At 46.2% G+C, this 122,753-nt stretch overlaps 1 protein-coding gene across 1 annotated transcript; it reads left to right on the plus strand.

The window, feature by feature from the left end:
- The first annotated feature begins 45,485 nt into the window (after positions 1-45,485).
- On the plus strand, positions 45,486-105,531 carry KSR1 (kinase suppressor of ras 1). The gene is made up of 19 exons (XM_065418299.1): positions 45,486-45,616; positions 67,100-67,247; positions 71,050-71,521; positions 73,644-73,648; positions 77,361-77,421; positions 78,776-78,859; positions 79,437-79,498; positions 79,604-79,710; positions 81,707-81,875; positions 84,360-84,401; positions 86,269-86,323; positions 89,389-89,437; positions 90,776-91,155; positions 92,051-92,147; positions 95,048-95,181; positions 95,847-95,978; positions 96,568-96,703; positions 97,972-98,105; positions 104,941-105,531. Exons 2-19 carry the CDS (start codon positions 67,139-67,141, stop codon positions 105,017-105,019), a joined length of 2,307 nt encoding a protein of 768 aa, XP_065274371.1. The 5' UTR covers positions 45,486-45,616; positions 67,100-67,138; the 3' UTR covers positions 105,020-105,531.
- Positions 105,532-122,753: the final 17,222 nt, after the last annotated feature.

The raw sequence follows: 122,753 nt of genomic DNA on the forward strand, positions 1-122,753 counted from the left end.
TGAAATAGGGTGGTGACAATCCAAGAGGGCATGGGGACAAATAGAGTTGTCATAACACTGGTATAAATCCAGAGTAATTCCAGTGAAGATTACTCTGGTATGAATGAGATAACTGAATTACGATGGGCCAGCTTCATACCTACAAATATTCCTTAAATAACTTTCTTCTAGTTGTCAACTGAGTTCTAGCTTAATGCTCTTGACTTCCCTATGGTAGCACAGGTGTAATTGAGGGCAGAATTGGACCCAGTGTTTTTTATACTGTTGGTCTTAGCTTTTTTTTTTTTTTTTTTAATTGGAAAGCCAAATTTAAGAGGACCATATTTTCCCTTGACTTAGGAATCCTATTAAGTGAAAACAAGGTGATGATAAAATCTCAGGGCCTGATTCAGTTACCCCATCCCTGTGCTTGGGGCAGGATGTGGCCTGAGGTGGTTTTAAGCCATCTGTATGCTTCTTGGGCTGTTCAGGGTCTTGCCTCTAAGTTAGAGCAGCGTCAGGGCTGCTTTAATTTGCGCTCAGTTTCCTATCGTCCCTGGAGAACAAAGACTCATCCTAATACAGTACTGCACCCCATTCCCAAACTTGCTCCCTCCCTGCCCCCAACATGCCTGCTACACTGGGGCCTGGGAGCAGGGCTAGGGTTGCCAGGTGTCCGGTTTTTGACCAGAATTCCCAGTCAAAAAGGGACCCTGGTGGCTTCAGTCAGCACTGCTCACTGGGCTATTAAAAGTCTGGTCAGCAGGGCTAAGGCAGGCTCCCTGCCTGCCCTGGCTCCGTGCAGCTCCCAGAAGCGGCCGGCATGTCCCTGCACCCCCAGGCGGAGGTGCGTTCCATTGGCCAGGAACTACAGCCAATGGGAGCTGCAGGGGTGGTGCCCGTGGCCAGGGGGCAATGCGCAGAGCTGCCTGGCCGCACCTCTGCTTAGGGGCTGCAGGGACATGCTGGCTGTTTCTGGGAGCCACCTGAGGTAAGCACTGCTGGAGTTTGCACCTCAACTCTTCCATGTGCCCCCAGCCCAGAGCCCCTTCCTGCTCCCCCAAACTCCTCATCCTCTGGCCCCTGCCCACCAGAGCCCTCACCCCCTCCCGTGCCCAGAGAACCTCCCACACTCTAAACCCCTTGGCCCCAGCCCAGGGCCCCCTTCTGTACCCCAGAGCCCACACCCCCAGCCAGAGCCCTCACCTGCTCCCCCAGCTGGGTGAAAATGAGTGTGAGTGGGAGACAGCAAGGGATGGAGTGAGCTGGGAGGCAGGGCCTTGGAGAAGGGGTGGGGCAGGGTAAGGGTGTTCGGTTTTTTGCAATCAAAAAGTTGGCAACCCTAAGCAGGGCCAGCATAGATCCCTTACACCAGCTCTGAGCAGTGTAGGAATGGGTCCTCTCATGCTGCCAGAGAGCATGAAGAGACCTTGGGCCCTGTCTGTACTGAGGCTATTTATACTGGTGTAGCACACCACTGCGAACCTCCAGTGTAGATGCAGCACATTGGTGTATTGCAGAGCTTGCATCAGTGTAGCTGAATTGGTAGAAAAACCCCACGTAGAGGTAGAGTATCTTAGTCCTCATCTAATCCTAAAATCTAGCTGTGAAAAACTTTGTGCCCTGTGCTCCATAGTTAGGTTGACCTATTCCCTGGTGCAGAAGTGGTGAGGTTGATGGAAAAATTCTTCTGTTCATCTAGCTACTGCCTCTCCTGTGCATTGTCCTTTACTCCGTGCTGTACGTGAGAGCTTTCGCTCAGTGGTTCTCAAGCTTTTTCAGATGACTGGACCCCTTTCAGGAGTCTGATTTGTCTTGCAAACCCCCAGATTTTACCTCACTTAAACTACTTGTTTACAAAATCAGACATAAAAGTGCCTGAGCACACTATTACTGAAAGGCCGACTTTCTCATTTTTACCTTATAATATAAAATATATCAATTGGAATATAAATATTGTACTTACATTTCAGTGTATAGTATATAGAGTTGTATGAAATTTTAGTTTATACTGACTTTGCTAGTGCTTTTTATATGTAGCCTGTTGCAAAACTAGGCAAATATCTAGATGAGTTGATGTACCCCCTGGAAGTTCTCTGCATACCCCCAGGGGTACTTGTACCTTGGGTTGAGAACCACTGCCTTAGCCAATGTCCTGAAGCTATTGCAATTCAGGAACAAATAAGGGAGGGGACTGGCTTAGATATGGAGGGTCCGAGTAAACTGGGCGTGAACAGACCAGCACCAAAAGAGCAAGGGTAAGGGGCTGTCTCACAAATCTGTGTGCTATAAATAGAGGCACTTTATTTTTTTTTTTTTCACACTGATCTCATTATCTGATTCAAAGGAGGGAGGAGGTTGATGTATCAAAAGAACTTTCACTTCTGTTTGAAGCAACCTTAATTTAGAAAGGAAGTTTTTTTTTTTTTATGCTTCTCCTTGCTGTTGTGCGTGGGCTTTTATTGAAGTCTGCAGGCTCCAGTGTGCAGGTTTATTTATTTATTTTTAAAGCTATTAATGATGCTGAATGCATTAGAAAAGAAGAACCTGACATATTAACACTTCTATATTTTTAAACAGCTCAATGGCTTTTGGTGGTTGCTTTAGATTGACCTTTTCAAAGCAGCTTAGACGCATCTATCGTGACAATTAATGGAAGATATGTATCGACAGCCCTTAAGGCAGGCTGTGATTGAGGTTTTCCAAGCAGGAGATTTTTTTTTTAAAGCATGGGAAACATTAATGGAAAATTCTCTTTATTTCAGGGCATGTCTTTTCTTGTGTCTATGGAACATTGAGAACCAGATCCTCAGCTGGGGCAAATCACACACTTCCACTGACCTTCACAGGAGAAGTGGCTTTTAATTTTTTCCTGCATAAAACTCCAACAAAAACAAAAATCAGTTGTTTTTTTGTCTAAATTTTCTATGAAAAAATTTAGTGTCCCCCCCCCCCCTCCTCCCCCAAAGAAATTCAAGAGCTGAAAAACATCAGCCGCAAACTAAAATATCCTGGGTTTTTTTTTTTTTTTTGGGGCATGTGGCTTTTTTGATTTTGGGGGGGGGAATAAAAAAATTTCCACAGAAAGCAGACGGTACTTGTACAAAATTTCACTTAGTTGAAACTTTAATTTTCTATGGAAAAATAGTTTCGAGGGAAAACTTTGGACCAGCCCTTGTTGACAGCACTGGGTTGATTCACACTAGCTGAAGATAGGGCCCTGAGTTCTTTCCGTGTTTCTAGTTGTCACTGTCTACACAATGGAGACTATATTGACGTAGCTACGCTGATGTAGCCATACCTGTCAACCTTGTAGTGTAGACACATCCTATGCTGACCGAAGGGGTTTTGTGTGTGTGTGTGTTTGTGTGTGTGCGCTGCCTCCCCAAGCAACAGTAGGTACATTGACAGAAGTAGTCTTTCATTGATGTAGCTGCATCTACACTGGAATTTTTTCTTAGCCTAGCATGTTGATCAGGGGAGTGTTGGGGTTTTTTTTTTTTCCCCCAACCCCTGACCAACATAGCTATGTCAAAACCAGGCCTTAACAATTCCACTTTCAGGGCTTCCTACGTGTGCTCAAAAAGGGAAAAGCCCCTTTAAATGATAACAGTTAAATAAAGTGGGTATTTCTTCTAATCCTTACTGTGTGACTGATAAAACTCTGAGGAGCCCTATATGTGCTTTCAACTTTCTCCTGGAAAGGGAAGTGTTAGTTTAGTTTCACCAATGTTTTTAGCCTTTGCTTCCAAGCTCACCTAATCACAGTATTGTAGCAAGGCAAAGGACCATTCTACTACAAAATATAGCAAGCCAAGATAGTGTGGAATAATAACCCAACTTGATCTAGACAGTGTGGGTGAGAGCCATACAGCAAGTAGGTAAAAACTGGGACAATAGCATATTCTGCTAGTGGGGATGCATAGGTAAAAAAGACACGTGTGTACAACAAATACAGAGATGTGATACAACAGTTTTATTGGCATGAATGTTGGATGGCTGCATTAGCCCAAGTGAGTTATGTAGGTGACCTCAGCCCAGTGCCAATAAAACTCAATACCAGCATTACAGGAACAACTATTACTGAAGTGGTTTGTTGTTTCCCTAGAGAGTTAACTTCTTTTTTTCTTTTAGGACTAGTTTTATATACCTTCACCTGTAAAAGTAGATGGCTCAGTTGCTACCAGCCTGACTATACATGGTGCATAGGGAGCCATTTAAAACAAAACACAAAAAGCCTGCACCTTAAAGTCAGGAACTTAACAGACCCGAAATAGCTGGACCTTATCTTGGGCACTTGCATGACTTGAAGAGAAGGCCTGACCTTTTTGAGAAGCTGGGACTCTTCCTTTCTAAGCACCCATTTCTAGCCCTGCAGGGGCCTGAGATGGATTTCCGAATCCTGACACTTCTGTGGCTAGAAAAGCTGTTGTTGGCTCAAGACTGAATGATGCCCAAGATTGGGATGGGAAAGAAATCTTGTGTATGGGGAGTGGAGGGGGGGGGTAAATTCTGTATCCGAGGTGGGGAGGGCATGGTTTTAAAGAAGCAGTGATGGTTTGAAGGGTGTGGAATCATAGAATATCAGGGTTGGAAGGGACCTCAGGAGGTCATCTAGTCCAACCCCCTGCTCAAAGCAGGGCCAATCCCCAGACAGATTTTTGCCCCAGATTACTAAATGGTCCCCTCAAGGATTGAACTCACAACCCTGGGTTTAGCAGGCCAATGCTCAAACCACTGAGCTATCCCTTTGTAAAAGTAAGTCCTAGCGAGGTGGATGGGAATTTTTCAGTTGACTTCAGTGGGCATTGGCTCGGGGCCCTTAGTGAGGAGAGGGGGTCCAACATGTGAATAGTGTCCCCTTGACACTAGCTCCATGGACATAGTGTGCATGTGTGCTTTTAGAGCAGTGCACATGGCATTTTATTTTTAAATAGCACCTTTCATTTTCCCAGTGCTCCCCAAATTAATCCTCAGTAGCTGGGAGAACTGCATGAGTGCAGCTAACCCCATTTCTCACACCTTGAATCTGAGGCCTCAAAATGATTTGCCTGGAAGCCTGAGCATGGAGTAGACCTTGGAATATCTCCGCTTCCAGTCCTGTTCCACAATCACAATCCTCTCCTGTTTGAATCCGTATCCCGGCCTGCAAAAAGGGCTGAGGTCTGCAGTCCTGAAGACAAGACACTGAGTGACTCTGCTTATGAGAAACTTGTTTGTTTAAACCCAGACATTGTGACCATGTGAGTTTGTGTTGAGGGCCTGTTCATTATAAAAGAAAACAAATGTCTGCTGCTTCTTAGCAACATTTTTGTCTGTTTGTAAATGGTGCTAAATGTCTGGAAATGTTTCTGCATTGTTAACCTACTTTGTTTGCTTGTAGCTTAAAAAACCCAAACTAGTTCATCTGCAGTAATCTGCTGCTAATATGTAATGAGAGCCATAACAAATGTGTGAAACTATCATTATTTCTCTGATTCCCCTGGATCTTAAATATACAACAACATCCAGCTACCAGGATGTGCTCCAGCTCTACTGATCTGTGTTCTGCCCTTCGTAATGTATTTCCACTAGGCTGAAATTCAAACTGCTTCGGCATTATTGCTTCAGATCTTCCAAAAGAAACACCAGTTTTTGGCACGAGGCCTAGGGCCCTGAAATAAATAAATAAGATTCTATGTGGTGTAAGAGACTTCTCTGGGTGAGTAAGGGGGCAGAACTTGGCAACTGACACTTGCATTAAAAAAATAAAATAAGAGATGGATTCCTTGGCACTCAGCAGCACAGTGATTTATTTATTTTTTAGCAGTTCTCCCTAGAACAGGGAGATCAACACAGCTCTTCGCAAACGTGTTACAGAATGTTCCTTACAACTTCCTTTCTGTCCCTTGAGTCAAACTACCGTTGCCATATTTCCTCACTTGGGGCCAATTCTGTCCTCCCTACTCTATTAATGAATCCTCACAACATCCCCTGTGCAGTAAGTTCTGGCCCCCAGGGGGAAGTTCCACTACTGAGAAGTGGGTGCCCTGCTTAAGCCGGAAAGCAGATCTGCCGCAGTGCTGGAAATGGAATCCAGAACATGTGACTCCCAGACCTGTAGTTTTCACCACCAGGAGTACACTCCCTTTTAAGAGCAGTGTGCAGGATTTTCTCTGGCCGTCACTGCATTTCACCACAGTCAGCTCTGTGGTGAAATGTAACAACACTCCACAGCAGTTTAGAGCAGGAAGTGAAAAATAGAGGTAGAATACCATCAGTGTTAAGGGTTCTCTACTCTTGGACTACACACCTCTGTAGGAAGAAGCGGGCAGCAAGGACCCCTCTATATACATCCACGCACACACGCATCCCACCTTCAGTTGCCTGGCCCTTGGGATTTCAATGGGACTGTTTGGGAGTAAGGTGCTGCTTGATGTGAATAAGAGTGGCAGAAATCAGGCCATCTGAATGGGAGCTGTGTTTTGCTTAAGGTATTGGGCATGGTTTGCACTAGCTGAAGATCAGCCCCCAAATTTCAGTGTTTATGTGCCAAATCAGCATTGCTTCATTAGGTTTCAGGCGAGTATCAGGTGTAAACCAGCTGATAATTTGGGACTGCTGTGTGTCCTTTTGCGGAGGCAAACTCTCTCCAGATAGCAGCAGGCAGCAACATGTTCCATGTCTCGGCTGCAACAAAGCTTCTGGTCATTGTGAATGCCGGGTGTGTTTTGTCAGTCGGTGTCAGTCATGCTGCTCTGGGTCAGGGGAGTTCTGGGTGTGGCTTTGGAGAACAGCGGCAGGCTTTGCCCCTCTTTGACGGCAGAAATCCTGATGTTCTGGATCCTTCTCTGGTCAGGCTCCATTGTTCATCTTTAGCCTAGCAAATTTGGGCAGTTTCTCCTTTTCTTCCATTGTGCCATTTGATTGCAGAGCCTTCCCATCTGCTTGTGGCCTTCTCCCTCATTAAAGAGCTGGCCTTCGGCTCAAGCAATACAAACCACTACAGGGCTTCCCTGACTCAGCCATTTACTGTTTTGCTTTGTCTGCCCTCTGGCAGTAAAATGAGGCGGAAATACATGGCCAGATAAACAAGCGCTCCCCCCTCTCCCCCCAGTAGCTTAGGAGCCTGTGTCTCAAAAGGCTGACTCAGCTCTTCTGTCTGTCTGTATCCCTAATAAGGGCATCTCTAAACCCAATCTATTGTATTGTAGTCAGGGAAGTCTGGACATTCCCGTTGGAGCTCAGATGCTCCCTGCATCCACATGGGTAGTGAGTACAGCGGTGATGCTGACAAAGCGGCAGGGGGGTGGGAACCCTGTCAACAAGGATAGCAGCTCTCCATGCAGCTAGAATGGCCTCCAGGTGGGGTAAGTCAGTGCAGCGGTAGCTTACACCGAGCTGAGATCTGGCCCTGAAACTCTTTAAGGGGGAGGGAGGTGGGTTGGGGGACAACACCCAGGAACCAACCTGAATTAAATAAGGGGAAGGGTTTTTTTTTTTTTTTTTTTTTTTAAAGCTGCCAGTGGGAAGTGAATGCCTAATTCCTGTTAGACTCAGGCAACTTGGACCGTTCCACCCTAAATACCACTGTGGTTGGTTCAGCAGACCCCATCTCCCAGCGTGTGCACGTTAGAACTCTAATAGCATTCAAAGAGACTGCAGTAAAGGCTACCAGTGTAGTTTCATTCCTTCCTTCAGCCTGTGTATCAGCCCTGTGTTGACCTAACATGCTTGAAATGCCTGCGTGTTTTTTGTTAAATGGTATTGTGAGGCTACAATTGTGCAAGGAATCTGGTAATAGTGGAAAATTCCATTTCAGTGAAGGCTACTTGCCAGTCATTCTGCATGGAAGTAGGCACAAAGGGTCTGGGTTTTACACTAACCCCTTTTAAGGGCGTGGTTGTTAAACACTTAGTTTTTAAAAACTGAGATTAAAGTTTCTCCTCCTTATCACCTACTTGAATCCACATGAACATGGGCGCTGTATAAGGGGTCAGTGTGGATAATGAAGCAAAAATCATACTACATGTTCTTCTGTTGCGTGATTGCATCAAAACGTGAGGCAGAATCATGCTTAACTGTCTCCAAATATGGTGTTAGGTAGCACATTTTCTCACTCCTATCCATGTAGATAGGTTCTGTGTGTTGAATCTGAGCTCCCTTCCCATTGGGAAAACTAGACTCTTGTTTGGTGCTGCAGTGAAGTGATGTATGGATGACTTTAAAGATCATAGTTGTGGAAACACAACACTGAACCTCAGTTTATCAAGCATGCTGCTTCAATGTAATTTTAAGGCACTTACCGAAAGTGCTGGCAGGGGCGGCTCCAGGCACCAGCGCAGCAAGCGTGTCCCTCGGGCAGCAAGCTGCAGGGGGCGGTGTGCCAGTCGCCGTGAGGGTGGCAGTCAGGCTGCCTTCGGCGGCATGCCTGCGGGAGGTCTGCCGGTCCTACGGCTTCGGTGGCAATTTGGTGGCGGGTATGCCGAAAGCGCAGGACTGGCAGATCACCCGCAGAAACGCCGCCGAATCTGCATGACTGCCGTGCTTGGGGCAGCAAAAAACATAGAGCCCCCAACCGGAGTGCTGGGAAAGAAAGGAGGGTTAGGATGTTGGCTTGGCACTTGGGAGAGCCAGGTTCAGTTCCCTGCCCCGCTACAGTCTTCCTGTGTGACCTTGGACACCTCACTTAACTTCTCTATGACTCAATTCCCTATCTGTGCAATGGGGAAAATAACATTGTTCTACTTCATAGGAGGGGTTGTCACAATAGAGCCATTAAAGATTGACATATAGACCTATTACCATCATATCTGGTCTAAGTACCTTAGGTAGGAAATGGGCATGAAACTTTCACTCTAGGGGGTGGAAAATACTCTACATTTTTTTACAAGAAGGGCCATATCCTCCCCTGCTATACATGGGTGTAACTCTACTGAAGTCAGTGGCTCTGAGCTAAGCTAAGGATCTGGCCCACAGTGTAAAGTGCTTGTGTTTAATTTTTAATACGTTTTTTGGTCCCCTATGATCTGGGGATCTCCTGCAGGTTCACTGCCAGTACACATGCAGTCTCTTAAATCTCAAACTGAACAGCTTTAAAAACCTTTCTCTTTCAACGCCTGCAGCCCACTTAGAAAGCTGACTGTCTGCCAAATCCATCTGGGGTTGGAGGCTGGCCAAACTTCATTGTAATGTCTCCTTTCCATTTTTGCTTTGTTTATGGCTTGGCTGCAGTGGACACCTAGAAGGTTGTGTTGGGACTTTATATATAAAAACTGTCTTCAGGTGATCATCGGCTTGGCTGTAAAGCTTCATCACTCAGGAAAGAATGATTTTATTTTACCAAATTAAATGGTGGTGTGGCTTTTGTGTCTTCCAGTGTATGTTAATATAGGAAAAAGTGCTCTGCCTCTTACTACTTGCATTGCTCCATATAATCAATATACTATAATATAATCCATAGCAAGTGCGTTATACCTTGTGGGCCAGATCTCTTCTCGCACCTCCACTCCTTCCCCCCCCCCCCCTTACTTGGTAGGGCAGCTTTGCACTGCTTCACTGATCAAAGCTTCTGTAATGCCTACTTCACCACCCATCAGAGGAACTCTCCAGTGGGGTAGGATCCTCAGGGGTTGTACCTGGGGCAAAGGGTGTGGCTGGGAAGAAGGGGCCCATTCCCCACAGATGTCTGGGTGCATTAAAAGAATGGTGGTGGTTGGCATAAACAAAAGCACCCTTCAGGCTGGGGGAGTGGTCCCAGGATGTAAGTTTATTCAATTTTAGCATAGGGTAGCTCACTACACGGTTACTTTGCTGACCTTAGTAGAGGGGCATCTGCCGTTGGGGAGTGCGGCATGCACACCTTGTGCTGTAAATAAGATGCAGTGATGCTTGTCAGTGCACTACAGCATGTGCTCAAAGGTTAGAGGCCTGGATCGAGCCCTACAGAATTTTATCTACCTTAATGACCGATGCTTCTGGGTGAATGGGAGATACCGAAGTCACTCTTCTGGTTCTTTCAAACACTGCAGTATGCACAGGGGATGAGGATGGAAGGCCCAGTCCTGCTCTCGTGGAAGTCCATGCAGGATCAGGCTCCTAGCTATTTCCTTTGCATTAGAGCCAAACTTATATATACATTTTTTTGTGTGTGAAATTTTTATTTTAAGGTTCTGTTGCTAGAGAGACCATGTAAAGTTTCATGCCATTCCACAGCATAAACTCAGTAAAATGAAAGTGACTCTTGCTGAGATGGTAGCAATACAAACAATTGCTTCACTAGGTCTTTGCCATTGGAAAGCAGTGTTAGAAGCCAATGATCTGGATCTGAGGATTGATACCAGTTACACCAGAAGAAATGTGATGTAGCCCCAGTGAAGTCCATGGTGTTACATCCTTTGTAAAACTAGCAGAAGTGAGATGAGAATCAGGGGGATGTTGGGTTTTAAAGACTGAAATGAACAGAGAATTCCTGGTGAGAGTTGCATTCCTCTCCAGGCGTGTCAACATGTTTGCTCAGTAAATCTCTTCCTTCTGCTTTGCTTAATCCATGGAGCAGCTTCTTTCATGCTAAAGCAAAGAGCATTTAAAAAAAAAAAAGTCTTTGATTTTGTAGGACCCCAACGCTCTGTACTTTGACCAAACTCATCTGCTGCTCCATTACACGTGTACCTGAATACCTGTTTGTTTAACCTGTATGTCCAGTGGGCTGTTTGACTACTGTTCTCCTACAGCTATTCACTTCTAACCGTTTTGGACAATGGTGTGAGTTTTGGTGTCGCGCCCCCCCCAACCCCCCCTCACCCAGCTGAGGTATGGGTATGGAGAGGATGTTGGGGTGGGGGAGGGTGGTCCCTTCACTCAGCTTTGACAGGTCTCTCTTATACCAATGTTTGAGAATTCACACAATGATGGTTTCTCTGAGGCAGGGAAATTGCCCTGCCTACCCTTCAAACTGGGGATTGAACTTAAACAAGGGGCTCCTGAGAGACCCCTCCAGCACGTAACGCTCCCACTGAATTCAGTAAGGCAGCTGCCATTAACTTCAAGGAGCGCAGAATACAACCTCAAGTCCACACTCTGCATCTGTCCTAACCCCCCTGCCAATGCAAAATTGTTCCCTGTAGCCTGTTCTTCCAAGTGGCAAAGCGCTAATTTAACAAAGGTCCTGTGTCTCCCTCATACCAGTGAGCTTTGTGAATCCTTTCAGTGCTTTAATGTCTATTTCTTGCTTTAAACTCTTCTCCGATTTTCTTTAAAAAATACCTTCCCTACTAGAATCCTAGAAATAAAGCTGTCTGGAGTGTACATAATGGACTAGATTGTTTGGTTGGGCAGAGCTGAGTGGTGCAGTAACTGCTGACTGCCTGTTGCTAGCGGCCTGAGTTAATAGGGGGATCTGTATAATTATCTCATCTCAAAGTCTTACTTACACAAGAGTGCAAGTCTTGTCCTGGATTTATGTGCCAGGAGGGTGTCCCAAAGCTGTGATACAGGCTGCAGGCTCAGCTAGTGAGTAGCTAGTTTGGAGAAGAAACAACTGGCTGTAAAATCAGCCGGACATGGGATTTTATCTGGTGGTATCTTTCTAACCATGCCACGCATTTCTTCAACAGAGAGCAGTTTGTCCTCTTGAGTCTCCCCAGGGGAAACAGGAGGAGGAGCTGAGGTTCAGTCGGGTAGTCTGCTTTTCTTGAGGCTGTCTTGACCTTGTACAAGCATCTGTATTGTTCTCCGAAGGGATGCTAGGGCTGTTTGCTTTGTGTGTGTCATCCTATTTCAGGGGTTGAGTGCACATGCCTTTCAGGGCCCATGTGGAAGGGTGTGAACTACAGGAGAGATACTATTAGCTCACTAGTGAAGCCTGGAGGAAGTTGCTACCTTCCTGATGATGCTTAAGGTTTTTGATGGTTAGGGATGTGGTGCCCTACAAAAAGACTAGGTCAGAGATGATTGCGGGCAGGATTTATGCTCCGTTGGGGGTAAAGAAGATGCCTACACTTGCTAGATCAATCCCTTTTAGGGTGACGAGACAGCAAGTGTGAAAAATCAGGATGGGGGTGAGGGGTAATAGGAGCCCATATTTTTTTTTTTTTTTTAAAAAGAGCCCCAAATATCAGGACAGTCCCTAAAAAAAAATTGGGACATTTGGTCACCCTAATCCCATTGTAGCTTCTTTATCCTACATGGAAGGTAAAACATTTTCTTCTCGCCATGTAGTGGCTGCAGATTGGCCCTACTGGACCCTGGGATATTGTAGCTTTCCATGGCATCATCCACTTAGATACCTGTGGGACTTTCTTTGCAGAAGTTAATACTGATCCAGTCAGTATAACGTACTTAATTTCTCCTTATGCCTTGAACCCAACCTCTCCTCTCCCCTACACACATTATGGAACAACCAGTGGCATGGGCTGGGGGTAGGGTGGAAGCACTGGGACTCGACACAGTTTTTTGTCCTTGCCTTCCGCTGGTGTTTGAAGATCCATGGGGAAACTCCACTCACGTGCAGGTTTGTCGGGTTGTGCCCATGTGTTAGCATTGTTTTTGTAGCCCTCATTAGAGGAAGAGGCTGTCAGTCCTAGTGCGGTCATACAATTCCTTTCAACTCAATCTGGTATTGGGTGCATGTTAGAAGCTGCAACAAGCCAATACTTTCAAAGTCAGGTACCTGAAGTTAGATATACCTCTACCCCAATATAACGCTGTCCTCGGGAGCCAAAAAATCTTACTGCGTTCTGAGTGAAGCTGCATTATATCGAACTTGCTTTGATCCGCCGGAGTGCGCAGCCCTGTGCCCCCGCGCCGCCCCCCCCCCCCCCCCCGGAGCACTGCTTTACCGTGTTATATCCAAATTTGTGTTATATCTGGTCACGTTCTATCGGGGTAGAGGTGTACTTAAATTCACATTAACTTCTGCAGGTGCCTGAATATGGGTTTAGGTGCCTAACTTCATGCACCCGAGTTTGGGTGAGTGGACTTCTTCAAGCCTTGATTCAAACCAACAAAACAAGATACCATTTAAAAAAAAAAAAAATTACTTTTTTGGTTCTGTGCCTTCATGTCTTGCTAAGTTCCTGCTTGCCATCTGCCTTGTATGCATTTGTCATATCATTATACTGGTCTTTTCAAAGACTAATTTAATTAGTTCTTCTTTCAGTAGGTTTTAATCAAGCATTATGTGGTTGCTGGTAAATTATTTACAACCATGTCTCCTGATGGAACACTTGGCCCCATAGAGAGTGCTCACAATGAACTAAATGGTAAATATTTTTTGTACATAGCTGTTTAACCCCAACAACTAATAAAACTGAGTTCCAGTCTGGGCTTGTATAAATCTGTGTTGCTTGATTAACGTTAATGGAGGCGCATCAATTTATACTAGCTGAGATTATGGCCCAGAGACTCTGATAATCTTTGGACCTGAGTCTACTGTCATTCACACCAGTGTAAATCAGCAGTAACTACTCTGATGTCAGTGGAGTGATATGATCATATAAAATTAGGGTAAAGGATCTCGGGCTTTTTGGGCCGGATTTCCCCACTGCCTTCCAATTTGTGTAGCCACGTAGGGCCTGAGTCGGAGGTGCTGAGCACCCACAGATGTCATTGAAGTCAGCTGGCCGGATCCCCTGCTACTGTAAATCATCATAGCTTGTTAACTTCAGTGGAGGTCTGTCACTTACACCACCTGGGGATCTGGCCTGACAAAAGTTGTAGCCGCTCAACACCTCTGAAAATTGGGCCCTTACTGCGCAGGAGAGGTGGGAGGAAGAATCCTTGACAGTGCTAGATACAAGAGGTAGAGTTCAGATTTTCTTTTCATGTCTGACAGCGATGGATCCTTAAAGTTTAGGACTAAAAGCCAATCTGTCCTTTTGGAGATATTTCTGAATCCAATCCTGGTGTAATGTAGTGTGGTTGGGAAGGGGCTCTATAAACAAACCATTGTCTGCTCAGTCATGTGGATTTACTAATGCAGAATAGGCAGAGACCAAAACTGGCCGTTCCTCTTTACCAGCAGTGCGAGGAGTCCTAGCATGTGCGGCTCGGTGTACCTGGCTCACAGCCTGTCAAGTGTCTTCGTTTATTTTGAATGATCTCTGGATAGCCCAGAACATAAGCAGCCTGACTGTACTAGCTTGAGCCTGTTGGAGCTTGGACACAAGCTCCAACTTCTAACGTGCAATTTCACTTTTTCTGCTCTAGTGATCCAAGAGCCTGCTCCAAAGCCAAATTGAAGTGAAAGGAAAGACTCCCTTTGACTTCTATGGCCTTCGGATCAGGTCCCAATTGAGTAGGTGCATACTAATAAAAATTCCAAACCCTATAATTATGCATAGGACATACAATGTATATTAACCATTTCCTCCCCCCCCGACCCCTTGAAGTGAAATAACTACTTTTGTGCTTTCCATTGTAGCTAAAAATGATTTCATTTGCCAAGAAAACACACAAGTTTCTAATATGGAAATTAGCCTTATATCCCTCAGTTGGAAGAAGAGAGTTCCTACCTTGTGGCTTTCATATAAAGGTGAATTTTGTTTTGTTTTTTGTCGAGAGGTTTTCCTTCTGACTGTAGGCTTGATTCTGGGCAGGCAGAATGACTGGTTCAATTGACTGCAACTGATGTTTGGCTGTTCGTGTCACTTGAATGCAGCAGGAGTTTTTTGGGTGTGCGAAGGATAGTGTCTTTGGGCTATTTTTATTTATTTATTTATTTTAAACCAGCATCCCACACCCCGCAACCTGCATCACAACGTTAGAAAGCAGTGAATCTCAGGTCTCTGTAATGCGTTTGTTTAGGCTCCGACAGATGCTTTCAGCATTCTGCGGCTTTGATGTGTTTAGGCCCGCCTGTTGCCAGGAGAATCCATGTGTTTGTTGCAGTGAGTTGAAAACCAGAATGTTTATCTGCCCAATAGTAGCTTCCCAGCCTGAATGTTTTTCATTTTATTTATTGAAAGAAATTTTGTCACTGAGTGACACATGCCTGCAAACCAACATCTGAGGGCATTGGACAGTCACACGCCTCATTTAGCCAACTATTTCTGCATTCAAGATATGTTTGTTTGTGGATTGTCTTTTTAAGTCATTGGCATGTAGCAGAATCTTCCTTTTTATTTCACAAAAAGTTTTCTTAGTGCAGTTCAGACGGTTAGATTCCTGCCCCTGCCCTGGATGTTGTGTGAATCAAAATCCAGGCTCAATGTGCTAGGCTCTGTACATCCGTTTAGTTAGACTGTAAGCCCTTTAGGGTAAGGGCTCTTATTTCCCCCCCCCCCCATACATAAGCACCTAGCACAGTGGGGCCCTGTCTTCACTGAGGCCTCTAGATGTTACCACAGTAATAGTGTTAGTGACAATCCCTTGCCCTGGAGAATTTACAATCCAAATAGACAAGACAGAGGCGGTTATAATAGACAAGCAGAAATTTGGGAAACTGAGTCAATATGTCTACACAGTTCACTAAGCCCAGGATCTGACTCTGGTTTGAGCCCAAGCCCCACTTCCCTCCACACACACGTCAATCTGACTCGGGTTGGCAAGCCCTCAGGATCCCGGTCCTAGACCCCTGCTGGGGGGCGTGTGTGTGTGTGTGTGTGTGGGCTGATCCCAAGTCCTGCTGTTACTTGGGTCCATTTTGCAGTGTATATGCAGCTCAAGCCAAGTCAGAAGGTCTGTGTAGCACAGTATGAACACAGTTACCACAACTGTGACATCTGGGTCCAGCCGTTGTAAACTTGGGTTTATGACGCAGTGTGGATGTCCAAGCATAGGCTTGGGAACACCAAGTCCACAAGCCCAGGTTTCAGAGACCCAGGTTTACAATGCAGAGAGAGAGCTCTGTGGGGAAGGCCTTGCCAGGGGCCTGCGGGTTTCAGACCTGGCCCCACAGGTTCCTAGGCAGCCTTCACACTCTGGCCACAACTGGGCAACTGACCCAGAACTACTGGAAGTGAGGGGCTAACAGAACTCTGACCCTCCCAGAGGCATGACTCCTGAGGATCCTGGATGGGGACGATGACCAGCCCCACCAACTTGGCCTGACGGTTCCATTGAAGCGAGAAGGAGGCACAACGGCAGGAAGTCCTCTGAGCAACTGACTGTTGCTTCATCCCTGGTTTCTCCGACTGTGACCCCTGGCTTGGTTCCTGATTTTTGGCTCTGACCACTAGGTCTGATCACCCCTGCTCCAACCACTAGGTCAGGTTGGTCACATCCCTGCCCTGATGCGGAGTCACACTGCAGTCACACTGGGAACTGAGCTCCATCTCTTGTCGCCACCTTGTTAGCCACAAGGCCATATTTCCTCAACAACCCCCCCCCCCCCCCCAAAAAAAAAAAAGCTTGCTCACAGTAAGGGGCCATATCTTGCAATCCTCACTCAGAGGCTCCAAGCTTGTTGACAATCAAACTAATGGGCGTTTGCCCAGTCTCATAAGCGAGAGCAGGATCAGACCCAGACACCAAAAGCTTACGTTTGCGAGGTGCTGAGCCTCTGCCAAGAAGCTGCAGCTTCCTCTCTCTTCCATGGGAGTGTTCGGCACCTATCAGGATGCGGCTGGATGGGGAATTTTACCTGAAACGGGTGCAGCAGGAGGAGGAAGCTTGGTTTTTGTCTTTGAATGCAGTTTCATGCTTCATAGGGTTTGCTTTCTGTCAGGAAAGCAGCCCTGCCAATCGACTGGGTGTCATTCAGTCGCTGTCTTATCAGCGCTTGAACCTGCTGGTAACTAATAGTAGTATGATCATTAATTCTACTTCCTGATAATACAATAGAGCTGTTTCACCACTCAGTTGCTCTGGGAAGCTATAGTCTAGCAAATTGGGCTGCTAAGGTTTCCATTGAGGACAACAGAGTTGCACCCAACTTGGGGCCAAACCTGGGCCTTGGGTAAGTGTTCAGTTCTTTGTGTTGTCACATGGCTGGGTGAGGCTGAATGGGGAAGCGGGCTGGCAGTCTAGACACTGCAATGCTGAAAGCCCTAGCAGATGCGGAAGCGAGTAATCTATTGGCTGCTTGTGTTTGTCAGTAGGAGGCTATTGCTCAGTTAACGAAATGCAGCGTGGGGAGACAGGGAGATGGTGTGGCTGGTGAAAACTGAGAGGAAAGCATGTCTTGGCATTCACTGCCACAGTGGGGATTAGCAGCAGATCTTATAATAGCACCTTGAGATCGCATAGGATCTCAGTGGTTTTATAAACGCTAATTACATTAGCCACCATGCAGCAGTCCCTTGATGTGGTGAAGTCTCATTATTCCCATCTTCCAGCAGAGGCCCCGCAGTTAGGTGAGTTAACCAAGGTCACGCAGGAAGTCAGCGGTAGAGGAATAAGACCCCACACAGGGGTGTTCTACCAGTATAAGTATTTGTTTAAATTTATGCTTTAGCTTTTACCAGTACGTTTCCAATATGGACAAGCCCGTCATTCCTCAGCTGGTGTAAAGCAATGTTCCAGGGGAGTTATGCCAATTTACACCAGATGAGGTTGGGGGTATGGGAGGGGAGGGGATTTGGTTTGCTCAGCCTAATCATCCAGGTCCCAAGATCCTTACAAATCAATATAGCAAATTGCTTGTAGTTATGGGCATCTTGGGAGGACTGGGGGAGGGGGAAGGTCTTTTGAAATCTTGTGGGTGTGGGTGTGTGTTTGTGTTTTGTTTTTTAAATTCCCTGGGTGGTTTAACCTAGCGGTACAACACAAGTTACATGTATTCTAGTCTTTTAGGGCACAACCTTCCTTAATTCCCATGGGTGACTCTCCTCTAAGCCCACAATGTATAAACATGGAGGGTGACTTTTTCTCACAGAAGTGCACAATTGAGTGATCTCCTAAAATGGGCAAATCAAATGCCCCAAGCAATAGCTTAAATATTATCTGACACTGAATGAAAATGCCACAGCCCTGGTTGATGCATCCTCTGACAGAGAATGCTGTTTGATACAAGCTGCTCTGCTAAAATAACTGTTCTGAACACCCACCCTCCCCCTGTGATTGCTGTATTTCAACTAAGTGACTTGGTGCATTAACTAGGTAGAATGTGACTGCTATGGAGACAGACGGGTGGGTTTTCTTTTTCTGGTGCTGGACAAACTTGCAGGATGTGGAACTTCGAACTGTATCCATTTATTGCTGTTCCAGTTATATTACTGGAAAGTGACTAAGTACTCTTGAAGATGGATTTGGCTTTCCTGCTTCCGTCACATTCCTTTTGCAGCAGAGGAATTACAGGAATGGCTCTGTAGATTGTTTTGTGGTGCCTTGCTTTAATAATGGATGTTTAGTGCTGAGGTGGAGGGCATGCAGCTGAGTTTATCTTGGATTGAATCCCAAAGTGGTTAGAATAGGGACTTTCCTTCAGCAGCCTGAAGAGTGAAGAAGCTCAATTGTAGGTTTTGTGAGGGTGGAAATTTTTTTTTTTTTGGTGATGTGCAACGGAAGGTCACTTCTCTGACGTCAGGCCAGTATTTTACTAAGAAATCACTTCCCCTAAAACCAAGTTAGAGGAATGTATCTAATGTCGGTTTACACCCTGTGCACTTGCTGTGTGAAAGCTCAGGCAGAACTTGGTCTAGACTCTAGAAGTTGCACAATTAAATGTATATTATCTTAAAATTATTTATATTGCACCCAAAGTTATGTGCAACAAACAAATGCAAAACAACTCTTCTCTCCCCCCCAAAAAACCCCATAGTGGACTGTTATTAATAAAATCAATATTTTTCCTCTTAAGTACTGCATGTTTGATCTACAGATATTCTTCCTCTGCAGAATCTGATCTCTGTTGATCTCTAAGTCTTTCTGTACTTAGATGGGATAAGCTTCCCCCACCCCCTTCACTAATAGCACTGCTTTTCACCCATTAATCTCTGTGCTTTTTATGCAGGCGGGTCAGTATTATTATTCCCATTTTATAGATAGGCAGGGTGGAGGGGCCTGGAGACACAGGGAGGGAAAGTTTCACAGTGATGGAACTAGGAACAGAGCCCCCATCTCCCTGACACTTTCAAGGGCTTTGAGTTTCCCTTTCCAGTAGGGCACATCAGTGGCCAACTTCATCCTAGACTGGTGTAATGCCTTGATTACAGTGTAGTTGCATCAGAGATTAATTTCTTCCCTGACCTCCAAAAGCCTAATTGCCTTGGCTCTTGGCCTGCTCTATTACTTCCTTGTTTGTTCCTCTCTTTGTGTGTCTCTGCTTTTCTACGCTAGGCATTCAGCCCTGCTGTAAGCTTGGGAGCTTTTGACTCTTCCTGGTTTTTCTTTTTAGAGGTCACCTGTTTAGGTGGCAAGAGATTCCTTACCTGATGCTGTCACCTGTGCTGCTGGAATGCTTAAATATTGCAGTTAATGATTTGAAAATTGCATTCACTATGCTGCTGAATAAATGTTTAAGGCCTTGTTCTTTTCACTCAAACTTTTTTAAAAATTTAAAAATGTTGCGACTGAAACTTTTTTGACTGTCAAATTGTTTTCAGTAGAGTTTCTTTAAAACTTGCTACAGAAAATACTAGACTGATATTCATGACTGCTGAAATGTATCCTTCCATTTTTTTATATTAACTGGGTGTCAGTGTACAGGGTGTGTTTTTTTTTATTTTTTTTTTTTTAAGTCACTTGTGTTAGCAACAGACTGGAACATTTGCAAGCCCATATGTTCTATGTAAAATTGTCTCTTGGCATTTTCTTTTTTTCTATTATGTTAGTGAACATTAGGCGAGAACTGGATGTTTAGGAGGTTGGTAGTTGGTTCCTTTCCTATCCTTCATCACAGGCGAGTCATTTAATGTGTGGAAGGTATATGTGACGAATTTGGAGATGCTCTGTAATAATAATAATACCTAGTTCTTGCATAGTATCTTAGATCTACTGATGAAACAGTGCATTATATCCATTTTATAGAGGGGGAAACTGAGGCAGAGGGAGGTAAAGTCACTTGCCTAGGGTCACCCAGCAGGTCAGTGGCAGAGCTGGGAATAAAATCCAGGTCTCCTGAGTCCCAGTCCAGTGCCATACTGCTTCCCATGACTGTTTTCCTGGTTATTGTAGGTGTTTACTGTATGACAGTTCTGGTGGTCCCTTCTGGCCTTTAACTCTGACTATATTGGTTTGTTTTATTAAGGGGCTATCTAGAAAAACAAGCATGAAAGGAAAGAATAACTCAAGCTAAGCCATTTCTCAGCAAGCACCTGAGTGCTGCTAAGAGACAATGTGTTTTTAGAATCCTTCTCTCAATGCTTTGGGGTAAAGCACAGTGGTTACACAGGGTGGTGTAGCCCAGGGCCTGCTGTAAGAGGAGGAGAACCATGTGATTCCACCCCAGGAGGGCTCAAGGCACAAGGCCTGACACTCGGAGACAAGACAGGGCACAGGTGCAGCAGGCCCATAACCATGTCAGTGTGAGTGCCTCATAGCTGTTAAGTGACCTCTCAGGAAATTAGGCTGGCTTCAGTCTCAAGCCACCACTCTAGTTGGTGCTATTTAACCACCTTGTTGGTAGCCTTAGAAAAGGGGCCAAGGATTAAGGGCTTGATCCCAAGCCTATTGAAAGACTCCCAGGTCTACAAAATCATGACTGTGGATAAAGTAAATGAGGAAGTATTATTTACTCCTTCTCATAACAAGAACTAGGGGCCACCAAATGAAATTAATAGGCAGAAGGCTTAAAATAAACAAAAGGAAGTATTTTCCCCCCCACATGACGCACAATCAACATGTGAAACTCCTTGTCAGAGGATGTTGTGAAGGCCAAGACTATAACAGGGTTCAAAAAAGAACTAGGTAAGTTCATGGAGGATAGGTCCATCAATGGCTATTAGCCAGGACGGGCAGGGATGGTGTCCCTAACCTCTATTTGCCAGAAGCTGGGAATGGGCAACCAGGGGATGGATCACTTGATGATTACCTGTTCTGTTCATTCCCTCTGGGGCACCTGGCATTGGCCACTGTCAGAAAACCAGATACTGGGCTAGATGGACCTTTGGTCTGACCCAGTATGGCCGCTCTTACGTTCTAGTGCCTGGTCCAAAGCCCACTGAGGTAACTACATAAGAAGCGCCATGGAGATGGATTCTCACCTTGTAGGTCAAGGCTGGGCAGCGTACAGGCATGTTGCACTGCAGCTGACTATGCTCTACCAGTTCTGTGGCTAGATGTAGCACTTTGGTTTCCAGGGCTGTAGAAAGCTAGCTAGACTTTAATGGGGAGTGGGAGAACCTCCCAGAAGATGAATGCAAAACCTCAGAGAAGGTCATTAAATCCCCATGAGAGATGGCTGCATTTATCATGCCCCTGCTGTAAAGGAAGGGTTAACTTTTTATATATAATATAAAAACACCTTACTGTGTGCACATGCTTGGCAGCGTCAGCATGTTTTGAGAGTGACCTAACGCTGAATAATCAAGGGTGAAGCATTGTATAGTCTCAGCTGCAGGTGGGTGGGTGGGGGGATGGAGAACCACCTTCATTGGTCCAATGCCCCCTCCACCGTGTGCCACTCAGGAAGGGCTGTGGTAGGCCAGGGGTAGTGATCTCAGTAAGTGTGCTGCAGGTTAAGGCAGTTAATGGATTAACTGCAGCCTTTCCCGTGCTTAGAAGGCACGGTGAGTAGAGAGCTGAGAGTTCCGAATTCTAGGTTAATAGCCGGGACTGTGGTTTGTTACCGTTCCCTTTAGAGGAGAGGGTTCCTGCCACCAGCCAGGTGGATGTCTGTCTGTGTGTCTAATGGAGACTTAAGGTGCTTCTGGGGCAGATTAGAATTGAAACAGATTTTAGGGCAATTATTACAAGGCTTGATATGAACCTTTTTTGGAGGCAGGGGACAGAAGGTGGAAGTTGGGATGCAGTATGGAGGCGTAGGGCCAAGTCATATGAAGGATTTCCTTTGTGGCATGTACGTATACTCTCCTCACCACTTGTGGTGGCTGTTCTGGCAGATTGGGGGGAGACACGATGACGGGACGGACACCTATGCCAGTAAAAAGACGGTCTCTAACGCAATGAAATGACAGCAGTGTGTAACGGGAAAAAGCTACTGGGTTTTGATCAGTCAGATGTCTGGCTTGCAGAGCAAATGCTTGGTCATTAAATAACCACCAATAGTTTCCAACTTGCAGAAAGAGTGGTCATAGATCTTAAGGTCAGAAGGGACCATCACGATCATCTAGTAGTCTGACCTCCTGTCTTCTTGCAGGCCACAGAACCTCACCCACCCACTCCTGTAAAAGACCCCTAAGCTCTGGCTGAGTTACTGAAGTCCTCAAATCATGATTTAAGGACTTCAAGTTACCATACATTCAATGCACTAGCTCAATTCCATACAGAAGATTGCCACTCATAGCCTGATCCTGGCTCTTGGAGATGAGGTGTGTGTGTGTGTGTGTGTGTGTGTGTGTGTGTGAGACATTCTCACCCCATAACTGAAGGGAAGGCTGAGGCCCCTCTTGTGTAATCTTCCCCAGGGAAGGCCCTTCCCCTGAAGGTGTTAATGTCCTTCTCTCCCCCCTGTACTTACAAGCTTGCTGCTGTCACTGCCTCTGAACTTGTTTTTGCTCCAGCTGGAAGCATCTTAGCTGGAAGGGCAGGTGAGCGGAGTCCAATATTGTTCCATGGGTCACTCACTGGGGAGTGCTGGCTGCAATGTGATTAATTCACCTCTTCCCTGCCCAGAGACTTGGCTGCATCCTTTATGCAGCCCACTGTAACCCACAGTGGCTTGGAGCCAATGGCCCAGAGTTCATTTCCAGATGTGATTGCAGGGCAGTGTCAGGGAGGTTAAAGCTACCCATTTCCAGCGTAGAGCATACTGCATTTGAAGGCATAATTAAAATGGATTCTAAGTTTTTTGTTTACATGAGAAAGTGTTCCCTACTGTAGACTGGGAAAGTAATCTAAATTTGATCCACTGCATGGGCCTGAATCAATGCTCACCTTTTTCTGTTGACTTACATAGGAATGACTCTGTTTACTGCTGCAAGTGAGACGTCTCTCAAAGTCTGTATTCTTTTTATGGGTGTGCAGAATCTAGCCCTTCCCCCCCCCCCCCCTATTCTTCAAACACACAGCAAGTGGCAATGAGGTAGCTGCTCAGCGCGGTGCATAAACTACCTCCTCTGGCTGAAGTTTCTCACCCTGATTTCAGCAAGGTACTTGTGCTCAGAGTTAGGCATTATGCCCATGATTCAGTGAGACTACTCACCTGCTCAGAGTTAGGCATGTTCTTAAGTATCTTGCTGAATTGGGGTCACAAATGCCAGCATCTCTTAGGTCTGGCTATTCTCTGGTTTTTAATAGCCCTGAGCACCTCACGTCTGCTGCTGTGCACAAGCCAGCTATTTTTCTGATTGGGGTACATAATATGCGAAGGAATGCTATAAAGAAGTCAGATTCTGCTGGCATAAATGAGTGTAGGTCAGTTGAGGTCCGTGTAACCAGCTGGTATAAACCAGAATAAAGATCTGGATGCAGGTGTTTGTTTTTTATTATTGGTTTGATCACGGTACAAGGGGGAAACATCTTTTTAATAGCAAAGATCAAGTCAGATGTAGAATTTTTAAGAAAGTCAAGTGATAGGTCCCTAGAAGAACAGTTGGATATTGGAATTTTCAAAAGGAGGCTGGATGGTTTAGACACAACAAATCCTGCATTTTGGCAGGGGGGTAGACTAGAGGACCCTGGTGGTCCCCAGTTTGAGAACTGCTGTAATAGGGGTTTCCAGATGCCACCGTGAGGAGCACCTTGTGATTCAATACTGATTGTAATAGCACCCCCTGTGTTTGAATCCGTGGCCATGTTTCTGGTTGTGCGTGGGGGTGTGCTGCTGCCGCAGTTTCTCTAGTGGGTTTTGAGGTGCTGCGCGCACGTTGTGCACCGTTCTGATTGTGCCATTCAGTGCTGCCTGGAGATGCCCTGACCTTTTTCCATTGCCTCGTTCAGGATGGTACCTGCCTGTGGCTCTGGAAAATAAAGGCTCAGGAGCCCGTGTGGAAATCGGTGTCTTACGAGGCTGTTGAATGCAAAGGTAAAGTTCATTGAGGCAATGTGGCACATGATCAAAGAGTATAATGAGGAAGGGCTGCCTTGCAGCTGGACAAACAGGTCACTGGAGTTTCCAAGCTCATCATCCAATGCAAATAGAGGCTATTAATGACCCGGTTAGGGTTGGGTCTTGCAAGGGATAAGTGCTTCCCGTATGTGATGAGCAACAACTCTGACCCCAACGTAGAAGTCAGTGGGAGTTGCAGGGTTTGGGCCCTTTTTGTTAAGGGGAGATGACTGGAAAGAGGATATTCCCTTTAAATCAGCAAGGCCACTTGTGTGGTAGGGCAGTACTCCCTAGTCTGAGGCCTGGTCTACACTGGGGGGAAGAGGGGGAATCGACCTAAGATACGCAACTTCAGCTACGAGAATAGCGTAGGTGAAGTCGATGTATCTTAGTTCGATTTTTACCTCGCGTCCTCACGGCGCGGGATCGATGGCCACGGCTCCCCTGTCGACTTTGCTTCCGCCTCTTGACTAGCTGGAGTTCAGCAGTCGATGGGAGAGCGATCGGGGATCGATTTATCGCGTCTACACTACACATTGTAGCCATACCCTGAGACAAAAGGGTGTTGGAATCGGGCTGTTGTGGAACAGTGAAGAAGTGCCATGGTGAACGACAGCCCACAGATGTAGTAAGTGTTACTTGGGCTCTAGTCCTGCACCAAGAGCTATTTGGCAGAGCTGTGTACCCGTGCAGAGCCCCGCTGACTTCACTTGGCCCATATGGTTCCCCATGCGGGATTAGGGGCCTTAGATTGCAAACTCTGTGTGGTAGGGGCCTGTCCTTTGCTCTGTGGCTGTACGGCCCCTGGCACAAAGGAGCTCCCTGAGCCAGGACTGGGCCTCCTAGGAGCAGAAATATGGTTTTATTATTTATTTCTTTATTTATTTCTTGTGACTTCTGCACTAATAAAGCAGGGAGCAGAATCCCTATGTCCTACCCCTCCTGCTCCATAGCACGGGGGAGTAGGAGGAGCCATCCAGAGCGCTTGGCACTCCGGATGCAAATTTCAAAACACAAAATGTAATCCAGCTTCAACCCCATCAGCTGACAGGCAGTGGAACGTGCAGCTCCTCCCTCATGCAGCTGTAACCCACTCTCCGCAGCAGCCCGCACAAACAGGTCGGGATTACTTTGGAGTTACAGAAGGGGAGCTGTTCCCGAGCTGAGGACCCTTTCTGGAGCATAGTCTATTGCCACCCCCTTGACTGTCCAATCCAGGGGGATCCAACCTGAGCGCCTCTGCTGAACGCAGCACGGCATAAAGCAGATGAGCTGTGACACTCTGCTCGCCGAAATACCACCCCCCCCCCACCTCTTCACTAACACATGTGGGGTTTGTGATCCAGAGTTTTGGTCGAAGGCCCGTTTCTAGGCATGGTGGTCTTGATGCCTGTCTCCGCCTTGGGCTGTGTTTGTAGGTCTGCTACGCTTCCCAGCAGCTTCGCTGCTGCTGGATGGTTGGTGGTAGTTTTGAAGTAGGGTAGGAAAAATGAACTTGAGTGGGGCACAGAAGCTGGAGGGGAAAGGCCAATGGATGTCCAATCTGGGTTTGGTTTTCCTGGGAAGGAAGGCAGCTGGGATGAGAAGGAAGCATAATATTATTCTCATTTGTAAACCAATTTATTACCAGGATCCTATTGGAAGGGAGAATAAGATTTAATGATCCCTGGAGTTCATCTTACTGTACATTCTGCTAATTATTTTGGAAGTGTCCTTCTCTGCAAAAGCTCCGCTGGCCACCACCTCTTTAAGTAGCAGTCACATCTCTCCTGTGCTGCCTTGGCTTCACTTCAGTACGTTGTACAGAGAAGGAGCTCAGGAAACTTACTCTAAAGCCAACTAGCTGGCTCCAAGTCTCCTATCCTTGCACCCTGGTATGGCACTTAATGTGTTTTGGGGTTTTGTTGTTTTTTATATAATCAAAATGAAGCGATTGCAATGTAGCTCGAAAGCATTTTGTAGAGCAGTTTTTTAATTTGTTTTTGTTTTTTTCCCCCAACAGAATCCCAAACTGCAGTTACAAACTAACTTTTTATAAAACAAGGCTGTTCTGCTCTCTGAGGAGATGCTTGTGAGAATGTGGCAGGTTGCCACATTTTGGTTGAGCAATTTCCTCTGGTGGACAGTATTTTTAAAAACCATGCTTCCCTCAGCCATCTCCCTCCCCCTTCACCATTACAGTAAACCCCAGCCCCCCCAGCTCTTAGCCCAGAATATTTCTTCTTTTAGGATGACTGTTTGATTATTTTTTTTTTTTTTTGGAAAACACTGAAGGCCAGATCCTCCAGCGGGTGTCAATCTGCACTGCTCCATTGAAGTTTTAACCTTTCTTGATGGGAGTGGAGGAAGGTGCCGTTTTCAGTCATGAACACGATTGAAAAGCCCTCTGAACGCTCATTTAGGTCTGGAGTAAAATGGTCAGAAATATCTAAGGCCTGCTGTAGTGAGAACCAGCCCAGAACACTGTTCCCTAGCCCACAGCAGAGGGTGTCCTATAGACCACTCTGCAGCCTTTCTGCAACACTGTCTCTCCCTGTGCAGTCTCTCCACACCGCTTTAGTTGCTTTGAGCCTTCTATGCCTGTGTGAAGGGGATAGGGGAGAGAGAGACTGGGGCAAAGGATTTGCCCTTGTTATCGTGGGACGGCTGCCTTCCTGGCCAGTGCGTTGGGTCCACCTGAGGTTGAAGGCTGAGCTGTTACAGCTTGCACTAGAGCTCTGTAGCTGGTCATTGTAACCGTTTCTATCCTCAGTGGATTGGCACAGAGAGGGACTTGCAACATGCTCGCCAGTGGGTTATATGAGCAACATGGGTCTAAGTGATCCATAAGACGTTCTTGGCAAAAACCCAATGACCTCTTTCTGCCCCAAATGGCATTGCTCATCTTTATGTCTTTTAGAGATCAAAAAGACCGAAGTTGGACTTTTCCAATGAACCTAGGGAGTTGGGCACGCATGATGACTTTCAATGGGATGTTGGTGCCTACCTGCCTCGGGCTCATTTTGAAAAATCAAGCCTAAATATTTTAAACAGATGAATCCCCAAAACAAGGAACTGCCCAGTAAATGTGGAATGGTGATTGGCTAGGGATAAAATCTGAAAGCTTAGGAAATGAATTTATTCCAGACATTCAGAACCATCAGCACACAAGCAGAGAAACACAAGATAGAAGCCCTTTGTCTTTTTTTTGTTTTGTTTCTTTGTCTGTACTGCCATATCCATTACAAAATGACATGTACAGTGGTTACAATGGCCCTTTTATTCTCTTTCCCCCCCCCCCCCCAAGTTTTTTGTTTTGTTTGTTTTTGGTAGCTGTGGCTCAGCGGCACACTAGTTCTGAGGCAGTCATCGGAGAAAGCGCTGCTGCAGAAACCCTGAACCCTGGGGACTGCGGAATTGATTCTCCCATTGATAATCATAGGGGTTATTTTTAGCGGAAAGTGATAATTAGCCGTATGTGTTGCAGAAGAGGGGACAAAGGAGATGAGATGGATGCTGGGAAGGATGTTTCCAAAGGAGAGCGTGGGGTGTCTGGAGTGAAAGACACAAGATCTTTGAAAGCTTTTAACAGAAAACACTGAGGGCTTGATTCTCATTAACACCAAGGCACCTTTGCACCCACTTTAAGGCCTTTTAAACAATGCTCTGACAGCATAAAGGGGCCATAAAGACTGGCTTTCTCAGTCTAACTACTGGTGTGAACTAGAAGGTTTTATACCAGTATCATTATGTTGGTTAGGGGTCTGATGGTTGTGTTTTTTTTTGTTTTGTTTACTGCTATAGCTTATTTTTGCTTCCTGAACTGGAATAAGGATATCTGGATTAGCGCTTTTGTACCACTATAAATGATCTAGCGCTAGGACTAGCCAGAAATCAAGAATTGCATTTTCCACATAGGAATGAAAACTGGACCTTTTGGGGGAATTTTTTTTTTCTTTTTCTTGACCATCTCACCCTAGAATAGCCAGTCCCCCAGTGGTAAGGGGACTCGGATGGGAGACCTGAGTTTGAGTTCCTGTCAGGAGCAGCAGAAGTGCCCTGAAAGTGGTGGTGGTGGTAGGGCTACAGGCGCCTGAACCATGGCCCCGCCCTTGCACCGCCTCTTCCCCTGAAAACCCCATCCCCATTCACTCCTCTCTGCCCCTCCCTCTGTTGTTCACCTTTATGGCCGGTAAAAAGTGGGAGGGCCGCGCCCCTGTTCTCCCTGATTTGAAGCAGGGACTCCAACCTGCATCTTTCATATTCTAGCCAAGTTTCCTACCCACCAGGCTACTGGCCAGTGCGGAATGGTTTTCTCTGGTTTGGATGAAAATTCCATCCTGGACTTGAAGCCTTTTCAACCAATAGTCTAGTTGCTGCTGTAGCTAAAGCAGCAAACATTTCTTATGTAGCCAGGGCCTAACTCTGCTCCCACTTACACCAGGAAAAAACCATGAACAACTCCACTGAATTCAGGGTTGTGTGAGGGCTGTTCTTCACACGGCTTTGGTAATGATTGAACTCCATTTGTGGAAATAGGTTACACCACTATACGCACCTTTATACTGGTATAACTGCATCCACGCTGGGAGGGGGCAGGTTGAGAGAGGGGGTGTTGAACTGATTGAACTATACAGTTAAATCAGTTCAAGTGATACAAAAAACTGTGTAGACAAGCCCTGAGTGAGAGCAGAATGAGCTCCCTAATGAACAAGTATTTCCCGGCTGAGTGTTTGTGTGCAGAAACAAAGCTGCTTAGAATGGGCCCTGAAAGCAAGAGGCAGAAGCAGGCCGCGTGACAGCGCAACTATCATTCCATGCTTCCCCAGCCCTAAACTTGGATGCAAAGTGACTAGGAATGTGCTTGGTGGAGTGTAACTCCCAAGATGCCTGGCTGAGCCGTGCGGATTACTGGGGCAAGATGACTGCAGGCAGTGTTCAAGGCACACTCTGCAGAAGAATAACTCGAGTGCAGTAAGCGGAGCTGGAGAAATATTACAACCAGGTAACTGGAGTGGGCAGGATTTGCCAAAGCCTCTTGGTGGGGCACAAAGACCGCCCAATTCAGAGGGCCAGACTCCGATTTTGATTACGCTGGGTTTATACCACTGTAATCTCACTGGTTGCAGCGGAGTTGCTGTGGAATTTCACTGGGCTAACTGATATCGGGTCTGGTAAGTCTAAAATTTTGAAATCCCAGAGCTTGGTTTTTTTGGATGTGATACATACAGACACATTGCGTGTTGCTCAAACCCTTGCGGCGTCAAAGAGCTCAGGGCTGAGCCCGGATATGTGCAGTGATTTTTATAGCCCCGTGAGCTCGGGTCACCTGACACAGGCCAGCCACGTGTGTTTTATTGCAGTATAAATATACCCTATGTTACAACAGGTGGACAAAACGCACACCGAGGGAGGCAGAAGAGGCGCGCTAGGTGGTTTAGAGACGTTTGGCCATGAACCTACCTGCTTATGATCTCTAGGTGAAAGTGTTGCCTGTATTGCTAAATGGTCTCTTGGGCGGTGGGAGGGAACAGGCAGTGACAGCAGCTTTTTCCTGTAGTGTCTGTTGGTGGAGAAATGTGACCCTACTGGCTTGCCAAAACCGCTCCATTCTTTGTAGAGAGCAGAGTAATTTGGAGAGTATTTTATGGACTGAGGTTTCGCTGCAAAGATTTCCCGTGACAGGAGGGGGTGCATGTCTGGATGTTTCTTTTGAGTGTGGGATCTGGAATCCGCCTGTGTGTGGAGGAAATAGGGTGACCAGACAGCAAGTGTGAAAAATCGGGACGGGGGTGGGGGGAATAGGAGCCTATATAAGAAAAAGACCCCAAAATCAGGACTGTCCCTATAAAATCGGGACATCTGGACACCCTAGGAAGAAACCTTAAGTTTACATGGAAAAAAGTTTCTTTTCTTGAAGCCTGCTCCAGTAGTAGCTGGGGGGCGGAGACATTCTTCAGATGCCCCAGGCATTGAGTCAACTGAGCACAGATTTTTGTTTCCTTCTGTTGGAAGCTCTGGCAGTAAGGCCCAGCGCTTTGGAGAACTGGCTGTTAATCAGCCTCATTCCACAGCCAGGGCCTGGTGGAAGGGACCTCAAATCCCACTAAAGACTGGGGCCCAGATCCTCCAAGGTATTTAAGCACCTAACTCACAGGTGAGGTGCTTAAATACCTGGGAAGATCTGGGCTCAGCACCTTTCAGGATCAGTCCCATAGGGCCTGCATTTTCACAGGTGCTGAGTCCCTGCAGCTTCCATGTACTTTGATCAGAGCTCAGCACCTGGCAGGATGAGGTTTGAACTAGGGAGGAGCAAGAAGGTGGTGAGAGCCTAGAATTATTCATTCCCTTCTGACCTTGCTGGAGGAAATGTCAAGCTTTATATTAGCCGTAAATTCCGGTCCTTTATTTGCACTGGAAGTTGAAGCTTGCATAGAATTTTTTTTCTTCTTCTTCTTTGCACAGTGGGGGAGATTAATCAAATCCACCTGAGTTATTTAATGTGTGTGAGCCACCATAGACATGATAAAGTGTCTTTGAAGAGAACCCTCCCAAGGTCTGGAATTTAAAAAGGGAGGCTGGGAGAGAGATTGCTGCTCACTAGGTTATGGTTTTTTTTTTTTTTTTTTTTTTTCTCGGGCGTTTCTTCTTCAAATTATGAACTGTTTATGATCCTTGTCCCCGTTGCTCCACTGCTTTCTGGTTGTAGTGATTGTAACGCTGGGTTTTTTTGTTTTCTTTCTGGGAGGAGAGAGGCAATTGAATAGCAAAGGGAATGAAAATTACAGTCCTACAGAGGCGTGCGATTAGCATGATCTCCGGCCACATTCACCCCCCGGTGTGACTCCATGGGCTTGTGCCAACGAGTTACTCTGATGATTATCTATTTTAAATTGCTCTAGCATCTGAGTACCTCACAGTCTTAGGTTTGTCTGCACAAACAGTTCATGGTAAGCTGGGGTATAAATCTGTCCCACGCTAACATGCTGCACGCTAATGGCCTGCGCGGCAGCAGGGTCTGCACACTGAAAGCTCCCTAGCGCACATTGACCGACTCCCATTTCAAAACGGGGTAGATGAGAGCGCACTGTGGAACTTGCAGTGCGCAGCGGCAGGGTTCACACGGACAGTTAGAGCGTGGTGGGCTGAGGCAAGGTAGACTTACACCCCAGCTTACCGCGATCAGTGTTTGGCTAGACAAGCCCATTTGACAGATGGGGAACTAAGGCAGAGAGGGTATGTCTATACTCAAGTTCCCTCTAAGCTGCATGGCGGGGAGAGGCAACTCTCTCTCTCTCTCTCTTCCACCCCCCCCCCCCAGAGTGCAGAGGACTAGGGGGGAGGTTTTTTCCCCCTCCTTCCCCCCTGCACCCCAAACCCTTCACCCCCTCACACCCCAACCCTCTGCCCTAGCCCTGAGCCCCCCGCACCCCAAACTCCTCATCCCTGGCCCCACCCCAGAGCCTGCAACCCAAGCCCTGAGCCCCCTCCTGCGCCCCAGGGAGAAGCCTTTGATATTTAAGGCGAGGACACAGCCTGCTGCTGGGAACATAGACGCCTGTGTTTCCATATGTTGAGAGACGGGTGAAGAGCATCGTGTTCTCCATTCGAGAAAGCGACTTGATTTTTTTCCCCCCCTCCCCTTCCCCCTTGCCAAGCTGGGTAGAGATCTGTGTAGCAATTGCAGTTCTCAGAGTCTCAGACGCTGGGAGCTTGAAATGGGTAGGGAGGAACAGCACATGGCCTCCAAGTGACCCAGAAATGATGCTCTACGAATCATGTGACAGGGCAGAAATAACTGGCCACAGGAAGGCTTGGGTGACGGTTATTGTTTGGGTGTCAGCTAGCGGCACGACTGAAGTTTCAAAGGACAACCCAACTGTCTGCCCCTCTTCTTGTAACTAGCTGCAGTTAGGGTGACCAGATGTCCCGATTTTTATAGGGGCAGTCCTGATTTTTGGGTCTTTTTCTTATATAGGCTCCTATTACCCCACCCCCGTCCCGATTTTTCACATTTACTGTCTGGTCACCCTAGCTGCAGTGTATTACCTAAAGCAGCTCTGTGTGAAATTTTTTTGTTTTCCAGAGCTCCCAGTTGTCCCCCCTTCACCCCTCCCCATGTGCATGCACTACTGGGCACTTACACTAGTGTGTTCTCACAATTCTCTTAGCAACGCATTGAGAAACTGTTTCCTTTTTCATGAGCAAAACTGAAAGTCCCTCAGGAGCCTGTTGGATTTCTTTGTGCTGCTGCGTATAAGGTTGGGATTAAAAGACCCCCTGGGCCAGATTCTCAGGTGGTGTAAATTGATTTAGTTCGGTGGGGCTAATGCCAGTTCATACCAGCTGAGAATCCAGCCTTGCCTCTGGTCCACAATATCGGTGGAGATGGGCCCCATGAAAGAAACATAAGTAATTTGGAGGAGCTGGACTTGGAGCTGAGCACCAACATGAGATCCTGGCCCTACTGATATTAATGGGAGCTTTTTCCATTGACTTCAGTGGAGCCCGGATTTCGTACCACCAGCAGCGACAAGACCTCTAACCAAACCTGACATGCCTGCTGTTAGCAACTGGCATTAGAGCCGCAGACCCAAAATGCTGCTTTCAGTTCAGCTTTTCAGTCAGGTCTCTCATTCCCAGATCAGTGATGCAGTAGATGCCCGAGTTCCTTGGCTTTTTCGGGTTTGTCTACACTGCCGTCCCAGGGTGCGATTGCAGCTTGTGTAGACATACCCAAGCTAGTTTGTGTACCGGAGCAGTGAAGCCAGGCAACGTACGCTTCCGTGTGTACATGCCCACCTGGAACCCTGGGTAATTACTCATGTTGCTAGCCCGTACTGCTGTGGCATCACTGCATCGGTACTAAAACTAGCTAGGGTATGTCTATACAGCCTTCAGTCATGCCCCATGATTGCAGTGTAGACGTACCCTTAGAAGCGTTGTAGCGTAGTTGTTGATAGCAGCGACTTCTATCTAGTGATTAGAGTCGGGGACTGGAAGTCAGGACTCGCCTGCCCTGTTTCTAGTATTACTACTGGACTATGCAATCTTTGGCAAGTCACTTAACCTCTCTTCATTCCATTATCCTCTGTAGAAGAAGTGCAATAATCCCTGCCCCACAGGGACCTTATGGGGTTTATTACTTAGTCTATAAGATGCTTTGCAGTTCTCCAATGCAAGATCCATGTTATAGTGGCAAGATTCTCCAGGCCAAGCACTTTCCAGGGGGTTATGGCTGGGGTCTTGCATAGTTTGAAGTAACTTGGTCTTCATCCTGGTGCCCTTGACCGCACTTGAGAAAAGCACAGACACGTTTTTTTCCTATTGCTTACACAGCTGTGTGGCACGGGCCTGATTCTGAGATGCACTGAGCACTTACAACCGCAGCTGAAGCCGATGGGAGAGGCAGGTGCTCAGAACCAGCCTCGTGCCCAGATGATTGAGACTCATTCCAAGGAATAAACCGGTCAGGAATGAATGGGAGCCACTGTAGCCTTGTCATTCTTACAGGGGCTTGTGTATGGATTCTTTTTTTTTTTTTGTATTGCAGTTGCACCATAGGTCCCAAGATCAGGGCCCACCTGGCTTCACTGAGTGTCCTCCGGAGCAGCCCATCCTTGGTCCCTAGTAACTTGTGTTCTGATTACAGGGGGAAATTGTATAGGCAACTGGAATCTTGAAAAAGTAAATGGTGGCACTTCTCCCTCTTCCCCGCCCTTGTGGTAGCTTGACTCTAAAGATGCAGACGGAGATTGGCAGCAGCTATGCAAAGGAGTCCGCCTGAATGAGTCCGTCTACGGATTCTCAAACTTCATTGCATCATGACCCTCTTCTGACAACAAAAGTTACTACACGGACCGAAGCCCGAGCCCTGTGTGTGTGGGGCAAAGCCCAAGCCCCACTGCCCCAGGTCCAAAGCCGAAGTCCAAGGGCTTCAGCCCCAGCAGGGGGCCTGTAACCTGAGCCCTGAAGCCCTCTGGCTTTGGCCCCGGGTAGTGGGGCTCAGGCTTCGGCACTGGCCCTGGGCCCCAGCAAGTGTAAGCCAGCCCCGGTGACCTCATTAAAATGGGGTTGTGACTCACTTTGGGTTCCCAACCCACAGTCTGAGAACTGCTGAGTCAGTCACTTCGAGTAAGCAGCCCTGAAGGAGCTGCTGAAAGCTGGGGAGAACAGAGTTCAAAAGCTGCAAGAGCTGCTGATCTGTGGGTGAGGGTGTGGAAGGTGCTACAAAGCTGAGACACACATTTAGCTACCCTGACAAACAAGGGGAGGGCTCAGGATTATTCATGGGCTGTTGGTTTGATAAGATAAATTGACTCGCCCAGCGTCTCCCAGCAGGTCATTGACGTGGGTTTGATTCTTAGCTTTGCCTTTTGACTCCTGGCCCCTTGGCTCCAACCTCTAGACACACAATCTCCAGGATAGGCTAGATGGACCATTGGGATTCAGATTGTTCCTAGAAACACGGCCTGCCTATTGGACGTCTTGACAGTGCTCCTCATTCTGAACGCTGCCTCCATCCAGGCCTTTTGCGGGCTGCTTCTTTACTCTTTTTTGTGTGTGAATGGTATTGAAACCCAACAGCACACTGACTGTAAAGGGATCCTGGCCTTCTTAATTGTGGCATTGGCTGGAAGACTTTGAGGAACCCCTGAGGTGTGTATTTCATTCCCACCCCACAAGCATCTCTTTCTATGGAATTTCCATGTCCTCCAGTACTGTCTTTAATAGATTTATTCTTTCTACACCACTGTGAGGTAGGGAAGTGCTGCTATTCCATTTCAGAACAAGGAATTGAACCTGTGTCTCCAAGTGCCAGGCTAACCAAGACCATCCTCCCTCTGTCAGTCATTGCCATGCTGTTATCTCTGGTTTATAAATGTCATCAATTTTGCATTTTAAAAAGTGTCTGTGGCATTGACTGGAGTTTCCCCACAGATCTGTCGACCCTCTCAGCGTTTTGGAGTGAAATAGGCCACTGCCTGTTCAGTATTCACCCTAAAGCAGAGGGCCAGCACATGGCACCACTTATGCCTTTAAGGCATAGTTCTTGCACTGATCGTCTGCACAGGGCTGAATGTCTCCCTTTGTGCGTTCCCAGGTCTCTGCCTTCACAGTTCAGGGGCAAGTGGTTCCTGCATGTATTCTAACTTCCTTTATACCTGGTGTAACCTCAGTCTCACAAATGACCAATTATACAAACTATTTCTCCTGATTGCAGGGGGAGAGTCACACTGTGAAAGTGATGGTGATGAAGCACGTGTCGCCCTCCTCTTCAGGTTCCAATGCCTTCAGTGCACTGGAAATAACTTTGCAGTAGTTCGAAGGAGAAGAAGAAAATGATGCAGTGCAATATACTGCAACTTAGTCACCATACCTGCTGTCACTTCAAGAAGCTCAGTTTTATGAACTTTTTGATTCCACCCCCCCACCCTCCCCCAAACGCCTCAATTCCCAGTTAGTTTGTAACCTAGGGATTTGACTGGAAATGAAATACTGGTTCTCCCCTTCACGCAAAACTGGGTCCATCACAACTTTCCCCTTTTTAAACCCTTGATTGAGATCCCCGGATGACTTTGAAATAAGTGTCCTGTGTTCCTGTTTGTAGATTCTCTGGGTGGCTGTCAAGAGAAACCTACGCAACACTTCCAAAAGACAAGCCTGGGAGCTTAAATTCATAACTTGCTAGATACTAAAAGTCATGGTCCTAATAAAGACATTGGATTTATGGCAACAATCTGTAACCCACTGGGGGGGGGGGGTGAAGAGGGGTGTTAACAGGTACTTCACCTTGAATGGTCCCTTTGAATATGTGCGAACTACTGATAGATCTTGTATTTACCTGTGACATCTGAGGAAGTGGGTATGCCCAAATAAATCTGTTAGTCTTTAAGGTGCCACCAGACTCTCTTGTTGGTTTTTGTGGATACAGACTAACACGGCTACCCCCTGATACTGGGACACTGAGTATCTTTGCCAGACCTGAAGAAGAGCTCTGTATCTTGAAAGCTTGTCTGTCTGTCTCCAACAAAAGTGGTCTAATAAAAGATATTACCTCGCCATCTCTGTAAGATCCATATCAGTTTCTCACACATTCTTAGTTTTTTGCAGTGTTTGTTGTAGCCATGTTTGTCCCAGGATATGAGAGAGACAAAGTAGGTGAGGTAATATATTTTATTGGACCAACTTCCGGTGGTGGAAGGTACACACTTTTTTGTGCTACACAGAACTCTTCAGGTCTAGGGGAGGAGGCAGAGTGTCTGCACTAAATAGAAGTTGGGGCAGATTTTAAAGCAGAAGGGGTAACACATGTTGGAGGTGGTCACTTGAAATGAAGTGGGCCATTGCGTGTTAGATTAATGTGTAAAGGGGCCGCCTAAAGTTGGCGCAATGTGACATTACCTCACCTGCCTTGTCTCTGTCATGCTTTCTTAGTGTGACTTGAGGGAGTATTTTAAACTCTCCAGGCCAGGTTCTGACCTCTGACAGTAGTGTAAATCTAGAGTAATTTAGTGCGATCTGGCAGAATCACTCTGAATATTCATTGCTGTAATCGGAGGCAAGGTTCTCCTCTCAGGTTTAGAAGGTAGGAATGTAGAACTTGCTATACGGGCTCATACCATTGGTTCAGCAAGTCTTGTATCCTGCTTCCAAGAGTGCCTATTATCTCTTGCTCCAGAAGACTCAACCTTCACGAGTTCTCTACCTTGCCTTTTGTGCTCTGTACCTAGCGGGAGGTGCATCATGGAATTTCTTCCCGGTCAGCTTCTGCCTGAAGCAAGCTATGTGACTGCCCTTATCTAAGCCATGCATAACTGCGAATATATATGCATCCGACGAAGTGGGCATTCACCCACAAAAGCTTATGCAATACATCTGTTAGTCTTAAAGGTGCCACAGGACTCTCTGTTGCTTTCTGCAAATATGTTGGGTCATAAAATAATCCAGCCCTTTAAAACCTCTAGCTACAATACTTGACTTGATGACTGGCTGGCTCATTGAATTGCACTGACAGGCAAAGACTGCAGGCTGCGTGAAGAAATATTTGCACATGCCCATATTTATTTTTATCCCAAGTGAAGTCTTACGGAATTTAACAGCATCTTCTAGGGAAGGGGAACTTTGTTTTAAGCGTTTGTTTGACTACTTGGCTGAGTGAAGCGAGGCCCTCCACTGAACTTGATGGCATTTCTCTGACTGGCTTTGAATGCCACATCAGTCCATTCCAAAATTTCAGGGAATGTTCTAGGCATCAATAGTCGTCCCCCCCCCCCCCCCCCCAAAATGACTTTGGCGAAAACCAGGAGGAGGAAAAGGGGTGGGGCAAACTGATCAGCTTGAACCAGGTCTGTAATTATCTATAGATCAAAGAACTGTCTGACTTCAGGCATTGGTGCAACAGCACCTGTGCAAACCGCTAGCATAGAGAGGGTTAACTTTTATAAGCCATGACTTTCCCCTGCTTGAAACCAGGATAAAGCCACTGGTGCAAAGAGGGGTTTACTCATGTTGGTATCTGGGATTTCAACCCATGCAGTAATCAAGAGAGGCCCAGACCCATACCGAAAGCTCAATGGGAGAGAGTGTGGCCTAGTAAATAGGGCACTGGACTGGGACCCAGGAGAGCAGGAGTCTATTCCCAGCTCTGCCACAGACATGCTCGGTGATCTTGCAGGTCATTGGCTTCTGGTTTTCCCCATCTGTAAATTGGTGGTAATGATACGTCTCCTCTTAGCAGGGCACTTTGAGATATATGGAGGAAAAGCACTATATGAGAGAAAGCTAGAGCTAGGTAACGGTGTGCATTGATTGCACTCAATTTGGGTTGGTATTAATAGAATGGTGAAGGCTCAACTTGCAAGAGTTGGAGACTGACTTAATATGTTTTTTGTCTTCAAAGACTTTTGGAATAAGATGTCATGATCCTAATATGAATAAAGCATATTTGAGTCAAATTCTGTGGAAGAGACACTTGGTCTCATATGTCTGAGAGTCTTTGGTTAGAGGCCATAACGCTGTGGTTCTTTTGTTACATTCTATTTTAATTTCTCAGAGAATGAAACTTCTGATCAGTCACAGCCCCATGGTTTGAAGAATTCAGTGCCACAATTTGAAGACTGAATTCTTCCAAGCAGTATTTGCAAGCTCCAGGTTCGAAAGGCTCTTTTGAATATTGCATTGTGGGTGTCGGTAAATTAATTTCACAGATGCGGTCTCTGTGAGAGTCCGACGAGAGTTCTTGTATGTTCTTGGTTTGGTTTGTGTGTGTGTTGAAGCTCCCAACTGTTAGTTTTGATGTCCTTGTTAGAGGCAAGCTTGTGTCTCTAGAGGTTGAACTAGTTTTGTGTATATATAAATTCAAGTCTGGCAATTTTCCCCTAAACATACCGGGCCCAATTTTCCTTTATGCTAAGCCCTCTTTAAAACTCCTTTTGTATTGTAAAGTGGATGTCCGTTATATTTGCACGTGCTTTAAGGTCCCTGTATACTGCCAGAGTAGTACAAAACAGTGCCTTTTATTTTCCTTCTAAATGAGAATCTGGCACAACGGGCATCGGGTAAACTGAATGGAGGAAGAGAGATGGCATCTAAGTGGAGCAGTCATTCTATGCTGCAGATTATTCTCACCCCTTTCCCCCGTTTTTGTTTCTTTCCCACCCCCGTTTGGTTGTTGCAGTCTGCATATGTTACCACTTAGTAGGTTTTGCTGTTATGCTGTAAAGGATTAATTTGTTGGCACACAGGCAGTGAAAAGGTTACTACTTGTTTTATCTCTAATTTTGTGGTTGGAGGCGTGCACTGTATTTGTGGATTTTTATTTGCGTCACTGAACCCAAAAGTTTTTATTTGTATTCTCAGAAATTGATCTTGTAACTGCTCAGCCATGAGAGCCAAACCATGCAGTTTAGTGAGAACTCTGAGTGGGGAAATAACAAAATGTGAGGTGAAAAAATGCAAATTTAATATTTATGGGAGGGGGAAACCATCTCAGAGCTGAATAATCCATGCAAAGGAGATGTTCCAGGCAAACCAGGCTCAGTGATCGATCGAAGGCCCCCATCCCTGTAATGTTGGAGTGCTTCTCAATCTGTAATGTAATTCTTCTCACAATACCATGGTGAGGCTGGTGATTTTGCTCGTAGCTTGCCCTAACCGTCTCATTGCACATTCCTGCAGTGAAATGCACTAGTACCAGGTGGGACCCTGTGCTGTGGGAACTAGTATGCTTTGGGATCAAGATGCAAGCCCTATTGGGTTAGGCACTGTACAGGTGCAGTCAGAGACTAAAGGGACAAGCCAGAAAAAGGGTAGGGAAACAGATGATGTAACTTGCCCAGAGTAGAATCCAGGTCTCTTGACTCCCAGTCCAGTACCCTATCTCCGACCTAGACCATGCTGTGCTCACAAAAGGTACCCCAGTTACACTGATATTGAAGAGGAGGGTTTTTAAAATGTACAGCCTGACTTTCGGAGTGGCTGAGTCCCATTGACTTCAGTAGGAATTGTAAGTGCCCTAAAACCCAATGCTGTGCTCCCATTGATGTCTATGGGAGTTCTTTCGTACACTTTGATAGGAGCAGGCTTGGACCCTAAGCTTGTATGGATGGGCTTTCATAAAAGGATGGATGAAATGTGCCCAGAGCAGAATGAATGCGACGGCCCAAGATCACCTGATAAAATCTACATGCTAGCAAGAATAAGAACAAGGCTACATATTTTTCACTATTAGGGGGAAATACATCAGGCGTGCTTAATTAGTTATCTGGCACGTGTCCTGCAGTCTGTCTGAGGAGCTGGACTGTTGATTCTGCGCTCAGGTCTCAGGTCAGTTTCGAACCTACTGTGCAAACAGAATTTCTTCCCTCTGCAGGTGCTTTGCTACCTGGTGGTATGCCAAAGAATGGGGAAGAGATGAGCTGACCTGGGGGAAAGGACAAGATGAACCACACCCTGGTGCTGACTTGCTGTGAATTTACCCTGCAGCGCTTTTCAGAAATGCAGTTGTCTGGCCTTGGATGATACTAGTTGGTGAAACCTGTATATCCACAGCAAGCCCCTACAGCCAGTGTTTGTTAATTAGGAGTGGCCCATGTGGAAATATGGCTTGTATTATTCTAGCTGTTTTCCTGTGCCGTCTGAGATGCATCTTACAATAAGGCCATTTCCTTGAATCTGACTGGACTGTTGTGTTATCTAGTAGTAGAAATGGGAGCTGTATTGTGGGTTCTGCCTCAGCCAGAGACCTATCCTATGTGACGTTTAAAAATAAAAAAATAAAAAAAAAATTTTAAGGGGTGAAACTCCACTTGGGAGTGGAAACTCAACTGCAATCTAAATTCTGGAGGGATTGCTTTCAGTCCAGAATATGATATCCCCGGCTACTCCATGTACAGTAATAACATACAAAAATGTGAGGCTCGGGTCTGGTCTCTCTGTGTGTGTGTGTGTGTGTGTGTGTGTGTGTGTGTGTGCTTTTATAAATCTTCAAAAGTACCTTTGAAGATTTATAAAGCAGAACAAATACAATCCAGTGAAGAGACAGTCAGACAAACTGCAGCATATCATGACGGCACAGGGAAAAAATATTCCAACGAGTAACCAATTAAAAATTGAAACTGAGACACTAGTGCGCAAATATTTGTAAAATTGAGTGTTTTGACAGCTCATTTCTGACTTCTCTGACTGTGACTCAGGGATAAATAGGACAGCTCCCTTTATAAAGGCTCTCTTGGTCCGAGGGGTGCGTGGGAGAGTGCATACAGTCATCCCTTAAGTTAATCAGCCTACTGCACTCGGCCACCGCTTCATGACTGTCTCTTTTCTGCATTGAGCCAAGGCTGAAGTCAGGAACAGAGCTGTGTGCATGAGTGACCTGGAGAACTTTCTGTTTAGCGCTGTATGTGGTGGCTGACTTGGCTGATTTTCCCTTGACTCAGCTTGGCCATTCTTTGGCATTAATTTTCTAATTTCTAACTTCTAATTTTCTAAGTCTTTGGACTTCAGAAGTCTCCTGTGGCTTGACAAACTGCGGGCTCTCTCTGACTGCTGCATGTGGGCAGCTTGTGGCTGGAAGACTGACTGGTAAGGCACGGCTTTCTCTGTCCAGTGGAACAGCATTCATGAATCCTGTATTGCTTTGGTGTATTGCAGTTCCAGGGATTGCTTTGTGACAGTCACTTTAAAACAGAATGATCTGGCTTTCGGGGAGGGGGGGGGGCATTTGAGGGGCAAGGAATAAGAGGGAGAAATGCCCAATGCTGAAGAAGGGTCCAAACCACAGGGGCTGCAACAGACTTCCTCTGCTGTCACCATGCTGGCCTATGGGCTGGTTGCTTCTGTGCACACCTGAATAGGGAACTGGCATCAGTGGATTTATGCAGTCATGGATCCTGTAACTTCCTCTTTCACGCTGTGTGCTGTCCTAGCTCACCTTAGCTCAGACGCCCTCTGCAAAGCACTCTGGATACAGAGGTGTCGTGTCCGTCCCCCCCGTCGTCCCCCCCCCGTAAGGCCAGTCTACCAGTGGCACTGCTGTAAATGGTGCAGAGGACAGGCTGTTGTAGGAAGGGAATGCACCAATGTGCTGCCCACCCACCCAAAGCAGAGGTTTGTTGGCCTGACTATTGGAACGTTACACTGGACATTTGAAGTGTTCAGATGTTCCTAGAAAATGTAATACCATTAAAAAAAAAAAAACCAACACCTTTTTTAGCTGAGTCCTGTTTATCTGTTTCAGTCCAAAGCAGTGAAAGCCCACCATGCCTGAGCTAAACAGAATTCATCTCCCTTTTAAAAACCACGGGGCAGGGGAATTCTGGTCCTACTTAAGTCAATGGTAAAACTCTCATTGACTTCAGTACGGCCAGGGTTTCGTCCCATAATGGGATCAGTTGATGTCTGGCTTGCGCTTCTTGCCAGGAGCATGCCCATTTAAACATTTGCCGGTGTTTTCCTGCTGAGTAGTGGGTGTCTGTCCCAGAAATACATAACTGTTGGGTCATTTGTATCAGGACCATTGTTGTTTAGATGTTAGGGTAGAGAGTACAACTGAGAGGGGGGCTCCATTGTGCAGCCACTGTACAAACGCACAGGCCTTTGCCAACCAGAAGCTTACAATCAAATGACCTGATCCTGGGAAGAGACCTACACAAGCAGACCCCTGTGTCCACATGGCACCCCACTGACTTACACACAGCACCATGTGTACACGGGGTCCACTCCATGTTGTTCATTTTTGCAGGATCAGGGCAAGACAAAGGGTGGGAGAAAGGCATTATCATCCCTGTCTTACAGAATGGGGCTTGAGGCAGAGAGCAGGGTTTCAAAAGCCATTTTCAGTGGGTCTAGCACTCCAAAGTCACGTTCAGCGGTCATGACCTTCCTTGCAAAGGTTCCGAGTGCTCCGTTAGCTCCAGTTGGAGTTCTGGGTGCTTGTCGGCTCTTCTGAAAATCAGGCCCCATGTGCCTGATGTCATCTTGCAAAATTGTGGTGGTTTGGTTTTTTTTTATTTTTTAGGATACTGCAGCTCCCATTTGCACAACATGCTATCCGGGGAGTAGCATATCTGACACTGCTATCTCTGGGGTCACCGCATGCCAGCGTCTGGATCTCTCACTCTCAGTTGCATCAAACTGCAACCAGAAATTTAAAAAAACAAACCAAAAAAAAACCTTGAAAATTTCACAGGGCTGCTACTTTCTGACCTGAGAAGTAAGTGTGTGTGTGTGTGTGTGTGTGTGTGTGTGTGTGTGTGGCAGTGAAACCCCGCATTTACACCAGATAGCTGTGCATAGTCAGATTACTGGTAAAATAAACCAGCAGCTAGTTTACAGGAAAGCATAATCCAGGAATGCAGGTCTGCTGTGCGTTGCCAATGGCTGCTTACTATTTTAATACAGCTTTATTCTTTAGATGGCTCTGTTGCTAGAATGCTGCCAGCTTAGATGAAATCTTTCATGTATTGTTTCAGATGATCCTTGTGCTAGGAGCCGTACACATACAATTAAAGTCCTTGTCCTAAAGAGTTTATAGTCTAAATAGATGAGACAAGCCCAAAGTGGGGAATGGGCGCAAAGCAACTTGCATAAAGTCGCTCAGAAGCTGACCTGGGATTAGAACCCACCTCTTCTCCATTTTAGCGCAGCATTCTAGCCACTGGACTGTGCGATCACTGTCTAATCTAATGATTGCAGCCCAAGTTATTGTTCTGCCTGCTAATGATTCTCCCATCTCCTGATACTTGTCTTGAGTGCGCCCACCTTCTAGTGACCCACTCCCCGGTTATTCGCTAGTATGACGAACGGTTCAGTTTGGAAGCTACAGCTGTGCAGGTCCAGATAAAGATCCCAGTATTGAGTGACTGCCACCTTTGCTTTGCCATTGCGACTATTGCTGAAATATCAAGCTGAGTTTTTTATGGCCAGGGATCGCAGCCCCATCCCGAGTATGACTTACCGGGCTCTTCCTAGCCCAGTGTTGCATGCTTTGGCCACGTACATATGCAAAAATCCACAGTTGTTGTCTTTCAGAGAACTGTTCCCAAAACACAGGCTTTCTAGCCACCTACCGAAGGGGCAGTAATGGGCAATATAATAAGTGCAGTACAGCAAGTCGCATTCCAGTAGTGAGAGGCTTTCTAGTGTGCTGCCACCCAGTGTGTGCACAATAACTGCACATTGTGCGTTCTACTAAACTAATCCAGGGCTTTGAGCCCAGAGGCCTTGTGGATGGAGCCCCCTCTACTTTATCACCTGTTGATGTTCCACTTCACCCATTCCTCTGAGAGGCAGTGTTGCCTAGTGGATAGCGCACTGGACAGGGAGTCTGGAGACCTGGGTTCTATTCCTAGCTCTGCCACTGGCCTGTTGCATGACATGGGGATAAGTCACTGCCTCAGTTTCCCCATCTGGAAAATGGGGATAATGATACTGAGCTCCTTTGTAAACCGCTTTGAGTTTGGTTGATGGAAAGTGTTCTATAAGAGCTAGGTATTACTGCTTACCTGCCTGTTTTTAGATCATGAGCGCCTCAGACTTCTTGAATGTGTGGAAAGTTCCTCATGCATAACAGGCGCTACTGTAAATACTGGTAACTCAGTCACCTGTGTCACCAAAGAGACCCCAAAGTAGCATTAGGATATCCATGCCTTCTTCAGGACAGTCAATGGGAGGCAATATCATTCTAAACCAGTGGACAGGTCAGAGGTATACACCAGCCTTTCAGCGAAGATGACGCATAGTGTTGGTTTGCCCTTAACTGTTTGATACACCCTCTCTTTGGGGATGGATTAGATCAGTGGTTTTCAATCTTTTTTCATTTGCGGACCCCTAAAAAAACTTCAAATGGAAGGGCGGACCCCTTTGGAAATCTTAGACGTAGGCCACCTGGGGGGTCTGTGGGACCACAGGTTGAAAACCACTGGATTAGATGATCTAATAAATCTTTTCTCCTCTGTAGCTATGATTTTTATGCATGCATTACATCATGCAGACATGTAGTCAGAAAATATTTCCTGTGGAAACTTGAGAAGAGACATTAAAGAGGACAAGAAATGCATGTTTGTTTTTCCTTTTAATTATAAATCTGATCTTCCCTCAAATGCTAAAATTCTTGTGCTTTACTGTAGACCTGTTTTGGTTAATAAAATTCAGATAGACTAAATTGCTTTGAGGTGTTTGTTTTTGTTTAGAAGTCTTTGAAGCTTATGTCTGCCCTCTAGGTATGTGTGACATAGAAACAATGACAAATTTCTTTTGAGTTTTGTTTTATGTTCGGAAAAACATAAGGCACAAATAATAATATTCCTTTTGTGTGTTCTCAACTCTTGTAGCAAAATTGAGATTGTCAGGCACTGGAAGCATTGGTGTTTTGAGTCCAACTTAATTTTTATTCTTTAAATAATTATTTACCTTGAAGTAGAGGCCAGAGATCCCAACCAGAGCATGTCCCTGTTATTCTGGGTGCTGTACAGAGTTCTAGGAAGACACTTCCTGCCCTGAAGAGCTCAGTCTAAATGTGGACCAGATGCTGTAAGTGGGTGTAACCACCACACAGAAGGAATGGATGAGGGTAACCACAACAGGAACACGCAGTCCTTGGGAAGTGTAGACCAGCTGTGTGCACAGTTTTCAGACAGAAGGCAATGGATCACTCCCTATTATGTATGTGGTATATTTTGGGTGAAGTTAAGCACTATAGGCAACTGTCTTTTCGTGATGGTTTAAAGAAGGTTTGTACAGGAATGGAAACCTCCTGCCACCCTCCTGTCTAGTGAAACCACAGGAGGAACCAAGTTGTTGCTGTGCTGTTTAGTGTAAGGGACTAGCACTGTTGGCTCGCAGAAGTGCCTGGTTAGTTGTTAGTGGTGGCTTATTTATTTGCAATCCAGTAGCGCCTACAAGCCCCTGTCAGACCGGGACCTATTGCACTAGAACAAAAAAGTCAGAGCTTTCAACTGTAACCATTCGCTTTCTGGATCCCAACAGGTGAAATTGGTCCGGTACATCAACAGACAGCGGCAGTGTAAGCTGAGCGTGCCCTTGAATGACCGGACAGTGGAGCTCAACAGCTACCCAAGATTCAATGACTGGTTAGACCTCGTCAATGTAAAGAAAGAAGTTGTACAGGTAAGGGACAAATCTGTCGGTACAGAGCATGCCTACCTCTTCAGTACTGGATTTCCTGACTGCCTGCTGGTGTAATTCAGACTCCTGAAGTTATTTAAAGCAAGGGGTTTTTTGCAAATGATTTGCGTGCACCTTTATATAATTATTTGGCTCCGACAACAATACTACTTTGTCTGGGTTGGAGCTGCAGAACTCCGCTTTGAAGTGTGCTTGATCTGAAAATATAAATATATACCAGTCCAGATAATAACTGTCTCTTTAAGAAGCACCGGAACGTCTGTATCACATGTTGGCAAGTGTACCCGGTCTCTTCCTGGTTCAGATCTGAATGAGAGGAGATCAAACAGGTTTTGCAACATGTTGTTTCCAGCTCCCTGGGCGACAGCAGCGGCAGCTCCGGTAAAAGGCCCGGTGGGTCTGCGCTTCTCAAGTCCCTTCTCCCTCAACTGCTGATAAGAAGATTCTTCTCTCCTGCCTGAAGTCCCTCTTTCCCCATCATCCCTATCCAGAGGAGCGGGGAAAATTCACCCCCCAGCTACAAAATGGAGGTAGAGCTCCAGTTGATTTGCTTACTATGGATCGGGTACCTTAATATCTTGCTACGTTTATGGACCAGACTCACCCTTCTCCCACCTACTCCTCTGCTGGACCAGGGACTGCCCGTAACCTATTCACCTGGTATAGTTCAGAAACACCAGCCTCCAAACAAGCCAGATGTCCACCTGCACCTCACACTGCTGGCTGCAGTGGGCTGGAGACCCCTCTGTACCTGATACAGGCTGGGAAGGTGACTTCAGGTTATAATCTTGTATACTGAAAGATCGTCATGTTGCAATTAAAATACCTGCCAGGGCAGACTCGAGCTTGTGGGGATCTCCCCTGTAAATGCAGAGAAGAACGGGATTCAAGGGTGGAGTTAAGTTGGCAGTTGGATCCTAGAACTTCCTCACTCTTGTCTGGTTGATATTTAACTGGGATATTTCCCCTCGTTTATGTACAGATTCTGCTCTCAGCATGAGCTCTGTAAATTGGCAGCTGCTTTACTGAGCTCCGTGGGTCCAATACTCTGGTGTAAATTTGCCTGCCTTTGGAGTTGTGCCATGGGGCTACGCCAATTTATACCAGCAGAGAATTTGGCCCAGTGGATCTAGATTTCCACTGAGGTAAGAGAGAGCAGAGACTCCCATTAATCTAGCCTTGATTGTGGCACACCCGAAGGATTCCTGCCTTAGTGGGTTCAGTGAGTAAAGTCTCTGGGTCAAACTGAAATTGAGAGGCATTGCACCTGCATGGCAGAGGAGAGCCAGACTCCCTGGGTCGGACTTCTCAGAGGTGCTGAGCACCCACAGCTGTAGTTGAAGTCAGTAGGCGCTATAGGTGCTCAGCACCTGAAAACCAGGCCTGAGGGGTGTGACCCCAGAAGAGTGTGGACCTTTTCTAATGTAATTCTCTCTCTCTCTCTCTCTCTGCTTGAGAAACCCATGACAGCCTGGCAGCCCCCCGAAGTGGGCAGCGAGCCAGTTATGACTGTGAGCCTCCCATCCTAGCGCTGGCTCTGTCTGTTAATGGCAAGAGCGTACATGCTTATTCGTATCCACTGGAGTATGGGGAGATTTGACTGCAGGAAACTGACAAGTTCGTCACTTGGGGCTGGGCTCTGCTGATCTCTCACCGGTCAATGAGCACTTGCTCAGACAGGGTCCGTTCCTGGGAGCGTTCAGCAACGTACACGCCGCCCAGCACCAAGTGAACAGCTTGATGTCTATTCCCAATGATTGCAAATCTGATAATCCAATGAATATGGATAAGCAGTGAATGCTCTTCCTGGTTTTGGCAGCTCCGGGCAAATCCCGAGGTCCTAGTTCAGCTTTCACATAATCCTTTCTCCAGCAAAAGATTTCCTTGACTCCAATGGGAATAAAGAGAGTGAAAACGGGGGGGGGGGGGTGTTTGTTTGTGGAGTTACTCCAGATTCACATTGCTATTAAAAGGGCAGAATCTGGCCCAGTGGTTTGACTTCAGGATTGGGCCTTGCTGTTTTATGTAGAACGTAGGTGGTTTATCAATAGTTCATCGATTTGGGCATTACTGCCCTAGATGCAGCAGCTGCACCGGTGAAGTCTGTTCCTGGGACGGAGCTGCCAGGTTGGTTGGTTGTTGGTTTCTGTGGTAACTGGAACTTGCACAGAAATTCTTTTTGTCTAAGGAACTCATTGAAAACCCCTTTTACAGTGTCTGCAGAAGGGAGGGGGAAGTACCTTCCACACCCCATCCTGGGCATTTCAAGGCCTCTGCATGGTTGCTAAGATGGTGAGCAAATATGTGTCTGCTCCACGCCCAGAAGAGCAAACTTTCTCACTGCTTAACGCTGTTCTTCACAGCCCCTTTGCTGTCTCCAATCGTCTTGGAAAGAGACAAGCCAGGTTCTTCTTGCTCCCACCGTCAGAAATACCAGTGTGGTGCGCAGCGTTTATTTAAATTGCTTTTTGATCCCAATTCTCCTTTTTCCTTGGTTCTGATCCCGTTTCATTGCCAAGGGTTATTTGTTTCCTCATGCTGCGGCAGTTGGTTTGGGTAGCATTGAGATGAGCGGTGCAGGAAATGCACAGCGGAGTCTATCCAGTTTGACTTTTGCGTGGGCTTGTGGGAATGAATTGGGAGCTGCAGGTTGGGGGGGGGGGGGGGGGGGAGGAAGGAAAGACCTGGACTGTTAAACCAGAGAGAGGATTGTACAAATCCCAGTTGGCTTTTCGCAATTGGTGGTGGTTTTTCGTCCTCCTTTTCTCTCTGCTTGGACAATAGCAGTTAATGAAATCCGTTTAGCTTTAGTGGATAAGCTGGTGGGGCTTTAATGCCTGGGATGTAAACTATGCAGGGGGCTGCTCGTCTGTTCTGTGACGAGTTGGCTACTAGAAATTGTACACAAATCATGGGACTGTTTCTGTTGGGCTCTGGTTTCCTAAGAGCTTGTTTTTATAGAACCTGAAATGTATCCACATTGGAGCAGAGTGCTTTGAAAACAGATGGTCAGAAGAAGGGTGCTATGCAGGGCTCCGTGTTGTTGTATATGTAGCATCTTTAGGGATGTTTTCCTGTAGCGTTCTATAAAACGCAGTGCCTGTGATTTGCTGGGGAAGAGTGGCGGAGGGAGTCCTCAGGCAGCATAGCCTAATGGATAGGGTGCTGCACGGGGAGTCAGGAGATATGGATTCTGTGACCTGTGGTGAACCGCTTCCCTGTCTTGTGCCTCAGTTTCCCCTTCTGTAAAATGGGGATAATGGGACTGGATTTCCTTTTTGTAACAGGCTTTGAGAATCATTGATGAAAAGTACCTGGGTGAAACTTTCAAAAGTGCCTACGTGACTTTGGCTGCGAAGTGCCTAAATCTCCCTTTCTAAAGGGCTTTAGGCACTCAAGTCAATTAGCTGCTTTAACATTTTTTACCCAGAATCCCACTGATGCTTTTGAAAAATGGACCCTCTGGGCCATAGCTTAGTGGCTCCAGCAGCGATCGGGGCCCCATTGTATCGGGCACTGTATAAGCACACGGCAAGAGAGTCTCTGCCCTGAAGAGCGTATGAACGAAATAGAGAAGACCGACCAAAGCGTGGGAAGGAAAACAGACGCCCAAAGAGGTGAAGTAACTTGCTCCAGGGCACCCCGTAGATGGGCAGAGTGACAACCCGGGGCTTCTTGGCTGCAGGCCTGGTGCTGTACCCATTGGACCATGCTGTCTCTCCCGAGCAAATAAAGGGCTTGTGCTCCATGTTACATGATGTGAACGGTCAGATGCGCTTTTCATTTCTAATGCTGCCAGATATCCTGCTGACTGTGCTAATCTGGGATGTAGCACTTGGAAAACCCGCATTCTTAGAAGGCGTTCTCAGCTTTGGAGGATGCTAGTCCACCCCCCGCACTCTGAGCGGCCTTCTCCAAAAATAAAGCTGCTGTGCAGTGAAGCACAAACTCCCGGGCGCTCCTGTCAGAAATAGAGCCCCGGTTCCAATTTAAAATATTTGCTGACTCCTCCAGTCCAGCGCAAAGCCTATTTTTTGCTCACTGACACTGCTCCAGCCATCGAGAGCTTTCAAGCTGCACAGTGTTAGAATGGCTGGCTGGCTTTTTTTTTTTTTTTTTTTTTCCTTTCCCTTTGAACGCCTGTATTTAAAACCAAAATAATGTCCGCCTGTCAGATCCTTTAGCTCTGGGAGAGATTACAGTAATAACAATGCACTGTTTATGGCGTTGGGCAATCGCTAAAACTCCCGTGAACATGGATAACAGTGAGCCAGTAATGCTGCGGAGAGTGAGAGGACTGTTTGGTGCCGGGCTAGCAGACACTGAGGTAGGTGGAGAATAGAAGCCTCCAATTTTCACTCCACAATGCACATTTTGTGAGGGGTAAGTCACTCGGTTGACAGCAAATTTGAAGACCGTTGCTGTGGTGATTCTCCCCCCCCCCCCCCCCCCGCTACCATGTAAATGGAGTAAGTTGGATAGTTTGAGGCAGCTCTGCTTGCTATTCTGTGTCTGTCCTCCTTTGTTTTTTGTTTTTTTGTTTTTTGGATCATTTTATGGCAAAAGGCTGAGGAGATTTCTGGTGGCTAAGTGCTCCAGGGAGGGGCTAGCTATCGCCAAGCGCATGTGTGGGGAGCGCCGTGTTTTCCCAAGCGTGGAAGATACGTACTGTGACAATGAGATTGGACAAAGCGCTAGGAAAATACAAGGCATAATCCTGTCTGGACTGCGAATTGGCACGGATAGGCCAATGCAGGAGTTCTCAACTGGCAGTTGTGATTTCCAGGAGGGTAGGACCAGGTGTCCGGGGGTGTGTGTGTGTGTGTGTGATTGCCCCGCCTTTTGCATAGCGTTAAAGGGGGGGTGTAAATCTCTGCAAAATGGGAGGAGGTTCTGGGATAGAAAGGCTGAGAATCACTGATCTAATAGGTCTTTTCCAGCTTGAACATCCATGGTTTAGTGTTTTCATTTAAAAGAAAATGAGTTTTTTTTGTTTGTTTATTTTTCTTCTCTAAAACGGGCCCCGCCGTTGGCTTGTTTTCTTTGATGTAAGAAAAATCCCCCAGGATGCTTAACTATGTGGCTCGCTCCCTGCACCTTTTTGTCACAGACTTAAAGGTAATTGAAGAAGATGGCAGCCTCATTATCCTCTTGCCAGACATGTCTGAACTGGCTGTGCTCTGCCCTCGCAGGGGTTCTAGTCAATCAAGCCTGGGAGTCTGTTTTTAGTGTTGATAACTGGCAGCCTATTGTAGACAGGGAGTGGTGAGATCGCATTAAACCAGCAGTCCCCAAACTTTTCAGAGTCATGCCCCCCCTTGCCCCTGTCTGCCCCCCCCCGAGCTGGGGCCAGGAGTGGGGCTGCAGCTGGGGGGAGAGAAACGCGGACAGGGATAAGGGGGCCTGAGGCTGGTCCTGCAGCTGGGGGTGGGTCTGGGGCCAGGAGCGGGGGTTGGGAACAGAATCGGGGCTGAGGCTGGGGGCCGGCAGCCAGGCCCACGGCCAGGTGCAGAGCTGTGCGAAGGCTGGGGACAGGGTCAGGAGCTGGGGCCGGAGCAGAGCTAGCGGCAGGGGGCTGGCCTGGGCCCGCTCCCTCCCCGAACATTCCTCTGTGCCCCACAATGTGGGGACCTCTGCATTAAACAAACACGTCTCCCACTGCAGGGCTTTTAGGAGGATCAGTGGTATGAATGGCAGGTCTGGTTTGTAACGATTCTGCTTTGGGAATGTCTAGCAATACCACGGCGTTCTTTTCAATCAGTGTTGTGTTTACTTGTGAAACCTAGTTTGTTGCCCATTAAATCTTTTTCTGATCAAGGTAGGGGGGCATGGAATTCGATGGGAGCAGTGTGGTTCCTTTTTTAAACCCTCAACAGGAATCAGGCAAAGCAGAGCGAGCAGGCTGGCAGGGAAAGAGCCTTGCTCCGTTGACTTCATGGTTGGACTAATCCGTGCATGTTGTTTCAGGTTCTTCTGGTTTCTTGCAGTTTCTGTGTAACCCCCGGGGGGCCTGGCCTGAGGGACATTTCTGGTATCTGAACAGGCTGAGTTGTTAATTTTATCATATGGCGGATGGCTACACATTGCACTCTGTAGGAAGAACAAGTGCACTGAGCAAAGGGTTTGCCTCCATCTCCCTCTGCAGCATTCCCTTCCCTGGAGCGTCCGTCAGGCTGCAGGGAGTGGAGTGGTTCAGACCGATTGTGACCAGTTTGTAATGGACTGTCCTGCCCAGCTGTCTGGGGAGAGAGTTGTAGCTTTTTGTGCAGTGTATTTTTAGCTTGGGAATGGAAAAGCAGTACCTGGAGCTCTGTTTCCCCATAAAGACCTTTCATTTGAATGGCGTACTCCTCTTCAGCCTCCAACTTCAAGGCCATGTTACAGTGGCCATCCTACCCATCAGGGAGACCTGGATGGGACTCGTTTGAGAGCCCCCAACTCTGTAGCCTCAGGGGGTTGCTGTGAGGAACATGAGGGAACTACTGCCCCCTCTCCCGGACTCCGTAGCACACGGTTTCTCCACAGGTCAGGACCACTCTGCCATTTGGCGGGAGCATCCCCACTAGGTCACCACGCAGTCCTTGGAAGAACAGACCCTAGCAGCATGGACTTCTCCACCCAGCTCCATTCTATTCAGCATTAGCTTTGCAGTGGGGAAGACGAAGCGGCTCCTCTATTTACAACACAAAGTTTGCAGTAGGGGGTTAAACTCAGTCCAGCGCCAAGCACCAGCACATGGCCCAAGTGCCACTTACAGCATCAAGGCATTGGGCAAATTTTAACCCTAAATGAGGCTTCTTCATAAGCACTATACCTGGCTGATGTTCCCAACAGGCTGTAGCCAGTCAGCAGGCGAGACCTCCCTTGGGACGTCACTATCTCTCTTCTCCAAAAGGTTGTGACTAGAGGTATGAGACCAAGGACTTAGCTTCATCTCTCCACTCAGCAATCCCATGCTTTTCCAAACAGAGGGCTGCGGATTGATCCCATCTGCATCCTGTGCGACGGCAGGGCATCACCATGATCAAAGAGAGACTTGCCCAGTCTTGACTATGACCGCACAAGGCATCTGGAGATTTCTTAGCAGGATGCCATATACATATAATGTGGTAACAACAAGCTTCCCACAGGTTCCTTGTCTGTGACTCCTCCCCATGTACAATAGGAGGCCATATCCACTATTCAGTTCGCAATTTGGGCAAGGGCTTTCCACCTCTGTGCACCAAGAATGTCTGTGTCTGTATGAGAGATTTAGTAGCTGGAGGGGAGAGTTTGCACCAGACCAAAACCTGGGCAGATCCAGTTTAGAGTGATCTATGAACATCACTTGAGGCTTCCTAGAATGGCCATTAGAATATTGTTTGTTGTTTGAACTGACCAGAGAGCTAATACTCTATTGCCTTTCTCTTTGGGCACTGGAGCAGCCAAGGCAGAATAAAAGCTAATTTCACCAAGACGATCTTCAGAGCACCCTCCCTCACATGCTTTTGCTTAGAGTCACCAGCAGGACTTTAAGCACCTTATGTAATGGGCTTTCTCCTATCTAGCATCTGCTTCTTTGCCTAGCCAGCTATCTTCCAGGAATGTATTGATTAAGAAGGGGCATTTGGGGCCTTGACAGATGTCCAGCTTTGTAAAGACAGCACCCATACGGGGGTGAGGAACAGGTCAGCTCACTTCAGTAGAGCTGGTAGAAGAAACTGTTTCCAGGTTGGGGTTGGAGACATGTTGCATGTGTCATAGAAAGGTAGGGGTGTGTGTGTGTACGTACACACACACACACACACGTGTGTATGTATATATATGTGTATATGTATAATTTGTGTGTGTGTGTGTGTCACACATTAATATATTATAGATTTATCTGCATTAGGGAATTTTTGCAAAAACTATCCCAACATTGCTAACATCTGTAGGGATCCATGACATTTTTTTTTCAACATGTAGTTGTGTAGAAAGGGTTTCTTGGTATCTGCTTAGTCTTCGTGTGAGTTTTGCTGAAGATTTTGCAGGTTTTTATAGGGAGGTAAATGCAATGGTATTTTGTGGAGGCAAAAAACCCCTAATGCATTGCTACTTTCCACTATCCTCCGTGTACAGGTGTTCCGGATACCAGAATACCAAGGGCTTGTACGCCATGGAGTTAATCTGGAATAGTCATTCTTCTTTAAAGCCACACCCCACTTTATCTGGGAATAACTTCATGTATAGACAAGCCCGAAAAACAAAGCTCTCCCTCAGGTGGAATTCACCTGTGGGCAGAAAACCAACACAATGTCCAGGCATAATATAAGCCCTCTCTGGAGGAGTGATGGACTGTGGTGATGCTGAAGGGCTTAGTGAATTTTACTCAGTGGCTGATTTGGAGGAAGTGTTGGCTGGCTTGTTCTGAGGATTGACACTTTTTTTTTTTTTTTTTTTTTTTTTGAGGGTTGCTTTCATTAGTGCTCATTTTCAAGCATGTACACGGTAGAGTTCACACTCGGTGTATGTCTGGAATGAAGGTGGGTTTTGTAGAAAAGTCCTCCTCATTGTTCTAAGAAGGGTTTATTTCCTGGTTTGCTTTTTTTGTTTTCAGATCTCTTCTGCTGAACCAAGGGTGGTAAGCCTTCACAGTTGCTAGCAGCCTGTCTTGCATATACCTTAATTACCTTAGTATCGGTGCACCCTACAACCCTAAATTTATTTATCCTCCTAATACCCTGGTGAGGTAGAGCAGTGCTGTTGTCCCCATTGTACAGATCGGGAACTGAGGCACAGAGAAACTAAGGCTTGCTCAAGGTCACACGGGAAGTGTGACGATACAAAATCACTCATGGTAATTAACTCCAATGGGATCTCACTAAACTGGGTGACAAAATGACAGATGAAACTCAATGTTGATAAATGCAAAGTAAAGCACATTTATATACAAAATAATGGGGTCTAAATTAGCTGTTGCCACTCAAGAAAGAGAACTTGAAGGAATTGTGGATAGTGCTCTGAAAACATCTGCTCAATGTGCAGCGGCAGTCAAAAAAGCGAACAATGTTAGGAACCATTAGGAAAAGGATAGATAATGGAACAGAAAGTATCATAATGCCACTGTTTAAATCCATGGTACGCCCACACCTTGAATACTGCATGCAGTTCTGGTCTCTTCCTCTCTTCTCCCCCCCCCCCCCCCCTCAAAAAAGATAAATGGAAAAGGTACACAGAAGGGCAATGAAAATGATTAGGGGAATGGAACAGCTTCCATTTGAGGGGAGATTAAAAAGACGGGGACTGTTCAGCTCAGACAAGTTCAGAGGATGGGGGCAGAGATGGTCAAGGACGCAACCCCATGCTCTGGGTGTCCCTAAACCTTCAACTACCAGAAGCTGGGACTGGATGACAGGGGATGGATCACTTGATAACTCCCCTGTTCTGTTCATTCCCTCTGAAGCATCTGGCACTGGCCACTATTGGAAGACAGAATCCTGGGCCAGATGGACCATTTGTTTTACCCAGTATGGCCATTCTTACAGCCTTAAATCTGTGGTAAAGCAGGGAATTGAATTTGGCTCTTCCAAGTCATAGGCTAGCACATCCCTCCTCTCTAAGGTATGGGAGCGCTCATGATTTGATTTGAAACAGAACCACACTCTTGGGTTTATAGCACATCATGTTGCTGTGGTCCCATATGCCAGCCAGCACATCGCCTGCCGCACAGCAGTTTGTTTGGTTTGGTTTTTGGGGGGAAGAGGGAGTATTTGGGCCGAGTCCTCTGGGGAAAATTTTCCTTGCAAGAAAAGGAATTCCTTTGTCCACACACAGAATATTTGGGGTGGTTTGCTCCAGCCTTAAACACAATGAAGCCTATGGGAGTCTTCCCCCCCCCCCCCCAGTGGGGGCAGGATCTGTTTAGGTTCCTATGCTGCACACCTTGTCTCAGTATCAAACCCAGGGTCTCCTCCGAAAGAACCATGCGCAGTAGGCTGTGGGCAAGAAGGGACTGTGTAAACGCTGCTTGGGTTTGAACCTGTGTCTCCAGGGAACCTAGAACAACTATTTCGATCATGTCTCCCCTTTTGCTAGTTGGCATTTCCCATCTATGGCTCACCCATTCGTCCATCCATACCCCACTGTTCCTATATAAATACCAAGCCAGTGGCATTTGGGCCCACCCTTGTCAACAGAAATGAAAAGAAAGCTATTAAACGCTATTGAAGTAGAGAGCAGAAAATTAGCACCTCAGTGCAATTGGTGTGTAGGGCCTTCTTTAAGGCTGTCTTATCTGGGTAGAGAGACCAACTGCAGTACACTCCTTCTTTGGCAACAGCCAGAGGGCTGGGCGAGCAGCTCTCTAGACTGCTTGCCTGTCTTAAGGGGATGGAAAAGCAAATGTGTCTAGCAGCTGCTACTTTCCTTAAACCACAGTCGCCCAGAGCCTGCTCCTAGGTTTGACTGTCTCTGCAGAGGCTGTAGCTGTACCTCCAAGACATTTCAGGGAAATGCCTTGCATGGTGGGGCTCTACGCTCAAGCCAGTGAACACCCTCGGAGTTGAAACAGCCCAGCTCCTCTCAGGATTGGACTGTGAGGTCTGTGTTTGAGCTGGGTTTATTTTCATTTTTAAAGCAGCACCGTCCAAAAACAGACCAAAACAAGGCAGGCGGAGTTAAATCCATTGCTGCTTTACCTCTCACTTAGTTGCTGTGGATCGGGAAGAACCCCATTGGAGTTCCATCGGTGTTAGCGAGATCGGGATCGGAACTGTCGCAATCCCCGCGTTGCGTACTCGTGAGCCAGACGTTGGTTTGCAAAGCATGTCGTGCAGAATCTGCTCGACTAGATTCGTCGCAGCTGCTCCCGCTCAGCCGTTAACAACTGAGCCTGTTTTTTAAAGTGCCAACTTGAACTAGTGACCCGCATGATTATCGCATTGGCCAGGGGGCTAGCGGAGATAAATCGTATCAGGCCAATCTTCCAGGGATCAGGTTGACCAGTTTTATATTAAGCCACCACATATGTACAGCACATGAGTGGCTGTTTAAAGAAAGCCTCTTATTTCTTCCCCCCCCCCCCCCTCCCCGAGGCTTAGTTTCTTTTGTCGCGTGTCCTGGGGACTGGCAGCAGGTTCTGGAAGCCTGTCTGAGCTTTCCCTACTCAAGGTCATTGGGATTGTTTTAATATAATCTCCTTTTCTGTGCTTATACTTCCCTACAACTTGCCATTCTATCCCTCTCTAAAATTAAATTCCTTGGGGCAGGAGAAGGGCGGCATCGGATGTCACTTATGGGTTTGGTGAGGCAGCTGCTTTCGCTCCCAAGTCCGTGGTGTCATGGCACACAGCTTCAGGTAGAAGCCCATCTTGTTGTGCCAGCTGCCGAATGCACCCTCAAGGCAACGTCCGCCCTGAAGACTTTCTCACTATTTGCTCCTTGGCCGTGCCTCCTAGTGCCATAGCCTCAGGGTGGAAGAGGAGGCTTTTAAAGTCTTCAGGAGCATGCCATCTGCTGGACAAAACACAGGGCTGATGACGGAGCCAGCTGCTGCTGCAGCCAGTGAGAATGTTAGTACAGCCAGTCCCAAGATCGTGAGATTTGCTTGGCAATCTCAGTTTTTAAAATCAATAAGATTTTGGAGGTTTTATCAGCCTTCCGGTTTCTGGGCCTTTAGGGTGCATGCACCTAGGTCACATTTTTAGGCTTTTTCTCTGCCGTCCTGAGGGCCAGAAAGGGAAGTGCATCGCTCTGGGAGCTGGGGCTCTAAGAACCACACCAGATGATATGAGACTTGAGATAAAATTCCACCCTGGAATTTGGCCAGCGCTTTCAAGGGGAGCAAGCTCCGCACCTGAATCTACGGGCACTCCCAGTTCTCCGTGCAGATGAAACGGGGTTTGGATGCGGTCGCCACTGGGAATGAGCTTTGGGCATTGTGGGGCAACAAACGCTGCTGCACAGGACCACGCCCACTCATCAAATGTTGGCAAGCGCCAGCCTTCCTCAGATGTGGTATCAGGAGCTCACGCTGGCTATCCTATGCAGGAATCTTGTGCAGAGGAGCAGTCGCCTGGCTGCTCTCCCTCTCCCTCTGCTCTGTTTGTAGTCTGTCAGGAACCCAGCCAGGATGCCATTCCAGATGCCTGCTCGTAGTAGGGATTGGGGCTTAGGCCTTGTCTCTGGTAGAAAGTTGTACTGCTTTTACTGGGCTGATACGGTTAAATCCACACAATCCCCTAGTGTGAATGCAGTTATGTCGGTAGGAAGGTGCTTTAGACTGGTATAGCTTATCCGGTATGAGAAGGGGAAATGTTATACTCGTACAGGACGCCTTTATGTGGGTATAACTGCATCCAAGGTAGGGCTTGGCCTAGTGCGTGGAGCACAAGACTAGGGCTCAGCAGATCTGACTCTGCCACTGGCCTGCTGGGTGGCCTTGGTCAAGTCATCTCTTCTCCCCCCACTGTTCTGTGCCTCAGTTTCCCCATATGTAAAAGGGGGTTCCTTTGTAAAGTGCTTTGAGATCTACTGAAGAAAAGCACTAGCTAAGAGCTAGGTATTAATTTATTTACCAGTTTAACTGTTTGTTTGGGTGATGCCATTTTAATTTTATTTTTATTTCTGCATTTATACCAGTACAAAAACTGTATCGACTAGGCCTATCTTTGCAAAGCAGTTTGTACATCCCCCCCCCCCCCCAGCAGGGACTGGAGCATTCGTAATAAATACTCCAATATCATTTCATCCTGCTCCCGTGGGGTGCGGATAGGGGGTTGGCAGTGTTGTCTGACCCAGCCATGATCCTGCTCAAAAGAGGGAGAAGAGCAAGCGACGAGTTGTGGGGTCTGGCCATTTCTGAGAGCAAAAGCCGCACAGGAGTGTCCTGTGAGCTAGCGAAGAAGTGGGTAGCATTTGTACAGTCTCCTTAAATCCTTGCCAACCTCCCTTAACGCTTTGCCAACTCTGCGGAGCCTTTGCTGAGTCCATGTTGTCATTTGGCGGTGATTGGCAGTGCTCCGACTGCATCAGGAGCTAGCCTGGACTGGCAGGGACTAGCTGACCAAACAGGTGTCTCCCACCTCTGACATCTGTGATTATAATTATTTTGTTTTTGTGGTTCATTTTGCTGGCTCTTAACTCGCCAGCTGAAGTGTAGGAAATAAACTCCCCATATCTGGCCTCCCCGTCGGCTCCCAAACGAGAGACACTCAAGTGGCTGCTGGTGCTGTGGCAGACTTGAACCAGTGCTGAGTACTGGTGGTTTCACAACAGAGCTTAAAAACCAGCGTCCAAGATTTAGCAGCCATGTAGTCTGGACACGGAGTTCTCTGCTGAGCCTTCAGTGCGTCCTCCCACAAGAGGAGGAAAATGTCTTTGGAGGCCGCTCAAACCGAGAGCGGGGGAAACGGAGGGATTGTGGAAAAGGCAGCATGTGTAAACATCTGTTTTCACTATGGACAAATACCGAGAGTAGCTGAGCCCTGTTTATGAAACAGGGATTCAACTGGAATGCTGCAGCAGATCAGACCATTGGCTCAGCAAGTACCCAGCTTCCTGCGGTGATTTGTCTGGTGCCTCCTCGGAGACCATCATAATGCCGCTCCCTGCCCAGCAAATCACTTGCCCAATTGTGCTTCAGAGCTGGCATGGAGCTCTGAGTGGTTTGTGCCGTCTTGCTGCAATCCCAGCGTTTCTAGGATAGCGTCGTGTATATTCACAGGGCCAGGTTGTCAAAAGCGCTTAGCACCAAGCAGCTCCTGTCTGGCGTGGATGGCCAGATCTTCAGATGAGCTCGGCACCCAGTCTACTGATCACTTCTGATCCTCTGGCCCTTATTTAGTAAGTGGTAGCCAAGCTGTCTTGCAAACCCAGCCTCAACTGTGGGTCCTGAGCTCTTCTGAAGCCCCTGGCTTTAGTGCTTATAAGGCCCAGCCCCACAAGCCTGGAGTGGGAGTTGAGGGTGCTCAGCACCTCAGGCAGCGTATTGCACCTTGAAGGATCAAGGTCCCAAACAGCAGCAATTGCTTTAGTTACTCACCCTTCGCTAAAAAGTCTGCTCTTGGCTAAGGCTGCGAGCCAGCCACCCAGCGAGAGTGTTCTGGAATTCTGGTCAGCCACCAGGCAATGTGGGAAGACCAACGATGTGTGTGGGGGTGTGTGCGTACAGCTTCTCCGTGCGACCCATAACAGATGGGTGACCCCGTGTAATCTGCTGTGCCAGCTTTAGGCCTAGCAGCCCCTATCAGCGTGCTGGTGGCTGGAGGCGCAGTTCTCACAGGCAAGGACATGTGAGCATCTTTCTGTATCATCTGGTGCTGAACAGAATTCCAGAACGTGCTGTGACTCTTCCCTCTGTGTATGGCTTGCAGCCTGAGCTAGTATCCAGCATTTGTTTATGCCAGCGTGCCTCTTCCTATCTTCTGCTCCTATTTGTGCAGCCATGTTTCATCATTAAACCAAACTCCCGGTATACCTGTCTCTATCACAGATATTTCACTTCCTCGTCGCTCTGGAGTAGAACCTACCTTCCTGGATGCGAGTGCAGTGGCAAGGGATAATAGTGTAAAATCTACCATCCCTCGTCTAGAAAAGACGGCATAACCACACCCTTTCTCCTATCCCACTTATCTGTGCGCACACAAGGCCAGACTCTGCTCTCCTTTTGCACTGGTGCAAATACAGAATCACTTCAGTAGAATGACTCCTCATTTATACAGGTGTAACTGGGACCAGTATTCAGTCCATTGACCTGATCATGAAGTGTCACTGCTCTTTTTATCTGATTCCAGAGTGTGTGATAAAGATAGGAAATCCCTTCTTATTGCTGTCTGACAGATGGATTAACTAAGGCCCTTGTCCAAAGGCACACATTATGGCAGAGCCCAGATGAGAAACCAGGTCCCCTGATTCCCAGCTCAGTGCTCCAACCATCACACCACAGCACACCTCCATTTGTAGTTGCAATTTTAAACCCGGGGTTAATGGAGTCAGCGGAGACTGAGATGCTTCGCTTTCTCAGGGCAAATTTAATCTGTTACACATTGCAGCTATTAAAAATTAAAATCTGTAATAGGTTACTGATTACCTTTGCATCATGCTTGGAACAGCACAGGGCAGTGTGCATACAATGACTTACACTCTGATCTGGAATGACAGGATTGCCAACAGGACTAGCTAAGTAATGTAGGTTGCTTTCCTGCCTGAAAAGTAATTGAGACAATCAATCTTTTTTTTTTTTTTTTTTTTTTTTTTTTTTTTTAGTGACGTGAATGCAATCCCTATTGCTTTAACTACATACATAATGGGAATATCTAAATTTACATGAGAAGTGATAGAAAATTATAAGAGACATAAGTCCTCATGCTTCAGGGCAAAATAAAAAAAAAATTGGCTAGACCAATTCAGACTGGAAATAAGGTGTAAATTTTTAACGGTGAGAGTAATTAACCATTGGAACAATTTACCAAAGATCGTGGTGGATTCTCTATCACTGGCCATTTTGAAATCAAGATGGATTTTTATTTTTTCCTAAAAGATCTGCTCTAGGAATTATTTTGGGGAAGTTCTGTGGTCTGTGCAATACAGGAGGCGAGAGCAGGTCCTTTCTGGCCTTGGAATCTATAGAAAGTCAACCACTAACTGGTAAGAGTTAGGAGGAAACTTTCCCCAAGGGTCAGATTATGGCATAATTGCCCATTACAGGGTTTCTTGCATCTTCTGAAGATAACTACCTGTCTTGTAGAGCTGACCCTGGCGCACATTCAGGGCAGAGATGTTTGTGAACGTCTAGGGGGTGTATTGGAGTGGAAGTTGGATGTGGCCAGGGAAGTAATGAATCTACTATGGTAGGTGTGGGCTTAGATTCTGCCAGCCAATTCTGCTGGCCATATGCCTGCAGAACGCCGTAGGCTTCCATGGGAATGGTGCCAAAGACGAGCAGACTTTGGCCCCATGTTGTTCCTGTTTCAGATGATCTGTTGCTGTGTGATCTTTCCTAAGAAGCAGCAGATTTGTATATTGTAACACTTGTGACATATGAGTTCCTGAGAAATGTTTGCATTTTCTTTGAAATTTTGACATCTTGGAATTCTTCCCTCCGTTTTCCTCTCCGTCGTCTCGTCTCTCTCTCTCGCTCTCTCTTCCTCTCCCCCCCCCCCCATTCTTGTGATTCCCTAAGCTTTGAACCCATTGTCTGACTGAAGACTGCCCCACAGCATGTCATGGTTCATTTAGATGAAAAATCCCCACCCTCGAGAGATTTAGCTATGCTGACCTAACTCCCAGTTGGAGCGTGCTAGGTCAATTGGAAGAATTCCTCCATTTACTGTCTCTGAGGGGCCTGGTCTACACTGGAGGGGGTGTCGATGTAAGATACGCAACTTCAGCTACGGGAATACCGTAGCTGAAGTCGACACATCTTATTCCAACTTACCTCCCTCTGCTACCGCCGCTCGTTCCGGTGGAGTTCCGGAGTCGACGGAGTGTGTTCAGGGATCAATATGTCGCATCTTAACGGGACGCGATATATCGATCCCCGATAAATCGATCGCTACTGCCGGTACGGCGGGTAGTTTGGACGTACCCAGGGAGGTGAGTTACCTATGCCAATGGGAGAACCCCTCTTGTCAGTATAGGTAGTGTCTACACTGAAGTGGTGCAGCGTGTAGCATTTTAAGGGTAGACATGCACCTAAGTTACTTCAGCATTTGTGAAAATGTTACCCCTAGTTTGGAGGACATTTAGTAGAGCATTTTACAACACTTGAAATGATTGAAAAATATGAAAACGGTAGGAGTGTGACTTATCCCTCCCAACTGTCTCTTTGTAGGTCCCGGATTTACCTCTGTCCTATAGAAACTAGTGATGGGAGAAATCTCAAAAGGTTCTGTGTGAATCAGCTAGTTTGAGATGAGCTTACCCAGAATCAGATAAGAGTGAGAGAATAATCATCGTTTTTATTATATATTTATGTGCACTGGTGGCATCTGTAGTAGCTGACTACAAATCCCCCAAGAGCATACATTATCATTGTGTTTTTGCTAAGGGTCTTGGTGCCTCCTACTTTTGATCTGACCAAAAATCATTCAAGAAAAGCAGCTCTTTTTATTCCGTACTGTGCCTTTAAATTCCTAGGCATCTGATTGAGGCAACTGCAGTTTTGCATTCTGCTCAGACCCAGCAAGCTATAGAAGAATGTCACACTGTTTTCTTAGAGACTTTATTTGTCCTTTCTTGATTCATTATTTTTCCTTTAATCTAATGTAAAAATGACTTAAACTGGAAGTACGGAATGGCTGTGTGTGTCTTGGGAGTGGGGAGCGAAGAGAATTTAACACAAACCTCAAATTTGTTTGTTGGGGTCTCGGTTAGCAGTACTGCCAACCCCAAGCATTGAAAAATCATCAATCAGGCATATCATGAGACTGGATTTAAAAAAAAAAAAGTTACACATTGCTGATTCTTACACCATTTGGCTTGGTTTTGAGCCTCTAGGACTCAAGTTTTCAAGCTATTTTTCCTAAGAAATGAGGGTGTAAAACTTTTGATTTAAAGAAGAAAAAAAAAGTTGTAATTGTCCTGTAATCCTATGGCTTCAGGAACTGTGAGGCCGTTAAGAAAAAGAACGATATGTCGCAAGACTTGTGGTAAAATCATGAGGGTTAGTAACAGTGATTGTTGTGAGCAAAAGTTTCAGAGGAATTCTTGTATCTCTCCGCCTGTTATCCCATTTCTTATACTCCTTATTAACCTTCTACTGTTTGTAAGCAGGGCCGTCCTTAGGATTTTCGGGGCCCTATGCCTGACAGCAGCCTGGGCTTGCAGCCTAGTGGGGGGACCTGGCAGCAAAGGATACCGAGCCGCCTGGCCCGCCTCATGGTGGCGGAGAGTCACAGTTCCCCGCAGAGACCCCCGTACCCTCTCCCTCCCGCAGACTGCACGGTGCCGGCGCATTCAGCTCTGTGAATACGGCACCGCCTAAGGAGAATGCAATGCGCGCTGGGTGTGTGGGAGCCGACCCGCTCTTACCTGCTGTCGTGGGCGGTGGGTGAAGCTGCCGCTTGGGGAGGCCAGCTCCCCAGCCCACCTCTTCTGCCCATACTCTACTCCTGCTCTGCCCCAGGCCCCGCCCCACTCTGCCCAGGTCCAGCCCTCTCCCCACTGTCTCCTGCCTCTCTTCCTTCCCCCACCCTGCTCACACCCTTCCAGCCAAATCCATGAAGCAAATGACATTTGAAAAAACGAGGAGTCTGGTGGCACCTTAAAGAAAACAGATTTATTTGGGCATAAGCTTTCGTGGGTAAAAAACACCACTTCTTCAGATGCATAGAGTGAAAATTACAGATACAGGCATAGCTATAATGGCACACGAAGAGAAGAGCGTTACCTTACAAGTGGAGAACCAAACTCCCTTCTCTTCATGTGTCAGTATAACTATACCTGTATTTGTAATTTTCCACTCTATGCCTCTGAAGTGAGGTTTTTACCCACAAAAGCTTATGCCCAAATAAATCTGTTTTCTTTAAGGTGCCACCGGACTCCTCGTTGTTTTTGTGGATACAGACTAACACAGCTACCCCTCTGATATTTGAAAAAAACACTCCTCTGCAATTTTTCTAAAGAAAATGGAGCATGTTTTCCACTGCATGCCAGAAGGTGAAGACTGGACATGCAGAAGGTACCTAATTAAAAGCACTAAATTTGGTTATAAAAAAGGTCAGTCGTGGGTTTTTGATATACCCTGAAGTTTGTCAGATTTATTTGCAAAAACTTGGTAGTAAGGGCAAGTCAGCTGTCCTGCTGTATACAACATTAAATATTATGGAATACATGATGTAGCTCTTCTCTGTTTTACGTTTTCTTAATCAGTATTTCTAAGCTGATTTTATATTTTAAATGTACTCTTAAGCCTTCATAAAGTAATCATTCCAGATTACTACATATTTAACTCACTGAAACAGACATTTTAAATTAATCAGTCACAGAGGTTTAGTGCATTCATAACAATGTTCATTGCTTTTAGAAAAAGGGAACACTAATTTACTGTGTGAGCTCCATAATAGACATGTTTATGAAATTTCACCAACTTTAAAAAAATGTTTCCAAAGATTTTAGGCATAACAAAGGGTTTTATATCGTACTAAGGTACTGATTTTGCTAGAGGGTTCTCTTAAAACTAGTTCATCAAATCTAGAAGTAAAGAAAGGGAAACTCCTTTGTCCCACTATCTGTCAGGAAAGGGTTGTTGTCCCTTTAAGGGCTCTCCAACAGTAGGGTTACCATATTTAAAAAATAAAAAAAGAGGACACTCCACGGGCCCTGGCCCCGCCCCTTTACCACCCCGGCTCTGCCCTTTCCCCGCCCCTTCCCCAAAGTCCCCGCCCTAACTCCCCCTCCTCCCTCCCAGCCACGCGAAAAGGGCTGCCCGAGCGCTACCGGCTTTACGGTTTGCCGGGCAGCCTCCAGACCCTGCGCCCCCGGCCGGTGCTTCCCCAGCGCAGCTGGAGCCCGGGAGGGGAAGCGCCGAGCCGGGGGCGCAGGGTCTGGAGGCTGCCCGGCAAACCATGAAGCCGGTAGCGCTCGGGCTTCGGGCAGCCCCTATGCTTCCGGACCCTGCGCCCCCGGCCGGGCACTTCTCCTCCCCGGCTCCAGCTGCTCTGCTCCTCCCCGGACTCAGACTTCGGCTCTGTTTAAGAGCCAAGCTGCCCGAGCCAGCGCTACCGGCTTCGGGCAGCCCCCTTGCCTCCGGACCCCGAGCCGCCGGCCGGGCACTTCCCTTCCCAGGTTCCAGCTGCTCTGCTCTGGCGGCGCAGGGTCCGGAGGCAAGGGGGCTGCCCGAAGCCGGTAGCGCTGGCTCGGGCAGCTTGGCTCTTAAACCGAGCCGAAGTCTGAGTCCAGGGAGGAGCAGAGCAGCCGCGGGAGAGGAAGTGCCCGGCCGGTATTTTTCCCGGACATGTTCGGCTTTTTGGCAATTCCCCCCGGACGGGGGTTTGATTGCCGAAAAGCCGGACATGTCCGGGAAAAACCGGACGTATGGTAACCCTATTCAACAGGGGTGTGAAGGGAGAAAGGGATGGACAGGAAGAAGTTGGAAGCAAGTTTTTTGTACTATAGCAATTAAAAATTAAAATGTGTATTTTAGATAAGGGTAGTCTCTTTGAAGGATTTACTTAAAAAATTATGTCTGAAGATCCAAGCATTTAAGGCTACAGATGAATACTTAGATTGTGCATCTAAAAATCTATGCAAGGATTTTTTTAGAGATGTGATTTTTATCATCTTCAGCAACACACTAATGAAATAATTTTAAAGCAAATTTTAAACTAAGGTCCTGTAGACTAACATGTTCTGAGTAAATATTAGTCATGCACAACTGTGTTTGTCAGTGAATTCAGAAATGGACAGTATGTACCTGGGGTTTGGCAAATGCTTCTTAAATGGCTTCATTACCACTTGAATGGCTCTTTAACAGTTTCAGTGTTGGGAATAGGTCTGGCAGACTGGAAGGCTTTTTCCCTTTTAAGTTACTAGATCCCAACTGGAGGAAAACTTACTAGGCTGCAGCAGCTAGCTGTGGGAGCCTGCAGGAAGGGTCAGAACAGGGATAGGAAGAGGTGGGAGGGTGGACACTAAGACCCAGGGGTGCCCCAAATTTTCAGGTGCCCTTCACAGCCAGCCTATGCCTAAGGATGGCCCTGTTTGTAAGTCTTAGTTGGAAACAGAGGGGTGGTGTAAAAACAAAACTTGACTTATGTGCAGGAAATACCAAATCACTTCAAGCTTCCTAGCCTGCGATATCTTTTGTGTCCATCTCTTTTGAGCCTTATCCCATATTTTTTGGCTTCAGTGGGTTGTTGTGTTTGTAAAGTGTAGCGCAAATATATTCCTCGGCAAGATCGTGGCTAGGGCTAGTTGAAAGTTATCCACTGATGCTTATTTTTAAATGGAAAAACTGGAGTTTTGTCGTGTGTGTGTGTGTGTGTGTGTGTGTGTGTGATGTCTGCTTTCCTCTATTTTTTTTATCAGAAAACTTCTAGCTGCAAACTCTCTTTCCCCCCCCATCCCCCCTTTTTCACTTTCCACGCTTTTTTGGGGGTTTTTTTGACTGAAAAAAATCAAACTTCCTCTGAAACTTTTTGACAATGATATTTTTGTTTGTTTAAATTTTTCCACAATGGGGGAAACCCGCTTTCCGAGTCGCTCTAATTCTGCCAAAACAAGCCTCCGTTACTAACGGGAGAGTGAGTGTAACCGGCAGCTGATACACCATACATCTGCCTACTCACAGCTCAGCGAGAGAGGCTTTCAGACAAGCTTGGGGAACACGGTTGGGCATGGTTGAGTGAGGTATGCTGTGCAGTCATGACTGACCCTTGAGAGAGAGTCACAGCTGAAATGAGTGAATCATGCATCAGATCCTTGACAACAAGGTGGCAGCTCTACCGGAAATGCTCCGGAACAAATAAAGAATAGTCATTTTTTCTCTCCCCTCTTTCTCTGCAGAGAATCCCAGAGGAGCTAACCCTAGATGCCTTACTGGATATGAATGAGTCCAAGGTGAAAGAAACCATGAAGAGATGTGGGGCCAGTGACGAGGAGTGTTCCAGACTCAATGGGGCTCTCACCTGCTTAAGGAAGGTGACCGAATCAGGTATAGATTTCCTTGCTGTTTGCTGGGATTAGTGGCTAATTAGACAGTCACCCCTGAACTCTATCTTGCTTCCGTTTTGCTTAGTTTAAAAATCTTCTGGAGAATCTCTTGGGCTTATTCTGCTGGCAACATTTAAGGGCCAACTTTTGCCCTTGGATGCACATGGGGTTCATGTGATTTGAAGTTCTCAGGAGCTGTGTGCCCATCGGAAGACAGGAAATGGCTCTCTAGGTGCATTTGGTTCTGGAAAGGACTATATAAATGGTCCCTTCTAACTCAGCAGACCTGCTCAGAGTCCAGTCTGCTGACTGCTAAAAAGATTGACTTCTGTTTTAAACAGTAGCGCCAACACACTTCTTTGGCATGTGGAGCTGGAGTAGGGTGACCAGATGTCCGGATATTGTTGGCTTTGCCTTGCATATAGGGCCCTACCAAATTCACGGTTCCTTCTTGGTCAATTTCACGGTCATAGGATTTAAAAAATCATAAATGTCATGATTTCAGCTACACCTCTACCTCGATATAACGCTGTCCTCGGGAGCCAAAAAAATCTTACCGCGTTATAGGTGAAACCGCATTATATTGAACTTGCTTGAATCCACCGGAGTGCACAGCCCCGCCCCCCCGGAGCACTGCTTTACCGCGTTATATCTGAATTTGTGTTATATCTGGTCGCGTTATATCGAGGTAGCGGTGCATTTGAATCTGAAATGTCACGGTGTTGTAATTGTAGGGTCCTGACCCAAAAGGAGTTGTGGGGGGGTTGCAAGATTATTATAAGGGGGGGTGGGGGGAGTTGTGGTACTGCTACCCTTACTTCTGTGCTGCTGGTGGTCGCTGCTGGCAGGGAGCCCAGCTCTGAAGGCAGCGCAGAAGTAAGGATGGCCTGGTATGGTATTGCCACCCTTACTTCTGCGCTGCTGCTGGTGGGGCGCTGGCCAACAGCCGCCGTTCTCCAGCCACCCAGCACTGAAGTCAGCGCAGAAGTAAGGGTGGCAATACCATGAACCCCCCCCCAATAACCTTGTGACCCCCTGCAACTCCCTTTTGGTCAGAACCCCTCAATTTGAGAAACTGTGGTCTCCCCTGTGAAATCTGTATAGTATAGGGGTAAAGCATACAAAAGTCCAGATTTCATAGTGGGAGACCAGATTTCATGTTCCATGATGCGTATTTCATGGCCATGAATTTGATAGGGCCCTACTTAGATATGCCTCCAGCTTAGGGTGACCAGACAGCAAGTGTGAAAAATCAGGATACCTTTTTTTTTTTTTCTTTTTTTGGGGGGGGGGGGAGGGGGGATAGTTGTGTATATATATCTCCCTCATTAACAGACTCATTAGCAGAGTTGCAACTGCAGATCTGTATTGGTTGTGGTGCAAGAGCCAGAAAAAACCTAGCATGACTTTTTCAGATTGTAAGGGGGTAGAGGGGGGAAATGTGAAATAAGCACTTTTACGCAAACTGATTGGATCTGGTTTCAAGTCACTCAGAGCTAGTGAACTCTGTTTTTTTCAAAGCCCCTTCTTGGAAAAGTGCTGCTCTTAAAGGCACAGTATGCTGTAGTTTTATGGAAGCCTGGGAGTGTTACTTGCAGCAAACCATCCTTATCTGCATCAGATCTTTCTTTGTAGCAGTTACTGCTCTGTCATTTTTCAGAGTAGCAGCCGTGTTAGTCTGTATCCGCAAAAAGAACAGGAGTACATGTGGCACCCTAGAGACTAACAAATTTATTTGAGCATAAGCTTTCGTGGGCTACAGCCCACTTCATCAGATATGCATTGAATGGAACATATAGTAAGATGATGTATATACATACAGAGAAAATGAAAAGATGGAAGTTGCCATGCCAACTCGTGTCATTTCCTGTTGGTAATCTGACAGTTTGTACCTCTGGCAAATCTAAGGACCTGCAAATGGAAAAGTTAGCAAAGAACTTGACTTCATGTTTCCTTTCCTTTTTTTTTTTTTTTCTTCTAATCTTTCCATCTTTAGGTTGTCAAGTATTTTCCATCCATACAGTGGCAAAACAGCCATCGCCTCTAGCTCAAGAGACATGTTGCTGTTTCCTGTAAGCAATGGCACCTGACCGAAAGTTCTCATTTATGATATTATCGTACGAGAGGTAGTTGTTAGCGCTGAGGACACAGAGCCAGGACTCTTGTTCCCAGTTCTGCCACTGACTGGCTAGTGTTACATAAGCCAAGATGCTTAATGTCTTTGGCTCTGATCCATCAAGTCATTTAAGCATGTGCTGAACTTTAGGTGTGTGAGTTGTCCCATTGACTTCGATGGGATGTCTCTCGTGCTTAAAGTTAAGCCTATGCATAAGTGTTTAGATGGATGCGGGTCTTATTCACCACTCACAGCCTCCTTTGATGGATAATACACCTCTACCTCAATATAACGCTGTCCTCGGGAGCCAAAAAATCTTACCGCATTATAGGTGAAACCATGTTATATCGAACTTGCTTTGATCCACCAGAGTGCGCAGTCCCGCCCCCCCGGAGCGCTGCTTTACCGTGTTCTATCGGGTCGGTTATATCGGGGTAGAGGTGTACTTGCCTGCCTCATAAGGGTGTGCAGGAATTTAATGGAGGTCTTTGGATGAGAGGCGTTAGGGAAGGGAGCACTACCCCTTCCAAGATCATACTGCAGGGGAAGCTGGACAGGTTCACTTCCCCAGCCCATCATAAACTGGCAGCTTATGTAGCACTGGTGAAACGAAAGTTACTAGATTGCCTAAATGCTGGAATTTGAGGATGAGCGCTATCACTCTAACAGAGGCAGCTGTGCCTTGATACTTGAAGGTGTCTGGTGTGTGGTAAGATACAGGCAGTGGCTAAGCACTGGTGATGTATGGGGACAAGTGAGCGGCGGAGACGTTTTGAATACAGTTTTTGTGGTTTGATGCAACTTTATTTTTCCAGCTGTAGATGGGGGTGGGAGGTTGTATTTTTGATGGAATCATCCCATTAATACACATTTCTGTCTCTTTCTGTTGTCATAAGGCCAGCTTTATCAAGGCATGTAAAGATGCAGATAGGTGCCTAGTGAGCTTTACAGACGTTGCCTAAGGGTACGTCTATACTTACCTCCGGGTCCGGCGGTAAGCAATCGATCTTCTGGGATCGATTTATCGCGTCTTGTCTAGACGTGATAAATCGATCCCGGATTGATCCCGGAAGTGCTCGCCGTCGATGCCGGTACTCCTGCTCCGCGAGAGGAGTACGCGGAGTCGACGGGAGCCTGCCTGCCGCGTGTGGACCCGCGGTAAGTACCTTGTAGTTCGAACTAAGGTACTTCGACTTCAGCTACGTTATTAACGTAGCTGAAGTTGCGTATCTTAGTTTGAAGTGGGGGGTTAGTGTGGACCAGGCCGAAGTGAATTAGATGTCTAATTTCCATAGACTTTCAATGCGAGTTGGACACCTAACTGACTTAACTCCCATTAACAGTCTATGGCAGATAGGAACCTAACTCAGTTAGGCACTTCCCTAAATCCCACCAGGCACCTCTCCATCTCAGGTACCTAAATACTTTTGTACATCTAGCCCCAAGCCAGTCATGCACCTATAGGAGGAAGGAGGTTTATTTAGGTTTTGAAGCTCATGGCTACAATCAGGAAAAGGAAACCGTTTCTGTTGCAGTCATTTGAAGGGAATTTTAGCTGGTGGTTTAAAAGACTGAGGAGTTGAAACAATGGCCTGCCCAGATGACAAGGGAAAAACCTCCTATTGTCCTTAAGCCGCACTGTGCTGGTTTTCTGTCAATTGCTAACACTGATACTCTCGGTGAACAGGTGGGGAGTTAAAAGAAGATCTGTTGTGGAATCCTTCTGATGTGCGTCGAGAGAGCACCTCTGCACACCCCGCAGAACCCTCCTGTCCTACAGGCCCCACGTGGACTCATGGCATGCTGCATCTTTCGAAGGGCAACAGCCAGCAGGCACGCTCTGTGTCCGTGTCTGCTATACCTTCTTCGGATTCTCTTGCCTCGAGCCAAGGACCTTCGAGCTACACAGACAGCTTCCTGGAACCTTTAGCCTTCCCCACCCACAGTGGTCGAGTAGTATTTAGGACTCCTCACAGCATCACCATCACACCGCCGACGACGCCTCAGTTAAAGAGGCGTCACAAATTGAAACCTCCACGGACTCCCCCTCCGCCTTGCCGGAAGGTTTTTCAGCTGCTACCAAACTTTCCAACCCTCACAAGAAGCAAGTCCCATGAATCACAGCTGGGCAACAGGATAGATGAAGTTCCTCCTGTAAAGTAAGCACTGGGGTTTCCAATTCCCATATCTCCGATCCAATGTAACCAGGAAGTCTTGTCTTGCAGATTAGCTAGACCTGTTATAAAGTGAAACAGACCATGTGTTCTAAAGAAGTCTTGCTGCTGAAATTGACGTAGGCGCGATACAAACGCTATGCAACTCTTAACCTTGTGCACAAGATGGATAGCATTAGTGTAGCACTACAGTAGGCCCAAGCCACTGCACCCTGTCCTGCTGTCCCATCCGCTCTCAAACTAAGCTGGGTTGGATCAGCATCAATACTTGTGTGGATCCAAATTTTGCAGGAGGTGATGTTTGGTTGTGGTGCAGAATCCATATGGATGGATGCCCTAGCACAATATTAATTGGCTTTTGTAGCTATGATGTCTTTCAGATCACATGTAATATAGGGGTTTGGATTACTTACTGTTACTGAGGATATCACTCTTTTGTGTGTGTGTGTGTGTGTGTGTGTGTGTGTGCAAGAACATCTCTGCCAAATTCCATATACAGCAACTATATACACAATTTAGTTGGCTATTGTGTTTTTCGCTCCTTGTCTGAAGTTGTGTTTTAAGTGTTGCTGTGGCTTTTAAACAGCTGCATCTCAGAGACGCACACCACTACATACAGATCTCATTTTTTATCAGTTTAATGCTTGTGATATGCTTTGTAGATATTTTGGGATGAAAGGTGTTCTGTTAATGCAGCATTTCATTATTTATGCAAATGAGCATGAAACAACCGCCCTACAAAGTCTGAACGCCCCTGACTTTGGTTCCTGATCCAAGCGTCCCCAAAACTTTGCAGCTGGCACCAAATCAGTACCACTTAGCTAAACCCTCCACCCCTTTGAAGGAGTTCAGAGCTGAGACCTAGGGTACGTCCAGACTACCCGCCGAATCGGCGGGTAGCAATCGATCTATCAGGGATAGATCTATCTTGTCTCGTCTAGACACGATATATTGATCCCCGAACACGCTTCCGTCGACTCCAGAACTCCACCAGGGCGAGCGGCGGTAGCGGAGTCGACGGGGGAGCCATGGCTGTTGATCCTGTGCCGTGAGGACAGGAGGTAAGTCGAAATAAGATACGTTGACTTCAGCTACACTATTCCCGTAGCTGAAGTCAACGTATCTTACATCGACACCCCTCCTCTTCCTCCTCCCCCCCCCCCCCCCCCCCGTGTAGACCAGCCCCTGTTGTCCAGCTGGGACCTGGCTTTCCTGAAGCCTTTTACAAAGGAGTTGGTTATGAGCTGCTATAGAGGTGAGTAAGGAAGTTGCATCCTCTTCTATAAAGGGAGGGAAGGAAAGTTAGCTTAGTTAGTTATGGTTACTGATGTGTATGGAAGGCTTCAGCACAAAACCACATGTGACCATGTGATAAATTCTGCGTAGCTTTTAAATGCAAGTGCAAATGAAGTGTGTACAGACCCCCACACACTCTTGGGCCTCTGATGGGAGCAAGTATACAGTTTGATTTTTTTAGCCATGGGTGAGAGGTATTCCCTTGAATTGAAAAGAACTGTAGCCAGCTACAGCTTTGCTTTCCATCTAGTGGTGAAATCCTGGTCTCGTTGAAGTCAATGATAAAACTATTGACTTCGGGGGGGCCCAAAGTCTGTTTTGGAGGCCAATGGAGCACTTCGTTGTTGCGGAGACTGTAATGGACCAAAAAGGCCTTGCTCATCCTTCATATGTCTTTGTACAGCTCCGTGCACTCTCTGTTTTTGGCATGGAATGCATAAATGATAGAATTTACAGCTGGGATTTTCAACAGAGCCTAAAGAAGTTAGGCACCCATATGATTTGGATGCCTAACCCCCTTAAGCTCCTTTGACAATCCCAGTCTGTGACTGACATCCACTTATGCATGGTATGTATGTGCAAGGGGATCTTGCACTCTGTCCAGTGAATTTTATCATTCATGCGCACAAGAGAATGTACAAAATATTGTGCACGCAGGTGCAAAGATGCCTGTGCCAAAAACAGAGGCCATGTTTTGAATATAGAGTCTTAAAGGTTGTAATAAAGACTTTGCATTTAAGGGAGAAGTTTAGATCGTCTGTCATGTGATTACTTGTGTTGAAAATGGTTCTTTTTTCTTTTTGTCTTCCAGGTTTGGTAAGAAACAGATTTTTGGGGGGCAGTCTTCACATCCTTGCCTGTGGGGGAAAGAATGTCTTGTCTTTGCGTCTCCAGTATGGTCCTCTTTTTATGCTACCTTTTGGAAGTCCTCAGTGTAGAGCAGTTGTTAACATCAGCAGGCATTTTGCTTGCATGAGAGCTGCAGGATCAGTCCTTATTTGTTAACAAACGCTCTTCAGATGAATAGAGCAACAAAAAGAAACCCTGATACTGTAGGGATTGGACCAGCATTGAAGATGGTTTTTTTGTTTTTGTTTATTTCTCCTGTCATTCCAGCCTCCTGGTTTCAAGGTCTGTTGGTATTTAAAAGCTCTAATTTCATAACTGTCCATTCAGCATCAGGGCATACCCTTGCCAGATCCTTCTACTTAGTGTAATGTTTCTTAAGTTTCATGTAGCCTTGGCTTTAGGGATCATGCGATTCCTGTATTTGCAATATGGGGCTTTATGAGTAAGTAGCCAATTTAATCATCACTTAGGGCTCAGCTGTGCAAGGCGCAGAACACTCTGGCTCTGAACCAGCAAAGCACTTGGGCCTATGCTTAGCTTTAAGCACATGAATAGTCCGATGTGCTTTTCAGCATCAGGACGAGTGCTCGGCAGCTTGCAGGATCAAGCTCTTAGCACTTTATCAGGGTACTTACTGTACCAACCTGCAGTTCAGTGGTATGCTGTGGCATGACAGCAGTGGTCGGACCATACAGGTCTGTTTCATGAACCACTGCCTTCGTCATGAAGCTAACCTAGAAAAACGCTTGTCCTTTGAAACTCTTTAGCCTGTCTGTAAAAAAAAAAAAAAAAAAAAATGAGATTTTCATGTGCAATATATGGCCTGGTAAGCATTTAAAAAGCATGACTGGTTTAAAACACAATCCTAGAAGTTCCTCTCCCTTAAATGAATGGAAATGTGAACATCCCCCTTGTGGAGAACTCCTATAGAAACCAGTAGAGTTCTGTAGCTATTTTGATAGGATTGTGTAGAGATTACTTTACTTTAGAACCTATGGAATAGAACAGAAAATGAGATCTATTTTTTTAAGGCCTTCTTAACTATTCTATTTAAAGGTCCTCCCTCTCTCTATTAAATTGAGTAGGATGTTTAAAGAAAAAAAAAATCCCATAGAAAGATCACTTTCTCTTACGTTCAGTAAGAATTTTCTTTGAGTTTATATGTCCTAACCAAAGTTCCGAGCCTTTAGTTAAAAAAACACTGGGCTTTGGTTGACCCGTCTCATTACATCTGTTGTATGCAAGCTGTCATTAGAGGGGGAATAGATGTGTAGTTGCCCTCAATCGTTCACTAAGGGCACCCGCTTTTAGGCTTCCAGCTCCCAGCCATCACCTCTCTTGGGTGGAGACCCTCTTCTCTCTCCCTCCTGACTGAGTTGTTTTCCATGCTGCACAGTTCCCCGCCTATGCAGTTATTCCCAGCAAGCCAGACTGCCTAAACAGGCTAGCGTCTGTGTTTTGCTCTCTCTCCAGAGGCTATAAACAGCATAATTGCCCACAGTTGCAAGCTACCGCACAGCTCCTTCTAAATAAGCACCTTTATTCTTAAGGTGAAAGCATTACAGAGAACACGAAAACCAATAAAAACCACCACACATGCTAATGAGTTTACCAGAGATCACCCCCAACTCCAGCTAGGGCTCGGGTAGGAGTCAGTCCTTCAATCCCCACCAAGGGTTTTTCTCAGCTTACAAGTTTATACCAGTTTTAGGTCAGAACAGGCATCCCCATGCAGAGGTCACTTTCCTCTATGCAGCCTGGCCGTTTGGGCTACAGATTCCATGGAGAGGTAATCCGTAGACAGTCGTCCCTTCCTCAGGGCATAGCTTCAAAAGGCTGGGTTTTTGCAGAACCTGAGGGAGGGAGTTGGGGGAGGAATTTGCATTCACCTCCCCTTAGAGGTTTCCCAGGAAATCCACTTCACATGTATGATCCCAAATGACCGTTCTTGTCTGCTACATTGTTCAGTACTGTCCTTTGATCAGCCAGGCCCACGATTATTTAATACAGTAGACTCCAAAGATACTTGCACTTAATTCAGTGTGGTTTTTCAAGGCTATCGCAGGAAATAATTGCCATATCAGTCACGCAAGCTTCTGCTGCCTTTTATAAAATTGTTGACATCAGTCAAGCATAGTCTGTGATATTGTAGACTGTAGGTGCCTTGAAGTACATCTCCACCGCCCGCAGCAGCAAGCCTCCCAGCCCGGAACGATAGACATGGGCTAGTGCTCTTAAAAACAGCTGTGTATGCAGCGCTCTGGAGTTGTGGCTGGAGCTTGGGCTGTACATTTTTAGAGCGCTAGCACTAGCGTGAGCCCTGCAACCCAAGTCTCTGGACCCAGGCTGGGAGGCTCGGGGCTGCCAGCTGTGTTAGACGTACAGTGGAACATTTCAGTGATGTCTGAATAAAAAAGGGATCTGGTGCCATCTAGGGACCGAATGAGAGACTGTTGGTGCCAGTGGGAACTGTGCACACAGGCTGGGGCCTGTCTGTGACTATATAGTGTCAGGTTTTCCAGTATGTTAATATTTAACATATAGCCTTATTTGGAGGCAGCATTGCCCACTAGATGGAGCACTGGATGGGGACTTCGGGAGACCTGGCTTCTTTTCCCAGCTCTGCCACTGGTCAGCTGAGTGACCTTCGGCAAGACACTTCACCACTGTGCTGCAGTGTCCCGAACTGCAGAATGAGGATAATGATGCCAACCTGCTTTGTAAAGTTCTTAATGATCTACTGATGAAAAGCCTGTATAAGAGCTGGATATTATTAGTAGTTAAACCATTATTTGGTGGTCTCCTTCCAGATCAAAGCTGCCTTCCTAAACAGGCATTTGAAGCTGATTTGAAAATTGAGAACCTGCAGCGGGGTTTTCCCCTTCAAAATCTGTTTTAAAAGAACATTATCTTACTAATATAGGGCTAGAATTGGGTAAGCTTTACTGCTGGGAGTCTCAGTAAGGCTGCTCATTTGAGTAAGAGCTCCTATGCATGAGTAAGCATTGCACAAATCTAGCCCATAGTACTGAAAGGGACAGGAAGTCGTTTCAGCCTCATGTCTGACTTACCTTAACATTTCCCACCAGCCTGTTATCATTTTAACAGTCCGCCACTGATGCAAATGTTTGTTAGCAGTGTCTGATGTGGCCTCCTTTAGGGGATGGTGCATTTGCAGGCTGGGTGGACTTTTCCCATCTCTAACCATGCTCCTGAAATAATAGTTAATAAATTAATAGGGAAAAACAAATCTATAAATCCACACACCCCTATTAAATTGAGAGCTGGGAACCAGCCACAGCTTATGTTGGTTCCACACCATGAAGAGAACATCACTTGTTGCTACAGAGCCACAGGAGAACTATTCCCATAATTAGTGACCCTGGGGCATAAGGCCAAGGGCGGTAGGTTCTCAACTCCCGTTGAGTTTCAGTGGGTGTTGGGTGCCAGATCCAGGTGCAGGGGAAGGAGTGCTAGAGGTGTGTTACCGATCTCTTTTGGAAACACAGGCGTATTTGAGCTCCCTTGGTGGGATTTGCTGTTTATTGTTCCCTTAGAAAGGAGATTTTCATGTGCAAATTTCACTTTTTTAGATTTCTAAAATGCTCACAAACTATAAGCATTTTTTTTGTGGCTAACCTTTTTTTTTTTTTTTTAAACCTAATTTGTTCCCCATCAGATCTCCCCCAGGGATCCCCTCAGATGGTACGAAGAGACATTGGCATATCCGTAACACACAGGTAAACACCAACACAGAATACAGCAGGCGCCGCAAATGAAATGGATGTTGCCGTAATCTGAACCGTGATGTTTTAGTGCAGTTTCTAGCTGACTCTCTGAGACAGAATTTTACAGTGCCTTGGGTGCCTCCTTTGGGAAGTTCAGCCTTGACTCTGCATTTCCTAGGTTGCTATTGGTTTTAACTCCAATGTCCTTAAACGGCATTACACATTAGAACTATTGATGGGTCTCTGGAACCTTCCCTTCCCTCTTACAAAGTTGTTCATTTGGGATCCTGCCAATGTCTTGCTTATTTGTATTGCTGTGGTGCCAGAGAGCCCCTGCCATGAACCACGACCCAGTCGTGCAAGGGGCTGTACAAACACAAAACAAAGACAGTCCCTGTCCCAAAGAGCTTGCAGACCAAAGGGAAGGTCTTGGTCTTAAAATGGGAGGAGCACATTAGCCCCTTCCCTGATTCCCTCCTCCCATGCCATGTTCCCTCCAAAAAAACCCCAACAACCAACCAAGAGGGAGTATGTTTAGCAGTAACTATTGTCCCATACAGGTTTTATGTATCTGTTTGGTCTGCTGTTCTGCTAGAAGGAAAAAAAAAAAAATCAATCATAAAGTAGGCTCTGATCCAGCAAATACCTACACACGTGCTTAACTTTAGCCCCCTGATTAGTTCCACTGACATCAGCATGGCTGTTCAGTCCTGATTCAGAACAGCACTTAAGCACGTGCATAAGAGGCTTATGTGCTTCTCCGTCTGAGCACCCATCATAAAGAAACAGCCCTATATCTGACCTGCTTTTAGGGAGTCTTTGGAGGAGAAACATTAGTGATGTGATTTTCCCCTCTGGGTTGAGTTCTGCACATGATTATTTGCTGTGACCCAGTTGGTTTTGGCTGAATGTCTGTATCCATAGGGCTATAGATCAACCAGCCTCAGGAGTTGTCAACCAGCAATTCCAGTTTGCAAAACTGCACTGAAAAATGGCAAAAATCTCCTGGGAGTTGGACACCAGCATGTGCGTGCGTGTGTGCATACTGGTTCTTCTTGACAAACAAGCCCTGTCCGCTCACCTGTGATTTGCTGGAGGCTGAAATTGACCCCAGTACAGATGGCCAGCACAAAACCTATGCTTGTCTTCTGCACAAAGATCACTTTCATTCCCTGAGCAGGTGCTGGCTTCCTTAAATTCCTTTTTATTTAAAAACAAAAACAACAAAAAAAGCCACTTCCATCAGTTTCCCTTTTATAAGAGGCTGCACTGTAAACTGGCTGTAGTCAAACAGTGGTGTTTCAGTTAAAGTTTGGTTTTCTGTTTAACTGGCCCCACTATAACACTTTTTCCCCCTTCTGCTCAGATTCTCTACGAAATCTTGGTTATCTCAGATGTGCCACGTGTGTCAGAAAAGCATGATGTTCGGCGTGAAGTGTAAGCACTGCAGGTGAGCACTGAATGCTGGTCCCTTACTGAAGGATGTTTCGTGTCGTTCGATTTATTATTGATCTCTGAGATGTATTTGCTTTGCTTCTTAGTTTAAGTTACAACTTCGGGCCCTGCATTGGGGTCCATCAACAAAGAGAGTGGTGGAGGGAGAGGAAACCTAACCCACTGACTAGAGTTGTGACTTGGGAGTCCCAGACACTACTCCATGCTCTGCCTCAGGCTTCCAACGTGACCTTGGTCAAGTCACTTAGTCTCTCTGTGCCTCAGTTCCCCATCTGTAAAGTGAGGCTGATAGCGCTGTCCTACTTCACATGGGTTTGTGAGGATAAATGCATTTTTAAAATGTAATCTGTTCAGATCCTACAGCAATGGAGCCATATAAATACCTCCTAGCAGCGCTACATCTGGGCACAGACCCTGGTGCACAATCAGATCACAGGGCAGCACTGGGGCCCTGCTAGTTTGCAGAACCTTTGAAATCAGCATGCAATGTGCCAGGGGAGGCCTAGACTCTGATTGTCTGTAATGAATTAGTTGCTATCTAATGTGTGTGTGTCTCTTTCTCTTTCACACAGATTAAAGTGTCATAACAAATGTACTAAAGAGGCCCCTGCTTGCAGAATATCTTTCCTTCCTAGTAAGTTTGCTCTGAGTCACAGCATTTTATCTTTCATCACTGATGTTATCGCAATGAGAATCAGTCTGAATAAACCCTTCTTTCTCTTTCTCCCTCCCCTTTCAGTAGCGAAAATAAGAAGGACGGAGTCTGTCCCTTCTGATATTAATAACCCTGTGGATAGACCTGCAGAGCCGCAGTTTGGAACCCTTCCAAAAGCACTAACGAAAAAGGTACTTGGTGAACAAAGGTTGTGATGCGTCTCTGCAATTGAATTGTGAGCCAGTCTGGGGAAGATGCAGCTGTCGCTGCGCTAGACGTGGTGCTGCATTATTTTTCGCACGTTTTGTTTTCGGCTACTCTGTGCAAAGAGTCTTGGTTTCAACGTGTGACATGTTCCACTGGTGAAATGTGGCTTCTGAGCTGCTCCAGCCCCTCTGCTGCTTCAAGGGGGGGATTGAAACCTAGAACCAAAGCAATTGAGTGGGAAAGAGCACGGGTCACAAATTTTCAGTCACAATGGTAGTTTGATGGAAAACTGGGTTTTTTGATCAAACCAATTGTTGTGAACAAGTCTGTTTCCTGCAGAAAACTGAGATTTTGTTGAAATAGCGAAGGCTCAGAAACCAAAAACTTCTCAATTTTCAACCAAAACCTGAAATATTTTGGTTCCAAATAGCATCTCCTGTGAATTGTCGCTTGGATGTCTTATGCTCCTACTTTCCTCCACATGCTGGGCTCTCTGGCCAGACTGCCTCTCCTTTGACGGACCGTGGCCAGGGGCTCCTATGACTCACCACTGCCCCTAACCAAGAGGGGTGAAAGTGGACCATTCTGGGAGCTGTAGTCTGGCCAGAGAGCCCAGCCCATAGAGGAGAATGGGAACCTCGGGTACCCAGATTATAACTCCCATGAGGCACTGAGATGCTATTTTATATTCAGATATTTCAGTTGTTGATATTTTTCTGAAGTCAACTTTCCAAGGAATAAAAACCTCTCTGCCATCCAGTTCTAAGGGAGAAGCTGTATTAGACCAGGCTGTCCAGTTCCACCCAGTGCAGGGTTGTTTCCTATTGTGAATTTCAGAGGGGTTCCCAGTTTGGGGGTTGTGACCTGTGGAGGATTGGGAGTAGGTGCCAGAATCATGACAAAGCTGCCCTTTCCATGGTGCTAAATGGGGGCAGGGTCCCAGCAAGCCCCCAGTGAAATGGGAGGGAAGGGGTAGTGTGAGAACTGCCGGTTTGAAGGCTCAAGCGATGAGTGCTTCCACCTCTGGGCAGGGAAATGACAAATGAGCTGGTGACCGTTACCTTGCCGTTTGCCCCATGCCCTGGCGTGACCACTGCATTTCTCATTCACAATTGGAACCGAGAGGGAGGCACCTTACAAACCAAACTGCACCGCACATTTGAGAAACTGACTTAGCAAATGTGCGCGCAATTGAACTGTGCGAAGAGGGTCGAGGATGTCTTGAACTGGGATGGGTTTGTAAGGCATAAAAGAACAATGGTTCCATGGGCGGGGAAGGGACTTGGATGTAGATGTATTTATTGCTTTGGTTTGTTTTGTCCCCCAACCAGAAGCAAAACAAAGATGCTCCAAAAATCCCAAGGGCCTAACTTTCAGTAGTGTTGAGCATCCACAGACTCCAATGGGATGTGCAGGTGCTCATAGCTTTTAAGAATCCATTCCCCCCCCCCACCCCCCCAAAAAAACAACAACACATCCCTGTCTGCTACCTACTAACAGGGTCTTGCTGTGTCTAGGTAGTTTTTGACTAGATTAGACTACAGGTAACAAATTCCTCCCGTTCACCTGAAGAGTGTGGTGGCCCCGCTCCCCTTTTTTGTTTTTCACTCTCTGTATAAAGAACTCCACTCTCTTAATTTTGGCTGCGATTCCTCAGAACACCACCTAGTGTCCGATCCTGCTTCGCCTGAAGTCATTGGGAGTTCTACCGCTGACTTGAGTGGGAGCAGCACTAAGGTCTTATGCTGAGATTTCAAAGCTGCTCAGGGGCTTTGGGTGCCACATTCCCATTAATGCTGAGACCATCTGCTGCTTTTCCAGTCTCCTGCCCATAAATCTCATGGGAAGAGCCTACTTCCTTGCTGTTTGCACACAGCAACAGTGATTTGCTGATCTGCTTTGGGGAAAGTTGGTGACCCATCAATAAGCGTCTCCCTTTCCTCAGCAAAAATCACCAAGTGGCTTTTGTTGCTTTTGCAGGATCATCCCCCAGCAATAAACCATCTAGACTCCAGCAGTAATCCATCTTCTACAACCTCCTCCACGCCATCTTCTCCAGCACCTTTCCAGTCTTCCAATCCTCCCAGCGCAACGACTCCCCCAAATCCCTCCCCCATGGGCCAGCGGGACTGCCGGTTTCACTTTCCAGGTAACTGATTTGTTTCAGGAGAACTGTGGAATGTCAGACTTCCCAACTTCCTGGGCAATGCCCTGGTGGCCAAGGGCATGGCCTATGTATTATCGTAACCCAGCAAGGACGTTCGTGCACAGCTCTGCCTGTGCAGAATAGCACTGCTTCTACTGCCTGAGGCTGTCTTGGCTAGGATACAGGCCTGTATCAAGCTGGCTTCTGCAGTGTGCTTGTTCCCATTTTGGGGTCCATAACTCCTGCTCTTAGGTATCAACCAGAACCTGGCCTGTTGTTTTACAAAGCGCTTCCAAGTCCTGCAGGGGTTCTATAAATGGAGGGGATTTCTGTCCTGGTTGGTCTTTGCATTGGGATGGAGGGTGGGCGCTCATCAGCGAATTGTGACCAGGCAGAGAACCAACTGCTGATAAAATAGCTTTTGGCCCAGTAATTTAGGGGGAAGACAGGAAATTGATTGCCATGTGGAAGACCCTCAGTGCTTTGCTTTCTTGACTTGTGCATTTGGTTTCTAGATGATATAAGGTATGGGCAACACTTCCCATGATCTGCAGCCATTTGATCCAGAGTAAGGGTCTACTCCCCCATAAACAGGCTGTTTCCCCCCCAGCAGGCATGTGTTTTTGACACAGAGTTCCACTTGGGGAGCAGGATCTACTCCCCTCTCCTCCCTTGCACAGGAAGTTCAGTCCCCACAGCCTGGCACAACTTCCAAGGTCAATGAAGACTCTGGGCCTTTGCATAGCCATTCTGCTGTACCTCGGGAGCTGTGCTGCCATTGGCAGACTCCCCCTCACATCTGTTCAGCAGCAGCTGCACTGGAGAGTCTGTGGAAATCCTGCCTCCAGCAGTGTTCACACCTGATCTGGTTTCTAATCGGAAGCATGCTTTGTTTCCATGGAGCAGCTGCTCCCTGGGTGTCCTCCCTTCTCCCCAAGAACTCTCCTATGGCCTGCTGGGTTCCTGGGAGAGTGACACATGTGCAAAGGTGTCACTCCCTCCACAATGCCCACCTATAACCAGACAGTCTGGTGTCCCCTCCACTGATGTGAAACTGTGGGAGAGAATTGGTATCTGCACTTGAGCTCCATTTTTATCTGCATCCTGGTTGCAGTAGGACAATCTCTAGGCAGCTTTGGTGGGAGAGGCAGAAAGCTCCTGGGAAGCCAAGCTTTGACTTTGAGATCAAAGAAGGAGAAAAGCTACCCTGACTTGCACAGCTTGTGCCTCTCTGCCTTGTTTCATGCTGTCTGAAATGTGTATGGTTTTAAAAGTTGTTGAAAGTAAAACTACCTACTCTGGAACAAAGTTCACTGAGAGAAGTTTACGTGTCTTCAGTGGTCTCATCTTTCCAAATTTCCCTCTTCTGAAAGAGCATATGAAAATTCAGTGACATTCTCCTCTGTTTATTCTTTGCACATTGGGTGTGTGTGTGTGTGTGACTTGAAATCATGAGCAACTTGATTGATGGAGTGGAAATAAAAACCAGGACAAAAACCTGCTTTGGTCATCCACGTTGTTCATTGAGTCCCCTCCTAGGAGGAATTTTGAAATGGCCGAGTCAGGCATCTGTGGTGGGAAGTGTTTGCATTACAGGAGTGTGTTACAAAACACACTCTGCAATGAGTAGCATGAAGCCAGGGGGACTTCTTGCATGAGTAAGGAATACAGACAAGAGCCAGGGTTGCACAGTCAGCAAACTTCTTTGCTGGGGTCAAATTTCATTTCTTCGGCTTGGAAATCTTACTTGGTGCTGTTAAAATAGCCGTTGTGTTTTTACTGTAGAGAGAGCTGCATTTTTCTGTCAAGTCTTTGATCCGTCAATGGAAGTTGCTGTTTTAAATGCAGTCTGTTGTGATAGCCAAGACATGAAATGGAGAAGAAGCAGGATTTGATTACACAAAACAGAAACCTATCTGTCAATTCACTGGAATAAAATTAGCAAAAAGAAATGTGAAGGGGCCAGATCCTCAGCTGGTGCAAGTTGGCAGAGCTCAATTGAAAACAAGGGAAGGGCAACGTGGCCTAGCAGACAGCCATAAGAACATAAGTCACTTCATCTCAGTTTCCCCATCTGTAAAATGGGGATAATGACACAACCTCCTTTTGTAAAGCACTTTGAGGTGTACTGATGACAAAAGCTATAGAAGGTTTAGTATTATCATTAGTGTGCCAATGTACACCAGCTGAGGGCCGAACCACTGTGTTCTTGGTCTCCCCATCTGGCCACATTCATGATCAGTAACTCAGCTTTCACCTGATTTGATTTCATCTGTCATCCTATTCAGTCTTCCAAACATGCATGTGCTGAAATCCACCCACTGATCTGGCTGGTAATTAATCTACTAATCTGTTGCTCAAACAATGAGTTGGGACTAATTCACTGAATGCGTATGGGGCATTTGCTGATGCTATCTCTTGACACACTTAACTTGTTTGTTTTATTATTTCCTGATGATTTTTGCTGTCCTTTTTTTATATATAAAGCTGCCTACTACATTCAGCATAGACAACAGTTTATCTTCCCAGGTGAGTTCATTGCTTTAATTCTGCTAACCAGCTTGTGCCGTTTCTGTCCAAACTAAACAATTTTTAAACCTCCTGCTTCTTTTTGAATGCTCCTGCTTTTTCAAAAAAAAAATAAAAAAAATTAAAGCTTTCTCTTGTGTCAACATAAACAGTAACACTAAGCCATTCTTTCCTAATGTGTTTCTTCTTTACATTTTAAAGTGACATGGATGACTTGTTTAGCTGCAACAGAGGAGAATCCCATCGCAAAAGTCTATATACCACATTGATATTCCTTTGAAAAATCTTCTCCATATTTTCAGAGGGCCTCATCCTCAGCTGGTGTAAATGGATGCATCTGAGGATCTGGACCATAGGGATTTAAGAACGATTTAGTTGGTTCAGGTCAGACACTTTGGCTTTCATAGCTATTGGTGTGGAGCTGATTTTTAAGGTTGGTTCGTCTAGAAGATGCAATAGTTGTTCTACTGCTACCATCAATAGAACCCATTTAAAAATTCACCTTGTTCCTTTTCGAGTCTTGTTTGGGTTTTTGTTTTCAAAATAGGGCCTTCATTAGGGAGTGTATTTTTGCAGGGTCTGCCCGTGTATGCAGTAGGTGTGGGGTGTGTGGGTGTAGTAGACTGAAGGAGGAAGTGCAGCAGTGACTGCGTGAACGTTCCCTAACCCCCAGCTCCCAACCTGTTGGTCACTAGAGTGGGCCCTTCCCTGAAGATCTCAGAATCTAAGTTTCATAGAATCCTAGAACCAGAGGGTTAGATCTAATCTAATCTAACCCCCTGCCAAGGTGCAAGATTTTAGACCTAACCAGTCCTGTTCCCTCTCTGTTCCTTAGCATGTGTCTGTCACACCCTGCGATTGCAGCTTGTGGACATACCTGAGCTAGCTAGCTCGGGTGACGGAACAGCGAAGCCGCAGCAGCACAGACTTTAGTGTGGGTTAGCTGCCCGAGTGATTACACAGGGTTCTAGGCCGGCTTGTACTGCCCACGCGGCCACAGTTTCACTGCTCCATTCCCTGAGCTAGCTAGATTAAAGCTAGCCTCGGATCTGTCCATACGAGCTGCAATCTGGAATCCACCTCTGTAAAGTGGCTAATAACAATGGTAGCTGCCTGTCTCGCAGAGATGTCTGTAAACCACTTAGAGGGCCTTGAATGGAAGGCAAAATATTTTTGACTGAAGAATAAGATACTAATCTAATCAATAGTTACAGCGTCCTATTTCTACAACTGGTGCTCTGCATAGGAGGTTTGTTTGTTTTTGGTTTGTTTTGTTTTTTAATCCAGTTTAAATTCAGATTAACTGAGAGAGTCAGGCTTGGGTAATAGCTTGTGGGGTTGCTATAGAAAATGGGTGACTTAAGCCAAACTCACACTGGGTGGTGCTGATGAGCCACATGGGTAAAGCAATCAATTGTATATTTCATCATGAGCATTGTTAGAAATGTGAACTTTAGAAGCCGTATGAAATTCTGTGCCTGAAGCTGGCTTCAATTCTGCAAGCAGATGCACAAGTGCTTAACTTTAAGCACTTGACTAGTACTTTTGACTGCTTACAGTTAAGCACATCCGGGTACATTTTTGCAGGATTAAGTTAGCAGATGAATTGAATAATTCACAAAATGTTATCGGTGGTAATTGAACAGGAAAATAATCCGATTAAATCAACGTGAAGGCCCATAATTTAGCACTATGCTGGTTGTTCATCGTTTGCTTAGTGTGTAGAAATGTCAGTGTGTAATATACCTGCCTATGTATTTCCTGGATGAGACATAAATCCACAGTAATACACTGTAGTGATTAAGTGTGAAATACGTGTATGACATTGCAGATTTTTTTAATTTTCTTTTATTTATTTATTTTTTAGAAATCCCCAGCCCCCCACAAGTAATACAGCCGCCTGAAACAGCTGAAGACACTAAGTAAGCATTATGTTTCTTTATCCTTTTTGTTCACTTCATAGCTAACTGAAAAGTTAACATTTTTGTTGAGTGGTTAGAGAAGAGGGCCAGTAGGCAGGACTTCTGGGTTCCATTCTGAACTCTGCCATCAATTCATTGTGCAGCTTTGGGGAAAGCACTTAACCTCTCTTTACCAATCTTGTAAAATGGGCATGATGCTTATCTCACCCCAGGAGTATTGTGGGGCTTAACTAATGTTAATACAGCACTTGGATGAAAGGCTCCCTTAATGTGCAAAGCTTTTTTGTTTTTAATCATTAGAAATGGTCAGAAAATGCGAGGAGAGGTTCCCCACAGAAAACTTTTTTTAAAAAATCAATTTTTCATCTAAATTTTCCACAGAGAATTTGGGGTTTACTGAAAAATGTTGGCCAAAAACTAAATTATTTGTTTGTGGCTGAAATATTTCTGTTTACAGGCATTTGGGGTTTTTTGTTTGTATTTTTGTTAACAGCAAAAAAAATTGTTAACAGAAAAACCAACTTTCTATCAAACAGTTTCAACATAATATTTTTGGCTAGTCTTATCAGTCATTATTATTATTATTATTATTATTATTATTATTATTATTATTATTATTATTATTCCCCAGTAATCTTCTAAGCCCGTGAGCATTAGAAAATGACATTTGCCAAATAACGTAATTACGGTGCTTGTGGGTTGCGTTGTCTAGTGGCCTCTGCTCGCCACGCCTCTACTCTTTCCCCTGGGCCCCCATCACGCCCCATGGTTCTGTCTTTTGATGGCAGTTGACGCAATCCTCCGGTCAGGTCACCAATCCCTCTTCTCTCTCCGCAGGGAAGATATGGGGTCTGCCTATTGATCCCTGCGGGTGTGCAATCCCAACCAGGGGTTTCCAAAACTCATCACCCTTTCCTTCCTCCCTCCAAGGGGGAGTCTAGCAGTGAGGCTTTTCATGCCCTTCTGAATGAGGGGGATTGGTAGAGGGGAGCCCAGGTCCTCCCACTCCACTGGGTTCCCGCCCAGGACCCTGTAAGAGGTACCAATGTCCAGCACCCAACTCAACCTCAAGGGTTGCCTTACGGCTGCCTCGCTGGGCTGCTTCCTCCCACCCATGCTCTTGCCGAAGTCTTATTGTTTGTCTCACAGTAGTAAAGGAAAAGATGATAATTGAACCATCAGCTCAGTTTTTTTCCCCCTCCAGTAGAAGGTTTCTGCAGCACCCTTCTCCAGGGGGCTCTCAAGGTGGGTCTCTCTCTCCCTGCCCTCTCAGGTGCCTTCTGAGATACCTGGGGTCAACCTCCAGCTGAAACCAGCTCTGCAGGTGTGGCTGGGTGGGAGTCTCCTGTGTCCAGAGTTGCTCCTTCCCTTCAGTTCCGGTGTGGGTTTTATATACCCCATCACAGCTAATTAAATTGAAAGGTTAACAAACTGGTGACTCGTGGGAAGTGGGGTGAGCTGGAATGGAACCTTTAAGGATCTGATCCAAAATTCAGTGTTTTTTCTTTCCAGCCCTCTCTTGGGCTTTTCATGTGCTGCATTGGGTGTTTGGTTTTTTTTGGCCTGTGACCCAGTTCCCAGTACTGTTTATTATATTAGCTGATGCAGCCACTTATCATTCCAAAGCATTAATGATCTGTGACTGCCTAGAGTAAAACACCTAATGGGCAGAGTTACTGATGGCTGTTTGAAGCTGCAGTTGCTGGCGCTTGTGGGGCTTCATATGAAAAGGGAAGATGTGGCTTCCTGGGGGCATACAAGGGACAAGTTCAGAAGAGCAGCCTTAAAGGGATTAAATGTAGCATTTGAATTCTAATGACCTACAAATTTACGCAGGTTGGTCTACATGGATGGAAGGACCTTACATTTTAGGTAGGCAACTAGAAACCTGGATCAGAGACCCTGGTCAATAAAACTAATCCTAGAATAGTTTATAGAATAGGGGGGAGGGATAGCTCAGTGGTTTGAGCATTGGCCTGCTAAACCCAAGGTTGTGAGTTTAATCCTTGAGGGGGCCACTTAGGGATCTGGGGCAAAATCAGTACTTGGTCCTGCTAGTGAAGGCAGGGGGCTGGACTCGACCTTTCAAAGTCCCTTCCAGTTCTAGGAGATAGGTATATCTCAATATATTATTATTATTTGTTACTTTTTAATAATCTCTTACTGCTCCAGTAGAATTACACCTCAGCTGAATTCAGCATATCGCTTGTTACCCTTTGCACCACTGAAATGTGGCAACAGGAAGCAGATGCAGGAACTCCATGAAGCTAGTTGAATCAAGTGAATATCCTGTCTTGCCCCTTGGCTGCCTGGATGAACTCGCCAACAGTTCATGTACACAATCCTCAACAAATCTTGAGGCTTCTTTTTAAAAGCCTTCTGTGCCTCTAACCTCTCCTGGTTGTGCAGCTGCAGCTGGTCAATGTACCTTTTGGGTGCCCCGGGGAGATCAGATAAGTTCAGTGAAATGGACCTTGCTGGGTTTTAGGATTTACAGAGCATGGCATGTCCGACTCTAAGCATCCTTTGGGATCTGGATTGTAAAGATCACCGCCTTTGGGCGGCTCACTGTTCATAGTCTTTGGGAGCGCTTAACATGATAGCCAATACTCCATATTGCTCTGTCAATGTAGGTTCATCTGCACTGAGAACATTAGGTTGCCGGGCACAGCAGTAGCCAGTAATGGTGCCTCTGTACTGCTGCTAAACTGTTGACCATGTCATGAAAACCTATTCAAACCCTACCTGCCTTCAGCTATCACTGCGGCTACTACATGTCCAGATGCTTCCTTGCTGGTTGTTGCTGTAGCAATGGGCCCTTCTCCTTCTAGTGGAGACAAGGCCTTAGTGATGTTTCAGTTGCACCTCTGAAGTAGTCTTCTGAAGTTCCCTGTCTGCTAACTGGAGAATAAAGAGCCCTCCTCTGATGTGGTACGTTAGTAGATACACTCTGGTTCTCGTCTCAACTCTGTTGGTGGCACTGAAAATCTAAGCAGCAGCCCAGCTTCCTAGCCTGAGTCCATGTGTCGTCATATTTTCATTGTAAACCCATTTTGTCTTGATAGTGCTGATGAACAGCTGGACACAGAGGGGGTTGAAGAACCTGATGCAGAGGTAGGCTTGTGGGTGAAATGGATCACCTTTCTTTGTCCGTGCTCATACGCAGTCACAAAGGCTGTATTAAAGCTAAATAGCAGTGCCGTGGTCTTCAAGATATGACTACTGAAATCAGCATTGCTTTACTGTGTAATGAAATAGAGGTCTGTGCTACAAAATATCTCCTTTTAGTAACCCACTGTTCATGCCACATGCGGCTCTTTAGATGTTAATATGCGGCTCCTTGTATAGGCACCGACTCCGGGGCTGGAGCTACAGGCGCCAACTTTCCAGTGTGCCGGGGGGTGCTCACTGCTCAACCCCTGGCTCTGCCACAGGCCCACTCCACGCCTTCCCACCCCCTCCCCTGAGTCTGCCATGCCCTTGCTCCTCCCCCCCTCCCCCCCCCCCCAGCCTCCTGCATGCCACGAAACAGGTGATTGGGAGGTGTTAAGAGGGCGCAGGAGGCACTGATTGGCGGGGCTGCCGGTGGGTGGGAGGAGCTGGGAGCCGGGCAGGGGGAGCTGATGGGGGGGGGGGGGGCTGCTGATGTATTACTATGGCTCTTTGGCAATGTACATTGGTAAATTCTGGCTCCTGCTCAGGCTCAGGTTGGCCACCCCTGCTATGAACAGTCAGATTAGCTCATGGTTCCAATCCAGCAAAGCACATGCTTAACTTTAAGCAAGAGAGTAGTCCCATAGACTTCACTGGGACGGCTCCTCTGCTTAAACACATGCTTAAGTGCTTTGCTGGATCGGGAAGTAAAAGTGGATTGCTGTAGGGCTGGGCGAACCAGTTTTGTTACGGGCTTTAATCCAGTGACCATGATCTTCAATGAGAGTTCTTCAATTGACTTCACTGGGCTTTTAGATCTGGCCCAAAATGAGAATCTCGCTTCAAATTCACATGGAACCTGGTCTTGACGTTTTTGAAAATCGTCTTTTCATTTTCATTTGCAGAATTCGGGTCAAATCCTGAGAGGTGCTGAGCACCTACAACTCCCGCAAAAGTCCATGTTTAGTTCCAAGTGCTCAGCACCACATGGGCTCGAGCCCTCTAGCTCCAGCCAGAAGTGGGGAGATGCCATGAGAGAGGTTGTTCTCGCAGCCTTCCCAGCTGCACTTTACAGCTTTGGGAGGTTAAGATCAGCCTCTAGATTTCTGGGTACTTAGGTCAAACCCACAAGCTGAACCCTTTGAGGTTCTCCCATCATTAATCAGCTTTGGGGTTTATGTCGGCGGGAGGAATACAAATCCAGATTGGGCTAAGGGGTCAGTGACTAGCCACCAGGTGGGACTCTAGTGTAACTGTTATTGTCCTCCCCACCCACCCCCCTTTCTGATTCGCAAACAGGTGGAGGAGCAAGAGCCGAATAAATCGGAACCGGAGGACGATGAGGACGAGTTAGACGACTTGCCCAGCAAACGGCCGCACTGGAAAGGGATGATCTCCCGCAAGGCCAGCCAGACCAGCGTCTACTTGCAGGAGTGGGACATTCCCTTTGAACAGATTGAGCTGGGGGAGCTCATTGGCCAAGGGCGATGGGGGAAGGTTTACCGGGGGAAATGGCACGGAGAGGTGGCAATCAGGCTGTTGGAGATCGATGGGAACAATCAGGACCATCTCAAGCTCTTTAAGAAGGAGGTGATGAATTACAGGCAGACCCGACACGAGAACGTGGTGCTCTTCATGGGGGCGTGCATGCACCCCCCTCATTTAGCCATTATTACCAGGTGAGGACATAGAATTTCACTGCTATGATTTTCATAGGGCTCTTATTACATCTGCTTTCTGATCCACAATGGGTAAGGCTCTGGGTTGGGAGCAATGGAGACCAATGTCACCTCTCCACAGACAGGTAAAGCAAGAGCAGTAGTAGCATATGGTTCCAGCACCCTGCCCTGCCAAAGTGACTCCTCCATGCGTGGGAAGGACTAGGGGTTGTCCAACCTTGAAGCCTAGTCACTCTTTGATGTCTCCGCTGGCCGAAAGGTGTAGAGTGCAAAGTACTATTTAAAGCAGGTCAGGCTACCACAGTCTGGCCTTTTGCGTTTGGAAAAGAAGTGTGTAATTAATATTTTCTCCCATCCAGGGAGCACATTCTTGAAAACGGAGAAATGTTCTAAGAGTCAGTACATGGACCTGATCTGTTTACAAAATGCTGTCTCATGAGCTGTCCTTTTCGTTCTGCTTCTAACCAAATGTAGGGAAGACTTCGCAAAGCAGGAAACAGAAAAAGAAGTTCCCTTTCTCTTCCTCCCATGGTTTTTAGCGATTTGTGTACAGTACATGCTTAGTTTAGGCCTGGTTTTCATTTACACTGCTCCAGAAGTTGCAAAGAGGCCCGAAAGTGAGTGTAAATGCTCACTTCAAGGCACTGCCAAAGTAGTGTAAAAGGGGCCTATTGTAAATGGGGGTCAGGCCCATTTATATTTTCTAGACACTGTCTTTTGTTATAAAACCCTGCCATCATCATCATATGAAACTGACAGATCGAGAACTTTCAAGTCTAGATGTATTTTTTCCCCCAAGGGAAGGACGGGTAAATGTTTAGGAACTTGCATTTTTCACCACATTGTCTCCTCTTTCTCTCCCTCCCTTCCCCATTCTCCTCCCCTCTTTTTGTAGCTTTTGCAAAGGAAGGACGCTTCATTCATTTGTAAGGGATCCCAAGGTATCTTTGGATATTAACAAAACCAGGCAGATAGCTCAAGAAATCCTTAAGGTAAGAGAGAGAACAGTGGGCGAATGGAAGAGGTGGTTGGTTGCAGAATAAAAACTTTCTGGTGGCTTTTGAGCTGGGCAATATATTTGCAGTGACATTCCAAATCCTATGGAAGGCAGGAAGTCAAAACCCTGGATCAGGTTTGTCCAGAACTTCGCTGATGCCTGCAAACCATTCGAGTAAAGCTTGTAGCTGATTGCTCTGTCTTAAGCCTTGTCTACATTTAGGGTTTGCTTTGATTTCAGACACCAGTGTAACTTCATCAGTGCAAGCTGCTATTTGACTGATGGGGGCAGATACTCAGCTAGTGTAAATGGTCACAGCTCCATTGAAGCTCATTGCCATCAATGAAGCTATGTCAATTTACCCCAAACGAGGGTCTGCCCCATGGGGCTTATCCCTCTTTTGAAATCCGGGCAAGTAGCACCATTGCAAATTGCAGCCAATAGCACCTTACCCTGACTCCACTACATGCTTGCAGAAGGCAGCTACACCAGTGGTTGTAACTGAGGCGAATCGCCAGCATGGATGAAGTCTATGATAAGAATTCTGCTATAGTAAGAGGAAGAAACTCTTTGAATGTCCAGGCGCTGCCTCATTAGTCATGCAAGAGACACCACCATGATGCTAATGTATAAGAAATGATCATACCCATGGATAACCCTGCTCTGGTATTACTTTAAATACAGTGCTGTGTTGAAGTTCTCGCTACAGACCTCTCTCTCCTCTACTGATACGTTTCTTGGCTTATCTGGGCTTTTCCATGCTGCCGAAAGCTGGGCTAATCTCACTTCCTGCTTCTCATGAGATAATAATTACAAGGCATGCCAAATGCAAGACTCTTTGGCTTTCTCTGTCATATAATCTGTTCCTTGGGGCTGCTTGAGTTTACGGTCTGCTTTACTCCAAATGCAGATTCACAATAATGACTTTCCTCTTGGGCAGAAGATTCTTCCAGTTGACCAGGAAACTCCCAGTGTTGATGGATTTTGTGAGGGGTTTTTATAGGACCATGCATGGGGCTGTAACTCAGGCAGCCTCTTTCTATTCCTGACTCTGCCCCCAGGTTGCCGTGTGACCTTGGGCAAGTTACTCATTAACTTCCTTGACTTGGCTCTGATGAAAGCTTTTGAAATGCAGCCAAATGTACTGTACTGCAGGGGTGGCTGGCTCAGCTTTCTAGAATTCTGATCCGTGGGCTGGGGGATAAACTTGGGGCTATAGACTCGCTTCCCTCAATCCACATTGGATCTCCTGCTGGTTTCAATGGGAGGCTGGCACAAAGATCATGGCTTAGTATATAAGCACCTAAGCTCTTGTTAAATAATAATGATATTGACTGTCCCATTCAGTATCACTCAATGGGGAAAATGTGCTCAGCTTTAACGACTGCTATTTCTGCCCTCTTCTTTTGCTTTCTTCCCCATCCTACTTTGTTTCTCTCCCCCTTCTCTGCCTGCACCTCTCCTCCTTTCTCTCTTCTGCATCTTCTAGCCCAAGTCTCTCTGTCTCTCTGTCTCTCTGTCTCTCCTTTCCTTTCCTTTCCTTTCCTTTCCTTTCCTTTCCTCCCCTCCCCTCCCCTCCCCTCCCCTCCCCTCCCCCCCGGCTTCACTCCACCTGCTTTCCCATCCCATCTGCTAAAATGGTCAGCAGCAATAGGGTTCATATTGACATGTAAAGTGTCTGTTAGGTTTAGGTCTCAACACCCCAGTGGCCTGGGAGTTCACACCTCTCAGAGCAGTTGTTTCCGGCAGTCTGTCTGCGGTCTCGGGGCCTTGTCTACACTCGATTTGATTTTGAACTCTCCCACCCTTGCACTTAACTTCTGCAGAGTCTGCATGGCGGGCCATATAGGGTGCGTGCAGGCAGCAGGTGGCAGCGATCCTCCGAGCCTGGGTCTACAGACTTGGGTTCACGAGGCTGATGCTACTACACTGAAACTAGCGGTGTACACAGCGCTTTTTACCTTGCGTCCCGGGCTGGAGCTCACGGTCTGAAGTCTAGCGAGGGGTGTAGCGTCTTCACAGCTATTTTTAGTGCCGTAGCGCAAGCCCACATCTGTCAACCCAGGCTCAGAGGCTCACTGCAAAGACGTACCCAGTGATGCATCAAGTGGACTGGGGCTGCAGGCTGGGCATTTGACGCTCCTCCTGTTCTGCTGCTGCTGAAGCCCAAGAGGAAAGTACTGTTCTGTTTCCTAATGTGCTAGGTATGCTTGCTTTGTCACGGCTAGTGTCGGCCTGAGCTTGGGAAGGCAGCTCACTGGCAGCCAATTGCTGACAGAAGCTGGATAACGCATGCACGTAGGCAGATGTCCCTGGCAGTAAATGAGCCAGATGCTTTTTCCACAGCACACGGCAGGCGGTGCTACATTGTGGGCTTAGAGGCTGCATAGCTGGAGAGGGAAGTTTCAGTCTCTGTGCTGTAGCAACCCAGCAATCTGTTACGACAGGAACTCTGGTCCATGGGCAGGAACGTGGATTGGTATTAGGTACTCAAAATAAATGATGAGGCTGCAGGTACTAGAAATCTACTCCCTTCCCATCCCTGTCCCTCCTCTTCCCCCACTAACCTGCTGATCTGCATCCTTTCCCCCTCCCCCTGTAGGGTACCGAGATTGTCAAAGCAGAGAACAAGAAGCCCCAACAGGGCTGTGTTGGGACGGGGAAGGGGGTCTGGGAGCTGGGGAGTGCATTAGCCTGAGACTCGGAAGACAGGTTCAATTCCCTGCTCTCCCGCAGACTTCCTGTAAGTCACGCAGGCTCCCTAAGCCTCCCATCTGGAAACTGGCAAAAATAGATCACGGGGTGGAGGGAGGATAAATCTGTTAAAAGAATGTCACACACAACCAGGTCCTATGGAAATGTAGGGTTACAGCCAAGTGTATCAATCTTTTCCAGGGCATGGGGTATCTTCATGCAAAGGGGATTGTGCATAAAGATTTGAAGTCCAAGAATGTTTTCTATGACAATGGCAAAGTGGTGATCACAGACTTTGGACTATTCGGAATTTCGGGTGTGGTTCAGGAGGGAAGGTAAGTTAACCCTTAACGTCTCTAGTCCATTTCTGAAACAAGAAATAGTGACCAAGTAGACAAGGGGCCGGATTCTGATCTCCATTACACCGCTGTAAATCAGGAGAAATGATATAGACACCTAACTTTAGACACCCAGGTTTGAAAAGTGGTGTGTGTATGTATGTGTCTAACTGTCTGTCCTGCTAAGGCACTTTGGCAGAATAAAGGGGTCTTAAAGCAGGAGGAAATTGGCCCCCGCACAGACATCCTTCCAGCATCGTTTAGTGCTGACATAATTGCTCGGTACCAACTGTGCCCCTAGCCCTCTGTGTTAGAGGCAAGAGGGTGTGTGTGTTGTCAGAATTCATTACACTACAGCCCTCCTCTGCTTCCCAGGGTCTATGGGGGACCATGGGAATTAGTATAAGATAGAGCAGCCTCCAGGTTGCTCTAAATTACATCAGGGGCTGAGCAGACCCCTGCACAGCCTCAGAACATGAGCAAGTGCCGGAATGGAGCCACTGAGAATTAGGCCCAGTATATTTATATGGTAAAAAATAAAACTTAGAGAAGAAATGTACAGAGTAAAAGACTTTCCATCAAGGGTTCCTGCAGCTAGCTCTGTGCTGTGCTCAAGGGCATGTAAAAGGGGTTAGCTAATCTCACTTCCTCCTTGAACTCAGGCGTGAAAATGAACTGAAACTGCCCCATGACTGGCTGTGCTATCTGGCCCCTGAAATTGTTCGTGAGATGTCTCCTGGGAAAGACGAAGACAAGCTGCCCTTCTCCAAGGCTGCAGACGTCTATGCTTTCGGGTAAGAATGTGAATCATTGGTAGAGTGTAGGGATGCGTGAACCCGCTAAATGATGGCCTGATCCAAAGCAAAGGGAAAGAACCACATTCATTGGAATGGGCTTTGGATCCGGCCTCAAGCACAGAGACCTGAATAATGGTGGGTTTCAGAGTAGCAGCCGTGTTAGTCTGTATCCGCAAAAAGAACAGGAGTACTTGTGGCACCTTAGAGACTAACACATTTATTAGAGCATAAGCTTTCGTGGGCTGTAGCCCACGAAAGCTTATGCTCTAATAAATGTGTTAGTCTCTAAGGTGCCACAAGTACTCCTGTTCTTTGTGTGAATAATGGTGGGGTTTTCTTCTGTGCTGTTCAAACCCTTGCTGCAAAAGATGTAAGCCAGCAGACTTTTTATCAGAGAGGAAGAATTGCCTTGTGGTTAAGGCACAGGACGGGGAGGCAGGAGTTACGTGTTTTATTCCTCTATGATATTGGTCATATCCCATAACTGATCAGTGCCCGAGTGGCCCCATCTGTAAAACAGGGATGTCGGTACTCTGTCTTCCTCACAGGGATGTTGTGAGGCTTAATTCATTTACTGGTGTTTCAGGACGGTTTGGTATGAGCTCCAAGCAAGAGAGTGGCCTTTCAAGAGCCAGCCAGCTGAAGCACTCATCTGGCAGATCGGAAGCGGAGAAGGAGTGAAGCATGTCCTTGCTACAGTTAGTGTAGGGAAAGAAGTCAGCGTAAGTTGAAATCCTTTCAAAGAGCCAATGATCAGAGCTTCTGTAGCAGGTCTGGAGAGGAGGGGGGAGCTTAAAGGTATATGTACTTGAAGCATCAATCAAAATTATGAAGGAAAAGGAAAAAACACACCCTAAAAATCAATAGTACCTTACCAGCTATTTTGCCCCAATTGAGATACGTACACACTTAGGTACCACGTGGCATTCTGGCCCAGTCATGGACCAGAGCTTCACTGCGCTAGGTGCTGTACAAACACAGAACAAAAAAAAGGTGCCTGCCTCAAAGAGCTTTACAAACTAGCTGCCGTTCTCATGGTGAAAGGCGTTCCCTTGCCCCAAACGCTGAACAGAGAAGGAACTGGGTGCTTAGCTCATTGGGTGAAATCCTGGCCTCCATAAAGTCAATGGCAAAACTCCCTTTTATTTTGGTGGGGTCAGGATTCCCATTTTCTGTAGATTTATACTCCCAGAATTATCCCCAGACTGTTCCACTTGGAGGAGATAGTGTCAGATAGCACAGCTTTTGTATCCGCTTACATTTACCTCTCACCGTAAGAGCCGTGGATGTCCCCCTGGAACCTCTGTGGTTTGCTACCGAGGAGAGAGGTGGCTGCATGGGTGTCAGGCTCAGCACATGCTGGATCAGAATCCTGTGCCAGCTCCTCCTAGGACAGTGCAGTTGGGATTTCCCAAGGAGCCAGGGGAGAAGGGACAGCACAGTCACTGGGCTGGGATTTCTTTGGTCCTGTGGCTGCAGCCCTTGTTCAAGTCCAGGGGCTGGAGCTCTTTTTGTGGAGAACCTGCAGGGTTGCTCTGTACGCTGCCCACAAGCTGGAGTAGGCCTCCATGTAGTTTCTCACACACCAATCCTTCGTTCAGGGACTGGACACGTGTGTATTGGGGAGGTGGGTGGATGAATTTCACTCGTCTTGTAGAAATCCACAAGCTCTGGATTGTTTAGGCTGTTGGCGGGATTGTTTGAAGCATGTCCCCTTGTCCTGAATAAATGATGTGGAATAAAGAGCAAAGTCAAGATTTTCAAGTGACTGGTGGCTTTTTTGGGCACTCAACTTGAGAGACTCCAATTTTCAGAAGCAGCTGAGCACCTGCTGTCTGAAAATCAGGCCCCTTCAAAGTGTCACAAAAGTTGGGTGCCCCAAAACAGAAGCATCCAGAATCCCTAGTCATTTGGCCCCTGTCACTGGCCTCATGAACGAAACAGGATGATAATGACACCCCCCCCCCCTCCCCCCAAATGTCCTTCTCAGGAAATCCTCTCAGCATGTTGGTCTTTAGACCTCAGCGAGAGACCCAGCTTTACTCTCCTCGTGGATATGCTTGAAAAACTGCCAAAACTGAACAGACGGCTGTCGCATCCTGGACACTTCTGGAAATCTGCAGAGTGAGTATCTCCTACCCACTTCCATGGGAGTGGGGTTGGACTTATAGAATGTACTATTTTTTTCTCTCTTCTGTATAATGCTGTAATAACTGGGTTATATTTATTTGATATTCACTAACTTAAAGAACACTTAACCCCTTCCCCAGCATAAAATGATTGATTCCACTTTTTAAAATGTCTTTATTGATTCTCTTTCCCCCCCCCCCCCCCCCGAAAATGCAGACTCAAACATTATTCCTACTTTAAAAGGAAGAGTAAATCCATTGTCAGTTATTCACCCTTGGTTTTAAATCTGCTTCTGAGGCAGAAAGTCCATCGGGGTTGGTGGAAAGTGGCAGAAACAACCGTGTAATGCTTGTGGGAGGGGCCATCTTGGCCTCAAGATTGGGTGGTAGTGGCTGGAAAGGGCGCATGGCAAAGGGATGTGCTGGAATATATTCTGAGGATTGACCTATGGGATTATAGCTGTAACCTAAATGGTGATACAGTTATGAGTCTCTGAAGTAAATGATAGGGATAAACCAAGATCTGATGTGAAATTCACCTTAGTGTGGAAGAATAGGATAAAGCCTCTTGTACCACAGGGCCTGAGCATTTTAACCTCAGTCTCATGAATAGCCACTAACTCAGGGGGACGTAGCTTCTGATTCGGCGTGCATTGAAACCAATGGGAGTTCTTCTTCCCTTGACTTCAGTGGGAGCAGAACTGAGTCAACACTGTAGCCAGTGGGCCTGATTTCATCTCATACACTGACATTCAACTGGTAACTCCATCAGCATTCGTTACATGCTTACATGACTAATGCGAGGAAGGGCTACTCAAAAGAATAAGGATTTGCAGAATTGGGCCTTTACGCCCCAATTCAAGAAAGTATCCTGATCTCAGGAAAGCGCTTTATTTCCATTGAAGTCAGTGGGACTTAGGGACATGCTTAAAATTACGCACATGCTTGTATGCTTTCCAGAACCAGTTCCCCAAAGCGGGGTTTATGTGAGGTCCTGAGGCCCAGTGTACTGGGGAGAATTCCATTCTTAGGGAATATTTTGCTCATTGCTATATTTTCATGAACAGAACTTCTAATATTTATTTTTTCTCTCTCCTTTTTTTCCAATGGTTTGATCATCTTCTTTCCCATCTCTTAACCTTTCGTGATCCTCCTGCGGTATCTTGCCATAACGCCTCAAATGCTTCACCTTTTTCTGTATTGCAATTACCACTGCATTTCCTGATTTCTACTCTTTGAACACTTCACCAATTTCCCTGTGCAAAATCTTCCTGACATGGAATTCTGAATACTTTGAATTCATTCTGAAATGTGACTTTCCTCCAAGACCCTGGCATCATTACTATACAAAAGGACACTACTCTCAGCAAAGAATGAACATTTACTGTCCAGTCATTGAGAAATAGAGCTTTCTGATATTTTTCCTCTCTGCATCAATCTCTACTTTAAGCATAAAGCACCGTGAATCCTTTATACTTGTCCCATTATAGTAATTTTTCTAAAGCTATAACACAAATGTTCTTTAAAAGAACATGTCAAATATATCACCAGTTATACAGATACTGCACAATGGCCTGCTGCTGGGAAAGCCAAGTATCTTCTTTGCACCCTGAATGCTACAGCAGCGACAATGGGCAATTTAACCTGAGTCCTTGCTATTGTTGATTGAGCTCTGACCTTTAAGAAATGTGATCATAGACTCTTCGGGATTAATTATAAAATCCATAGACAATTTCAAGGGTTGGGTTTTGTTTTTACACATATTTGAAAATGATGTTGAAACTTAAGCTAAAATATGTAAGCACATGTATTGCATATAATTGCGCTGCTTTTCCTACCTGTGCTTCTGTTATAAGAGAAATAGCCCGTTCTTTTTTCTCCCCTCTGTCTAATAAGATTTTACCTTAGAAATCCCTCTTTGATTGAGTTAGCAGCGTTAGATAGTAAAAGGTGGGCCGGATCCTGTTTTGTGCATAAAACTCCCAGTGAATTCAGTGGCAGTTCCACCCCCGGAGCGGTTACAGGATGAGGTCAGTAGCTGATGGAGTTACAGTGGAGATGAATCCTATCCCTTTGTGTCTCATCTCCTGAGATATAATTAACCGTAACATAGAATGTGATCTGTACACGGTCTGTCTGAAAATCCCCACTTACCTTATAAAGCATATCTTAATATGGATGGTTCTATTTCATAGCTGAAAGATGCTAAGATCATCAATAGCTTTTTTGCACATAGAGATTTGGGGTCAGATTTTTAAAGGTGTTTAGGTGCATAAAGATGTGGATACTTAATGGGGCTTTCAAAAGCACGCACATGTCTGCTCCCATCAGACCCTTTATCTGAATAGCTTTCCTTTACACACTGAGGTATTTTTAAAATCCTTTTGAAAGGTGCTGGACTGACAGCCCTGGAGAGGGAAGCCCTCTGTTTAGCCCCAGCCTACCAGCAGAATGAGTGTTCCTCAACGTGCCTCAGCCCTGTTTGATAGGGTGGCTGGATCTCCAACCCCATTTTGATTGGCCAGGAAGGACCTCTCTGAATTCCAAATGTCACTGGGCACTTGCCACTAGGGATGGGATTGGGATCGCCCATTAAGTCAAAGTGCAGCCACAACCAGCCTTGGCTCACTTCTAACCTGCTATGTAGAGGTGAAGGGCTCCCTAACCCATTGCCAAGTCCCTGCTGAGCCGTCCGGTTTCCATTGTGACGTTTCCCCTCCCTTTGTATTCACTTACACTGATCCTTCTTTCTGTGACTCTAAATCGTTTACCCATTTGGGTGACGTGACGGCTCATTGGCTATGAGGTTTGTCTAGCAAATCTGACTCAACGGCGTGTCCAAAAGGAGTCTGCTTTCCTTGCTGTAGATAACTACAGTACAGAAGAGCACAGTATTGTATGGAACGTGCAGTATATCTTAATGTCCAATGATTCTGTTCAGTGACTTTGTCGTGTTTCTCTGCGCAATAAAGGACACTTCTGTTAGATAAGTGGCCACTCTGAATTTTTATGAATGGTCTGGCACCTTTTTGCTAACTTAGCATTTCCCAAAACGTTGGAAGGTCAATTTGTGAATCCAATAGTGACCCCTGTAGGCCCCATCCCATGTGTTCTCAAAGGCATCCCCAAAAGAAGCTGTCACCGAGGGCTTGTCTATATGGGGAGATGGACTGGAACAACTATGCGGCGCAAGCTATTCTGCAGTGGCTATTTTGGAATAGGTCCCTGTGTGGGCACACTTCTGGAATAAATCACTTTATTCTGGAATGATTAGTGCACTTTCAAAGCGGAGTCATTAATCTGGAATAAAATCACTTTTATTCTGGAATAGTGTGTGGAATAGCGTATTCTGCAATAGCTAGTATGGCCAATTTCCCTGTGTAGACAAGCTCTCAGAGTAGTTTGTGTAGATCTTCATAAATTGATACTTCCTCTCCTTTTATGCATGCTTTTAATGGTGAAATATTGTAAGTGTCAACAGTGTTAATTATCAACATTGGCATTTGAGTTGGTGCCCGCTGAATGAATGGGGCAGTTCACAACTCAGAGCTATTGTTTCAGGCTCAGTCTGTTTCAGGCAGACATTACTGGATTTGTTACATTCAGGTCATGTTTTTGAAGGTTTTCTTCATAACCATAACAGCTAGAGACTGACTTCTCATTTTTAAATGCAAGCTGTGTGATTTCTGAGCCACAATAGAGAAACAGAGGTTCACACCCTCTCTGGCAAATCGTTTGGGTTCACCATGCACTTTGAGAATCACTACACTAACCCCTTGATTTATTTTAGGATAAGCCTCACAATGTATAATTCTCTAAAGCTTGCTTCTAGTGACTGCAAACTAACTCTTATTGGTTTTTTTTTTTTTTTTTTTTTTTTTTTCTTCCTATCTTTTATAGGTTGTAGCTACTGGTGCAATAACTGGGTCTGCCTTGCATGCTTCCATGTGTTGTATCCTAATCGACAACGTGGACAATCATCTCTCACTTAAAAACAAAACTACCAAATTTTTTAACCTTTGGACATAACCAACACTTTACGAATTCCTCTCTCCTGTCTTTTCTCTTGGTGTGGGCTGTTAGCTTGAATAACAACGCTTGTCTTCAAGAAAAATTGCTGTCAACTAACAACATGGCCATTTGTGTTCACTTCTGAATCATTTCAACAGGGCAGACTGTAACTTCTTCCTTGAAATGGTCTTGTGATTACTGTCTAATGCCTACTACATAAGCAAGGCATAAGCAACAGAAATGGCACTCTGTGCTTGGATTCTGTAGTTGTGGGTTGTTTTGTAGTTGCTAAATGTTGTTGTTTTCGGTTGTGTGCATTCTGCAAGTCTCATCCAACAAAGAGTGGCACGGGACTCAAGCAGCTGTGAGCCCTTAGGTTACACCTCAAATCATTATTGCTGTGCTGTGTAGCTCCTGAATGTTTTGTTTTCACAGGCACAAGTTATTAGGAACTAACGCTGAACGGGGTGGCGAGTTTGTATCATTTTTGGTGCCCAGAATGGGTCCAAGTCTCCCCCACCCCACCCCCATGCCTGCCATAAAATAATGTAAAAATGGACTGGAAACATTTAACAGTTTCCCTATATTGCACAATATGGGGTGGGGGGATGAGGGCTCTGGCTGGGGGTGAGGGGTCTAGGGTGGGGCCAGAGATGAAGGCGTCACGGTGCAGGAGGGGGCTCGGGGCTAGGGCAGGGGGGTGAGGGCTCTGGGGTGGGGCAGGGCTGGGGATGAGGAGTTTGGGGTGCAGGCAGGCTGCCCTGGGGCTGGGGACGGAGAGGAGGACTCCAGTCCCCCCTCCCTCCCGGCAACACACTCACTCGGCACTGCACGTGCTCCTGGGGCCAGGCCCCTCTCAGGTCCAGGAAGCCCCCTCGCCTCCTGGTGGTGGGCGCCAGGGGAGGTGGGGGGGAGAGGGGCAGGGTGCCATCACGTGTGCGCTGCCTCCCTCCACAATTTTTTGTCATTGACTTGAATGGGAACTGGTTGAGGAGTTTAGTGACTGAGACTTAGGTCCTGAAAGGGTATTTGGGCTCCTCACTTCCATTGAAATCAGTCAGTGAACGCCTCGCTTTCCAGGGGAGAGAACTGGCAGGAGGTAGGTTTCCTTGCTCAAGGTGTGTCTATGCTAGAAACACTTCTGCAGTACAGCTGCAGCTTTGACGCTGTAGTGTAGACACTACTACAGTGATGGAAGAACCCCTTCCATCTGAGAGGCAGTATCTAGGTCGATGGAAGAATTTCTTCTGTTGTTTCACAGCCCTGAGCGATGTAGTGAAGCCAACCTAACTTTGTAGTGTAGAGCAGCCCTCCGTTTGGGACCAATTGTAACTTGTGGCTTCGCCTTCTCCTTTACACACCCACACAGGCCCAGGAACAATCCAGCCATTTAAATGTAATCAGTCATTTTATTAGCTTTGCTGATTAGGGCCCCTATTCAGCAAAGGGCTTTGCTTTAAGTTCCACTACTTCAATTTAAGCATGTGTTTGAGCTTTGAATCAAGCTTGAGCACAGCAATTTTTTTTTTTTTTTAATTTTTAAATCTTAGGGCTTTTTCTACATGGGGACACTCAGGATAAATTAATCAGAGTTAACTTTTCCATTGGAAAGCGAAGAGTTCAGTGACTGATTTCAATGAAAATGATTAAAGTGCATTAAACTCCTGTGTGGACACTCTCATTCAGGGTTAAACTAAACTAAATTAAAGCTACTTTAATTTTGAATGAGTGTCCACACAGGGATTAACAAATCCACTTTAAATTCACACCTCTAGTTAATTTGGATTAACTTTCCTGAGAGGCCACATGTAGACAAGCCATTATAGATCGTGAGTTCTAACAAACATTTTAGTTTGGCAGGCTATGAAGCAAGAGCCACTATCACTTTGCACTAATTTTCAGTGAAGCCAAATGATCTCCAGTGAGTGTTTTCTGGAGATGAATGTCTCTTTACATACATGATATTACATTTCCAGATAGCCAGATGTTTGTGTACAATATTGTACAGTAAAAAAGTACTCTTCAATACTTAACTCATTTGTGGCACCTGCCTTTAAGTCCTCTTAGGAGGAGATTTTTTTTTTTGTATATTGAATCTTTCAAGATAGTGCTAACAGACCTTTAGTAAATGTAGGAAGGTCTCTTTCCACTGACCCTTATTACAGTCTGGAGAAAGAAAAAGGGATGGGTTTTCAAAAGATTATTTAATTGACCGTGTCAGATTGATCCTTTTCCTTGATAAAAATTTGACCTTTCAATAGTCATTTTCCTTCTCCCATCTTAACAATGGTTTCCCAGACTTTTATTCCTTTTCTCCCTACCCCAGTTAAGAATCAATCTAGTTTCGTACCTTTGATCAATCTGGGCAGGGGAGAGATCCATTTTGGGAGAGGGAGATTTTCAAAAGCACAAAGGACAGCTGGGGTTCCAGCACCCATTTAAAGTCAGTGGGTGTCGGGCATCCAGCACATATTTTGGGCCTTTGAAAATTCCCCACTTTTTTTTCTTCTTCTTCCTTCTGGAATTTATTTCTCTTTTGAGGTAGAAAAGATTTGCACTGGGGGCAACCTCTCCTGAAAAACATTGGGAGTAAGGACTTCAGTATCAAGCCCTGTTATCAAAGTTCATTTTATTTGCTGATCACTTTACTTAAACTTCTTTGTTGGACGACCTTGCATTGTGCTGTACTGCAGAGCCTAACGCATTTTATTTCCTTTATAGGACTCTGTGTAAGGGCTGTTAATAGGGCTCTTTGTACAACAAATAAAAAAAAAGAAAATGCATAACTTTTTTCCCCCTCCCTTCCCCACTCTTTTCAGCATTAACAGTAGCAAAGTTGTCCTCCGTTTTGAAAGATTTGGCTTGGGAATCCTGGAATCAAGTAATCAAAAGATATAGCATGGTGTGTAATTACCTTGTTGATATTGTTGTCTACCTGCTTACACAAAACATCAGAAACCTTCACGGCATCTTCCGAACTCTGAAACTGGTGCAGCCCTACCTGAAAGCCACACGACCCCTCCGTTCAAACTGGCGTATGTTGTTTCTGAAGTCTGAGTTCTGCCTAAGCACCAGCAATTATTTAAAAAATGTTTACATCATATGTTTCTCTATGTGAACTATATTTTTTTAACATGATGATGATGATGATAATAATAAAGGTGATTTAAGATTTTTCTTTAAGTGCAAGCATTCAAATGGCACTGAAAAGAACTGCTCCCCCAGTTCTTTGTTGCATCTGTGGAGTAACTAAGGGCTAATTTCTGCACTGCAAATCATGCACACAGTTTCCACTGAAGCTAATCGAGGTTGCTCGTGTCAGAGAATGGCTAGCTTTAAATCACTAATGCAGCCAATTCAAGTGAGAAGGAATGGAGTTATGGCCCCATTGTGTCTCCATAAGGAAACTTCTAAAAGAACTTTAGATTTTTATTACATTGAAAGGAAATGCATGTATTGTGTTTATGGTTTGGGCAAACTTAATAAACTCTTGATTACTGATCTTCTCTGGAAACTTTGTCTAAGCTTGGGCTGGTTCTGATCTCGGTTACACTGCTGCAAATCTGGAATACCTCCACAGTGGTGTTAACTCAGAATCCAGATTTACACGGAGATCAGAATCCTGGCCTTCTGTCTTGAACTATGCTAGAAAAGGATTCCACTCTAATCAATAGTCATTTATTCATAGAATAGTAGAGGGTGGGATTTAAAAAAAAAAAACAACAAAAACCCATGAGGGGAGTGGGAGCATCATAATCTCACTGGCTTTCAGTGAAAACTGGGCACCTTAATCCTTGAAGGGTGTTTTTTAATCTCCGCTTTAACTTTTACAGATTCACAGTAATCAGAGTTGCCATCTGCATATTGCAGCACTGTACTTATTTGGGACTTAAATTCTTCTCCATTGTAAATGGAGTTTCACTGTAAGCAGGTTCCACAGTAATTGAATAATGGGTACTAGGATCCTGTCCATGCCAGCTGCATTCGAGACCATATAATCCACATGCAGGACCTGCTTCTGCTCTCACTTACAATGGTGTCCGTGGACACCATAGCTGTAAAATGAGAGTACGAATCCAGCTCTCATTTCCTTTACAATTTACTAAAACTGCGCTGGTGGTGGTAATACACATGGCTGTATATATCACTTCGGAGTGGATTCAGTTAAAAAACAATTACCTACTGAGACCCCAGAAAGATCAAATAATAATTCCCCCTTCCCTCCCCCCCAGTCTTCAGTGTTTGTACAGTACAGAAATTGAGCTACGGTTTTAATTGGCTTTGGCTCTTTATTGGAACTACTAACATTTTAACAATGCAAAACAACATGGCTTTTAGTGGAAAAGAGAAATTGCCTTCAAATGACCCTACTAGACTAGGGAGGCACTGGTAAATAAGCGGTAACCGTAGATGGCCTGACTTTCAAAGTTGCTAAGCCCGTGCAGAGCCTGTTGACTTCACTGGGAGCTACCTCTGGAAATCAGGCCCAGGATGTCTCATACCTCAGGCCTGAACAGAACGCTTCGTTTCCTGGTGTGCTCTTCCTGCAGAGTTCAGTTACGCTGCTTTGCCCTAGACTGACAATTCAGGTTAGGTTTCCGAACAGCCTGCTTAGTTCATTCTCCTTATTAAGTCCTCTGCATATGAATGAAAGAGAGTGACATGATCACAAACAGGAGAGATGATTTTAGATGTTTCCTTATACTAATCTCTAGATCAAACCAGTACTTGAGTTCCCCCTTCCCCCCCATACAGAAGGCAGGTATATATATTACAGCACATGAAGAGTTGCCTTACCGAGGGGGGGGGGGGGGTCAGTGCTAACGAGGCCAATTCAATCAAGGTGGAAGTGGCCTATTCCCAACAGTTGACAAGAAGGGGTGAATATACATACCTGCCTACTGTATTTTTCACTCCATGCATCTGATGAAGTGGGTTTTAGCCCACGAAAGCTTATGCCCAAACAAATTTGTTAGTTTCTAAGGTGCTACAAGGACTCCTGGTTGTTTTTGCTGATACAGACTTACACAGCTACCCCTCTGAAACCTGTCCCCAAATTAGAATGATTTCTGCTGATAGCATGGAGTTCCTGGAAACGCCTCCCCTGCATCGCTCCTTCCACCCGCTAATGGCATGGTATCACTTTTAGCACGAAAGATCTTTCTAGTGGCGGTGGCAAAAAGTAACCACTCTTTAAAAGCTTCATTTCACTTTTGAAACTGAAAGCTTGATGTGCAAAAGTTGCAGGGAGATTTTTAGCTGCCTTTTCTTATTTGTCACCAGTGACAGTGCTGGGTGCAGGACTTGATTCTCATGCTTTTATTCTGAAAAGAAATCAGGCTTGAAGCATTTGTGGTTTAAAAAAAAAAAAAAAAAAACTAAGACTGACAGATCTTACAATGAGGAAGAAAGTCCCGTCTTGGGCCATCTGACCTGAGCCATGTCTCATGTTTTTGTCTTGTGTTTTAAAGGTTGGAATTTTTTGAGGCTAAAACCACAAACTCAGCACTTTTTGAATAGAAACAAAGGAGCCATGTTCTGATTCGTGAAAGTGACTAGTGGAATCATCCACCCAAATGGAGGTGCATATGAGCTACAAAGGCCGTGTTAATGTGCAGCTGTAGGCTGGCTTTAGGCAGCCCTGCATGTACAATACCCTGAGCTGCCCCCACATGCAAGGGGTGTGCGCAGGTGCCACTGCCAAATTGGGGGTCACATGCATAGAACCATGTAAGCCACGCCCCCTGGAATGCCTCTCCATGCCTCCTAATAAGACTTTGTGTTGTTATATGGTGCAGGTCTCAAAGCACAAAGATGGGTAAGATCTGTTCTCATTTTATAGGTGGGGAAACAGAGGGCTTGTGGAGCAGCTGCTCTGGGGCTGCATCCTCACTAGGAGAAAAGATCAGAACACACCCTGAGTTAACTAACTACAGGTAAAATCCCAGGTAATACCAGGCAGTTTGTTGTTTTTTCCCCACAAGCTATCAGGTCAAGTTACAGACTGTGTTTAACTCCACCCGCTAACTTGTACGAAAACTGCAAATTGTGTTGTCTTCTTTAGGATTTTCTCTCTAGATAAGAATGCACATCTACCACATTTGTGAAGACCAGGCCCATGCATCTTCCAGCCTCTCAGAATGGGAACTATGGCCCAGATCCTCCCAGGTATTTAGGTGCCTAATTCCCGTGGGCTTCTATGGGTGATAAGTGCTGAAATACCTGGCACAATCTGGGCCTATGATCCCATTTCTGGCCACAGGTTTTCTGGGAGGCTTCTCTGTGCTGTCTCTGCCAGAATTCAATATTCAGGCCAGATGTCAGTCTGGACCCTTCAGGCTGTGGGGAGCCCCCCCTGAAGCCATGAGTGGAGTGCAAGGGTCCGCAAACAGCACATTGGTTTGAAGGCTCTGAACCTTAATTTTTAATATCGGGAATTCACTTTTCTATTGTACTCTGACCTAAAATCTCTGTCTAGTGTTACTACTGCAGACCGCTTTTCTGAGTTAATGTGGTAAGAGGCTTCATCATTTTCCTTGGGCATCAGATACCGTGTTAGGTTTAAATATTTTGTTGCTAAAAATGATGAGGGTGCCCCAGTCTTTCAGAAAGGGGCAGTGGAAGCAGAGGAACTCTAGGAGGTAGAGATGCACCAGTTGAAAGAATGGCAAGTGTAGGAAAAGAGACTGGCACTGTGCATTATAGGTGTATAAATAAAAGACCTGTGCTCCCAGGTAACACTAAGCAAGTGGGCAAATGCTTTAGCTAAAATAAAGGTCTTGTTTTGCTGGATGGTGTAGCAGATATATGCAGATACACTGGTTTTCTCCCATCAGGCACTCCATATCATTACATGTATAGCAGGTGATATACTACATGCACATTCCAGCAGCAGCAAGCTTGGAAATAGCTGCTGGTACTGGTACATGACTTCTGCTATAAAACTGCCTGGGGTGTTGGCACTTAAGGGAAATACAATCCCTTGGGGAAAGCAACCGAGGGTCCTGTGGCACCTTTAAGACTAACAGAAGTATTGAAGCATAAGCTTTCATGGGTGAATGCCCACTTCATGAATCCCTTGGGGAAAAATCCTCGTCCCATTGAAGCACTGGGGGTTTGCTAGTGATTTCAGGGGGGCCAGGCTTAGACACTTAAATTAAATACTTGTGCAGTTCCATTTCAGACATTTCCCCCCCCCCCCCCACGCACATTACGGCATGTAGACAAAATGGGGCCGTGGCTGTGCTTTGAAATGTTAGAGTTCATGTCTCAAATTGGGGGTGGGGGTCACAGCCAGTTTCTTTCTCTAGGACATGCAAAATGACAGTCATGTTTCTAGAGGCCACATATGAAAATCTGGCCCCCAATTTTTTCACAGAGCGACCAAGATGGCATAAAGGATTCCTAACTTACATGTTCCACACAATGTAATAGCAAGTAGATGCTAAGTCAACACCTGCTCAGTCTCTTACAAATATTGTGTTCAAATGTTTATAATGTGTGTCGAATGTAAAACGGGGTTGTGTGGTAGTTACTGATCCCACCATAGCTTTATTTAATTAAATGAATAAAACCCCTTGAGTGTAACTATATTTGTAGCAAGCTATTTACACCATATGGTTTTGCGAATGAAAAAATACTAATATTTGCTCTTATCTCCAAAGCTGAAGACTGAATTGTGCCATCAGTAATGAGCAGAATTCAGTTTCATTAGAAGATTTTACTTAAATATTGATGGCACAATATGTGCCTAAATGAAGGGGGAAATTTTCAGTGTCTCTCTAAATTACATGAAATAAAAACAGATGTTAAGACTTATTAGACAAAACCTCCATTAGCTTCAGAAAGTGTGTTTGGCTAAGTAAAGATCTTGTGATTCAAAGTTGTTCCATTATATACTTTTAGTCCTAGAGTTCTGAATTATTAGTCCTTCATGTAACTGAAGAACATAACTCTCGTTTGAATATGTGGCACTGGCAACAGCCTTGATGTCCTCATAGCAATTAGTTTCTGCAAGTTGTGTGGGTAAAACGGGACCCTACAGCAGGGGGTCCCAAACCTTTGAGGCACATCTTGGTAAGGTGATGGTCTTCAATGCTCATCCCCCTCCTATTCCCCACAGCACAGACCACTGACTTCTCACAATTGTGTTAACCGTTCTCCCTCCCGTTCATTAGCAGCTAGCCTTCCTGTGGCAACATGCAAAAGTAATGGGAAAGTGATGCATTCTTAACTGTACTTTAATAAAATTATCAGCTGGAACTGTCTAGCACAGTTTGAGATCCACTACCCAGTTATTTGCACATTTTAGAAACCTTAATCACAGAAACACAGGGCTATGTTGCCCATCCCCTTTTAAGTAGAACTCCCAGACACATTTCAATGGGAATGGCACAATAGTCCCAATATAGGGCTCTATATCCCGACAGATTCTGATACCCTTACCCACATCGAGTAGCACTTTACTGTGAATATACTATGTTGAGAACTGCTCGATGATCCAGATCTTCAGCATGCGTGTGGTGAGATCAATGGTGCAACACTGATTTACGCTAGCCAAAGAACTGGCCTGGTGTGAGTTAAGGTATTAGAATCCTGCAGTTATTTTAACTAATATCTTGGATCTAAAATTGTTTTCTTGTTTTAAAGAAGAGATTATGAAAGCCTGGGCTGTGAATGGTGTCTTTGGGTCTGATTGCTGGTGAAAATGGGAAGTAACTCAATTGATGTCAGTGGTGTGAAAAGAATCAGGCCCATTTATTCCTTAACACGTGTTGCTAACTGAACTGGGTCTTTATGCTGCATTGTTTTAGGATCGTTTGTACTATTTCTTCTTGTGGTGATGTTACGTAAGGGAGTGACTAGCACTGTAAGCCTGTGTCGTTTTTAGCCTTGTAAATGTGAAGCTTGCTGTACAGTACTGCTACAATAGCCCCGACTTCCGTAGTGTATGTAAATGGAGTCTAATATGGTGAAAATTGACATTTTCTTTTCAAATGTGATGTAAACTTTGTACAGTAAATTTTTTTTATATTTTCTATCAACTGAGTTTGTCTTCCAGAATTGCTATTAATTTAATTAAAATTGTTAGTATTAACAAAGGGTTCTGTATTAGTTTATGCAACTGGCAAAAAAAAAATTGCACTCTATGCTAATGAAATTCTGGATATTTAGGATTCTTTTCTGTGAATAAATCTCTGCCTGGATAAAACAAAAGTCATGGAATTGTGTGGGTTTTTTTTGTTAGACTTATGGTTGATTAAGATATAATTCATAAATTCTAGGACTGGAAGGGACCTCGAGTCCAGTCCCCTGCCCTCATGGCAGGACCAAATATTGTCTAGACCATCCCTGATAGACATTTATCTAACCTACTCTTAAATATCTCCAGAGATGGAGATTCCATAACCTCCCTAGGCAATTTTATTCCAGTGTTTAACCACCCTGACAGGAACTTTCCTAATGTCCAACCTAAACCACCCTTGCTGCAGTTTAAGCCCATTGCTTCTTGTTCTATCCTTAGAGGCTAAGGTGAACAAGTTTTCTCCCTCCTCCTTATGACCCCCTTTCAGATACCTGAAAACTGCTATCACGTCCCCTCTCGGTCTTCTCTTTTCCAAACTAAACAAACCTAATTATTTTAGTCTTCCTTCATAGGTCATGTTCTCAAGACCTTTAATCATTTTTGTTGCTCTTCTCTGGACCCTCTCCAATTTCTCCATCTTTTTTGAAATGCAGTGCCCAGAACTGGACACAATACTCCAGTGGAGGCCTAACCAGCGCAGAGTAGATGGAAGAATGACTTTTCGGGTCTTGCTCACAACACACCTGTTAATGCATCTGTAGAACGGTTTAGTTGGGGTCACCCCTCTCTGGGGCGGCTGGGAGCCAGGCCGCCTCACTACTGAGGTCTGTTGAGTCTGGGAATTAGCTGGGTGAGGCAGGAAATAGTCAAGGGCTCAGGCCCTCCGGCAGGGCTGAGCAAAAATAGTTCAGTATCAGGCCCAGGGCATCTGGGGCGAGGGGGAGACTGCCACCCGTGAATGGGGTGGCAGGGGGGGACGCAGGCCCGCCCACTCCACTGCGTCCAAGCCCGGGGCCCTAACAGCAGCAGGCGGCCTGCTGCTGTATCAGTGGGGATCCTGGCCGCAACACACTGACATCGGCTCTGGGTGTGCCGCAGCCAGACTAGGGTCGGCTGCCCCCGGGCTACTTCCTACCTCCCCCTCTAGCAGTACCTGCGTCTGGTCAGTGTCCTCCAGGGAGTCAAGGACCATGGGCTCCTCAGGGTACTTGGCGAGCTGTAGGCTTGGCAGCTCCTCTGGGTCGCTTCTCTCCGGTAGGGTTGACAGCTTCTCCGGGGTCTGGTCGTCATCAGGCCTTGACTGGTATGGCCAGTCCTTGGGTCGCTCACAGGCTGCAGGAGTCTCCTCAGCAGGAGCTAGGCCCCCAGCATCTGGCTTCTCCGGCGGCCAGGCAGCTTCTGAGCCCTGGGATGCGGCTTTTATACTTCCGGTCCTGCGCTTTGACCTTTGGGGGGCGGGCGCAGGCTCCAGTGGCTCTGCTCACTTTGGCATCCAGAGAGGCTCGCCCCTCTCTGGGGCGGCTGGGAGCCAGGCCGCCTCACTACAGCATCCCAGAATCATGTTTGCTTTTTTTGCAACAGCATCACACTGTTGACTCATATTTAGCTTGTGGTCCACTATAACCTCTAGATCCCTTTCTGCCATACTCCTTCCTAGATAGTCTCTTCCCATTCTGTATGTGTGAAACTGATTTTTTCCTTCTTAAGTGGAGCATTTTGCATTTGTCTTTGTTAAACTTCATCCTGTTTACCTCAGACCATTTCTCCAATTTGTCCAGATCATTTTGAATTATGACCCTGTCCTCCAAAGCAGTTGCAATCCCTCCCAGTTTGGTATCATCCGCAAAATTAATAAGCGTACTTTCTATGCCAATATCTAAGTCGTTGATGAAGCTATTGAACAGAGCCGGTCCCAAAACAGACCCTTGTGGAACCCCACTTGTTATACCTTTCCAGCAGGATTGGGAACCATTAATAACTACTCTCGGAATACGGTTATCCAGCCAGTTATGCACCCACCTTATAGTAGCCCCATCTAAATTGTATTTGCCTAGTTTATCGATATCATGCAAGACCGTGTCAAATGCCTTACTAAAGTCTAGGTATACCACATCCACAGCTTCTCCCTTATCCACAAGACTCATTATCCTATCAAAGAAAGCTATCAGATTGGTTTGACGCGATTTGTTCTTTACAAATCCATGCTGGCTATTCCCTATCACCTTACCACCTTCCAAGTGTTTGCAGATGATTTCCTTAATTACTTGCTCCATTATCTTCCCTGGCACAGAAGTTAAACTAACTGGTCTGTAGTTTCCTGGGTTGTTTTTATTTCCCTTTTTATAGATGGGCACTATATTTGCCCTTTTCCAGTCTTCTGGAATCTCTCCCGTCTCCCATGATTTTCCAAAGATAATAGCTAGAGGCTCAGATACCTCCTCTCTTAGCTCCTTGAGTATTCTAGGATGCATTTCATCAGGCCCTGGTGACTTGCAGGCATCTAACTTTTCTAAGTGATTTTTAACTTGTTCTTTTTTTATTTTATCTTCTAAACCTGTCCCCTTCCCATTAGCATTCACTATGTTAGGCATTCCTTCAGACTTCTCGGTGAAGACCGAAACAAAGAAGTCATTAAGCATCTCTGCCATTTCCAAGTTTCCTGTTACTGTTTCTCCCTCCTCACTGAGCAGTGGGCCTACCCTGTCCTTGGTCTTCCTCTTGCTTCTAACGTATTGATAAAAAGTCGTCTTGTTTCCCTTTATTCCTGTAGCTAGTTTGAGCTCATTTTGTGCCTTTTGCCTTTCTAATCTTGCCCCTGTATTCCTGTGTTGTTTGCCTATATTCATCCTTTGTAATCTGTCCTAGTTTCCGTTTTTTATGACTCCTTTTTATTTTTTAGATCATGCAAGATCTCGTGGTTAAGACAAGGTGGTCTTTTTGCCACATTTTCTATCTTTCCTACCCAGCGGAATAGCTTGCTTTTGGGCCCTTAATAGTGTCCCTTTGAAAAACTGACAACTCTCCTCAGTCGTTTTTCCCCTCAGTCTTGATTCCCATGGGACCTTACCTATCAGCTCTCTGAGCTTACCAAAATCCGCCTTCCTGAAATCCATTGTCTCTATTTTGCTGTACTCCCTTCTACCCTTCCTTAGAATTGCAAACTCTATGATTTCATGATCACTTTCACCCAAGCTGCCTTCTACTTTCAAATTCTCGAGTTCCTCCCTATTTGTTAAAATCAAGTCTAGAACAGCTTCCCCCCCAGTAGCTTTTTCAACCTTCTGAAATAAAAAGTTGTTTGCAATGCAGTCCAAGAACTTATTGGATAGTCGGTGCCCCACTGTCTTATCTTCCCAACATATATCTGGATAGTTGAAGTCCCCCATCACCACCAAATCTTGGGCTTTGGATGATTTTGTTAGTTGTTTAAAAAAAGCCTCATCCACCTCTTCCACCTGGTTAGGTGCCCTGTAGTAGACTCCTAGCATGACATCACCCTTGTTTTTTACCCCTTTAAGCCTAAGCCAGAGACTCTCAACACTTCCATCTCCTATGTCCATCTCCACCTCAGTCCAAGTGTGTACATTTTTAATATATAAGGCAACACCTCCACCCTTTTCCCCATCTATCCTTCCTGAGCAAGCTGTACCCATCCACACCAACATTCCAATCATGTGTATTATCCCACCAAGTTTCAGTGATGCCAACAATGTCAAAATTGTATTTATTTATTAGCACTTCCAGTTCTTCCTGTTTATTACCCATACTTCTCACATCTTCACTACTATTGTGGTTAATTTGCTGTGTAGACATACCCAAGGCCATACAATGAGTTAGGGTACATCAAAACTTTTCTATGCCTCCATTTCCCCGTTTGTAAACTGGGGAAACTTCTTGCCTTACCAAGCTGCTGAACATTACTGTTTATGGAGCACTTTACATTGTCAAGGTTTCATTTTAAGTAATTTGGTGGCACTAAGTTAATGTTAACTTTGATATTTTTATTGCATAAATCAGAAGATTCTAAATACAAGTATGGTTACAGTCACTCTTCTGAAGATGTGATACTGAATTTCAGCAAGTAAGTTGTCTTAAGTAGGAAAAAAGCTATTCCTCCTCTAAACAATGGTTACTTCTTGCTCTAAGAGAATAGGTCCCACCCATTGTCAAAATCAGCAATTTCAATTGTAGTTTCCCGCAAATGCTTACAACATAGCAGAGGCCACTTCCACACCACTGTCTACTGCAGATGATTTCAAAAAGCATTGCACTGATTTCATTATTTTTCCATACATTACTGAAGCTGGAACCTAGATGTTTAACTAAGGCCTAACTGAAATGCCAGTCTCACATGTGTCCACCGTCTACAGGTGTCCCAATGAAACATCACCCCTGCACTCAAGAGTTGTCCCTGACCTAGCTATCTGTCCTTCCACTGAGAGATGAAGTTCCAGGAACTTCAGGTTAACAGTCTTTGCTCGGTTTTGCTTTACCAGCCTACCTCACTGGTTTCTGGATTAAACTTCAGGCCCACGTTAAAACGCAGGAACTGCCATACCAAACCCGATGATTCATCTAACCCCTTATCCTGTCTGAAACCGTGGCCTAGCCAACACCGGGAAAATGACTGTTAAACCATGGGGAGTTCACTGTGATTACTGCACATGATCAAGCACAGCCCTGATTGCTTTCATCATCCTCGCCAGTGCCAGTGGAGGTGCCATTTCTGTCTATTGGAATGGGCAGTCGTTGGCTGAAAGGTGCAATTGCTGCCCGGCAGATAACTGGGCTCCAGGACTGCGCGCTGCTGCAGCACTATTATGATAAAGGCAGGCACGTGCCAGGAGCAAACCGGGGACTCCGGGAGAGCCCAGCCATGAGCGAAGCCCCCGAGCTGCTCAGTACGTGCCCAGGCCGCATGGCAGCCAGGCCCTCCGGGCGCTCGCCGCGTACGCCTCAGGCACGGCGCGGGCTCCACCCACTCAGGTATGGCCCTCCAGCACAGGCCACCCGTTATTTGAGTTCCAAATCTAGCTCTAAACGCTGCAGCTTGAGCCCACTGTTATTAAAATTCTCTGTTGGTGACTTTAGTCCTACAACCATTCTAACACCGAATGCCTCCAAAATACTCAAGGCTAACCTCTGTTCTCTTCAATTGCACTGGTGTAAATCCACTGAAAGTGATGTAATTAATGTAATTAACACCACATTTTACACAAGTGTAACTAAAACCTTGACCCCAAGTTACCAAGCTGTTAAAAATGGACTGTTCCAGTATTCAATGAATACTATATCATCCTGGAAGCTTCTTATCAGGTGTTTGGAAAAACTGCTTTCTTAGGACTTGGACTTACTTACCCCTTTTAGTGCAGTGATATGACCGTCATTGGTACTGGACCCTGAGTCTGCCTCTGCTGAAACCCTTACAGTTGGTGTGACCTCTGCTCAGTTGTTGGCACCTGGAGATGGATGCTCTAGAAATGAACAGAGAGTCTCAATTTAGGAAACAACAAGGAGTTCGGTGGCACCTTAAAGACTAACAGATTTATTTGGGCATAAGCTTTCATGTGTAAAAAATCCACTTCTTCAGATGTATGGAGTGAAAATTACACATGCAGGCAGGACACATTACACAATCCATTGTCTACAGCCAAGCCCTAAGATACAACCGAATTTGCTCCAATCCCTCAGACAGAGACAAACACCTACAAGATCTTTATCAAGCATTCTTAAAACTACAATACCCACCTGGGGAAGTGAGGAAACAGATTGACAGAGTGAGATGGGTACTCAGAAGTCACCCACTAGAGGACAGGCCCAACAAGGAAAATGACAGAACACGACTGGCCATCAGATACAGCCCCAGCTAAAGCCTCTCCAGCACATCATCAACGATCTACAACCTATCCTGGAAAACGATTCCTCACTCTTACAGACCTTGGGAGGCAGGTCAGTCCTCGCTTACAGACAGCCCCCCAACCTGAAGCAAATACTCACCAGCAACTACACACCACACCACAGAAACACTAACCCAGGAACCAATCCCTGTAACAAACCTTGTTGCCTACTCTGTCCCCATATCTACTCTAGCAACACCATCAGAGGACCTAACCACATCAGTAGGGTGACCAGACAGCAAGTGTGAAAAATCGGGATGGGGGTGGGGGCTCGGGGCAGCAGGTTGGAGTGTGGGAGGGGATGTGGGGTGCCAGATCCGGGGGTGCTAAACTCAGGCGGCTACCTGCAAGCGGCAACCTGTCCCGGCTGCTCCTAGGTGGAGGTGCAGCAGCGTCTCTGTGCACTGCCCCCGCCCTGAGCGCTAGCTCCGCAGCTCCCATCGGCTGGGAACCGCACATATATAAAAACCTCAAAGTGCTTCTTCAGCCTGCAGTTCCAAAGTTGTCTTATTTAATATTGTGTTTCGTTTATACACCGCACAGAAACAAGATGATGTGAATTTTTTGTTCAAATACAGCAACTTCAGCACATTACTGTGTGTACATACATTAGTACCTACATTTTAGAACAATAACTAAGATGTGCTTTTATGTCTTGTAAAGATACCTTGTAAAGCTCAGCCTGGGTGCATTTAATAAACAGGAGAGATTATGAAGTTCTTTTTGAATGTCAACATTGTGCTCTGTGTGAGCAGACGAATCTTCAACAGAAACACACCACCAGCACATGCGATACTAAGAATGTGCAAATATGTCGACACTAGATCTAGTGCGGGGAGCAATGTTCACATTGAAGCTTAAAAAAAACCTTACACAAATTAGTGCTTCAGCTTCTAAGGGCTTGTTTACACTTACAACGCTGCCACAGTGCTGTAGCACTTACTGAAGACGCTATACAGGTCTGTCTCATCTTACGCGGGGGTTCCGTTCCGCGGTTAGCGCGTAAAGCGAAAACCGCATAAAGCCAAAACCCCATTGAGTTCAATGGCGGGCGAAATTGCCTGCACTACAGGTATAGTATTAAAATTGTTGTTTTTCTCTTTTTTTTTTTTTTTTTTTGCCAACCGCATAAAGTTGAAATCGCGCATGTTAAATGCGCGTAAGATGCGACAGACCTGTATATGCCGACGGGAGAGGCGGTAGTATTGATGGGAGAAGCCCTCCCATCAACACAGCGCTGTCTATACTGGGGGTTAGGTTGTTCTATGTCACTCAGGGTGTGCAGGTACGCTAGGGCCAGGGGTGAAAGTGAGCCGGTACTGGCCGGTACTCCACATCGGTAAGAACCCGCACCGGCCCATACCCAGCCCTCATTAAAGCGCTGCCACGGCAAAGGACCATCCTTAAAGCGCTACCGCGGCAGCGCTTTAACATTGCTGCCCCTTCCTCCGTCGGCGGACCTGCCGGTCGGGTCCGTACCGGCAGAGCCAACAGGGGAGACAAAAGGGACAGGGACGTTAAAGCGCCGCAGGGTCCTTTGCCCCCCAGCCCCGCCCCTTCTGCCCGTGGCCCCGCCCCTTCCGGGGGCCAGAGCCACCCCCCCCCCGTACTGGTAAGTGTCCTCAGTTACTTTCACCCCTGGCTAGGGCTTATTATACCAAGATAGCTCTGTTCACAAAAAATCACTACCCTTACTGATAGCTATAAGTTTTAAGTGCAGACCAGGGCTAAGGCCCAGTTAAGTGACACAGGACTCTTCCCATCTACTATTTTCACACTGCTTCTGGCCCTACCCGCATGGGCAACAAGAGTCCACGTTGCTATTTTAAGTGTTCTAACTAGAGCCCCACTAGTGCAAGTCTGTCTACCCAGGCTGGAGGCTCACGCCCAGCTGCAGTGTAGACATATCCTACAGGCCAAACCTCTATGAGTACGTCTGCACTGTATAGCAAACCTTGGCTCAAGGTACGTCTTTACTACCTGCCGGATCGGCGGGTAGTGTTCGATGTATCGGGGATCGATTTATCGCGTCTCATCTGGACGCAATAAATCGTTCCGCAAATCGACACCCGTACTTCACCTCGGCAGGAGGAGTAAGCGGAGTCGACGGGGGAGCTGCGGCAGTCAACTCACCGCCGTGAGGACGGCCAGGTAAGTCGAACTAAGATACTTCGACTTCAGCTACGCGAATAGTGTAGCTGAAGTTGCATATCTTAGTTCGAACCCCCCCCGCTAGTGTAGCCCAGGTCTCAGACTCAGGTTTAAGCCCAAACTCACCTACTGTCCACACACAAAGTCTTCTGACTTGCACCAGAAACCTCTCCGGTCTGCAGATTTGCCCGGGGATACGGGTCTGAGTTCGAGGCCACTCATTTTGCAGTGTGGACACAGCTGAAGCTCAGGTCGCCAGGCTTACGTTTGGAGAGTCCACTGTAGCCTAACCCAAAGTTGCGTAAATATAATTGTAACTTGAGGATTAACAGGTTCTTGTCCCAAGATCAGGCCCAGTAAGATGATTATTGTAAAATAATCATATAATTTGGGAACCCCCATGTGCACAGGTGCAACACTTATACTATAGGAAGTCTCTCTATATATAAATATATGATTTATTAATAATTTAGCAAAGATTATACACACACTTAAACTTAACAAAGCAGATAGAGATAATACAGAAAGTACATTTGGACGTCCATGCTTACACCCTTATCTTTCATACTTAACCATTATCTTTCTCATCACCGTCATCGTCCTCATCTTCCCCAGTGGCCATCATTCTGGCCCCTCCCAAGGTCTACATCTTTTCCAACCTATCTGCCGCCCCTCGGATGTTACTTTTGTGACGGTGCCCCCCTTAAGGCTTTATGGAATATGCTTATGAATGTATATATGACATAACTAGAATATGTTTTATGCTACTGTGACGCTGTACCCCATAATGCTTTATGGGAATATGACATAACTGGAATATGTTTTGTGCTGCCTGTGCCATGTAACATATCTCTGTAAAGGTTATGGTCTACTATATCTATTCATCCTATTTGTACATATATATCATTTTGTACTTGAGGTTAAGAATATTGGCTGCATACCTGCTTGATTTCTAAGTAAGCTTTGTGAGGCATTTGGTCATCTTCTTTAGGAAGAAATTCACAAGGTTAAGTACCTGGTGAGGAAGCACTTGGAGAACAATGCATCTTGGAATGCTCCAATCCACATAAGAAGTCTTCCTGGAGACATACAAGATACCATGTGGACAATGGCTTCTGCCTGTAAAGACTGTGAGTCATGCATGGACATGTGACTTGCCCAGGTAACTCCAGAACTCCATCTTGGAGCTGGACTTTTCATAGGAATGAGGAGGGGATCTCCACCCACAAGAGAGAGTCTATTTAAACCCCTGGGAGACCCCTCCATTTTGTCTTCAGCTGGCTAAAGAGGGAGCCTCTCCACCCCCCCCCCCCCAGGATATTTGAAAGAAACTGGAACAAAGGACAGTAACTACAGGGGCTGTGAGTGATTGCTGGACCCAGACTAGCAGGAGACTAGTCTGTAAAAGGAAGCTTACTGGAACTGGTGAGGTTTTACTTGTATTCAGTTTCTTAGACATAGACTTGCGTGTTCTATTTTATTTTACTTTGTAATTCACTTTGTTCTGTCTGTAACTACTTGGAACCACTTAAATCCTACTTTCTGTATTTAATAAAATCACTTTTTACTTATTAATTAACCCAAAGTATGTATTAATACCTGTGGAGGCAAACAGCTGTGCATATCTCTCTATCAGTGTTATAGAGGGCGAACAATTTATGAGTTTACCCTGTATAAGCTTTATACAGGGTAAAATGGATTTATTTGGGTTTAGACCCCATTGGGAGTTGGGCATCTGAGTGTTAAAGACAGGAACACTTCTGTAAGCTGCTTTCAGTTTATGCCTACAGCTGTTAGGGGACGTGGTTCAGATCTGGGTCTGGGTTTGCAGCAGGCGAGCGGGTCTGGCTCAAACCAGGCAGGGCATTGAAGTTCTAAGCTGCCAGGGCAGGAAAGCGGGAGCAGAAGTAGGCTTGGCACAATGGTTGGCAGTTCCCAAGGGGGTTTCTGTGATCCAACCCGTCACAACTTTTATAGTAGGTTACGCTGACGCTGCCATGATCAATGCATATTCAATAGAGGTCCTTATTTGTATTTCCTCCCCTTAAGGTGTCCATTTTCTATAGGTTAGTATATGTATGATGTTACCCTATTAGCATACACGTCAGTTTGCTGTCATGGCAGCTTTGCGGTTGGAGCTTCTGTCTGGAACTTTCCGGATGCTGGTGTCAGCTATGTTCTGTGCTGAGGTCATCTGTGTTCTGTGGGTGGCTGATATCAGTATTCTGGACAAAATCTCCCCTCTGGCATGCCACTTTCAGTTCTCTATAACTTATGAGTTCCTTAAGATTATCTATACCAAAGGTTATAGGCCTTAAGCCTCACACTATCTACTAAAGCCAAATCTTACAGGATAAAAGCCTGTAGGTTCCTTGCATTACTACTAAATATAATAAAGCAGGATAACAAAGCAATGAATGTAATACAGGTAAGCTGGCTCACTGGGCTACACAACCAACCCTATCGCACAATCCTCTAGTCTGGTGCATCCCAGTCTTTCCTTCCCCAATCTTCTTCCTCAATTCCCAGAACGGAAGCAACCTCTGGATTCAAATACAGCTGCTGGACATTTAACCCTTCATCTCCAGGTGGACTGCTCAACTGGCAACACCGTTCACCCTCTTGTGCGTTAGCAGTGGCCAGCAGGGATACAGAGTCCTCCACCCAGCGCACTGTGTTTTGGAGGGTAAATCTCCCTCCTCGGGCCCTTTGTAAAGCAAACGATTTGCCATTGTTTCTCTCTGCTCTTCCGACATGGCCCAACGCGGTGAGTGTGGGTCCCATCTTGCGCCCGTTTCCTATGCTGGTACTACTTATGGTATGTGTCCTAATTACATTAACTCCAGTCCCGGCGCCTGCCCCACACCACCTTGTCAGCAACTACTCGCTCTCACTTCTCCATCCCTGTGCCCCTTCTCCCCTGCCTGTGATCACCCACCTGCATGTGCTCCTCAGACCCCCCCCGTACCAGGCTGCATTGGTGCACTCCCCCCCCCCGCCCCAGCCTGTACAACCCCCTTCCCCTGCCTGCTCCCCTCTCCCCCCAGCCTGTACCACCCCCTTCCCCTGCCTGCTCCCCTCCTCCCCTCAGCCTGCGCCCCCAGCTCCTGCCTTCACCCCCCTGCCTGTTCCCCTCTCCCCACAACCTGCACAACACCCCTCCCCGCCTGCGCCCCTCCCCCCACCTTTACATCCTCCTCCTGCCTGTGTCTCTCTCCCCCACCTGTGCCCCCTCAGCCTGCCCCCTTCCCTGCCTGTGTCCCTCCCTCCACCTGCACATCCCCCTCCTGCCTGTGCCCCTCTTCCCCACCTGTGCCCCCTCAGTTTGCGAACCCCTCCTCTCCCAGCCTGCGCCCCTCTCCCCTCAGCCTGTACAACCCCCTTCCCCTGCCTGCTCCCCTCTCCTCACAACCTGCACAACACCCCTCCCCACCTGTGCTCCTCCCCCCACCTGCACCCCCCTCCTCAACCACCTGCCCCTCCTCTCCTCCGCTCAGCC

This window comes from Emys orbicularis, chromosome 17 (genome assembly GCF_028017835.1).
Source record: "Emys orbicularis isolate rEmyOrb1 chromosome 17, rEmyOrb1.hap1, whole genome shotgun sequence".
In the NCBI taxonomy this organism is placed as follows: domain Eukaryota; kingdom Metazoa; phylum Chordata; order Testudines; family Emydidae; genus Emys; species Emys orbicularis.

Bases quoted from the DNA above. Each gene is read 5' to 3' on its own strand.
- KSR1 (XM_065418299.1), top strand. From the start codon at position 67,139: ATGAATGAGTCCAAGGTGAAAGAAACCATGAAGAGATGTGGGGCCAGT. The intron at 81,876-84,359 runs GTAACTGATTTG...TTATATATAAAG, and splicing joins CTGCCGGTTTCACTTTCCAG to CTGCCTACTACATTCAGCAT. The intron at 95,979-96,567 runs GTAAGAATGTGA...CTGGTGTTTCAG, and splicing joins GCAGACGTCTATGCTTTCGG to GACGGTTTGGTATGAGCTCC.